The 144,179-nt window shown below is 40.8% G+C and overlaps 1 protein-coding gene across 1 annotated transcript; it reads right to left on the minus strand.

Annotated features, from left to right (window-relative positions):
• Positions 1 to 24,808: 24,808 nt before the first annotated feature.
• On the minus strand, positions 24,809 to 59,583 carry LOC306848600 (uncharacterized protein). Its single transcript, XM_079383243.1, has 2 exons — positions 59,340 to 59,583; positions 24,809 to 29,203 (listed from the first exon to the last, which is right to left on the minus strand). Exons 1-2 carry the CDS (start codon positions 59,574 to 59,576, stop codon positions 25,745 to 25,747), a joined length of 3,696 nt encoding a protein of 1,231 aa, XP_079239369.1. The 5' UTR covers positions 59,577 to 59,583; the 3' UTR covers positions 24,809 to 25,744.
• Between the last annotated feature and the right edge of the window lie 84,596 nt (positions 59,584 to 144,179).

Genomic DNA, 144,179 nt, shown 5'->3' on the forward strand with positions numbered 1-144,179 from the left:
TCTGAATTGGAGCTTGAAACCAAGGCCCAACCTCCAGAGAGAGGAACTGAGAGCCTTGAACACACTAAAAAACCTCAGAGAAATTGTTATTAAACCTGCTGACAAGGGAAATGCCATTGTCATCATGGATAGAGAGCAATATGTCTGGGAGGGAGAGAGACAATTAAACATCAGTGACCACTACAAACCGTTAGAAAAACCCATTTATTCTGAAACCATGAAACAGGTTAGAAAAATCTTAGAACAGATGTATGACAAGGGTATCATTAACTCAAAACAGAGGGAATATTTAAGTGGCAGTGGCACTCCTCGAATGAGAAGATTTTATTTATTGCCAAAGATTCACAAGGAACCTGAAAAATGGAGTATTCCACACGAGATTCCACCCGGCAGACCCATAGTGTCCGATTGCAACAGTGAAACTTATCAGACAGCTGAGTACATCGAGTATTTTCTGAACCCCATCTCTCAGAAACACCCGAGCTATTTGAAGGACACTTATGATTTCATCCAGAAAGTTAAAGATATCAGTATTCCCAGAGGAGCCTTTTTATTCACCATAGATATTGATAGCCTATATACGAACATAGAAACTGAAGCAGGCCTCCAGGCAGTCCAGGAGTGCATGCTTCAATATCCAGACCCAAAAAGGCCTGATGATTATATTTTAAAATTATTAAATATTAACCTAACTAAAAATGATTTTGAATTTAATTCTAAATATTATTTGCAAGTTAAAGGCACAGCCATGGGCAAAAAGTTTGCCCCCTCCTACGCGAACATCTTCATGGCGAGATGGGAACAATCGGCTCTGGGTTCGTGCACAAAAAGGCCTCTACATTACTTTAGATTTCTGGATGATATATGGGGAGTGTGGTCTTACTCCATGGATGATTTTAAGGACTTTGCAGAACACCTGAATACCCATCAGAGATCTATAACAATTAAATATACAATTGACCCCACCGAGGTCAACTTTCTAGATGTGGTGTCATATAAGGGACAGAAATTCGAAGAGACAGGACAGCTAGACTTTAAAGTGTATTTCAAAGAAACGGACACGCATTCCTTACTGCACAAACACAGCTTCCATCCTAAACATACATTTAAAGGGATAGTAAAATCCCAGTTACTCAGATTTCACAGGATATGCACAGAACATTCCTGCTTTATGGAAGCAACAAAAATTCTGTTCAGGGCCCTGAGGGACAGAGGATACTCAAGGTCCTTCTTAAGAAGGGCCCTGAAGACCTTTCTCCTCCCCAGGACTCCAAGGAACCCTACAGAGGGTGGAGAAACAAAAATTATTCCATTAGTGTCCAATTTCTCGTTAATGAGCAAACAATTAAACCGTGCAGCTAAGTCTAACTTTGAAAGGTTCTTTGAAAACACTCCCTTCCTGCAGAAACACAAGCAAATAGCTGCCTATAGGAGAAATACAAATTTATCAGACATTCTAGTGAATAGCATACTCAGACCTATGGCACCGCAGAACAAAAAGTTAATCTGTAAATACTTTGATCATAAAAAATGGGTATTCAATCGTTCAACAAAACAAGTCTTTCAAGTCCCACAGCAACTCACTCCAGTAACAGAGAACTGTATTTATTTAATTTATTGTGCAAAGTGTTCCAAACAATATGTAGGCCAGACAAAAAATGCTTTAAGGGTCCGAGTCTATCAGCACACACACAACATAAAAAATAAAATAGAAAAACGTAGACACGTAGTCCAGCACTTTCTTACCCACGGCCTTGAGACCCTCAGGGTGACTGGACTTCAGTCCGACCCATTTTGGTCGCTGTGTGATAGACTGAAATTTGAAAGATTATGGATCATGAGACTTGATACAAAATTTCCAAGAGGTCTTAATGAGACTTAGGAGATCTACCTGACCCTAACCCAAACCTAAACCTAACCGACTAACCATAACACAACCTAAACCTAACCAACTCACCATACCTAAAACCTAAAACCCACCAGACACCCCGGGATTCATACCTTGGATTTTACAGACCCATCCTGCACAAACCTAAACTTAACCAGACCTAAAGCTGAATAGCCCTGGCCTCAATAGCCCTGGCCTCAATAGCCCTATGAACAGCCTTTAACAGTTGGCCTGCTGTGACCTCTCTTGGTCTTTATGTGAATTGGGGGTGACCAGTGGAGGGATGGACCGTGCACAACCCAGAGTGGGACCCTCAGGGTCCTATCCTGGGAAAACTCTCTTCTATCCTAACCCAGCCTGAGCCTCCCTCTCTGGGCCCTCTCTTCTCATGACCTCTAGTGGGTACTCAGCGGAACCACACTTTATGGGCTGTCATAATCTATATATTCTTTAGCGTTTATTCCCATTAAAATAAATAAATAAATATACACCCTAATACATATTAAGAAATAAAAATATGAATACATACTTCATGGGCACTAGAATTCATGGTTTTCATGGATCACTTATAAAGACACACGAGGATAAATATAATACAGTATAAAAAGCATAAAAAAGCATAAAGATAAAATTATAAATACTTCAAGGGCACTAGAAGATATATATATATATTTTTCTGTAATTATCTATAAAAACAGAAAGAGATGATTGTGAAAAACATACAGAAAAAGAACTGAATATACATAAATATACTATAAATATAAATACATATGAGGCACTAGAGGGTTTTAAGAGTCATAAAGGATTAAAAAACATTATTTATGACTACTTAGAGCACATTTGAGGGATGCATTATTTTTTTGATACATGCAGACTGAGCAGCTGCATTTTTCAAATTGAAAGAGGCAAAGAGCATCGTTTAAATTTGAAAAAAGCAACGAAAAAAATTTTCTATATAAAAAAAAGCAACATGCATCGATTTAAAATATAAGAATAAAAATAAAAAATAAAAATGCAACGTACATAATTCCAATTTGAAAATGCATCGTGTGCCTGTTTGGTTTGAATATTGTATTGGTTTGAAGGGATTGGTGGAAGGCGTGTCAGTGACGTCATCGACTGGCTTTGATATACCTAACGGAACGCAGTTTGAATCAGAAGGATTGTTGGACTGCTTGCAGTAACATCTTGGTTGGTCATCTAGTAAAACGGTTACTTTGTATCTCGAGATAAAACAGAGAATTTAAAAGTTCAAGCCTGCCTGAAGAAGATACATCAAAGTATCGAAACGTCGCGATATAGGCTTGAACACAGAAACATTTATTTTTCTAAAAGAAAAATATATTTTTGTTTTTTCCATTATTTGAAATTTTATTTTGATCTTTTCCCTTTTATCCCTTTCTTTTGATTTTCATATATAATCACACATCTAGTGTTGGTTCATTTCATACTGTTTTTAAAAAAAACACAACGAAATCCAAAGAAGGTTGTTTCATCTCTTTATTGTTAAAAAAAAGCACAAGAAAATCCAAAAAAAAGTTTAAAAAAGAAAAAAATACAAAAAAACATATTTCTTTTAAACTTTAAGAAATAGAAAAAAGATTAAAACAATATACAGTTGTGGATCTGATCGTTCAGTAAATTAAGGATGGTGTTCATCTTTCAGAACAAGGGTCGTTTCACGACCCCTCGAGCGCGTTTGGTCCCTCACAGAGATAGCAGGGATTTCCCCAGACGGGGACGATTTATGAGGGACGATTATTTTGTCGAGCGATCTCGTGACTTCCCATACGAGGTCGTCGGACACGAAGAATCACTCACGGGTTACAGTAACAGAGTACAGAATGAAACTCGATCGGAGAATACTGTAAATCCTTTCCGTCGTCAGTCACGTGATCGACGCCCTTTAAATCGGGGTTTTAAACCCAAACGAAAGAGAGTGACTTTTGGGGAAAATAGGATTATTTACCCCACTGAGGAGAATAGATGTACTGACCAGAGATACAGAAACACACAATATTCTCCTCGTAATGTAGAGAAGAACAGGAGACGTGAGAATGGCCAGTTTGCACAAAATTATGCTCACCAGAAAAAAAGAATGGGCCAAAAAACTCACTTTGATTCACAGAAAAAATCAGAATACTCTCCTGCTTCTCCCACCTTTCGGAGAATCATTAAGAATATGTATCATCTGATCAGATCGGTCCATCACCTCAGTAATATTGACACACGGGTAGAAAATAACCAGCCTGTCACTCTGAAAAGGTTAACTGAGCTTCTTAAGAGTGTGATCAAACCCTTTGCCCCCACAATGTCCACAAAAGAATTGCTGGAGGGTAATGCAAAGAACTGGGCGTTTACGACACAGTTGGTATTACAGCAACACTATGAGGATATCATAGAGCACACACTGGGGATCTTACGGGGAGAGACACAGAGAAAAGACTGGTTACACGCTTTTGAGATCGCTGCCAAATGGGCGATGCGAAACTTTGGCAAAAGGATCTCCCAGAGGGCAATTCGGCAGGCCGAAACTTTGGTCCTGACCGAGTTGCGTTCTGGGACTCCATCCGGGTCTAGAGTACCATCGAATTCTGAAACCAGTAGCAACAGAACATTTGCTCAGGTGGTTAGTGGTGCAGATCAAGCCTCGGTTCAGCAGGGGACAGAAACGGTCAACACAGGGGTTGTCAGACCTAAAACAGGGGTCACACACATCCAGATACAGACATCGCCCACTTTAATGTCAGGCTGGTCTCCTATGAGGAACGACTGGCTTTTGGGAGATGATTTTCCACCTCTGAACCCTCCTGTACAGGCCCCTATACAGTCTCCTAAGGGGAAGAGAACAGAAAAGAAAAAACACCTGACAGAACAGAGACAAAAAACCCCACCAGTCTTTATAGAACAAGCAGAGAAAAATCTCTTAGTGAGTTTTGACGATGATGATGATGAGGAGGAGGATCAGTTAACTCCTGCACAGGGAGATAGACTGGAGGATTTAGATGAGATTACGGGTCATCTGTCACAGGAACTTTTCTCTCCTTTTGCCCCCTCGGAGGCTGAGGCCCCGATAACCACTGGCCTGCCTTCTCTGGTCCCCATTGTAGCCAGTACGGTGTATGCAGTAAATCCTCTAACGGACACAGCTGAGAGTGCCCAGATCTTCCAAAATCCGTCAGGGTCCCCAAATCTCTCAGACTTTGATTTCTCAGTATATTCTGTGACATCTCTCCAACCAGGGACTCCTCAGGGGACAGAGAGGGGGGAAACTTCCAAAAAAATGGAAAAAATTATCTCTGAAACAGAAAAAAACAGACAAGCAGAGAAAATGAGTAAAACAATTGAAATCTCTGTAGCCGACATTCAAGGTCAAAGGTCACCACATAAGCCGTACACGCACCTTAGAACTAACAAGAAGTTCAACGAGTGGAAACTGGCACTCAAAGAGAAACACGTGATCATCGGGGACTCTAATTTGAGCAGGATTCCCGCTTTTGACATTCCAGATTTACAGATTGACAGTTTTCCAGGGGCTAAATTGCAGCACGCTGCCAATCTGATAGAAAAAGCTACAGTAGAGACAAAAGTAGAAAAAATAGTCTTGGCGTTTGGCCTGAATAACCGCACACAGAGATTACGCATCTCAGCGATGAGAGAGTGTGCCAGATTGGATCAGATGGCACAAGAGAGACTACCAGAGGCCCAGCTGTGGATCCCCCTGATCAATATCCCCCAATCTCTCCCAGAAGGAGAAAAAATATTTTTAGATGAATTGAACAATTACATAGAGGAAAATTATTCCTTCATCCCCCTCCTGCCAGAGGAACAGTTTCAGGTAGAGAGTGACGGCCTGCACTGGACTGCAGAGACAGCCAGGAACATGTTGGAGCACTGGGCACGATATTTAAACTTGTAGTGAGTGAACACCCGAGAAAGGGTGCCCATAGGCTTGTTGTGAATCTTTCCAAACATTTTAGTGTCTCTCCCTCACAGTCATCCCTGCTCATGAAAGGCCTCACATTTATTCCGTCTGTCCAAAAAATGAAAGACTTCAAACATCAGCTTAGACTAGATTTACAAAAATTTCATAGAAGAATAAAATTAGAGGTTTTCTTTGAGGGCAAAAAGACTAAAAAACAAAGATTACCTTTCACACACAATTCGGATTGGACTCCAGCCTTGAGCAGACTTCCCAAGCAAGTAGGCCAGCTGATCACAGCTGATGAGTATGCCTTTAAAAATCTGAATTGGAGCTTGAAACCAAGGCCCAACCTCCAGAGAGAGGAACTGAGAGCCTTGAACACACTAAAAAACCTCAGAGAAATTGTTATTAAACCTGCTGACAAGGGAAATGCCATTGTCATCATGGATAGAGAGCAATATGTCTGGGAGGGAGAGAGACAATTAAACATCAGTGACCACTACAAACCGTTAGAAAAACCCATTTATTCTGAAACCATGAAACAGGTTAGAAAAATCTTAGAACAGATGTATGACAAGGGTATCATTAACTCAAAACAGAGGGAATATTTAAGTGGCAGTGGCACTCCTCGAATGAGAAGATTTTATTTATTGCCAAAGATTCACAAGGAACCTGAAAAATGGAGTATTCCACACGAGATTCCACCCGGCAGACCCATAGTGTCCGATTGCAACAGTGAAACTTATCAGACAGCTGAGTACATCGAGTATTTTCTGAACCCCATCTCTCAGAAACACCCGAGCTATTTGAAGGACACTTATGATTTCATCCAGAAAGTTAAAGATATCAGTATTCCCAGAGGAGCCTTTTTATTCACCATAGATATTGATAGCCTATATACGAACATAGAAACTGAAGCAGGCCTCCAGGCAGTCCAGGAGTGCATGCTTCAATATCCAGACCCAAAAAGGCCTGATGATTATATTTTAAAATTATTAAATATTAACCTAACTAAAAATGATTTTGAATTTAATTCTAAATATTATTTGCAAGTTAAAGGCACAGCCATGGGCAAAAAGTTTGCCCCCTCCTACGCGAACATCTTCATGGCGAGATGGGAACAATCGGCTCTGGGTTCGTGCACAAAAAGGCCTCTACATTACTTTAGATTTCTGGATGATATATGGGGAGTGTGGTCTTACTCCATGGATGATTTTAAGGACTTTGCAGAACACCTGAATACCCATCAGAGATCTATAACAATTAAATATACAATTGACCCCACCGAGGTCAACTTTCTAGATGTGGTGTCATATAAGGGACAGAAATTCGAAGAGACAGGACAGCTAGACTTTAAAGTGTATTTCAAAGAAACGGACACGCATTCCTTACTGCACAAACACAGCTTCCATCCTAAACATACATTTAAAGGGATAGTAAAATCCCAGTTACTCAGATTTCACAGGATATGCACAGAACATTCCTGCTTTATGGAAGCAACAAAAATTCTGTTCAGGGCCCTGAGGGACAGAGGATACTCAAGGTCCTTCTTAAGAAGGGCCCTGAAGACCTTTCTCCTCCCCAGGACTCCAAGGAACCCTACAGAGGGTGGAGAAACAAAAATTATTCCATTAGTGTCCAATTTCTCGTTAATGAGCAAACAATTAAACCGTGCAGCTAAGTCTAACTTTGAAAGGTTCTTTGAAAACACTCCCTTCCTGCAGAAACACAAGCAAATAGCTGCCTATAGGAGAAATACAAATTTATCAGACATTCTAGTGAATAGCAAACTCAGACCTATGGCACCGCAGAACAAAAAGTTAATCTGTAAATACTTTGATCATAAAAAATGGGTATTCAATCGTTCAACAAAACAAGTCTTTCAAGTCCCACAGCAACTCACTCCAGTAACAGAGAACTGTATTTATTTAATTTATTGTGCAAAGTGTTCCAAACAATATGTAGGCCAGACAAAAAATGCTTTAAGGGTCCGAGTCTATCAGCACACACACAACATAAAAAATAAAATAGAAAAACGTAGACACGTAGTCCAGCACTTTCTTACCCACGGCCTTGAGACCCTCAGGGTGACTGGACTTCAGTCCGACCCATTTTGGTCGCTGTGTGATAGACTGAAATTTGAAAGATTATGGATCATGAGACTTGATACAAAATTTCCAAGAGGTCTTAATGAGACTTAGGAGATCTACCTGACCCTAACCCAAACCTAAACCTAACCGACTAACCATAACACAACCTAAACCTAACCAACTCACCATACCTAAAACCTAAAACCCACCAGACACCCCGGGATTCATACCTTGGATTTTACAGACCCATCCTGCACAAACCTAAACTTAACCAGACCTAAAGCTGAATAGCCCTGGCCTCAATAGCCCTGGCCTCAATAGCCCTATGAACAGCCTTTAACAGTTGGCCTGCTGTGACCTCTCTTGGTCTTTATGTGAATTGGGGGTGACCAGTGGAGGGATGGACCGTGCACAACCCAGAGTGGGACCCTCAGGGTCCTATCCTGGGAAAACTCTCTTCTATCCTAACCCAGCCTGAGCCTCCCTCTCTGGGCCCTCTCTTCTCATGACCTCTAGTGGGTACTCAGCGGAACCACACTTTATGGGCTGTCATAATCTATATATTCTTTAGCGTTTATTCCCATTAAAATAAATAAATAAATATACACCCTAATACATATTAAGAAATAAAAATATGAATACATACTTCATGGGCACTAGAATTCATGGTTTTCATGGATCACTTATAAAGACACACGAGGATAAATATAATACAGTATAAAAAGCATAAAAAAGCATAAAGATAAAATTATAAATACTTCAAGGGCACTAGAAGATATATATATATATATATATTTTTCTGTAATTATCTATAAAAACAGAAAGAGATGATTGTGAAAAACATACAGAAAAAGAACTGAATATACATAAATATACTATAAATATAAATACATATGAGGCACTAGAGGGTTTTAAGAGTCATAAAGGATTAAAAAACATTATTTATGACTACTTAGAGCACATTTGAGGGATGCATTATTTTTTTGATACATGCAGACTGAGCAGCTGCATTTTTCAAATTGAAAGAGGCAAAGAGCATCGTTTAAATTTGAAAAAAGCAACGAAAAAAATTTTCTATATATATAAAAAAAGCAACATGCATCGATTTAAAATATAAGAATAAAAATAAAAAATAAAAATGCAACGTACATAATTCCAATTTGAAAATGCATCGTGTGCCTGTTTGGTTTGAATATTGTATTGGTTTGAAGGGATTGGTGGAAGGCGTGTCAGTGACGTCATCGACTGGCTTTGATATACCTAACGGAACGCAGTTTGAATCAGAAGGATTGTTGGACTGCTTGCAGTAACATCTTGGTTGGTCATCTAGTAAAACGGTTACTTTGTATCTCGAGATAAAACAGAGAATTTAAAAGTTCAAGCCTGCCTGAAGAAGATACATCAAAGTATCGAAACGTCGCGATATAGGCTTGAACACAGAAACATTTATTTTTCTAAAAGAAAAATATATTTTTGTTTTTTCCATTATTTGAAATGTTATTTTGATCTTTTCCCTTTTATCCCTTTCTTTTGATTTTCATATATAATCACACATCTAGTGTTGGTTCATTTCATACTGTTTTAAAAAAAACACAACGAAATCCAAAGAAGGTTGTTTCATCTCTTTATTGTTAAAAAAAAGCACAAGAAAATCCAAAAAAAAGTTTAAAAAAGAAAAAAATACAAAAAAACATATTTCTTTTAAACTTTAAGAAATAGAAAAAAGATTAAAACAATATACAGTTGTGGATCTGATCGTTCAGTAAATTAAGGATGGTGTTCATCTTTCAGAACAAGGGTCGTTTCACGACCCCTCGAGCGCGTTTGGTCCCTCACAGAGATAGCAGGGATTTCCCCAGACGGGGACGATTTATGAGGGACGATTATTTTGTCGAGCGATCTCGTGACTTCCCATACGAGGTCGTCGGACACGAAGAATCACTCACGGGTTACAGTAACAGAGTACAGAATGAAACTCGATCGGAGAATACTGTAAATCCTTTCCGTCGTCAGTCACGTGATCGACGCCCTTTAAATCGGGGTTTTAAACCCAAACGAAAGAGAGTGACTTTTGGGGAAAATAGGATTATTTACCCCACTGAGGAGAATAGATGTACTGACCAGAGATACAGAAACACACAATATTCTCCTCGTAATGTAGAGAAGAACAGGAGACGTGAGAATGGCCAGTTTGCACAAAATTATGCTCACCAGAAAAAAAGAATGGGCCAAAAAACTCACTTTGATTCACAGAAAAAATCAGAATACTCTCCTGCTTCTCCCACCTTTCGGAGAATCATTAAGAATATGTATCATCTGATCAGATCGGTCCATCACCTCAATAATATTGACACACGGGTAGAAAATAACCAGCCTGTCACTCTGAAAAGGTTAACTGAGCTTCTTAAGAGTGTGATCAAACCCTTTGCCCCCACAATGTCCACAAAAGAATTGCTGGAGGGTAATGCAAAGAACTGGGCGTTTACGACACAGTTGGTATTACAGCAACACTATGAGGATATCATAGAGCACACACTGGGGATCTTACGGGGAGAGACACAGAGAAAAGACTGGTTACACGCTTTTGAGATCGCTGCCAAATGGGCGATGCGAAACTTTGGCAAAAGGATCTCCCAGAGGGCAATTCGGCAGGCCGAAACTTTGGTCCTGACCGAGTTGCGTTCTGGGACTCCATCCGGGTCTAGAGTACCATCGAATTCTGAAACCAGTAGCAACAGAACATTTGCTCAGGTGGTTAGTGGTGCAGATCAAGCCTCGGTTCAGCAGGGGACAGAAACGGTCAACACAGGGGTTGTCAGACCTAAAACAGGGGTCACACACATCCAGATACAGACATCCCCCACTTTAATGTCAGGCTGGTCTCCTATGAGGAACGACTGGCTTTTGGGAGATGATTTTCCACCTCTGAACCCTCCTGTACAGGCCCCTATACAGTCTCCTAAGGGGAAGAGAACAGAAAAGAAAAAACACCTGACAGAACAGAGACAAAAAACCCCACCAGTCTTTATAGAACAAGCAGAGAAAAATCTCTTAGTGAGTTTTGACGATGATGATGATGAGGAGGAGGATCAGTTAACTCCTGCACAGGGAGATAGACTGGAGGATTTAGATGAGATTACGGGTCATCTGTCACAGGAACTTTTCTCTCCTTTTGCCCCCTCGGAGGCTGAGGCCCCGATAACCACTGGCCTGCCTTCTCTGGTCCCCATTGTAGCCAGTACGGTGTATGCAGTAAATCCTCTAACGGACACAGCTGAGAGTGCCCAGATCTTCCAAAATCCGTCAGGGTCCCCAAATCTCTCAGACTTTGATTTCTCAGTATATTCTGTGACATCTCTCCAACCAGGGACTCCTCAGGGGACAGAGAGGGGGGAAACTTCCAAAAAAAAGGAAAAAATTATCTCTGAAACAGAAAAAAACAGACAAGCAGAGAAAATGAGTAAAACAATTGAAATCTCTGTAGCCGACATTCAAGGTCAAAGGTCACCACATAAGCCGTACACGCACCTTAGAACTAACAAGAAGTTCAACGAGTGGAAACTGGCACTCAAAGAGAAACACGTGATCATCGGGGACTCTAATTTGAGCAGGATTCCCGCTTTTGACATTCCAGATTTACAGATTGACAGTTTTCCAGGGGCTAAATTGCAGCACGCTGCCAATCTGATAGAAAAAGCTACAGTAGAGACAAAAGTAGAAAAAATAGTCTTGGCGTTTGGCCTGAATAACCGCACACAGAGATTACGCATCTCAGCGATGAGAGAGTGTGCCAGATTGGATCAGATGGCACAAGAGAGACTACCAGAGGCCCAGCTGTGGATCCCCCTGATCAATATCCCCCAATCTCTCCCAGAAGGAGAAAAAATATTTTTAGATGAATTGAACAATTACATAGAGGAAAATTATTCCTTCATCCCCCTCCTGCCAGAGGAACAGTTTCAGGTAGAGAGTGACGGCCTGCACTGGACTGCAGAGACAGCCAGGAACATGTTGGAGCACTGGGCACGATATTTAAACTTGTAGTGAGTGAACACCCGAGAAAGGGTGCCCATAGGCTTGTTGTGAATCTTTCCAAACATTTTAGTGTCTCTCCCTCACAGTCATCCCTGCTCATGAAAGGCCTCACATTTATTCCGTCTGTCCAAAAAATGAAAGACTTCAAACATCAGCTTAGACTAGATTTACAAAAATTTCATAGAAGAATAAAATTAGAGGTTTTCTTTGAGGGCAAAAAGACTAAAAAACAAAGATTACCTTTCACACACAATTCGGATTGGACTCCAGCCTTGAGCAGACTTCCCAAGCAAGTAGGCCAGCTGATCACAGCTGATGAGTATGCCTTTAAAAATCTGAATTGGAGCTTGAAACCAAGGCCCAACCTCCAGAGAGAGGAACTGAGAGCCTTGAACACACTAAAAAACCTCAGAGAAATTGTTATTAAACCTGCTGACAAGGGAAATGCCATTGTCATCATGGATAGAGAGCAATATGTCTGGGAGGGAGAGAGACAATTAAACATCAGTGACCACTACAAACCGTTAGAAAAACCCATTTATTCTGAAACCATGAAACAGGTTAGAAAAATCTTAGAACAGATGTATGACAAGGGTATCATTAACTCAAAACAGAGGGAATATTTAAGTGGCAGTGGCACTCCTCGAATGAGAAGATTTTATTTATTGCCAAAGATTCACAAGGAACCTGAAAAATGGAGTATTCCACACGAGATTCCACCCGGCAGACCCATAGTGTCCGATTGCAACAGTGAAACTTATCAGACAGCTGAGTACATCGAGTATTTTCTGAACCCCATCTCTCAGAAACACCCGAGCTATTTGAAGGACACTTATGATTTCATCCAGAAAGTTAAAGATATCAGTATTCCCAGAGGAGCCTTTTTATTCACCATAGATATTGATAGCCTATATACGAACATAGAAACTGAAGCAGGCCTCCAGGCAGTCCAGGAGTGCATGCTTCAATATCCAGACCCAAAAAGGCCTGATGATTATATTTTAAAATTATTAAATATTAACCTAACTAAAAATGATTTTGAATTTAATTCTAAATATTATTTGCAAGTTAAAGGCACAGCCATGGGCAAAAAGTTTGCCCCCTCCTACGCGAACATCTTCATGGCGAGATGGGAACAATCGGCTCTGGGTTCGTGCACAAAAAGGCCTCTACATTACTTTAGATTTCTGGATGATATATGGGGAGTGTGGTCTTACTCCATGGATGATTTTAAGGACTTTGCAGAACACCTGAATACCCATCAGAGATCTATAACAATTAAATATACAATTGACCCCACCGAGGTCAACTTTCTAGATGTGGTGTCATATAAGGGACAGAAATTCGAAGAGACAGGACAGCTAGACTTTAAAGTGTATTTCAAAGAAACGGACACGCATTCCTTACTGCACAAACACAGCTTCCATCCTAAACATACATTTAAAGGGATAGTAAAATCCCAGTTACTCAGATTTCACAGGATATGCACAGAACATTCCTGCTTTATGGAAGCAACAAAAATTCTGTTCAGGGCCCTGAGGGACAGAGGATACTCAAGGTCCTTCTTAAGAAGGGCCCTGAAGACCTTTCTCCTCCCCAGGACTCCAAGGAACCCTACAGAGGGTGGAGAAACAAAAATTATTCCATTAGTGTCCAATTTCTCGTTAATGAGCAAACAATTAAACCGTGCAGCTAAGTCTAACTTTGAAAGGTTCTTTGAAAACACTCCCTTCCTGCAGAAACACAAGCAAATAGCTGCCTATAGGAGAAATACAAATTTATCAGACATTCTAGTGAATAGCAAACTCAGACCTATGGCACCGCAGAACAAAAAGTTAATCTGTAAATACTTTGATCATAAAAAATGGGTATTCAATCGTTCAACAAAACAAGTCTTTCAAGTCCCACAGCAACTCACTCCAGTAACAGAGAACTGTATTTATTTAATTTATTGTGCAAAGTGTTCCAAACAATATGTAGGCCAGACAAAAAATGCTTTAAGGGTCCGAGTCTATCAGCACACACACAACATAAAAAATAAAATAGAAAAACGTAGACACGTAGTCCAGCACTTTCTTACCCACGGCCTTGAGACCCTCAGGGTGACTGGACTTCAGTCCGACCCATTTTGGTCGCTGTGTGATAGACTGAAATTTGAAAGATTATGGATCATGAGACTTGATACAAAATTTCCAAGAGGTCTTAATGAGACTTAGGAGATCTACCTGACCCTAACCCAAACCTAAACCTAACCGACTAACCATAACACAACCTAAACCTAACCAACTCACCATACCTAAAACCTAAAACCCACCAGACACCCCGGGATTCATACCTTGGATTTTACAGACCCATCCTGCACAAACCTAAACTTAACCAGACCTAAAGCTGAATAGCCCTGGCCTCAATAGCCCTGGCCTCAATAGCCCTATGAACAGCCTTTAACAGTTGGCCTGCTGTGACCTCTCTTGGTCTTTATGTGAATTGGGGGTGACCAGTGGAGGGATGGACCGTGCACAACCCAGAGTGGGACCCTCAGGGTCCTATCCTGGGAAAACTCTCTTCTATCCTAACCCAGCCTGAGCCTCCCTCTCTGGGCCCTCTCTTCTCATGACCTCTAGTGGGTACTCAGCGGAACCACACTTTATGGGCTGTCATAATCTATATATTCTTTAGCGTTTATTCCCATTAAAATAAATAAATAAATATACACCCTAATACATATTAAGAAATAAAAATATGAATACATACTTCATGGGCACTAGAATTCATGGTTTTCATGGATCACTTATAAAGACACACGAGGATAAATATAATACAGTATAAAAAGCATAAAAAAGCATAAAGATAAAATTATAAATACTTCAAGGGCACTAGAAGATATATATATATATATATATTTTTCTGTAATTATCTATAAAAACAGAAAGAGATGATTGTGAAAAACATACAGAAAAAGAACTGAATATACATAAATATACTATAAATATAAATACATATGAGGCACTAGAGGGTTTTAAGAGTCATAAAGGATTAAAAAACATTATTTATGACTACTTAGAGCACATTTGAGGGATGCATTATTTTTTTGATACATGCAGACTGAGCAGCTGCATTTTTCAAATTGAAAGAGGCAAAGAGCATCGTTTAAATTTGAAAAAAGCAACGAAAAAAATTTTCTATATATATAAAAAAAGCAACATGCATCGATTTAAAATATAAGAATAAAAATAAAAAATAAAAATGCAACGTACATAATTCCAATTTGAAAATGCATCGTGTGCCTGTTTGGTTTGAATATTGTATTGGTTTGAAGGGATTGGTGGAAGGCGTGTCAGTGACGTCATCGACTGGCTTTGATATACCTAACGGAACGCAGTTTGAATCAGAAGGATTGTTGGACTGCTTGCAGTAACATCTTGGTTGGTCATCTAGTAAAACGGTTACTTTGTATCTCGAGATAAAACAGAGAATTTAAAAGTTCAAGCCTGCCTGAAGAAGATACATCAAAGTATCGAAACGTCGCGATATAGGCTTGAACACAGAAACATTTATTTTTCTAAAAGAAAAATATATTTTTGTTTTTTCCATTATTTGAAATGTTATTTTGATCTTTTCCCTTTTATCCCTTTCTTTTGATTTTCATATATAATCACACATCTAGTGTTGGTTCATTTCATACTGTTTTAAAAAAAACACAACGAAATCCAAAGAAGGTTGTTTCATCTCTTTATTGTTAAAAAAAAGCACAAGAAAATCCAAAAAAAAGTTTAAAAAAGAAAAAAATACAAAAAAACATATTTCTTTTAAACTTTAAGAAATAGAAAAAAGATTAAAACAATATACAGTTGTGGATCTGATCGTTCAGTAAATTAAGGATGGTGTTCATCTTTCAGAACAAGGGTCGTTTCACGACCCCTCGAGCGCGTTTGGTCCCTCACAGAGATAGCAGGGATTTCCCCAGACGGGGACGATTTATGAGGGACGATTATTTTGTCGAGCGATCTCGTGACTTCCCATACGAGGTCGTCGGACACGAAGAATCACTCACGGGTTACAGTAACAGAGTACAGAATGAAACTCGATCGGAGAATACTGTAAATCCTTTCCGTCGTCAGTCACGTGATCGACGCCCTTTAAATCGGGGTTTTAAACCCAAACGAAAGAGAGTGACTTTTGGGGAAAATAGGATTATTTACCCCACTGAGGAGAATAGATGTACTGACCAGAGATACAGAAACACACAATATTCTCCTCGTAATGTAGAGAAGAACAGGAGACGTGAGAATGGCCAGTTTGCACAAAATTATGCTCACCAGAAAAAAAGAATGGGCCAAAAAACTCACTTTGATTCACAGAAAAAATCAGAATACTCTCCTGCTTCTCCCACCTTTCGGAGAATCATTAAGAATATGTATCATCTGATCAGATCGGTCCATCACCTCAATAATATTGACACACGGGTAGAAAATAACCAGCCTGTCACTCTGAAAAGGTTAACTGAGCTTCTTAAGAGTGTGATCAAACCCTTTGCCCCCACAATGTCCACAAAAGAATTGCTGGAGGGTAATGCAAAGAACTGGGCGTTTACGACACAGTTGGTATTACAGCAACACTATGAGGATATCATAGAGCACACACTGGGGATCTTACGGGGAGAGACACAGAGAAAAGACTGGTTACACGCTTTTGAGATCGCTGCCAAATGGGCGATGCGAAACTTTGGCAAAAGGATCTCCCAGAGGGCAATTCGGCAGGCCGAAACTTTGGTCCTGACCGAGTTGCGTTCTGGGACTCCATCCGGGTCTAGAGTACCATCGAATTCTGAAACCAGTAGCAACAGAACATTTGCTCAGGTGGTTAGTGGTGCAGATCAAGCCTCGGTTCAGCAGGGGACAGAAACGGTCAACACAGGGGTTGTCAGACCTAAAACAGGGGTCACACACATCCAGATACAGACATCCCCCACTTTAATGTCAGGCTGGTCTCCTATGAGGAACGACTGGCTTTTGGGAGATGATTTTCCACCTCTGAACCCTCCTGTACAGGCCCCTATACAGTCTCCTAAGGGGAAGAGAACAGAAAAGAAAAAACACCTGACAGAACAGAGACAAAAAACCCCACCAGTCTTTATAGAACAAGCAGAGAAAAATCTCTTAGTGAGTTTTGACGATGATGATGATGAGGAGGAGGATCAGTTAACTCCTGCACAGGGAGATAGACTGGAGGATTTAGATGAGATTACGGGTCATCTGTCACAGGAACTTTTCTCTCCTTTTGCCCCCTCGGAGGCTGAGGCCCCGATAACCACTGGCCTGCCTTCTCTGGTCCCCATTGTAGCCAGTACGGTGTATGCAGTAAATCCTCTAACGGACACAGCTGAGAGTGCCCAGATCTTCCAAAATCCGTCAGGGTCCCCAAATCTCTCAGACTTTGATTTCTCAGTATATTCTGTGACATCTCTCCAACCAGGGACTCCTCAGGGGACAGAGAGGGGGGAAACTTCCAAAAAAAAGGAAAAAATTATCTCTGAAACAGAAAAAAACAGACAAGCAGAGAAAATGAGTAAAACAATTGAAATCTCTGTAGCCGACATTCAAGGTCAAAGGTCACCACATAAGCCGTACACGCACCTTAGAACTAACAAGAAGTTCAACGAGTGGAAACTGGCACTCAAAGAGAAACACGTGATCATCGGGGACTCTAATTTGAGCAGGATTCCCGCTTTTGACATTCCAGATTTACAGATTGACAGTTTTCCAGGGGCTAAATTGCAGCACGCTGCCAATCTGATAGAAAAAGCTACAGTAGAGACAAAAGTAGAAAAAATAGTCTTGGCGTTTGGCCTGAATAACCGCACACAGAGATTACGCATCTCAGCGATGAGAGAGTGTGCCAGATTGGATCAGATGGCACAAGAGAGACTACCAGAGGCCCAGCTGTGGATCCCCCTGATCAATATCCCCCAATCTCTCCCAGAAGGAGAAAAAATATTTTTAGATGAATTGAACAAGTACATAGAGGAAAATTATTCCTTCATCCCCCTCCTGCCAGAGGAACAGTTTCAGGTAGAGAGTGACGGCCTGCACTGGACTGCAGAGACAGCCAGGAACATGTTGGAGCACTGGGCACGATATTTAAACTTGTAGTGAGTGAACACCCGAGAAAGGGTGCCCATAGGCTTGTTGTGAATCTTTCCAAACATTTTAGTGTCTCTCCCTCACAGTCATCCCTGCTCATGAAAGGCCTCACATTTATTCCGTCTGTCCAAAAAATGAAAGACTTCAAACATCAGCTTAGACTAGATTTACAAAAATTTCATAGAAGAATAAAATTAGAGGTTTTCTTTGAGGGCAAAAAGACTAAAAAACAAAGATTACCTTTCACACACAATTCGGATTGGACTCCAGCCTTGAGCAGACTTCCCAAGCAAGTAGGCCAGCTGATCACAGCTGATGAGTATGCCTTTAAAAATCTGAATTGGAGCTTGAAACCAAGGCCCAACCTCCAGAGAGAGGAACTGAGAGCCTTGAACACACTAAAAAACCTCAGAGAAATTGTTATTAAACCTGCTGACAAGGGAAATGCCATTGTCATCATGGATAGAGAGCAATATGTCTGGGAGGGAGAGAGACAATTAAACATCAGTGACCACTACAAACCGTTAGAAAAACCCATTTATTCTGAAACCATGAAACAGGTTAGAAAAATCTTAGAACAGATGTATGACAAGGGTATCATTAACTCAAAACAGAGGGAATATTTAAGTGGCAGTGGCACTCCTCGAATGAGAAGATTTTATTTATTGCCAAAGATTCACAAGGAACCTGAAAAATGGAGTATTCCACACGAGATTCCACCCGGCAGACCCATAGTGTCCGATTGCAACAGTGAAACTTATCAGACAGCTGAGTACATCGAGTATTTTCTGAACCCCATCTCTCAGAAACACCCGAGCTATTTGAAGGACACTTATGATTTCATCCAGAAAGTTAAAGATATCAGTATTCCCAGAGGAGCCTTTTTATTCACCATAGATATTGATAGCCTATATACGAACATAGAAACTGAAGCAGGCCTCCAGGCAGTCCAGGAGTGCATGCTTCAATATCCAGACCCAAAAAGGCCTGATGATTATATTTTAAAATTATTAAATATTAACCTAACTAAAAATGATTTTGAATTTAATTCTAAATATTATTTGCAAGTTAAAGGCACAGCCATGGGCAAAAAGTTTGCCCCCTCCTACGCGAACATCTTCATGGCGAGATGGGAACAATCGGCTCTGGGTTCGTGCACAAAAAGGCCTCTACATTACTTTAGATTTCTGGATGATATATGGGGAGTGTGGTCTTACTCCATGGATGATTTTAAGGACTTTGCAGAACACCTGAATACCCATCAGAGATCTATAACAATTAAATATACAATTGACCCCACCGAGGTCAACTTTCTAGATGTGGTGTCATATAAGGGACAGAAATTCGAAGAGACAGGACAGCTAGACTTTAAAGTGTATTTCAAAGAAACGGACACGCATTCCTTACTGCACAAACACAGCTTCCATCCTAAACATACATTTAAAGGGATAGTAAAATCCCAGTTACTCAGATTTCACAGGATATGCACAGAACATTCCTGCTTTATGGAAGCAACAAAAATTCTGTTCAGGGCCCTGAGGGACAGAGGATACTCAAGGTCCTTCTTAAGAAGGGCCCTGAAGACCTTTCTCCTCCCCAGGACTCCAAGGAACCCTACAGAGGGTGGAGAAACAAAAATTATTCCATTAGTGTCCAATTTCTCGTTAATGAGCAAACAATTAAACCGTGCAGCTAAGTCTAACTTTGAAAGGTTCTTTGAAAACACTCCCTTCCTGCAGAAACACAAGCAAATAGCTGCCTATAGGAGAAATACAAATTTATCAGACATTCTAGTGAATAGCAAACTCAGACCTATGGCACCGCAGAACAAAAAGTTAATCTGTAAATACTTTGATCATAAAAAATGGGTATTCAATCGTTCAACAAAACAAGTCTTTCAAGTCCCACAGCAACTCACTCCAGTAACAGAGAACTGTATTTATTTAATTTATTGTGCAAAGTGTTCCAAACAATATGTAGGCCAGACAAAAAATGCTTTAAGGGTCCGAGTCTATCAGCACACACACAACATAAAAAATAAAATAGAAAAACGTAGACACGTAGTCCAGCACTTTCTTACCCACGGCCTTGAGACCCTCAGGGTGACTGGACTTCAGTCCGACCCATTTTGGTCGCTGTGTGATAGACTGAAATTTGAAAGATTATGGATCATGAGACTTGATACAAAATTTCCAAGAGGTCTTAATGAGACTTAGGAGATCTACCTGACCCTAACCCAAACCTAAACCTAACCGACTAACCATAACACAACCTAAACCTAACCAACTCACCATACCTAAAACCTAAAACCCACCAGACACCCCGGGATTCATACCTTGGATTTTACAGACCCATCCTGCACAAACCTAAACTTAACCAGACCTAAAGCTGAATAGCCCTGGCCTCAATAGCCCTGGCCTCAATAGCCCTATGAACAGCCTTTAACAGTTGGCCTGCTGTGACCTCTCTTGGTCTTTATGTGAATTGGGGGTGACCAGTGGAGGGATGGACCGTGCACAACCCAGAGTGGGACCCTCAGGGTCCTATCCTGGGAAAACTCTCTTCTATCCTAACCCTAACCTAACCCTAACCCTAACCCTAACCCTAACCCTAACCCTAACCCTAACCTAACCCTAACCCTAACCCTAACCCTAACCGACTAACCATAACACAACCTAAACCTAACCAACTCACCATACCTAAAACCTAAAACCCACCAGACACCCCGGGATTCATACCTTGGATTTTACAGACCCATCCTGCACAAACCTAAACTTAACCAGACCTAAAGCTGAATAGCCCTGGCCTCAATAGCCCTGGCCTCAATAGCCCTATGAACAGCCTTTAACAGTTGGCCTGCTGTGACCTCTCTTGGTCTTTATGTGAATTGGGGGTGACCAGTGGAGGGATGGACCGTGCACAACCCAGAGTGGGACCCTCAGGGTCCTATCCTGGGAAAACTCTCTTCTATCCTAACCCTAACCCTAACCCTAACACCCCCATACACCTAACACCTAAAGCCACTGGAATTGACGAAACTTATCATCCCAAATCTTACACCTAGATTTAGTGGACCTAATGGATTCACCCACCCCAAACCTGACAACTAGAGTTGGTAGACCTAATGAATTCACCCACTTCAAACCTTACACCTAGAGATGGTAGACCTAATGAATTCACCCACCTCAAACCTTACACCTAGAGATGGTAGACCTTGGGCGAATACCCCTGGCAGGAGGACACCTGATTGGGGTGCACCTGGTTGGCGTGCACCTTGATTTTGCAGCCCTTGGGTGGTGGGCCCTCGGCGTCCCAGCCCTGACACGGTGAACCCTTGGTGTTGTGGCCCTGTTTTGCTAATTACATTGATTTTGTACATTTAATTAACTCAAGAAAAAGTATTCTGTTTAGTAACAACAATTTCAGTCTTTAAAATATAATACAGGGGTCAAAAGGTCATGGGGTAGATAGAGATGCACAATATAACGTTTTACCACTTGATGGACATGTGGGGACTTGTGAGAGTTAATAGAATATATTACTTAATCATGATTGCTTAAATTGCACTAATAAATATATTACTGATTTTTTATCATGATGGTTTTAAATACATAAATATACATATACACAATATTAAAACAACATCAGACCAATAAATATACACCTGTTTGGAGGAGATACAGGACACAGACTCTATGAGACAACATTTAGAACAATGGGAACAAATAAAACATGTGGAGGTGCTGTTGGAGGGGGTTCTTTTTTGGAGTTGGGACTGAAGCGGGCCTTTGAAATGTGTGCCAGTGCCTAACCGAGATCAGACCTGTTCTGATTTCTGGATTCTTAGATACCTAACCTAACCCTAACCCTAACCCAAAAAAATAAAAATAAAAGAGTAAACATCCAAAATACACAGACAAAGGAGGATGAGGTTTGGTGAGCGCTGAGATGAGGGGCCGAATTCAAGCAGGCACTGAAGCGGGCAGCGGAAATGTAGGCCAGTGTACAACCTTTGGAGATTTTTAATTCCTAACCCTAACCCTAATTTTTTCTATGCTGTTCTACTGCATGGGACACATGGTCACAGAACTCTTTGTGTGTTTTAGAGTTTAAGCCAACCACGTCCCCTAGCCTGCTCTTTACAGCTTGTGGCATGGCATCAATCACAGCATTTCTTAACAGTGTAGCCATTAACGGGTCTCCTTCTGGATTCCCTTCAGTCTCTTGGTTCCATCTTTTTAGCTGTCTCTGAACATATGTGGTTGGATTTTCTGCTTCCCCCAGCTGTTCTCCCTTTAATGATTTAGGGTCTAGTCTAATCGGGTACTCTGCTCGCAGTACTTGCCATACTTCTGGACGGAATGCATCAAAAACAGTTCCATCCATGTAGTGAGTGTCCACAGCTCTGTTAAGATTGGATGCTTGAAGAATTTCTTCCATCTTTGCCCCTCCCATTATTCTTGCCAGCAGTGCTTTAATGTCCCCCACAGCTAAACGTTTGCCCATAGTTTCTTCCTCGAACACCTTAATCCACTTTCCAGGCCCCTCATGAATATCTGGGAGGCGAGTGACCAGTCCCTCGAGGTCCTGTGTGGCCCAGGGGACATACTGTCCCTGTGAACCCTTGATTAAAATTGGAAATTGTGCAGCCAGTGGTCTCAAAGCCCCTCTTTCTCTGCTCCATTTTCCTTTATCAAATGACTCCTCATCTTCATTCACATCCTCACTGCTATCAAACAGCTTATTTCTCCGTCTATTCACTTTAGTTACCTCTTGAATCTTTTTTCCTGATTCTTTAATTTTCTCCCCTATTCCTTCTTCCATAACCTTTGCTTGTGCTCCCATTTCCCAATCCTTTCTCCCCATCTCTTCTAACACGTCCTCATATTCTGTTTTGCCTTCCTGGTTTGTTTTCATCCTTTCTAATGCTATACATGCCTGTCTATAACAATCTATCGGCAAAAATCCTCCACTTTCTTTTCTCAGTCGCGTCTTTGGTTTTACATCTGGTTCCATTTTTTGTTCCAACTCTACATGTCCTTCCATCTGCATTTTGCCCAAAACTTCTACCGTTCCCTTAAGAATTGGTAATTGACATTCAGGGGGCAGATATGGGGGTGGTGTAGAAAACAACTTTTCCTTTTTCTTTGTTTCTTTGTCTGCCTCCTTAAGTATTCTCCTTGCCTGTTTTATACTTTTTTAATGCATCATTCCCTTCTTTTTTAAACATGGCTAACACTTCGTTCTTTTTTCCCTTTTTGCTTCTCTCTTTTCTCTTTTTTTACAGATACTTTTAGTTTTATAGTTTTTTTATCAGAGTTTCCATTTCCTCACACAATGCTACATCAAATGCCCCTTCCTTTGGCCATTTTGTCATCAGATTTTTAGTTCTCTTCTGCCATTTGTTTGAGACCTTAGTTATCAATTCTTTACACAATGGATATTTTAATCCTAATAATTCCACCAGAGTGGCTGCCATACTTTTCTATAATCTTACAATATAATATTTAAGATTCTATATATATTTCTTTAACTTACTATTTTTCCCACTTATTTTAACTATTTTATCCAATATTCTCCTCTTTATTTTGTGACCTGCATCCTTAAACTTTTAAGCGTTTTTTATTCTCTCTGACACATGTACACTTTCTTTATGAGTTAATAGTTTCAATTCTATTTTATAATCACTCAATATCCAAAACTACTAAAAATAATATTTATATTTATTTTTCCTTCAATTCTTTTGTCCACCCTTATAGGTTGATTTTAGTTTATTTTTATTGTTTTTATACTTTTTTAACTTAATGCCTAGATCTTACTTCTGGTACTTTGATCTCAGAAATGTTCGCCTTCTCAATCACACAGAGCTCTAAAACGTATAAACATATAAAAGATCTTTATTGATACAAATGTTTCCTAATCACATTCACTCCTTCTAGTCCCTTTTTTCACCCAGGGTTCATTCTTTCATTCTGTGCCCCTTTATTTATAGGGTTCATTCATTCATTCTGTGCCCCTTTATTTATAGGGTTCATGCAGTCAATCATCCCTCTCAGGCGCGGCACTAGCTGCGTCGCTCTCAAGGGAATTCCAGAAGGGGGGCGCAGCTTTTACCCACCCAATATGGAATATATTTATTTTTCATACAACCTCAATCATTCACGCAGACACAAACACAGACAAAACTACACTACGCTCCTCTAGAGCGACCTGCGTCTGAACTGCTCACTTTTTTTTCCTGATTCGCTTTCTCAACACAGAAAAAACAGCTCCCAGCAGGATTTTTGCCTTATCCTAAGGACTTTGCTCGCTTTCCTCTACTTTATCTGCTTAACATTTAATGTTATCCTCAAGGCCCATTAACAACAAACACAGATTATTACATGCAATTAGTTATTCTGGAATCAAAACCCCCTTTTTTCTCTTTCTTAGTTCTTTAAATTTGGAAGAGCAATTTTTAGTGACCTTACCACCAAGGGCAGCCTAGCAAACAACACAAACCAATTATATAAGCAAATCTGCTTACCTTTAATAGTGGCCAGTGTTTGTGCTGTTTGTCAAAAGTCTGCCCAAAGCGGCCGTCCACCCTGTTGCTCCTTTCCAATCCTGTTCATGACGCCAATTTGTGGTGGCTTCCGCATTTCCTATGAAAAATCACTCTGAAGTCTTGGGGTTTCGATGCCAGAAAATAGACTTTATTATAACAAGATAATAAAGCCGAGAGGTCTTCTGCAGAAGAAAACTCTCCCAACGTTCTCTGAGTTTCTCTTTATATAGTCTATCTTCTAGGCGTGTTAAGAACATTTCATACATGTGCATTTTCCCTTATTTGGCAATATTCCTTGTACATATGCTCTATCCCTAGAGAGAAAAGGGGCTCCTAGACGTGTTTAAGGAAAGAAGCCTTCTTTGTATTTCCACATATGTTTTCCATCATAAGGGTCAGAACATACTCTCCATGTGAGCCCTTAACACACAAGGCATATATGCTTATATTGGAAAAATAGCTTAGTACATATATAGTTTTATAGATTAAATCATATTTTGACTAATAAAAATCTTCTACACACACACATATATTGGAAAAATAGCTTAGTACATATATAGTTTTATAGATTAAATCATATTTTGACTAATAAAAATCTTCTACACACACACACATATATATTTATATGATGATTAACAATTACAGACCAATCAAAATAGTGGATTGCTTATTGGAACTAGGCCTAATCAAAGAAAGACAGCACTTATATTGATGTAAACATTGAAACAACATAATGATTTTGACCTGTAGATATCAAAATATATAAAATGATAAGTCAACATACTAAATTTTAATGCCTTTTATATGACAAAAAATTCTAACAGACAATATAGGATAGTGGCACATTTGAAAAGGTAAAATTACAAGTAAATAATACTTAGGGGAATAAAATTGGATTGCTCTTTTAGTATGTTCAATTAAAAACAGTCCATGCTTCAGGTGTGTCCAGCTGTTTATTGAACTTTTTTCATTTATTTTTTAATCTATCTATCCATTCATCTGAAACCACCACTTGAAAGTTCACAGCTTCCCGGATCCAACGATATCACTTACGTGTAATTCGGGCCTAAGATTCACCAGATACACCCAGGTAAGCTTTGGCCAATCAGATGCAATATTCTAATGAGGGTGGTTGATAATGAGGGTGAAACTAGTTTTTATCTCTATACCTAACCCAATCCTAATCCTGACTCTAACCCTAACTGCAGTGGTGGCTGTGGTCACGGCCGTCTCTTCTCTGACTGTATTGGTGGCTGTGGTCACGGCCATCTCTTCTTCAACCGCAGTCTTGGCTGCAGTGGTGGCTGTGGTCACGGCTGTCTCTTCTCTAACCGTATTGGTGGCTGTGGTCACGGCCGTCTCTTCTTCAACTGCAGTCGTGGCTGCAGTGGTGGTTGTGGTCACGGCCGTCTCTTCTTCAACCACAGTCATGGCTGCAGTGGAGGCCGTGGTCACGGCTGTCTCTTCTTCAACCACAGTTGTGGCCGCCGTGGTCACAGCTGTCTCTTCTCTAACCGAAGTGGTGGCTGTGGTCAAGGCCATCTCTTCTTTAACCGCAATGGTGGCTGTGGTCACGGCCATCTCTTCTCTAACCGCATTGGTGGCTGTGGTCACGGCCGTCTGTTCTTCAGCCACAGTCGTGCCTGCAGTGGTGGCTGTGGTCACGGCCGTCTCTACTTTAACCGCAATGGTGGCTGTGGTCACAGCTGTCTCTTCTCTAACCGTATTGTTGGCTGTGGTCACGGCCGTCTGTTCTTCAGCCGCAGTCGTGCCTGCAGTGGTGGCTGTGGTCATGGCCGTCTCTTCTTCAACTGCAGTCGTGGCTGCAGTGGTGGCTGTGGTCATGGCCGTCTCTTCTTCAATCGCAGTCGTGGCTGCAGTGGAGGCCGTGGTCACGGCTGTCTCTTCTTCAACCGCAGTTGTGGCCGCCGTGGTCACAGCTGTCTCTTCTCTAACCGAAGTGGTGGCTGTGGTCACGGCCATCTCTTCTTTAACCGCAATGGTGGCTGTGGTCACGGCCATCTCTTCTCTAACCGCATTGGTGGCTGTGGTCACGGCCGTCTGTTCTTCAGCCGCAGTCGTGCCTGCAGTGGTGGCTGTGGTCACGGCCGTCTCTTCTTTAACCGCAATGGTGGCTGTGGTCACAGCTGTCTCTTCTCTAACCGTATTGGTGGCTGTGGTCACGGCCGTCTGTTCTTCAGCCGCAGTCGTGCCTGCAGTGGCGGCTGTGGTCATGGCCGTCTCTTCTTCAATCGCAGTCGTGGCTGCAGTGGAGGCTGTGGTCACGGCTGTCTCTTCTTCAACCGCAGTTGTGGCCGCCGTGGTCACAGCTCTCTCTTCTCTAACCGAAGTGGTGGCTGTGGTCACGGCCATCTCTTCTCTAACCGCATTGGTGGCTGTGGTCACGGCCGTCTGTTCTTCAGCCGCAGTCGTGCCTGCAGTGGTGGCTGTGGTCACGGCCATCTCTTCTTCAACTGCAGTCGTGGCCGCAGTGGTGGCTGTGGTCATGGCCGTCTCTTCTCTAACTGCAGTGGTGGCAGTGGTCACGGCCGTCTGTTCTTCAGCCGCAGTCATGCCTGCAGTGGTGACTGTGGTCATGGCCGTCTCTTCTTCAATCGCAGTCGTGGCTGCAGTGGAGGCTGTGGTCACGGCTGTCTCTTCTTCAACCGCAGTCATGCCTGCAGTGGTCACAGCTCTCTCTTCTCTAACCGAAGTGGTGGCTGTGGTCACGGCCGTCTCTTCTTTAACCACAATGGTGGCTGTGGTCACGGCCATCTCTTCTCTAACCACATTGGTGGCTGTGGTCACGGCCGTCTGTTCTTCAGCCGCAGTCGTGCCTGCAGTGGTGGCTGTGGTCACGGCCATCTCTTCTTCAACTGCAGTCGTGGCCGCAGTGGTGGCTGTGGTCATGGCCATCTCTTCTCTAACTGCAGTGGTGGCAGTGGTCACGGCCATCTCTTCTCTAACCGCAGTGGTGGCCGTGGTCATGGCCGCCTCTTCTCTAACCGCAGTGGTGGCTGTGGTCACAGCCGTCTCTTCTTCAACCGCAGTCGTGGCAGTGGTCACATCCATCTCTTCTCCTACAACAGCCAGCTTAACTTTGGCTGCAGGTACACCACCTTTGACAGCACGTATGACTGCAGCTATGACCACACCTCCGACTGCAGCCACACCACCTATGGCCACACCTCCGACTGAACCCGCACCACCTACAGCCGCACCTCCGACTGAAGCCGCACCATTTATGGCCGCACCTCTGACTGCAGCCTCTTCAACTACGGCCCCATCTATGACTGCAGGCGCACCACCTCCAGCCGCAGTCGTACTGCCTCTAGTCTCAGCAGTCTCTCCACCATTTTCAGTCCTGGGTGGCAGTTCTCCAGTCACAGTCATGTCTGCCAGTTCTCTGGTGACAGTCATAACAGTCTTTCCACCATTTTCAGTCCTGGGTGGCAGTTCTCCAGTCACAGTCATGTCTGCCAGTTCTCTGGTGACAGTCATAACAGTCTTTCCACCATTTTCAGTCCTGGGTGGCAGTTCTCCAGTCACAGTCATGTCTGCCAGTTCTCTGGTGACAGTCATAACAGTCTTTCCACCATTTTCAGTCCTGGGTGGCAGTTCTCCAGTCACAGTCATGTCTGCCAGTTCTCTGGTGACAGTCATAACAGTCTTTCCACCATTTTCAGTCCTGGGTGGCAGTTCTCCAGTCACAGTCATGTCTGCCAGTTCTCTGGTGACAGTCATAACAGTCTTTCCACCATTTTCAATCCTTGGTGGCAGTTCTCCAGTCACAGTCATGTCTGCCTCTTCTCTGATCACAGTCACATCTGCCAGTTCTCTGGTGAAAGTCATAACAGTCTTTCCACCATTTTCAGTCATGCCTGGCAGTTCTCCAGTCACAGTCATGACTGCTTCTTGTACGATCGCAGTCAAGTCTGTCTCTTCTCTGATCACAGTCATGGACGTTCCTTTTTCCTTTGGAAGAGTTTCTCCAGTTTCCGTGTTTTCAGGCACAGGGTCCTGTGGAAACTGTAATTCCTTAATCCTTACAGGTTCATTGTGTCCTAAAACTGTTTCAAAATGAATTGGCTTGTCATTTTGGTCAAGGTCAACCAGAACATAACCCTTTTTGTATTCAACAATTAGTTTCTCATTTTCCAATTTAAGGTCATAAACATCAATTTGTTCACTGCTTTTGTATAAATATTTGTTTTTATATTTTACTTTTAATTTGTCATCTCTTTTGAAAAAATTAAGCAAATCTGATCTGTTCGCAATGAAGGACTGTATCTTCGGTGGGCGAAATTTGTTTTTATTCTTAATATTGGAATATCTGTAGTTCATTGTAAGTTTCCACAATTCTATCCAATCAACTGGATGTTCTGGACTGGTAAGTAAATGTTTTGCCGTAAAATCTGCATATGACGGAACACGTCTGTGTCTAATGTGCACTATTGTGCAGATACACAAAAACTGTGCATGGATGGAATTTCCAGTAATGTTTGAATAGAATCCTCCAGGAAAATTTTGGCTTTCTCTGTCTTGTTGAAACACCATAAAATTGCAGTTTTTCTCCACCTAAAAAGAAAAAGTAAGATTTAATGATACAACTCATGAGATTATGGTCAAATGATGTAAAGCTGTATGACAAAAGTACTACAGAGGTAACTCCCATCGAAAGTGCCCCACCCTTGATCATTTTGTTGATGTGATGTTATGCCCAAGGCAGGTGCTTAATTTGCCCATGACTGTACTGTATGTAAACATTAATATCTTGATCTTGATGCAAGCAGCAACTGGTATCCAGTGCAGAGAGGTAAACAGACGAGTAGATCACTGAAGCCATGCTGCTGAATTCTGGATCATTTGTATAGGTTTGATTGCACAGAATAGAATTTTGGAGTTATTTTATTGTTCTGTTTAATATTTTAATTTGGTGGTCAAATAAATGTGACATTGACACATCCAATATGAGTGAAATGCCCACACGCAGTCAACCTAGTTAGGTCTCCATGACAGCACGCTGCCAATTTTTTTTTTAAACAGTGAATGTCAGAGTGATTTTTTCATCACTGTGGCTGCATCTGAGTAACTGTATTATATTACATTTTCATCAACTTATAGCAGGGGTGTCAAACTCAGCTCCTGGAGGGCTACTGTCCTGCAGTGGTGGAAAGAGTACTATCAGTTTGTACTCAAGTACAAGTACTGTTACATTGCTAAAATAATACTCAATTACAAGTTTGTAGGGGTGTTTAAAAAGTCCTTAAAATGCCATTTAGTCAGACTGTGTCAATTTCTTTTGCTCTGAGGCATTTAATGTAATGCTGTTTTGTCCATTGACTGAAAACAGATGCTGATGATGTCCTAAAATTAACACTGTACAGCAGCCATGTGAATGCTCAACAATCTCAGGGCAAGAGTTGAATTCAGTAATGATGCTGCAGTCTCAACATCAATCATAGAATGCAGATTTAGATTTAGTCAGTTTAGTTTTACTAATCAGACCTTTTGGGCTGACAGCAAGATACTCTTCTAACCAAAAAATAAATAAAAATAAATATGAAACATTTTGGTTTAACCCTCTGTGGTCGAAGGCCGCACCAGTGTGTTTGCCTTGTTTTTTCGTGATGATAAGAACTAAAAATACTACAATATTTTTGATCGTACAGATAAGAATAAGAGTTTTTAAACAGTAAGATTTTTTAATGTTTTTTGAAGAATTATCTTCTGCTCACCAAGCCTGCATTTATTTGATCCAAAATAGAGCATAAGCAGTAATATTGTGAATATTTTTACAATTTATAATAACTGCTTCCTATTTGAATATATTTTAAAATGTAATTTATTCCTGTGAGCAAAGTTAAATTTACAGCATCATTACTCCTGTCACGAATCTGGTTCCTGGTCTTTTGTCCGACAGCCACAAAAGGTCGCCTCTCCATCATATTGACTCTCACACCACACATCACACTGGAATGCATTTCCCATCATCCATTGCACTGATGACACACACAGCTGATTGCACCGATTGCACAGCTGTCACCAATCACAAGCTCTTCTAAGAGCTATTACACAATCTACATAAAACACACTCAGATCCTGATTTAGTTGCTGAGTATTGTCTAGGGTTTAGCACTCTTCAAGTATTAGCTACTTACCAAGCCTTTCCGTGTTTATTTTGGTGTTTAGTCACCTGTATTTTTCTGCGTTTATCATTCTCCGAGTGTTAGCAGCTTTACGGAGCCGTTCCTACTTTCCATTTCTAGTTTTAGTTTAAGTCTAGTCGTTTCGTGTTGCCTCGTTGTCTGGTTCCTGATCTTCTGCCTTGTATCTTGGATTAACCCTTTGCCTTCCATTTGGACTCTGTTTGCCCCTGCCTTGACCATTGCTCGTGTACCTGGATTACCCCTTATTGTCGTGTACCCCTCTTGTCAAGCCCTCTGGATAATGTTCGCCGATCGAAGACCACACCCGTTTACTTGAGTATTCATCTGTCTTGCCTAACCCTGTTTGCCATTTGTTCGACCCTGCCTGTGTTTTTGACCCATGCATATTAAACCTGTTAACCTGCAGCAGGACACCAGCGCACCGAACACTCTTTGTTTGCATGTGTCATTGTTTTCGAATAGATTAAATGAAACGGGACAAAGTTAATCTTGACAAACTATATATCATTCTGAAGGCCTAAGCCTCAAGCATCGACGACAGATCACTATTTTTCAATTGAAAGCTTTTAAGGAGCGTATTTGCTACATTTTTACATTATGTTTTTTCTTCTTGAATCCATGGAAATAAGCAGAAACACTTAAATAACACACATAAATATGAGATATGATTTACTTGTTTCACTTGTTGAACAGAATCCATTGCAGGAATGACTCAAAGTCTGTTCACATCTCTGTGGTTAGATCAGTGTGCTCAATGTGTCTTTGACCTTCATTATGTATGTTTTGATTATACTTTGTTGTAAATAAAATACAAATAATCTGAAAACCCGCTTTTTTCAGTCTCCTCACATTCTCTCTTACCTGCCTCAGTCATAGTCACACTGCTGGGCCATTAGAGGGCCATTAGGTGAGGGCCCCTTTGTGTCTCAGGTGAGAATCACTTAATATTAAAGACCATTGCCACTCCCTCACATATTGGCTTTCGGTCACAAAACATGTCTTAAATTTAAATCAATATACTATTTTCTGTGAATGAGTAAGTAGAATAATTTTAATATAATTGTGAAGTAAATATTCTAGCCTACAAGACTGATTACTCAAAAGTCTTATTCAGGACTATTTAGTGTGTCATTTATGGCCTTATTTCAGCTAATTATTTTTCCCCAAAACTTACTAACCACGCATAATTTGTTTCTACAAAATGCAAGCATGTACATTCATCTTGGTTGCATATTATTGTAGCATAGTTTGTGCTGAATACAAAAAATATAAGAATATATTTTTATATATAATATAATATAATATAATATAAGAATATACATGCTACATCGGCCCCACGCATGATGAAGTCATGAGAAGCTAATGCTTAGTTAATGATGAGTACTGTATTTGGATGCCAACAGATTTTACAAGTTATGTGCTGTGATTGGCCAATGTTCGGGTCTGTCCATTTACTGCATGAGGATGACATGAACGTGCTTGAAGCTCATAATTAATGAAAAACATTAGTTCTCACATTAATTGACATACTGTTCTAGCCTGTATGCATGCATGAGGTAAGTAGTTTTACATGCACAAAATTATGCTATGTTTCTATGCATTGTAAGGGAATTGACAGTTAACACCCGAGGACCAGGTGTTGAATGAAGACCAGGAGTCAGAGATGCGATCAAAAAGCATCCAATGACAAACTTCTCCCCTTACTCAGGAAAAGATGCCGACTCACACATACAGACAACACATATCTTCTGTTCAAGGTGGCCTAGCTCTGGCAAGAGTCTTATCAGCATGCAGCATGGTTCATTACACACACACACACTATGCTTGTCTCTTTTTAGAGTGTAAAAATACAGAATAATGCAGGATTATTTAATATTGATTATGCAAATACCAGTTAAATTGCTCAGTAAGCAAGTTGCAAACAATATCATAAAACAGCAGAACACATAAATGTCACAGTTGTCCCAATCACTGTTGCTCATGTAGATGGGAGGCCACCCTGACCTAATCATGGCACTGTGACCCTATGAACAGAATAGACTTCAGTATGGAACCAAGTCAATCATCAAATAATCTAGGAGGTTAAATACTGATCAATAACTTGATTAATAAACACACAAGAAATAATGAAATAATATTATTGTGAAGGGTATGGTCGGCATCCACTCCTTCAACATGAATTCATGATGATTCATGTACCAAAAGTATAGATTTATCCACAGTGGATAGTAAATGCTTTTTTTTTGTGAACAAATAAAACATCATGATCATGCGTAATAAACATAAATCATGGTGATGTACCCATCTCAGTTAATGTCTTAATTAATGTGTTGTTCATCCATGAAGTCATGATAGAAATACTTTGAATTCTTGTTAGTTCCTGATAATTCATGAGATATTAATGCATGAAGTAACGCATAATTCATGCATGAATTTATGCATGAATTCATGGTAATTTGTGTACCCTTACCTAAAGTGTTACCAAAATAAATAAATAAATTCCCCTTCTTAAAACTTAAGTCAAACTTAATTGGTCGCCTGATTCTCGCTTCATCGTGCATTCATCACATATGTGTCAGTAATTAAGTTAAGTACTAAAATTAAATCTTATAAAACAAAGAGAATCGACTAATGACTTTGTAAGAACACAACAGGGTACGAAACTACATTTGGTAAATTTTATTCAAGCTTTAAAGCAATTTTATGCCTTAAAATCATACTTGATTTTGAAAAATGTTTGAGAACTAGCTTGCATATGCCTATCTGAACTGCTGACCTTCCTGAATGCTATGTGTGTGTATATCTGTTTGGAGTTGGGATTCCCTATTTTTAAAAATATTTGCCAACCTGATTTCTTTTGTATTTCATGTTTTGGACCCATATTTACTAGGAATTAATTGAATTTTTTAAATAAGAAAATAAAATAAATAAATAAATGATCTAGATCTATGAGACTTGTGAACCCCCAAAACTTAAAAGTATTATCACTATTAATAAGCAGTCTTAACAACAAAAGCATATGTTTAATACAAATTGTATATAGGTTTTAACGGTGTAGGTATTTTCTACCACTGGACGTCTTTGTCATTTAGCTTGTTCTGTGTTTTTTTTTTTGTTATTGTTTTTTTAGCTCAATTAAATATTCTCAGGAGAGCCATTGAACGGCAGTAGATGCTCCTCACATGTGCTACTTAATTCAAGCGTGTAATCCAAAGAATGCACGTCGTGGCAACATGTCTGTAGTTGACTAACTAAAACAAACATTTTCAGCTTTATAAGGGAAAGGGGTTGATGCCTACAAAAGTCATAAAATCTCTCTTCAGAGACTGACATACAAAACAGATACATCACATTTGGTATATTTCTACATATATTTTCAGTAGATAACCAATAGTATATTGATGGGCCTATGATATTTATCACGCCGATAAAGGTTGGTTCAGAAAAGTATGAACATATACAACTATATAAGTGTAGATCTAGATCACAGGCTCGCCCTAGTAATGGTCTAAGATTTGGAAACTTTTTATTTAGCCCTTTAAGCGGGAAAATGCTTTGAAATAAATTAAGTACAATTTTATTTTAAAATGATAAACTAAAATTTTAACAGGTACTGTTGAATAAAAATCATACTTAAGGTTAAATTTGCAAACAGATAAGTAAAATATTATTTAAAACCTTTAAGATTCTGTCTAAACAATCTTTTAAGTTTGAAAGATCTCATTTACTCTCTTAAGATTATACTTTAATAATAATACATTTTTTAAACCTTGGGAGGCTCTCTGAGATTTTGTTATATTTAATATTCTTTGCAACATTTTTATTTATTTATTTTTTATTTTAGTAATCTTTAATCTTTAATTTGCCGAATGGACATCATTGTTCACAGAAAAAATGTAATACATTTTATTATAGCCTAAGACTTCAAAATGTTTACTTTTATATAGTATGTTACATATAATCAAAATTATTTACTAACATCTTTAAAAGAAGAGAATGATGTGTATTATAAGTTTCAATATACTTAAATGCTGAATATGTGTTTAAAATGTGTGATGAATGAATTGCCTTTGTAATATGCTGTCATATATAATAATATATGTATTACCATTGGTGTTTTTCAGAATCTTAAAAGCATATTAATGGCTAAAGTCTGATTATACTGCTCTACAGTAATATGTGAGCAGCATGAATGTTTATGTAGGTGTGTTTATATGATTTATCAGTACACAAATTTAAATAATGATGTGGATAATACTCTGATATAACAATGTAAATGTGGTTTATGATGAAAATTTCCTGAGTTCTCATAATTAAGATAGCTTGCAAACAATATTTTATTTAAAAAAGGGGTTTATGCAGAATTTTGGTAGGCGTACAGTGCAAAATCATTACTACTGTATATGGAACGTCCCCAGAAAACATTAAAACCAACGTGTGTGTGTGTGTGTGTGAGTGAGTGTGTGTGCGTGTGCGTGTCAGCTCACCCAACTCAGACTGACATTTCACTCTTGTGAGTTAGAAGAGCTCAAAACAGGACTTAATTTCCCAACTTAGGTACATTTTGTAAACATTTCATTCAAGGTATGAACATCATTGCCCCCAGAATAATGTATGTTATATAATCACAGTTTTTAACCACCTTCTTTAAAAGAAGAGAATCATGTCTTTTATAAGTTCAATAAACTTAAATGTTGCATACTTCTTAAAAATTTATGATAAATTACTTGCTTTAGTAACATGTTTGACATATATAATTATATATTTTATTACGATATTCTTTAAATGAAGAGAATGATCAATGTTTTGCTTTGCTTTAGTAACATGTTTGTTCCTTAATAAATATAAAACAAGTTTGTTACTTGAGTCTCTTTTTAGCTTGAAATGTTTATTTATATACAGTATGTTACATATAATCACTGAAGCACTGAAGAAGTTTTGAAATTTGTGTTTTTCGGTATCTTAAAATTATATTAACGGTTAAAGTCTGATTATAGTGTATTCGGTACAAACGGAGTTACAATAATATGTTAGCATAATGGATATACATGCTTGTGTTTTGTAATTTATGATGAAATTTCTTGAGTTTTCATAATTAAGATAGCTTACAATCAATATTTTATCAAAAATGGATGTATAGGCAGACATTCTTGTGTAATGGGTAGGCGTACAGTTTGTACAGTAAAAAAAAAAAAAGAATCATTATGTCTATGGAGTGTCCCCACAAACCAAATGCATAGTAATACTTCAAATGTTTGACCTGAGCCTAACAGCTTTTTGAATTATATTAAATGATGTTCATGAAAATATATATAAAAAATAAATAAATAAAATAAAAAAGTTAGAAAGTTTACTGTGATGGGCAGGTTTAGAATCAGAATCAGAATCAGAATGAGCTTTATTGCCAGGTATGTTTACACATACAAGGAATTTGATTTAGTGACAGAAGCTCCGCAGTGAAACAGAATGACAGCAACAGTACAAGACACACAGATAATAAAGAGAATAAAAAGAATAATATACCTATATACAAAATAGACATTGTACAAGATAGCAAAAAGATGACACAAACCCAATGTGTAGTAATACTCCAAATAATTGTCCCCACGATCGTAGCAGCTTTGTATATTATATATTATATTAAATAATGTCTATGAAAATATAAAATACAGAAAGTTTACTGCGATGCGTAGGTTTAGGGGGATGATACAGGATAAAATGCATTAATATAATGTAAATATGAATATAAAAGTTTGTAAATAGGATGTAGAAACTTTACTTTTCTGTGAAACTGCTTTGCAACAATTTGTTTTGTGAAAAAAGTTATACAAATAAATGTGAACTGAATTTAAATATGTCCATGGAAATAAAAAATAAAATGTTTATGGCTTTCAAACATAACAATGGCATGCCCTGATATGTTGAGTCCACTATATCCCTTACCATTTGCCTGTTCAATTTTTATTTTTTTACTTGGCTCGACCCTCATTACAAATTTTTGTTCCCTAAAACTAGTCAATGTTTTGCTTTTTTTCATATCGTATGTGTGATCGCATAATTTATTTATATTCAATTCATTTAAAAGAGGAGAGTAAGACTCTGACAATTGAATGTGTGTCTATGTACTTCTTTAATCTGTGGGGGCAAGCATCCTCTCAGAGAGAGAGGGGGAACTTTTTATTGAGCCCATGAGTAAATTACTTATAAAGCAAATTAAATATTTATTTATTTTCTTAGATGTAAAGTTTTCTGTGATGGGTTGTAATATGTATAATTATCTATAGATAAAAAAAACATCAGGATTCTATGTAATATCACCATTTTAGATGGCTACACGTGTGTGTGTGTGTGTGTGTGTGTGTGAGAGAGAGAGAGAGCTAGAGAGAGAGTTAAAGTTTAAACACGACCATTTTTTGTAATCATTTTATTTGAGACCCACTGTGAAGAGGTGTATTTTCTGTTTTTCCCTGAACCATTTTATTCGTTAAGCTAAACATTATCCCTACTCATTGATAGCCTATTTTATTTAAATTGTTTTTATTTAAATCAACAGAATATGCGTGAGCGCTGGGCGTGTGTCTTAAAACCGATCTCTTAATGTCCTTTACTTTTTTTAATATTGCTTGTTCATTAATGTTTTTTTCTCATGGATCCCACAGAGACAGAGAGAGACGGGGAAAGAGAGAGAGCGCGCGCCTTGGAACACGCGCGCACGCCGCAGATGGGGAGGGGCGCGCCACACAGATGTTCCTATGATGAGAATGTTTTGCTCCATAAAATCTTCAAAAACATTACTTGACAACTCATTTATGTTTTTCCTCCAACCGGACAACATGGCTCATCCCCGGATGACACGGAGTTTCACGCTCGACCGATTCCGCATCTGAAACTTGTTATGAGATCAAAGGTCACATATGGAAATTATTAATATTATTATGAGGTCACAAAGGTCAAAGCAATAAATCACGTTGACGTTTGCTGGCGCTAACCACTACTAGCCTGGTTTCACCCAAGGTTTCACCGGGGAAATCGTGGCCTAATGGTTAGAGAGTCGGACTTGAAACCCAAAGGTTGCGGGTTCGAGTCTCCGGCCGGCAGGAATTGTAGGTGGGGGGAGTGAATGTCCAGCGCTCTCTCCACCCTCAATACCACGACTGAGGTGCCCTTGAGCAAGGCACCGAACCCCCAACTGCTCCCCGGGCGTTGCAGCATAAAATGGCTGCCCACTGCTCCGGGTGTGTGTTCACGGTGTGTGTGTGTGTTCACTGCTGTGTGTGTGCACGATGGATGCGTTAAATGCAGAACACGAATTCCGAGTATGGGTCACCATACTTGGCTGAATGTCACTTCACTTTTTTTCACCATTCTGTCACCAATGGATACTACATTTCCAGTGATATCATCGACTTGATTGTCCAGCTTAGTTCAGTTCTAAAGGTCTCTGTTCAATGACATCACTGAATTCAATAATGAAATTGAAATTTACCTGAAAATTTAATCATGTAATTTTTACAATATTGACACACTATTTTCCTATTCTGATATAGTGCAGTTGCTTTGGCACAATTTGTATTGTTAAAAGCGCTCTATAAATAAAGGTGACTTGATTCTTGACTTGAATTGACTTTAACTGCACTCACAAGTGAATCTCAAATTATTTAGTGTGATAGTTAAATACATTGTAAATAAGGGAATACAATGTATTTAACTATCACACAATACATTTTGGGAAGTCGTGGCCTAATGGTTAGCGAGTCGGACTTGTAATCCAAAGGTTGCGGGTTCGAGTCTCGGGCCAGCAGGGATTGTAAGTGGAGGGAGTGAATGCACAGTGCACAGTGAATGCACAGCTCTCTCCACCCTCAATACCACGACTGAGGTGCCCTTGAGCAAGGTACCGAACCCCCAGCTGCTCCCCGGGCGCCGCAGCATAAATGGCTGCCCACTGCTCCGGGTGTGTGTTCACGGTGTGTGTGTGCACGTTGGATGGGTTAAATGCGGAGCACGAATTCCGAGTATGGGTTACCATACTTGGCTGTATGTCACTTCACAACTATAAACTATATATACACATTATTTATTCACCACACATTTCAAATTTGCACATATCAGACTTGTACACACATAATTGTCTATATTATATATATATTGTGTTTTTGCTATTTGTACATTGCCTATTTGTATATCATTATTTTATTGTCCGTGTCTTGTCCTGTTGCTGTCTTTCTGTTGCACAGTAGAGAAACAAATTCTTTGTATGTGTACGCATACCTGGCCAATAAAGCGCATTCTCATTCTGATATAAAATTTTGTCCTCACATTCTTTCTTATAACTCTTCCCTCTCTGTCACACACCTGACTGGAAGGCAATATGCAGCTCATTATATGGGCCTTTGTCTTCTCAGGTGTGAATCACACTATTATCCATGATCATTCATGCCTCCTCGCATACAGGCTTTCTATACAAATAGTGACTTTTCATTTAATTTAAAATGAATTTAAATCAATATATTGTTTTCTGTGAGTAAGTGAACAAGATTATTTTCTAACATTCTGTAACATATATAGCCGGACACAGGTGGTAAGTAAAACTCATAGTGTTTATATTGAACAGGTGAGGTAAATGGAGCAGTGCAGAGATATCTTGAGGTGAGTAGATGACTTTAGAAGTTGTAACTGGAGAGAGGTGGGCGGGTAACAGAGAATGCCCTATTTGTCCACAGACACGGAGATCAGACGAGACTGGGGAGACTTCAGGAGCACACTGATCACGAAGACAGACAATCTGGCGGGAGAGGAGAACACAAGGAGCAGATACAGGAGGCAAGTAGCAGAGGGTAAGTATCATAAAGAATATACTCAGCGTGAAGGTCTCAGGTGAGTAGTCCATGTCGTATTTACGAGATCGGACAAAGAGGAAATTGTGGTGTGAGAATATATACTGATCTTGATTGCTGTGGTGACGAGGTGCAGGTGTGCGTGATCAGAACTCGGGTGATGTGGAACGTTGTGATTGGCGGAGAGGAGAGCCTGGCCGATCTGTGACAGTACCCCTCTCCACGGCCCGCTCCTGAGGGCCAACCCAGGCGTCGTGGTGGTCTACCATGGCATCGGGGAACTGGCCGATTGGGGTGAGCTGCATGGAACTCCTCTAGGAGTGTTGGATCCAATATGTCACCTCTGGGAACCCACGAGTGCTCTTCAGGGCCATATCCCTCCCACTCAACAAGATATTCCAATCTACCACCACGGCGCCGGGATTCCAAGATCGCCTTTACTCGATAGACGACACCATCATCAAGGATGAGAGGGAGAGGGGGTTCCTCTGTCTGGCCAGGCTCTAGGGAAACAGAAGGAGAGAATGGTTTGAGTAATGAGACGTGAAAGGTAGGGTGAATTTTGTAATGTGGTGGTAATTGAAGTTTATAGGTGACAGAGTTGATTTTTTCCTGAATGGTGAAGGGACCAACGAATCTGGGACTAAGTTTCTGGCAAGGCAGGTGCAGCCTGATGTCCCGTGTCGACAGCCACACCTTCTTCCCTGGATGGTATGTGGGGTTGGCTAACCGTCGAACGTCTGCTGTGATACGTTGTCTGCGCACTGCCTGCTGTAGCTGATGATGTGCTCTCTCAGAACCAGTAATCCACTTCAGGGATGTCGGATGGTTCCCCTGACCAGGGAAACAGGGGAGGCTGGAAACCAAGTACGCACTGGAAGGGAGTGAGTCCAGTAGAGCTCTGATGAAGGGAGTTTTGCGCGTACCCGTCCCAGCCTAGGAACTGGTTCCAAGAGTTCTGGCGGTCATGGCAGAAGGTTCTCAGGAAGCGTCCCACTTCCTGGATCTTACGCTCGGTCTGCCCATTCGACTGCGGATGATATCCTGAGGAGAGGCTCACGGTCACACCTAGGAGTGAGAAGAACGCCTTCCAGATTCTGGAGATAAACTGGGGTCCTCGGTCTGACACAATATCTTCAGGGATACCATAATTCCGGAAAACTTGATTAAACAGAAGTCCCACTGTCTGGAGAGCCGTGGGTAGACCTGCGAGAGGTATAAAGTGACAGAATTTAGAGAATCGATCTATGATGACAAAAATGCAGGTATTTCCATCTGAGGCAGGCAGATCCGTAATGAAATCTACCCCTAGGTGTGACCAGGGATCGTTTGGTATGGGTAATGGGCAGAGGTTACCAGTAGGTAGATGGCGGGGACTTTTAGAGATGGCGCAGTCAGGGCAGCCTTGCACGAACCTTCTCACATCCCTGGCCATATTGGGCCACCTGAAGCGGTCTCGTAGCAGAGAGAGTTGGCCCCTGGGTGGCCAGTACCAAGAGAGGTGTGAGTGGAATGGATGAGGAGTGCGTTGAGTTCTGGGTACATACTGGTGATCCGGTGGGCAGCCCGGCAGATTAGCTGGCCGATTGGTAGAGGCGACTGGTGGAGAGGTCCACTGGATGGGGCTGGAAATGATTTCAGATGGCAATATCCTCTCTGGTTCTTCCGGGGCTTCTTCCGGCGCATGAATTCGGGATAAGGCATCGGCCTTTACATTTCTAGGTCCTGGACGATAGGAAATCTTAAATTGGAAACCTGTAAAGAACAAGGCCCACCTTGCTTGACGAGGGTTTAGCCGTCTAGCCTCACGGAGATAGTACAGGTTCTTGTGGTCCGTTAACACCAGAAAGGGGTGAGTTGCACCCTCCAGCCAGTGCCTCCATTTCTCTAAGGCCAGCTTAATGGCTAGGAGTTCTCTATTGCCGATGTCATAATTTCTCTCTGCCGGGCTGAGTTTCCATGAGAAATAGGTGCATGGATGGGGTTTGGGAGGCATCCCCTGCTGCTGAGACAGTACCGCTCTGACACCTGTTGTGGAGGCATCCACTTCCATGACGAAGGGTAGCCTGAGGTCAGGGTGAACTAGGAGTGGTGCATTGGTGAAGGCATGCTTGAGCTTCTTGAATGCTTCCTTGGCCTCAGGTGTCCAAATTAAGGACTTGGCTTTCCCTTTCAGCAGGTCAGTGAGAGGACTGGTGAGTGTGCTGTAGTTGTAGATGAATCAACGATAGAAATTGGAGAAACCTAGGAATCTTTGGAGTTCTTTAATACTGGAGGGAAGGGGCCAGGAAGTGACTGCCTCCACTTTCCCCTTGTCCATACGAATGCCACCACTGTTAATGACATACCCTAGGAAGTGGAGCTGCTGACAGAGACTTCCGGAGATAAAGTTGCCCGCTGAACCAGAGTCAAGGAGGACGGTAACTGTAACCACAAAGCCACCGGCAGTAAGCTGGGCATGGGTGGACAAAGGATTCATTTTGGTGATAGGAGGATGGATGGTACTCACCAGAGCTCAAGGAGGACGAAGGGGTGCACTCCAAGATCTTGTGCCCACTAGCTCCACAGTACAGACATAAGCCCCTTGATAATCGTCTCCTTCTCTCCGCTGGTGATAAACGGCTAGAATCCGTTTGCATAGGTTCTGGAGGGTCACTGGACTCTGGTTGGTGGGTAGGAGGAGTGGCAATGGCTACCGAGGTGTCTGTGGAGCAAGACTGGATGCGATTGTCACAACGGATGTCTAGTTGAATGAACTTTTCTACTCCATAGGTGTCATCGAAGGCAGCTAAGTGGAGGTGAAGGCTGGGTTCAAGCCCTTGACGGAAGGCCGTGAGGAGGAACGGCTCTTTCCAGCAGCTCGCAGCCGCAAGAGTTCTGAACTTGAGAGCATATTGATGAATTGATATTGAACCTTGTCATAAACTATACGGTTGCTCACCTATAGATGAATTCCCGGGTGAGCTACTGAAAACATCACGAAAATGAGCCAGGAAGTTGGAGAATGACTGGGTTGCGGGACCAGCTTGGTTCAGAGTTGTCTCGGCCCACTGGAGTGCAGGGCCTGTTACAGGAGGTAATCACAAAAGCGATCTTCAACTGATCATTCAGAAACATCTGTGGATGCAGGTTAATGGTGAGTGTACATTGTAATAGAAAGTCATTGCACTCCTCCGCCGAACCAGAGAAGGGCGCTGGTCAGGCCATGGGACTGGCAAAAATGATCGGTGAAGGAATGCCGGATGTTGTGCTGGTGGTTGGTGATGCAGGAGCTGATGAAACCGGAGGAGTAGGTGGATGAAGTAAAACCTTTTTCAGGGTGTCCACCAGCTCCTGGAATGGGTCTGCAGCGCTCATCCTGTTCTACGGTGTTCGGTCCGATCTTCTGTAACATATATAGCCGGACACAGGTGGCAAGTAAAACTCATAGAGTGTTTATTGAACAGGTGAGGTAAATGGAGCAGTGCAGAGATATCTTGAGGTGAGTAGATGACTTTAGAAGTTGTAACTGGAGAGAGGTGAGCGGGTAACAGAGTCCTCTTTGTCCACAGACACGGAGATCAGACGAGACAGGGGAGACTTCAGGAGCACACTGATCACGAAGACAGACAATCTGGCGGGAGAGGAGAACACAAGGAGCAGATACAGGAGGTAAGTAGCAGAGGATAAGTATCATAAAGAATATACTCAGCGTGAAGGTCTCAGGTGAGTAGTCCACATCGTATTTACGAGATCGGACAAAGAGGAAACTGTGGTGTGAGAATATATACTGATCTTGATTGCTGTGGTGACGAGGTGCAGGTGTGCATGATCAGAACTCGGGTGATGCGGAACCTTATGATTGGTGGAGAGGAGAGCCTGGCCAATCTGTGACACATACACACATATATGAAAAAAAAAAGAAAAATAATTTTTTGTGGAAAAAAGCAGATCGCTAAGTTACGCCCCCGTCAGATGATAGCTGTGTCAGTGAAAAGTGTGCGTCACACGGTGTCACGAGAGAGCGCCAAATTCAAATAAACTATATTCCGCTTATCTGAGACTTTTTTTTCCGTGGACGGTCTCATTCTGTTTGTAAAACTGTATGCTACAACACCGTGTTGTTTTTTTTACCACCAATACGCTGTTTTTGAGCGTAATTTACTCCATAACGGACACAAATAATAACTCTCCTGAGGAAATTAAATGTAAACAAAGGAATATCGATCCTTATTACAACATTATTGTTTCGTTGGACTAAAAGTGCTTGCTGGGATGTTGATCTGTGGACCCTTACCTCTCTAACTAAACTGGGATTTCAGCAGTGGACACGTTTGTGACTCGTTATTACAATGATTATGGTACGTACTGCTTTTTTATTCTGCATGTTTTGATGTGTACTGCTTACACAAACGTAGCAAATACATTCCTTATAAGCTTTCTATCGAAAAACAGCGATCTGTCGTCGATGCTTGAGGCTTAGATCTTCAGAATGATATATAGTTTGTTAAGATTAACTTTGTCCTGTTTCATTTAATCTATTGGTTAACATTGGCACATGCAAACAAAGAGCGTTCGGTGCGCTGCGTCCTGCTGCGGGTTAACAGGTTAAGGCCAACTAATATAAAGTGTGACCGAAAATTCTTTATTTTCAAATGTGTGTTGAATGTAAACTCCTATTAGGAATTTAACCATTCAATGTGAATTTATCTGAGAATATCCTTAATTAAGGAAATCTATTCAGTGATTGTTCCATGCGTATGTCGTCATCCAAAATCCTGTTTGTGGCACAGTGAAGTATCGTGAATAATCTCTAAAACTAACACTCAAGATTTAGTCCTACACTTCACTTAAATTACGACTGAGATGATTGACTTTAGCTAACTTTTAAGCGCAGCTTTGAGCCAAGATTTTTATTTTTTCACTTAAGTCAATTCTTGAGAGTAATTCTTAGAGGCTTGAATGGGCCCAGGTCTCTACTGACATTCAGAGATGACATCTGATCTAGATACGGAGTGGATCTTGGTGGCTACGGTGACCTCGGAATAAGAATGAAACATGGGAAGTACTCCTGGTTCCGGTTGACCTAATTAATGCAGTCTAACAATCCTTCAACAGATTTGAATTATAGAAATGCGATAGTGTACTATGTGTAAACCAGGTTAAAGAGATGGGTCTTTTTTGATGTAGATTTAAACTGATAGTGTGTCTGCCTCCCGAACAGGGTTAGGTAGATTATTTCAGAGTTTAGGCACTAAATAGAAAAGGATCTGCCGCCCACAGTTGATTTTGATGTTCTAGGTATTATCAAATGGCCAGAGTTTTGAGATCGTAGGGAACATGAAGGACTATAATGCAATAAGAGCTTACTCAAATACTGAGTAGCTAAACCATTCAGGGCTATGTAAGTAATTAGCTGCATTCAACAATCGTGAAGAACAAACACCCAATAAAGCATTGCAATAACCTAACCTTGAGATCATGAACGCATGAATTGACGTTTCTGCATTTGACATTGAGAGCATAGGTCATAATTTAGATATATTTTTAAGATGAAAAATGTGTTACAAATGTAAGAAATGTTTTTCAAAGGAAAGATTGCTATCAAATAGCATGCCTAGGTTCCTAACTGATGACGAAGAATTTTCAGAGCAGCCATCAAGTATCAGACTGTTCAAGGTCATTACATGCGGAGGTTTTTGGTCCGACAATTCTCTATTTTTTTCAGAATTTAGCAGTAAGAAATTACTAGTCATCCAGTTTTTTTTTTTATGTCCACTTTGCATTCTGTTAGTTTTTCAAATTGGTATCTTTCATCAGATCACGAAGAGATATAGAGCTGGGTTTCATCAGCATAAGAGTGAAAGTTAACACCATATCTCCTAATGATATCTCCCAAGGTTAACATGCAAAGATGAAAAGTAAAGTTCATAGTACTGAGCCTTGGGGTACTCCATCCTGCACCTGTGATTGGTATAAGAACTCTTCATTCACTGCCACAAATTGATGGCGGTCAGATTAGTATGATTTGAACCATGCCAATACACTTCCTCTAATGCCAACATAAATTTCTAGTCTTTTCAAAAGAATGTTGTGGTCGATAGTGTCAAACATGGTGACAACCATGATCAGATGATAAGAGCAGGTCATTTATAACTCTAATGAGAGCAGTCTCAGTACTATGATACGGTCTGAATCCTGACTGGAAATCCTCACAGATACCATTTTTTTCTAAGGAACATAGTTGTGAAGATACTACCTTTTCTAGTATCTTTGACAGAAAAGGGAGATTCGAGACCAGTATGTAATTAGCTAATTATTTGGGGTCAAGTTGTGGTTTTTTAATGAGAAGATTAATAACAGCCAGTTTGAAGGTTTTTGGGACATATCCTGATGACAATGACAAATTAATAACAGCCAAAAGAGGATCTATGACTTCTGGAAGCAGCTCTTTTAGTAGATTAGATGGAATAGAGTCTAACATACATGTTGTTGGTTTAGATGATTTAACAAGTTTATACAATTCTTCCTCTCCTATAGTAGAGAATGAGAGGAATTGTTCCTCAGGGGATCTATAGTCCACTATTTAATGCAATACTGTAGCTGGCGGCTGCATGGTTACAATTTTATCTCTGATAATATCGATCTTGGAAGTAAAATAGTTCATAAAGTCATCTCTGCTGTGCTGTTGGGAAATGTCAACACCTCTTGATGATTTATGTATTGTTAATTTAGCCACTGTATTGAATAAATAACTGGGGTTATGTTTGTTTTCTTCTAAAAGAGACGTAAGGAAATCACATCTAACAGTTTTTAAGGCTTTTCTATAGGACAGAGTATTTTTCCCGCCAAGCAATACGAAATACCTTTAGTTTTTTTTCACATCTGATTTAGATGTGTTCCTAGCTCAACCTATTTTGTTGACCCTGTAATAACATTTTAATCCCAAAATTTTGTCTTGACCATATCTCTACACCTAAACCTAAGCTTACCCATGAGTAAGCCACTGTTTTTTTACTCACAACCTCATTTTCCAGAAAGTCCGGTTACATTCTGTGATTCTGTAACTCCTTGAGGATTGAGATTGATAGTTTTCAGACTCCCGATCAGTCGGACCATGTCAGAATACACACTTGCTCGATGACATCCTTGCAGTGTTTAAATTCATGCAGCATTAGTAAATATTTCTGAAATTCCAGTCATTTGGTTGGTTACGGTGTGAGTCCAGTCCTCGGATGTACCTTTATTAGTTGATGACGTCCATTTTGGTAAGATGGTGACGGCCAAGCAGCAAGCAGTATCTCGCAGAGCTCCTTCTGAAGACTCACGCAGCATTTCTGTTGTTTTACGGCATTGAAAGTTAAGTCCGTTGGTGATTATAGCAATCCAACAACTTTACATTTCCTGGATTACTAATCACTTCATCACACTTCGCTGTGTTCCAAGCAGGTTGTTGTTTAAAGTTATGATTGGGTTGACATGAACGATGAGAATGGATGATGATTAATACTCACTGTTAACATATTACTAGTGTTGAAAATATTTCTAATGTTCAACGAGTAATGGATTCAAAGGATTAAATAGATGCTAATTTATTTCTTTTTGTGAAAGTGAAAAGTGAAAGTGACGTGATATGTGACCAAGTATGGATACCCATACTCGGAATTTGTGCTATGCATTTAACTCATCCAAAGTGCACACACACAGGAGTGAACACACACACACTGTGAACACACACCTGGTGTCACACAGCAGGGATGATACCGGAACACGGAGATGAGGAGTAAACTCAAATAATAGTCTTTAATAAATCCAAACAAGGCAGGGCAGGGCAAGACGAGACAAGGCAGGGCAGGGCTGACCCAGACAGAAACACCGGTGAGTAATGAGTAGACCAGACCAACACTAACTAAACAGAGAGGACTATAAATACACCAGTTAATGAAACACAGCTGGACAACACTTAACTAATAATCACATTAAACATGGACAGGAAACAAAAACCACATAAGGACACACGAGGCGGGAACACATGACACACACGACAGAGGACTGACACCCACAGTGGACACCACAGAGGTCACTGAAACCACTTTTCTTAATCAGTTTATGACAATGCAACTGTTCGCATTTGATGTCATAAGGTCTCTGTGTGTCTGGTAAAAAGGTCTCATTCTCTTAACAAAGGCACCCATGAATATTTAAAACATACTACTCCCAGGTCTTTCACACAAATTACCCCTGTATGTAAATTAAATACATCAAATACATCTAAATCAAAGTTATTCACTTGTAACCCCCAAAAGTGATATGCTAAAACCCCCGCAATAAACAAACAATACCATTTGGCAACTTTAGAGTTTCTCTAAATATTTAAAGAAATGTTGAAAGAGGATCAGGGGATTCTGTAGTCAGAAGCCCATAGCGCAGAATGTCTATACACTTTATGCTATGTATTTTCTAAAGTCAGTTATGCATCTTTTACTTCAAGAATTATATTTGAGAGTTTGATAATTTGTATTGATTTGATTTGAAATGTAGTTGGCATAATACATATTACCCTGACTGATAATAAATTGTTACATTTGATTTTTATTCTGACTTACTCTGAAATAATTTTCTCAAGCAGATTAAGTGAAGGCGTATGTTACCACAAATCTGTGTTCAGGGTTAAGTACATACTAGATCTCAGGTTAGATGGAGCATGGGGCACATCAGGTGAGATTTTAGATTTCTGAGTAATTGCTTGACTTTAGTTTAGTTATGCAGTTGCATTAACTATGGGGGGCTATCCAAAATACAATTTGAGTACTAGCATGGTTCAGGCATACTTCATAGTACTAGCTTTAACCTCTGATTATTGTCTCAGCTTTATTCAAGTTGTATGTAGTTATATTAATGATCAGGGGCTAGCTAAATAATACTAGCATAACCTCTGATTATTGTTTGAGCTTTATTCAAGTTGTACATAGTTATATTACGTATCGGGGGCTAGATAAAAATAATATTGAAATATTAGCATATTTTAAGGTACTAGCATAACCTCTGATTATTGTTTGAGCTTTATTCAAGTTGTACGTAGTTATATTACGTATCGGAGGCTATATAAAAATACTATTGAAATATTAGCATATTTCAAGGTACTAGTGTAACCTCTGATTATTATTTGAGCTTTAATTAAGTTGTTATATGGGTGACTGTAGGGGGCTAAATATGACAAGCATGGGGTGGTCTATTAAAAGGTTAGTCATAACCTCTAACTAATGATCAGACTGGCGAGTTTGTGATTGTGGGGTCCACATAAAACAGCCTGTCAGTGAGGCACCCTGAGTGACATAGATTCCTAATGAACGAGTAAATATAAAGTAAAGGTTCAAGGTTCAAGGTTCAAGATGGCGCCGCAGATGTTTGTACTGTTTATGTTTGTTTTTCCTGTTTTTTGTTACTCAAATACGATCAGTTTTACCAGGGATGACCTGCTGAACATTCGGCAGAACACACCACAAAATCTTCTACCGGATTTTGATTACTTAGACATTTTGCTGGACATGTTGTTGGTGGAGCCGTAGCTCGTGAAACTCAGACAGCATGGATTTCGAATGCCGCTGCCTAGCATCCATCTGGCGAATCTCTGCTCTCTACCCAACAAAACGGACGAACAACTTCTGCTCTCCCGGACAAACAAGGATTTTTCAAACTCTGCTGCTTTGTGTTTCATGGAAACCTGGCTGAATGATGCCATTCCGGACAGCGCGCTTCATCTGCCTAATTTTCAGCTGATCAGATCGGATCACGACACAGAATCAATGGGGAAAAAGTGTGGCGGCGGGACGTGCTTTTACATCAATGAGAGGTGGTGTACAGATGTAACAGTGTTAAAGAAGATGTGCTGTTCAGATCTAGAAACGCTCTTCATTAACTGCAAGCCATTCTACTCGCCGCAGGAGATTTGCTCGTTCATTCTCGTGAGTGTCTACATTCTACCGCAAGCGCACGTGAGCACAGCTTTACGGAAACTCACTTTACAGAAACTCACAACAACACCCAGACTCTGTTTTAATCATTCTCGGGGACTTTAATAAAGCAAATCTCTCCCGCGAACTGCCAAAATACAGACAGTACATCACATGTCCCACCAGAGACAGTAACATATTGGATCACTGTTACACAACAATAAAGGCTGAATATCACTTGGTTACACGAGCAGCTTTAGGACTCTCTGATCACTGTTTGGTTCATCATATTCCGTCCTACAGCCAGAAACTTAAATCTTCAAAGCCTGTATTAAGAACTGTTAAAAGATGGACTAATGAAACAGAGCGGGATTTACAAGCCTGTTTCGACCTTACTGATTGGACTGTTTTTGAATCTGTAGCCACTGACTTGGAGGAGCTCACAGAGACTGTAACATCTTATATCAGTTTCTGTGAGGATATGTGCATTCCATCCAGGACTCATTTAATCTACAACAACGACAAACCATGGTTCACTGCAAAACTCAGACAGCTCCGTCAGGCCAAAGAAGATGCTTACAGAAAGGGGGATAAAGTCTTGTACAAACAGGCCAAATACACACTGGAAAAAGAGATCAGAGTGGCAAAGATAAATTATTCTGACAAGCTAAGGAACAAATTCTCTTCCAGTGATCCTGCTTCAGTGTGGAAAGGCATGAAAGACATCACCAATTACAAGACACCATCCCCCAGCACTCTGGAGAATCAACAACTGGCTGACAATTTAAAGGACTTTTACTGTAGGTTTGAAAAATCACCCCACACCCGCCCTGAGCACCTCTCCACACAACCATTAACACCTCCAGCAACCCCCTTCTCCCCCACACCTACAATTCAAATCAGCAAAGAAGATGTGCACCAGGTCTTCAGAAAGAACAAAAGAAGGAAAGCATCAGGCCCAGATGGAGTGACACCAGCCTGCCTAAAAATGTGTGCTGACCAGCTGGCCCCCATCTTCACACAGATCTTCAACAGATCACTGGAGCTGTGTGAAGTCCCCTCATGCTTCAAACGCTCCACCATCATCCCCGTCCCAAAGAAACCCAAAATTACAACACTTAATGATTACAGACCTGTGGCTCTAAAGTCTGTGGCCATGAAATCATTTGAATAACTGGTTTTGGCTTATCTGAAGGACATCACTGGACCCTTACTGGATGAAAACTGCTGAGCGAATCATTGGTACAACCCTCCCCACTCTCCAAGAACTGTATTTATCCAGAGCGAGCAAAAGGGCTGGTAAAATCACTCTGGACCCCTCACATCCTGCATACTCCCTCTTTGAACTGTTACCGTTTGGTCAACGTTACAGAGCTCTGAGCACCAGAACGACCAGACACAGGAACAGTTTCTTCCCTCAGGCAATCCATATCATGAACACTTGACAATAAAACGCAGAACACACAAGTCTATCATTTATTCACCACACATATTTACGCATACTTGCACATGTTTGTACATATCAGACATGCACACACATAATTGTCTATATTATATATTGTGTTTTGCTGTTTTGTACATTGCCTATTTGTATATTTATTTACTATTCTTTTATTATCTGTGTCCTGTCCTGTTGCTGTCTTTCTGTTGCACTGTAGAGCTTCTGTCACTATAACAAATTCCTTGTATGTGCAAACATACTTGGCCAATAAAGCTCATTCTGATTCATTCTGAAATAGTTAACCCCCTGGGGTCAAAGCCCACACTGGTGCATTCTGTCTAGCATTTTCTTTATGACTGTGAAAATAACTAAAAATACTCTGCCATTTTTTATCATACAGATAAGAATAAGATATTGTTTGAAACTGTAAAGGGTCTACTTTTATTTGTGTATATTCATAATAACAACAAAACAATGGGCTTTTGTAAAATAAAGAAAATAAACATGGTGCGTTCTCTGCAGTCTTAGTCTCTGTCACCTCTTTTCACAGACACGTAAATAAAACAACATTAATCTCAGTGAATACTTGCCTCAAAGTCACAAGAAACAAAAGTATAGAAAGCTTGAAATGTCTACTTTTAAATGAAGTCCCGTCCAAAACATAAATTCTGTGATAAAGTAATTCATATGAAACCAACACGATATTTGTCCTGTCTCAACTCATTATCTCTAATGCATTCACGCCCACGCGCCGATCATGCTTTTCAAATTCTAAACATCCACATGAAATGCACGCACACATACAACCCAAATTCCAGAAATGTTGAGACATTTTTTTAAATTTGAATAAAATGAAAAATAAAAGACTTTCAAATCACATGAGCCAATATTTTATTCACAATAGAACATAGAGAACATAACAAATGTTTAAACTGAGAAATTTTACACTTTTATCCACTAAATGAGCTCATTTCAAATTTGATGCCTGTTACAGGTCTGAAATAAGTTTGCATGGGGGCAACAAAGGGCTAAAAAAGCAAGACATTTTGAAAATATTCAGCTGGGAGAACATCTAGCAACTAATTAAGTTAACTGACATCAGGTCTGTAACATGATTAGCAATAAAAGGGATGTTTTAGAGAGGCAGAGTCTCTCAGAAGTAAAGACAGAGAGAGGCTCTCCAATCTGTGAAAGAGTGCGTGAAAAGATTGTGGAATAATTCAAAAACAGCGTTCCTCAACATCAAATTAAGTAAGTAAGTAGTAGTAACCCTTTATTGTCACTAGTCACAAGTACCAGCGAAATTAGCCATCAACCTGTCCATACATACACAACGTACATACAATATGACAAGGGGGTAGACAAGACAGGAAGACAGGGAATTTAGGAAGATAATACAGCATAAACATGAGGAAGGAAGAGGAGAAAAAAAATATACAACCCCCAGACTATGCTCCTGCGGGAGTACAGTATGAGAACAGGAAAAAAAACTCAGCAACAGAAGCACATAATCATAACATAGACACATGACTAGCAACGGGGGGTGGTAATCCAGCTCTGGCAAGCAGCCATCCGGTCCTGCGGCCTTCCAAGGCGCCGGTCACAGACCCGCTTGTCAGGTGGCGGGTTCGAAGCGGCGAAGGCGTTGGATGGGGGTTGGGAGGTGAATGCATATCAGTATATCTGATGGAGTTCGTTGGCCTGGTGATTCGTCACGCTGGAATTCAAATCAGCAAAAAACCCGTTACCGTGGTTCCGAATAGGTAGATATCTTCAATGTCCTCCATGGAAAGAGCCGCCAGACACACGACCCACCATCGCTCCCATGCATCCATCGTGTAGCCAGCTGCGAACGTTCCATCAGGGCAATTTGGTTCCCCCGATCCCAGGCTTCTCATCGAGAAGATGGTGTCAATTGTATTGAGAGACCAGTTGATCAAATCCATATTTTCCAGTTGGAATGCAGTGCAGAAAGAGCCTCTGAAGTATACGAAAGGAGACGAAGAGGCAAGCAGGGGAGGATAGGGAAGGGAGGAGGGAGAGAAAATGCGACTGCCTTCACTGAGAGCCAAACGAGAACCTGCATTGCATAGGCTCTGCAAATTTCATCATCTACAGTGCATAACATCATCAGACTGGAGAAATCTCTGTGCCTAAGGGACAAGGCCGAAGACCTTTGTTGGATGCCCGTGGTCTTCGGGCCCTCAGATGACACTGCATCACTCATCGGCATGATTCTGTCATTGACATTACCAAATGGGCCCAGGAATACTTCCAGAAACCACTGTTGGTAAACACAATCCACCGTGCCATCTGCAAATGCCAACTAAAGCTCAATCACGCAAAAAGGAAGCCATATGTGAACATGGTCCAGAAGCGCCATCGTGTCCTGTGGGCCAAGGCACATTAAAAATTGACTTTTTCAAAGCGAAAAAGGGTTCTATGGTCAGACGAGTCCAAATTTGACATTCTTGTTGGAAATCATGGACGCCGTGTCCTCCGGGCTAAAGAGGAGGGAGATCTCCCAGTGTGTTATCAGCGTTCAGTTCAAAAGCCAGCATCTCTGATGGTATGCGGGAGCATAAGTGCACACGGTATGGGCAGCTTGCATGTTTTGGCACTATGAATACTGCAAGGTATATAAAAGTCTTAGAGGAACATATGCTTCTCTCCAGACGATGTGTATTTCAGCAGAACAATGCAAAACCACATTCTGCAGCTATTACAACAGCATGGCTTCGTCGTAGAAGTGTCTGGGTGCTGAATTGGCCTGCCTCCAACCCAGATCTTTCACGTATAGACAACATTTGGTGCATCATTAAATGAAAAATATGTCAAAGATGACCACAAACTCTTCAGCAGCTGGAAACCTATATCAGGCAAGAATGGCACCAAATTCCAACAGCAAAACTCCAGAAACTCAATCTAGATGTCCCGACCTCTTCAAACTGTTTTGAAAAGAAGAAGAGATGTTACACCATGGTAAACATGTCCCCGTCCCAACTATTTTGAAACCTGTAGCAGGCATCAAATTTGAAAGGAGCTCATTGTGTGCATAAATGAGCTCCTTGACTTTATAGACAATTGGACAAGTTTTGAGGGGAGACCTGACCTGTTGAAAAGAGATGGTGTTCATCCCTGCTGGGGTGGTGCCGCTCTTCTCTCTAGAAATATGGCACATAGTCTTAGAGTTTGTACTTGACTAACTGGGGCCCAGGTCAGGAAGCAGACAGACTGGCTAAACCGACCGTCTGCTAGCCGCCTCACGTCACAGAAGTCAGTTAATTCTCAGCACATAGAGACTCTTTCACCTAGATATCACACTGTGTCTGTTCCCCGAACTAGAAAATACAGAAAACGTCCAAACAAAATTAAGAGTAACAATTTAATTGATTTTCAACAAATAAAAAATGCTTACAATACAGAGAAACAATTGATAAAACTTGGCTTACTGAATATCAGGTCCCTTTCTACAAAAGCCCTTTTTGTAAATGATTTGATCAATGATAATAATTTAGATTTGCTCTGTTTGACAAAAACATGGCTAAAACCAGATGAATACATTACTTTAAATGAGTCCATCCCCCAAGATTACTGCTATAAAACTGAGTCACGTCCAAAAGGTAAAGGGGGAGGTGTTGCAACAATTTATAGCAACCTTTTCAGTATTTCTTGGAGGGCAGGCTTTAAGTATAACTCCTTTGAAGTTATGGTGCTGTGTACAACATTATCTAGAGAAACACATGTTTGTGATAAATCCCTGTAATGTTTGTACTGGCAACTGTAGACAGGCCACTAGGGCACCACACAGACTTTATTAAAGAATTTGCTGATTTTCTATCTGAGGTAGTGCTGGCTGCAGATAAAGTCTTAATTGTTGGTGATTTTAATATCCATGTCGATAATGAAAAAGATACATTAGGTTCAGCATTCATAGACATTCTGAACTCTATTGGGGTTAGACAACAAGTTTCAGGACCTACTCATTGTCGAAATCATACTCTAGATTTAATACTGTCACATGGAATTGATGTTAGTGGTGTTGAAATTCTAAAGCAAAGCGATGATATCTCAGATCATTATCTAGTCTTGTGTAAACTCCATATAGCTAAAACAGTCAATTCTACTCCTTGTTACAAGTATGGTAGAACCATCACCTCTACCACAAAAGACTGCTTCGTAAGTAATCTTCTGATTTATCTCAATTCCTCAGCATATCCAACAGCTCAGAACAACTTGATGATGTAACAGAAAGTATAGACTCTCTCTTTTCTAGCACTTTAGATACAGTTGCTCCTTTACGCTTAAGGAAGGTTAAGGAAAAGAGTCCAACACCATGGTATAATGAGCACACTCGCACCCTAAAGAGAGCAGCCCGGAAAATGGAGCGCAGCTGGTGGAAAACAAAACTAGTGGTATTTCGTATAGCTTGGCGGGAAAGTACCCTAGCCCACAGAAAACCTTTAAAAACTGCTAGATCTGATTACTTTTCGTCTCTTTTAGAAGAAAACAAATATAACCCCAGGTATTTATTCAATACAGTGGCAAAATTAACAAAAAATAAAGCATCAACAGGTGTTGGCATTTCCCAAGAGCACAGCAGTAATGACTTTATGAACTATTTTACTTCCAAAATTAATACTATTAGAGATCAAATTGTAACCATGCAGCCGTCAGCTACAGTATCGCATCAGATAGTGCACCATAGATCCCCTGAGGAACAATTCCACTCATTCTCTACTATAGGAGAGGAAGAATTGTATAAACTTGTTAAATCATCTAAACCAACAACATGCATTGTTAGACCCTGTTCCATCTAAACTACTAAAAGAGGTGCTTCCAGAAGTCATAGATCCTCTTTTGGCTATTATTAATTCGTCATTGTCATTAGGATATGTCCCCAAAAACTTTAAATTGGCTGTTATTGTCACGGTTCATGAATTCACTGGTTTCTTCATGTCTCGTGCATTGTTGTTCTCTGTGTGTGTGTGTGTATGTGTGAGTGGGCGTCGCCGCTCAGTGCTCATCAGCGCGCCAGCTGATCTCATTACCCGCACCAGCTGCTGCCAATCCACTCACCTATAAAGTCTCACCGCACTCTCCTGTCTTTGTCAGATCGTTGTTTGATGTCCTCCGTATCGTGCTTCGTCTGCTTCAGTGTCCCTGGTCCTCGTCTGTCTGGAGTCTTCGTGGTTTTCGTCTTCTGGAGGTTCACCGGCACTGGGTTCACCATCACCACTCATCATCAGCACGCTGTCCATCTTGTCCCTGCGTCGCCTGCCCACCCGAGAGACTTTGGTTCTGTGTGTTGTCATCTGACCTAATTAAATCCATGTTTGCTTGCATCCTTGCTTCCTCCAGATTACTTCCGTGACAGTTATTAAGCCTCTCATTAAAAAACCACAACTTGACCCCAAAGATCTAGTTAATTACAGACCAATCTCAAATCTCCCTTTTCTGTCAAAGATACTAGAAAAGGTTGTATCCTCACAATTATATTCCTTCTTAGAGAAAAATGATATCTCTGAGGATTTCCAGTCAGGATTTAGACCGTATCATAGTACTGAGACTGCTCTCATTAGAGTGACAAATGACCTGCTCTTATCATCTGATCGTGGTTGTATCTCTCTATTAGTCCTACTTGATCTTAGTTCTGCGTTCGACACTATTGATCACAATATTCTTTTGAATAGACTAGAAAACTTTGTTGGTATTAGTGGAAGTGCATTAGCATGGTTTAAATCGTACTTATCTGATAGCCATCAATTCATAGCAGTGAATGAAGAGGTATCATATCGATCACAAGTGCAGTATGGAGTACCTCAAGGCTCAGTACTAGGGCCGTTACTTTCACACTTTATATGTTACCCTTGGGAAATATCATCAGGAAACACGGGGTTAGCTTTCACTGTTATGCTGATGATACTCAGTTCTATATTTCTTCACGGCCCAGTGAAACACACCAAATTGAGAAACTTATGGAATGCAAAGTCGATATAAAAAACTGGATGACGAGTAATTTCTTACTGCTAAATTCTGAAAAAACAGGTGTTAATTGTCGGACCTAAAACCCCCACAAGTATTAACCTAGAACACCGTCTAACACTTGATGGCTGCTCTGTCGATTCTTCATCATCAGTTAGGAACTTAGGTGTGCTATTTGATTGCAATCTCTCCTTTGAAAGCCACAATTCTAGCATTTGTAAAACTGCATTTTTTCATCTCAAAAGCATATCTAAATTGCGACCTATGCTCTCAACGTCAAATGCAGAAATGCTAATTCATGTGTTTATGACCTCAAGGTTAGACTATTGTAATGCTTTATTGGGTGGTTGTTCTGCACGCTTGATCAACAAACTACAGCTGGTTCAAAATGCAGCAGCTAGAGTTCTTACTAGAACCAGGAAGTATGACCACATTAGCCTGGTTCTGTCAACACTGCACTGGCTCCCTACTAAACATCGTAAAGATTTTAAAATCTTGTTAATTACTTATAAAGCCCTTAATGGTTTAGCTCCTCAGTACTTGAGCGAGCTCTTAACGCATTATAGTCCTCCGCGGCCGCTGCGTTCCCAAAACTCTGGCCTTTTGATAATACCTAGAATATCAAAATCAACTGCGGGTGGCAGATCCTTTTCCTATTTAGCGCCCAAACTCTGGAACAATCTACCAACCACTGTTCAGGAGGCAGACACACTCTGTCAGTTTAAATCTAGATTAAAGACCCATCTCTTTAACCTGGCTTATACATAACACACTAACACACTTCTAATTTTCAAGTCCGTTAAATGATTGTTAGGCTGCATTAATTAGGTCAACCGGAACAGGGAACACTTCCCATAAGACACAATGTACTTGTTACATCGTAAGAAGATTGGCATCTACGCTAATATTAGTCTGTTTCTTACTTATTCCAAGGTCACTGCAGTCACCAGATCAGATGGTGGATCACCACCTAGAGACGACCTCTACAGCCCTGAACGTTAGTGGAGACCAGGACACCTAGATGAGCCCCAGAGACAGATCCCCAGTGAGGACCCCGTCACCTAGACAGCCATCGGGGAAAACTACTGGAACCAGTTGAGCCCTTACAATCTGACTGTGTAGCAGTTGGAATTGAACTGCTGGGTCATCTGGCCAGAGGAAAAATGGCCCCCCGACTGAGCCTGGTTTCTCCCAAAGTTTTTTTCTTCATTCTGTCACCGATGGAGTGTTGGTTCCTTGCAGCTGTTGCCTCTGGCTTGCTTAGTTGGGGACACTTCATTTCCAGCAATATCGTCAACTTGATTGAACAAAAACTTTTTGAATTTAACTGAGCTGGATGATGTCATCACTGAATTCAATAATGAAATGCCTTTAAACTGAAACTTTAGTGTTTAATCTTGTCGTTTTAGATTATTGAGTCACTATTTTTGCTATTTTGATAATTGTGCAGTTGCTTTGACACAATTTGTATTGTTAAAAGCGCTATATAAATAAAGGTGACTTGACTTGCATCTGTTGTTATTGTGACATAACGTGTACACATTTCACTAGTTAGACTTTCCCAAACTATAATCTCTGACTACATGAATGAAATCAAGTGAAACATTTTGAAATAACTATAATTCCTGACTACATGAATGAAGTGAAACGTTCTGAAATGTGTCATTTCATTGTCTAAATGTCTCACAACGCCAAGTTGTTTGTTTAATGTTTTATAACATATAAAACCACAAGATATAAAATTAGTATGAGTGTTAACACTATGAATGAATGTTTGGCACAAAGGTCTGTTACTGTTCAAGTGTCAGTATTCAGATCAGTTTGTTCAATCGTGTCCTTGATCTTCACTTAGTGTATTTTTATATACTTTTATATGAACTAGTGTCATCTAAATCAGCACATTCACTTAATTTGATATATAACATCTACACTTAACATCCACATTTTATCTATATAGAAATATAATATACAGTCAAACCAAAAACACTATAGTACATTTATGTAAGTGAGGATAGCAAAATAAAGTAAACTGTGACATATTATACCCAAACATTCTTCATACAGTGGACTGGCAGTAAAATTTATAAACATTTGAAAACATACCTTTCTATCAAAGTTATCTGACATTGTCAAGATGAATTTGTTCTGACACAGTTTAACTCTTGAGTTCTTGTCATATTTTATTACCATTTTCTAAACTATAGCAAATAAACTGTGATAATGTGAGAAATGTTGAAGGTGTCTGAATCAATTTTGGCTTGACTGTATGCCCTGACAGGAAGGGTCGTAACGCTACTTTCCACAGGGAAAAATAATATTATTTAGTAAACATGAATCTTAAAATCTCACCTTCAGTGACAGACTCTCCAGATGCCATTTTGCAGGATTTAGCTGCACATTTTCAATTACTGACAGGTTTGCACTGGGGCAGGGCAACTTGGTCTGCAGTTGCAAAGTTGCACAAAATTTCCCTGATCCCAGGTGTGCACTCTGATTCAGAAACGTAAAAGGACAATTGACGGAAACTCCATCAGATAGAGGAGAGAATGACAAAAAGTAGTAAAGGAGTATGACTGCTCTTGCCATTTTGGGTGCTGATTAATCAGCTATGTGGACTATCCATGCCAAAACATATATAAAGCACATCTGGTCAATAAATAACCATGCAGATTATGTAAGAGATGTTTTAAAAGGTCATGGACACCAGATAAAGCTGTGTCAATGTTGCTGTTTTACATAAGGGGTTTGCACCATAAACTTAAAATCAGGAAGTCTAAGCAAGGAGTGTATTCATTTGGCCCTATGCAAGAGACCTACTTACAGTAAATGACTAGGAGCACTTCAGTTTTTGGCAAGTGCATTGGTCAAATTAGTTTGTCTTCTATTACGAGTAGTATGGGGGTAGCTGTCCTTGTTAATAGAAATGTACCTTTCAATATTTAAATACTTGAAAGGTACATTTCTATTAACAAGGACAGCTACTCTAGACTACAGGATCCAGTTCTCAAAAGACTTGTGAACAAATGTTCTGTATATTTTTTATGTCCTTATTTCAGTTACTTAAAAATGTTAGTTTTTCACTAACCACGCATAAACATTGTTTTCTCAAAAACACAATCACGTGCATGCATGCTGCTCAAATACTATTGTAGCCCAGTTTATGCTGTATACAGTGTACTTAGACTTTAGCCATTAAAATGTTTATAAGCAACTGAAAAAAGCACAAATGTCAGGGCATGTCAACACTTCTCTGGGGCCCCAAACACCCTCAGAACCCTCTAAAGGCCATAAAAAACATACAGAACATTTGTTCACAATACTTTTGAGAACTGGATCTTGTAGCCTAGAGTTTTTGCTTCAAAATGATGTGAAAATCATCTTGTTTCCTTACTCACAGAAAACAATATATTGATTTAAATATTCTGAGTCATTTTTTGAGTAGAAAGGGTCTATGCGATGTGAACGATCCTGGATAATGATGTGACTCACACATGAGAAGACAAAGGCCTGCATAATGAGCTGCATAATGAGCCATTTAGTCAGGTATGTGACTAAGAAGGAAGAGTTACAAGAAAGAGTGTGAGGAAAAAAGAAATGTATATATTTTTAGTTTTTAGTTTATTTAGAATATATATATATATATATATATATATATATATATATATATATATATATATATATATATGTGTGTGTCATGACTGGCGACGACTGTAATTAACCCAACCAAAATACTGACTACACCACCTTGGGAATTTCACCCAAGGAATTATTCCCCAAGGCAACACACAGGTTCCCCACCCAAGGCAGTTACCAATAATGGGAGACACAGGCTTCCGTACAAAATTACAAAAGATTTTATTCTAAGTAAAACACAATCAAATACAATGCAGCGCTTGTCCTTGAGCTGAAACACACCCACACGGACAATCCACAGAGCTGCAGTCTTACTTCGGGATAGACTAGGCCAAAGAAAGATCAATTCTCGTACACACGCACAACCCCGTGCACACAGCAAGGCACTGCAATCCGTGAGAAACACCACCACCACAAAAGAGGCTAGCTACACGCTCTCATCCCGAGTAAAGCTGCAGCGGGATGGGGTGGTGATGATACTAAGGAGGGGAGGCAGCCGACTCGTTACAATATATATATATATATATATATGTGTGTGTGTGTGTGTGTGTGTGTGTGTGTGTGTGTATATACACACATATATATATATATATATATATATATATATATATATATATATAAATAAACTATCATATAAAATAACTTGAGATTCACTTGCGAGTGCAGTTAAACAGTTTATTAGGAACAAACAAACAAATAAACAACAGAAGAGTCAAGACATTGTGGGTGCAATATCCAAAATATCCAAAACAGTGCCAGGAAACTGGAAAGCAGGAAACGGGAGTCAGCAGAATCTGCACACGAAACAGACGTGAGCAACACAATGAACGGACAAAGACAAAGCAAACATGGTGACAATATATACTGTAAGGTTATTTACATATAATATTAATACGTAATTTAAATAAATAGTTTAATTTAGCTCAAAGGGAATCATTTATGATTTTATAGGGATTTGAACAGAATCAGTGTTACGGCGATTCACTGAACGAGAGCCGTATGACAAACTCTGTACTGGATATTAAAATCCAAAATATAGTGAAAACACTATTAAATAGCACAGTAACGAAATCGACAGATTAAGGCATTAACTTGTGAGCAGAAAACACAAGATACTTCTCTTTTAAAATATAAATCAGATTTTATTTATATAAACCTAAGACATAAACTAATCTAACACATGAACACAAGCATTCACACATTCACACATTCACACGTTGCAGAAAGAGAGAAAGTGAGGAAAGGATGAGTTTAAGAGAATGGAAATGTGAAATCCCAAGTTCACAGCAATATGTGCTATTGCATAGACTTGAAGAACCATCAATCACTTATTTAACCCTCGCTTTGAGTTTCTCAATGAGGCTAAAATTTATATTAAATACACCAATTAGAACCTGTTAGAATCTGGAGGTGTGTTGCTTGCTTTGCCTGTGTAACGGGGTTGTGTCCTCGTGGCAGACAGGGGGTTCCCCGAAGTGTCTGATTGGCTGGAAGTTCAGTAGTCTTTGAAGTGATGTCTCTTGGGCGTTGGCTGAGGATGCAGAGTTCTTTCTGGTTGAAGTTTGAAGCGGGTCGGAGCTGGACTTTGTAGCAAACTTACATTAGAACACGAAACTCCACGGAAAGAAAATAAACTAAAGTGAAAGAATAAAAAAAGGATGTAACGAGACTAAGTTGTTTTCTTTCTCATTACGGCACGTGGGCCAGAGCATGCTCAAAGGGCAGCACGCACGCAGTGAGAGGGACAAGGGTACGAGAGTCAGAGAGAGCGTAAAAGGTAAGAGAGTGAATTTTACGATGTCCTGAGGTTTTAAACTCAGCTTCTGGACCGTCCCATCTGGATGTCTTGACCAATTAGAAACTGTCCTTGCTTAGCTAGGGTGTGTTCTTTACATCATAAATTAGCTTGTTATCAGTCACATGGTCCGAATTTTACAGGCTTTGGCAAAGTATACCTTTTTGAACATGATTTCATAATAAGACTATGATGCCTTTGACAAAGAATTGATTGGAAGAAACATTTACAGCATGGATTTTCAAGCTCATACATACTAAATATGCAATATTTATCTTTAAGGCTTGAGCTATTCAATAATGATTAAAAATACATACATATTATTTGATTAAAACATGATATGTGGGTACAACATAAAAATGTCCTTTTAGGATGATTTTATGTGCATATGAAAAAGAAAGTTTTGTATAGTTCTAAGGAGAACGAAGGCATGTTCTTTTAGACAAAGGAATGTTGGTTGGACTGTCTTTTATGTGGAGACACGCCCGAAAGAGTCTGTAGCTAATGATTTTCTATCACAGGTTTACATGTGAACATCAGTCTTGATTACTTGCAACAAATTTGACAGTCTCCTTCTTGAATTGGAATTATCAATAAGTGTTTCTTTTTCCTCAGTGTTGCAAGTTGTTTGGTGACAGAGGCTTGCTAGTTGGGATTTGCTTGCTCCAAACTAGATTTATGACGTCCTGTTCCTTAAGGCCTCTCTGCATTCCAGCTCCTCAGGTTTCAATGTTCTGATGCATCTTAAAATTGTCTGATTCAGTCTCTGATATCCTACAATACACTAATGTTCTTTTTTTAAAGAAGTGTCTTCAGCTCACCAAGCCTGCATTTATTTGCTCCAAAGTACAGTTGGTAATCAGACTTTGTGTAAGCAGGCTGCCTGTCCAGGAAGCTGCGAACTTCAGAACTGGATGTTGTTCGGAGCAAATAGAGTGTATCTTTGTCCGTAACGTTAGATCGCATTTCCAGATGGAAATCGATGTCTTGGAGATACGCTTGGACATTTTGGCTATTTGGCACACTCAGAGTGAATTTGCCAATGTTCCTGGCGAGCTTGTCGAGGTCTTTTAGGTCCAAGCCGTGCGATGATCTGTGGCTGGCTGCCGCAGATGCTTTTGGCTGAGGTAGAGTGAGGTAAAGTTCTCTAGAGGCAGGTGGTGAAGGTTTCCGTTCCACGCCCTCCATCTTTTTCTCACGTGTCAGCCCAGGTACAGGTGACCCAGTCCCGCTTGGCAGGGGTGAGGTCGGTGCGTCTCGTGTCCTTGATGGCTCACGGCGCAGTTCATAAGCATGCTTGAGTTCCTCTTGGAAACTATCAGCTTCTTCTTTGACATAGTCTAGCTGATATGTTAGACGGCTAACCTCGTTTCTTGACTCATCCAGGTGAGCTTCAAGGGCTTTGATTCTGCTGTTCTTGTCCCTGAAGTCGGCCTTTGCTTTCTCCAGCAGCTGTTCCGCATACTGTAGCTTTTCGGACCAATCAGCGTAGTCTGCCTTGACTTGTTGCATTTATTTGTTAGTAGCTGCTAGGGTTTCTTTTAGCCTTTTGATTTCCTCCTCAGCGCCTTGGTTCACCTCATCGGGTTCTTCCCGTCGTTCCTGAGCTTCCAGTTGTAGCTGCTCGATGCGCCGTTGTGCGCGTGTCAACTCCTGCTGGAGCTGTGCAGCGTTCTTGTCGCTCAATTTGAGGGTCGCGATGAGTGTGTGGCTTAAGGAGCCGGTAATCTTGGCTAATTCTTTGTGACTGTAGCTTTGACTTGGGTCTTGTGCCATGAGACTTGTGATGTTTTCATCCAGCTGGTCTTGTGTCTGGTGTTTCAGTGCTTCAGCGGCTTTAGGCAGGAGGCTGTCGGTTGCAGCACTTAGCCATGTTTCCAGATCCTCCCAGTGACCGACATTTTCTGTTGCGCGAGACATGTTCTGACGGGTGAGGGAAGTTTTCCAACCGCAACTGACACAGACCTTGAAGAGAAAAACAAAAGAAACCAAAACAAAAGAAACCAAACAAAACAAATCAACAAACAAAGGGATGTAGATATGCACTGTTGAGTGTATACTAGTGTTGGGTGTGTACTAGAACAGGTGAGTGTGGTTCTCTGTGACTGTGATCCTCTGGGGGGGGGTGTGTGCTTCTAATTCGTTGCCTCTGTGGGAGAAATTGAACACACACACACACACACACACACACAGGTAGAACAGCTAGAGAACAGATAAAGAAAGGAAAAACACCAACAGAGCGAGGAACAGGGTGATAATCGGGTGCTTCACCGTTTTCTTGTGAAAGAAAGCCCTTTTTTTTTTTTTTTTTCAAGGGCGAAGGTTAAGCTAAGCCAAAGTGAGGGAGAGGGACACAAACAAAATATATCTTTCTGATATTAGATTTCCATTTTTTTTTGTTAAGTCTGATATCAGAAGGTTGCTTCTTAGTCAGAGGATTATGAAAGAAAATTTTTTTGTAAGTCTGTGATTGCTAATATTTTTCTCCGGGGTGAAGGAAAATAATAACAATGACAGCACTGGTCCCGTAATGGCAAGATTGACACCGCAACGCCCGTTAGCGTGTTCCTCGTGTGTGTTGGAAATCTCGCTGACGCCTACCTTTTCGTTGACCTGCTTCAACCTAGTGGGGTAGGATTTCACAAAGAGGAAGGTAAAATGAAAACAATTTTGAAACGCCGTTCTCAAGTTTCCAAATACCTGTTTGATAGCTATAGTTCTGCTTATGTTTTCCCTCAGGTAAAATCCCAGCAACCAGTAGCAGTAGTCAAATCAGAAGATAGTGGCAGGGAGAAAAGAGAAAAATAAGCTTTACTCCCAATATCAAGATTAATAACAAGTATGGCAGCACAGTGGTGCTGTTGAGTCGATACGCCTAAGGGTTTGGCTTCGCTAATTTTAGTAGGATAAAATAGACTGGTCTAAGTATTGAGAAAAACCTAATTTTCTTTTGGAGTTTGGCTAATTAGAAGTTTAAGTTCTTATGCCCTATTGACTATTAGACCTAAGCAAAAGTATATTTAAATTAACTCCCGTGTTAATTAAGTAACTAAAGGATTGAGAATAAGGTAGACAGAACAAACTTAATTGCAATTTGAATTTAGAATTTCAAATTATAAATAGAGATTCCTAATTAAATTTTTCATGATGTCATCATTAAAATTGATAGGATCGATTCAGATTAACTTTTCAGAGGGATATATATATATTTGATTATAATATTCTAATATTATAATGGTCTTCCTAGTTGGCAGTTAAGTATCCAGATCTTAATGAGGTTTGTCATTAAAATTACAAGCACAATTGCAACTGAAACCAATATGAAACAGGAACTGTAATTAATTATTAAATTAAATTAGAATTTTCAAATTCGTAATTAATTATGAAATTAATTTACAACTTCCACATCCCTAAATTTGACAGGTTACTAATTCCTTGTGTCATCAGAACCTTCAGAACAAATTAATCTTTACCATCTCAATTTATAAAAGGGAATTTACATTTTTCAGGGCCTGAAAATCAAACACATTGATAGTTAATAACTAAGATCTTAATGTTATTGTTAAATTATCAGAGCACACATAATTATCTCAATCAGTCTATATGGAATCCGGAGCTGAAATTATTTTCAAATGAGTTTAATTTCAAATCTGGGATGAAATTAAATTATCAGTTTCAAATATTTCATAGCGATTCACCCACTGATACCCTAAAATCATGAGCGCACTTATAATTGAATTAATTATCCTTTTATCAAGGTGAATGAAGTTAAGGTCTGATATTAACTGTGTCTAACTTCAAAGGGAGGAAACCAATCCTGAATAAAATGCCTTTATTCCTATAAAATTAACTGCCTTGCTTAACAATAGTTTATCGACGTCTGTATTTGTTAAAATCTTTTCAAAAGGGAGGAGAGATAGCATGAATAATGCACAAGAGAGGGAGGAATGACGTGAACACTCAGTGTGAGTTGAAGTTCAGCAGACAAATGGTTAACTATGTAACACACACACACACACACACACACACGCGCACACACACTGCATTCAAACCCACGGCTACAAAATACTGGGTGCTAACCGCTAGCCTTCAATGCTACCAGCTCGGCTAAGCTTTAATGCTACCCACTAGCTTCAAATGCTATGCTATTTGTTTACAATAGCTTCAAAATGGCGCTTGCGGCTGCGCGTGCGCACTAGAACATTTCCGGGAGAGTCTTCTGATGACCTCCGGTCAGGCTGTTGCCATGGTGACACACCTAGTTTCAGGGTATCTCAGGTTTCAACCAAAACAGCCTTTACAAGCGCTATTGAGATTATTTTCTTTCTAGCACTACCATCTCAAATTATTTAGACCGAATCAAATTAACCCACAGATTAATTATCAATCTAATAGTTTGACCACGGCGGGCCGTATTTCTGTATCACTTCACGTGACTTCACAAGAAAAACACAGTGGACTCTTTATCACACTAACAAGATCAGATACAATACTCCCTTACAGACGCGATCTGGCCACTCCTTCTGAGTGCCGCGCGCTGATTTCACTCTTTAGTGAATTACAAATGGCAGAAAATGCATTAAGTAGCTAAGTTAATGTTTTCGCCAGGGAGATTTATTTTTCATAGGTGCATAGCAATGGGACACGCATTTGACTAAGAATTAAAAAGAATTAAAGGGACACGCTTTTATTCTCTCCTTCTAACAATGTCTCACGGACACTTTTTAATTTTACTGCAGTTTTTTCTCTATTTCTTAAACAACACCAATACACATTGCCACGAGTACGTGTACAGAATAGTGAAACCAACTTTGACTCTCTGTATATGAACTATTTCTTTCCGGTTAAAAATAGAAAACTACACAAATTATTAATATGCTATGAATTTTCAAATCAAACTAATGCCAGCTTAAATCCTCCACCAAAAAATGTAAGATATGTTAATAATCCTACATATATTTATTTTATTTATTTTAGCTTTAGGGAACCACCCTTACGAGTGACGTCATATGATTAATGGATATTAATCAGAACGTCCAACTTATACCTTATCAACGACTTGTCCAGCAAGCATTAATCTCAGCAAGTTATCTCTTAACACTTTGTTTATTTAATTCGTGGCCAACGATTAAAATAACCAAATAGTTAACTTAGTTCTCAGACTCATGAGCGTAGGTAAACGCGATCTTTTGGCAAATAATTACGATATACAAAATCCATAGCACAGACAAGAGATTTCTTAATAAAATCAAAGTTTTATTCACTAACTCTAAGACACTACTGACTAGACAACACAAAACAGGCGATTTAACATACACACAGATGGGAGCGAGTTGTTTTATATCTGAAGAGAGAGACTTAGGTTTTAATGCTCGTTTCAACCTGAGGGAAAATTCACACGCAAGAACCCTTATCTTTACTCTTAAACAACAGATAGATATATCACCAGTTTCCAGTAGATTCAAGAGAAGTTCATTTTGCCTTACTGTTCGTGTTTCGTTCGGGTCAAAGAGTCTTTCCCTCAGGTGACTTCCATCCTTTGTTTTGGTCGAGACGGAACGCGTGTGGATTGGCTGCTCGGTAGGTCGTGTGACGCGGCTTTGCAGCGTGAGCAGAACGAGAGACGAGCGAGGCGTGCGTGAGCCTCCTTTTAGTTTTCAATTCCAACACTTTTTCGGTTGTGCGTCTGGTTTTAAGCGAGCCAATTTGAGATCCGCCTTCGGGGCCTGATCCAATCGGACTCTCTCCTGCAGGGCGTTTGATCCAATCGCAAGTGTTGCTGTGGGCGGAGCCCCGCCCCTGCACAGTTTTTGTGTTGCATACATTATCTGCGCAAGTATTTTATCACATAAAAACTTATAACAGCAAACTTCTATTCATTTTGTAAATATGCATTAATGAAAAACAGATAAGATTTCATTCATACCACAATATTATTATTAATGAAATCAGCGTTCGTTTGACACCAAACACCACGTAACTTTGCATAGCCAAAAATACATATGAATACAAAGGATATTACTCGGTTAAATGCATTGATTAAACAATCCTGAGTTCTGCATAATCACATCGGCATGTAAAAACTCACAACTAGTGATCAGGAATATTATACATTGTGGAAAAAGATTACATAAATTCAAAAATAACGCAACAGATTATAAATGTCACAAACAAAAACGTCCTTTAATATATATCTATAAATGTATGGTGTATAGTGTTTTTGTTTTCAAGTATAATTTCAGTCACAGGATCTTAGTATACTTCGTTCCCTTTTAACATACAATATCCTTAAGCCAAGCTGTGGCTCTCTCTTTGTCTGTTTCTGTTGGTTTAGAGAACGCAACAGGAAAAACGCATTCCTTTCTTGGGCGAAACTCGAGGTCATAATGTCACTTCTTGGGAAGCTCTGGGATTTGTCCGTTGTCAAGAGTTAGCTGTAAAAGTCTTCTTGCACTATATTTTTTTGCTGAATTACTGCGACTTAATGGAGTTAGCAGTTAGGGAGGGTTTCTGTGGAGTTTCTCCAAATGACAAGGGCTCTCAAAAACCCAAAATATATGTTTTTCTGGTCCCAGGAGATAAAGATGTCCATCCCATACGGCGTCAGGATGTCTGTTGTTAGATGTGTGTGTTCAGACCACTTCTTACACCACATACTGCATCAATTACAACATCATGGCTGCGTAGAAGGAGGATCCGGGTACTGAAATGGCCAACCTGCAGTCCAGATCTTTCACCCATAGAAAACATTTGGCGCATCATAAAGAGGAAGATGCGACAAAGAAGACCTAAGACAGTTGAGCAACTAGAAGCCTGTATTAGACAAGAATGGGACAACATTCCTATTCCTAAACTTGAGCAACTTGTCTCCTCAGTCCCCAGACGTTTGCAGACTGTTATAAAAAGAAGAGGGGATGCCACACAGTGGTAAACATGGCCTTGTCCCAACTTTTTCGAGATGTGTTGATGCCATGAAATTTAAAATCAACTTGCTTTTCCCTTAAAATTATACATTTTCTCAGTTTAAACATTTGATATATCATCTATAGCCCTATTCGCATGGGATTAGTATTACCTGGTGACCTCCAGTAATTTGTAATAATTGCGGGAGGTTGTCTGTGATCTTAATCCCGTGCGAATCGGCCATGTCTGTAATTTGTAAAGTACAAATTCCCCCGCAAATGACCTACCATATTTCGCAGAACACCGAGGTCCTGTGATAATTTTAGTCCCGTGCGAATCGACATCTCTGTGATCTGGCCAGATTTTGGTGGGTCGTATATCATTTTTCAAGGTTTTTGTTTCCTGTGCGACTTTTTATCCATCTTTCACAAAGAATGAAGCTGCATTGGAGTGTTTTATAGTATTTTGGGTGCTGTCCTAAGGCTAAACCATACAATTTGCAGAAAGAGAAAGCTGAAAAGGTTTAACGTGTTACAAATAAATCAAGCATAAAGCTTGAGAAATTATTTTAACCGGGTGAAATGTAAATGACACGGGGCATAAAACGTCTCGGTTACGTATGTAACCCCGGTTCCCTGAAGGGAACGAGACGCTGCGTCGAAGCGCTAGGGGAACGCCCACAGCGTGACCGCGCTCTGAACCAGAGTGTAACGTGTCCAATGGAAGGGCGAGATGTCATAGGCGGGTGACGTCACTGACCGGAAAGCATATAAGCACGTGCGGTGGAGCCGGCGTTTGCTTCCAGGAATGAAGCAACCGCCCGCAGGGATACAGGAAGTATGGCTTCGAGACGCAGCGTCTCGTTCCCTTCAGGGAACTGGGGTTACATACGTAACCGAGACGTTCCCTTCCAGGAACTCGAGCTGCGTCGAAGCGCTAGGGGAACGAGATGCCCACGCCTCCAGACTTCCAAAATACCTGCCCTGTGTGTATCACTGGGAGCACAGCGAGGGCGAAAAAGAGGAGAGCCGGGAGTGGCCGTAAGATCAAGGTGATAGAACCGAACAAAGGTGAGGGGCGTGGACCAACCCGCAGCATTGCAGATATCCTGCATCGAAACCCCTGCCAGAAAGGCCTTGGAGGCCGCCATACTCCTAGTTGAATGGGCCTTAAGCCCCAGAGGCGAAGGGATGCCTGAAGATTCATAGGCCAAGGAAAAAGTATCCTCAATCCACCTGCTAAGGGTCTGCCTAGAAGCAGGCAGACCCCGCTTAGGAGGACCGAGCAAACTAGCAATTGGTCCGTCCTTCTCCACAGGGCAGCTCTGTGGACGTATGCGTCCAGTGCTCGCACTGGACACACACAGTTATGCTTTCGCTGGTCAGGCTCCCGAAAGGGAGGAGGACTGAGGGCCTGCAGCACGACAGGCCGTGGTATAGAAGAGGGGATCTAGGAAATAACCCGCTCGAGGGTAGAAAAACGCTTTGGCCAGACCAGGGGCAAAGACGAGATAAGAAGGGGCCATGAAGGGCCTACCAATCTCCACTCTCTTAAGAGACCACAGCCAGGTCCCCGTAGGGACACGTCGTACAGGAGGCCTCAGCCTCAGCGCACCGTGGAGGAAACATGTAACCAGGGGGTGTAGACCCACTGTAAGGCCACCGAGAAGGGCATGGTAGGCCGATAAAGCCGCCACGTAAACCTTCAGGGTGGAGTGAGTTACCCCTGCGGAGAAACGGGCCTGCAGGACCTGCGGCACTGTACCAAACGGGCAGTTAACCGGGTCAAGGTGGCGGTCTCCGCACCAAGAAGTGAAATATTTTCACTTCAGGGCATACAGTTTCCTCGTAGAGGGAGCTCTGGATTGGAAGATGGTCTCAGCAACCTCGGTTGAGAGACCGGAAGCTATGAGCTGCGCCCCCTCAGAGGCCAGAACTTCCACACGTAATGCGCGCGTCGCCTCGGCAACGTGCGCTGCAACAGCGAGCACTCACTCAGAGGGGGAAGAACCGCACATGCGGGCTTCCACGAGCGAGAGCGCTAGATCTGGGGAATGCAGGAGGAGATAGGGCGAACCCGTCTCCAACCTGTTCACCAGATCCCTGTTGCCATCCAGAACTCCCGGGAGCAGAGCGATCGGGGAAAAACCGTACAGACGAAGCCTCGGCCAGGTCTGTACCAAGCGTCCAGTCCAAGGGAACTGGAGGAACTAGAGGGGCATAGCGCTGACTCTCAAGTCGCACAGCCAAAAACCTCCATATCTGCTTCACCACCTCGGGGTGAAGCATCCATTCCCCGGGCCTCAGCCCCTGCCTCGACAGGATGTCTGCTCCCACATTGAGATACCCAGGGATATCGATGGCTCTGAGCGAGCGAAGTTTGCCCTGGGACCACACAAGGATCTGGTGCGCCAGCTTGTACAAGGGGCGCGAACGCAGACCTCCCTGGTGGTTGATGTAAGAGACCACCGCTGTGCTGTCGGTGCGCACCAACACATGGTGATCTCTTAGGTCCGGGAGAAAGTGCTTGAGTGCACGAAACACGGCCAACATTTCCAAACAATTGATATGCCACGTTAGATGGCGACCACTCCACAGACCGCGGGCAGGGTGGCCACTCATGACCACTCCCCAACCGGTGAGGGATGCGTCCGTCGCTAGCATTACGCGGCGACAAGAGGCTCCCAGCACCGGGCCCTGAGACAAGAACCAAGCTTGGCTCCACATGTCTAAGGCACGTAGGCATCGCCGCGTGACCTTGATCATGCGAAGCGGGTTTCCCCTCGGGGAGAACCCCTTGGTCTTGAGCCACCACTGTAGGGGTCTCATGTACAGGAGGCCAAAAGTAATCACGTTGGACGCAGCTGCCATGAGCCCCAGCAGTTTCTGAAACTGCCTGACAGTGAGTGACTGGCCCTCTTTCACTCTCTTGACTGAGGTGAGGATCGACTCGCTCCGAGCGGGAGACATACGTGCCTGCATCGTGGTCGAATCCCACACCACGCCTAGATAAGTGGTTCTCTATACTGGAGAAATCACACTTTCTTGGCGTTCAGTCTCAACCCCTTCATGTGTGCGAGAACGACATCTCGATGCCGAGTCGCCACCTGCTCTGATCGAGCTAGAATCAACCAATCGTTGATTTAAAAATGCGGGGTACGAGTGCAGGGCCAACGGGAAGAACCCGATATCGGTAAGCTTTGCCCCTAAAAGCAAACCTGAGGGACTTCCCGTGAGAGGGAAGGATGGAGACGTGAAATATGCGTCCTTAGATCCATCGTGACAAACCAGTCCTCGGACTTGGTCTGAGACACGACTGATGAGTGTAAGCACCCTGAACTTCAGTCACATGACTGAGCGGTTCAACTGACTCAGATCTACCATCCTTCCTTGGAACAATGAAGTACCGGCTGTAGAACCCGGACTCTCTTCCGTGAGGAGGGACCACCTCGATGGCCTCCTTCCCCAAGAGAGTGTCTACTTCCTGTTCCATGATCAGAGCCTGCTGGGGGCCCACGCACGTGGGAATCACCCCGTTGAAAGGCGGTGGGGGAGCGCCGAACTGAATACAAAAGGCCTTTCTCTACAGTACGCAGGACCCATTGAGATCCATTTGGCAGTAGTTTCCACGCTGCCTAAATGGTCTACTAAGGGAACCAGTCTCTCGAGACTGGCCTCTGATGTACCCAGAGCTGCTGGCATGGTGCCCTGAAGCGGAGGACCGGCAGGAGACGGCCGAACCAGGAGCTCTAGGGACCCCCGCAGGGGTGGCAAGCTTCTCAGCTCCGCTACACTTCGGGGCGGAAGAAACTGAGAACACCGCTCGCTGGAGCCAGCTGCGCCCTGGAACTCTGGCAGGGTTGGCAGACTGTTCTCCCGAGGGCGCTGGGGGAGACGGACACCCGATCTACCCCAGAGGGGTCTGCCCTCGTAAGTCCTGGGCACAGCACCAGGACTGCCTCAGCCTCAGCCTCCTAATGAACGACGGTCCTCAGACCCGCGTCATTCCTAGGAAGACCAAGCTGAAGAACCAGACCCTGCAAGGCAGGACCCAAAGAGACACATCGGCAGTAGTTCCCACGCTGCCCGATGGTCTCCTAAGGGAACCAGTCTCTCGAGACTGGCCTCTGGCGTGCCTAGAGCTGCTGGCTCGGTGCCCTGAAGCGGAGGACCGGCAGGAGACGGCCGAACCAGAAGCTCTAGAGACCCCCACAGGGGTGGCGAGCTTCTCAGCTCCGCTATACTTCGGGGCGGAAGAAACTGAGAACATCGCTCGCTGGAGCCAGCTGCGCCCTGGAACTCTGGCAGGGTTGGCAGACTGATCTCCCACGCCCGTAGGCTTCTTGGCCGAGAACCCCCTTAGACTTAAGAACGGTCCGCAGATCCGGCTTAGCCTTAGAGGTCCCCGGCCCAGAGTGTTAGCCGCCACGGCCCCACCTCGGTGGGGTGCGAGTAGCCACGCTCTGTTTTGCACCTCTCTAAAGAGGGGCTGGCACGCGGCTAGGGCTGCTCCCGCCCAGCAGCCCCCTGAGCTAGAGACAGGTGAGGGAGAAACCGCTGAAACGCCGCCGCTTGTCTACGAGCCTCCTGGTACCGGTTGACGACGTAATTGACGACGTCGCCGAACAGGCCAGAAGGCGCAAGCGGGGCGTCCATGAGGAAAACCCTATCTTCTCCTTCATGTCAGATAGGGTCGACCACAGACAGCGTTTCTAGGGAGCTCAGCGATCAACTTATATTTCAATCAAGTTGAGCCCCAATCCCTCATCCAGCTCTCTAAGCAGGTACGTCAGCTTGGTGCGCCTGCAACACTCTCTTTCTTTCTTTTTTTTTTTCGGTGTGCAGACACGCACCAGCCTGACCTGCAGCCGCGAGCCTTCAGAGACAACGCCATGCAAGTGGACAGATAGCTCGCGAGCGTCTGTTCCACCCGGGGCATCGCTCTGATATGAATGAGAATACGTAACGCACGCGTCGCCTCGGCAACGCGCGCTGCGATCCCCGCACTCACACTCGCCGCCGTGCCTCAGCAGCGGCGGGAATGCGAGATGTACAGCGGAGAAAAACACAATCAGCCCCATTTCTCCTTTTTTTGAGCTGAATGTGCGCCGTTCTCATTCATAAATTGCTTGTGCAAACACTGTTTCATCGACGCGTCCACCTCCTCGGAGGAAGACAGGTCTAGGAGGAAGAAGACACGGGCTCGCCCGTCTTCATTCAGGGCTAGTGAAACTCACTCCTCTCTTTTTCTTTTTCAAAGAGAGCCTTCAGAGAGCAGGCGTAAGAAATGAAAAAGCTCACAAACGAGCAGTCAGCTCCCTCGAGAGCTGAATCTGCGCGCTCTGCTCTCAAGCAGACCACACACAGACTGCGTGTATCCCAAGCAGTAATATAATGTGTGCAGGGAGGAACACACAGCCCGAATGCGATCTGCTATCGCCCCAGTGCTTGCACATATTGCTGGAGCCTATTCAAGTGATCGTGCAGGACAAACAACACTAAATAAGACTCACAACATGCAAAGACAGTACACACAGACAGAGAAGCGGTTGCTGAATGACGAAAAGCAAACGCCGGCTCCACCGCACGTGCTTATATGCTTTCCGGTCAGTGACGTCACCCGCCTATGACGTCTCGCCCTTCCATTGGACACGTTACACTCTGGTTCAGAGCGCGGTCACGCTGTGGGCGTTCCCCTAGCGCTTCGACGCAGCTCGAGTTCCTGGAAGGGAACTATTAGTTTCTTTTTTTTTTTTTTACCATCTGGACCATAGAACGGGACTCGCAATGTCTTGACATCTGGGTATCCGGGAGATAAGTCTGTAATTTCGAGTAAAATCACAGGCTTCGCTTATCCTGTGCGAATGCACCACACGAAATTCAGATGTGGGGGGGGGGGGGGGGGGGGGGGTAATTTCAAAATCACACATGGTCCCCAGATAATACTAATCCCGTGCGAATAGGACTAATGTTGTATTCTGAATAAAATATTGAAATTTGAAACTTCCACATCATTGCATTCTGTTTTTATTCACAATTTGTACAGTGTCCCAACTTTTTTGGAATCGGGTTTGTATATTTATTAAGCTTCTTAACATTATAAAACGTCCTAATAAAGCAAATCATTCATCATACATTTTAAACACATACTTAGCATTTATTTATTATTAAGTTTATAGAACTTATAAAACACATCATTCTCTTCTTTTAAATATGTTAATAAAATAAAATGTGATTATATGTAACATACTATATAAAAACATTTTACAATAGTCAGGCTAGGTGACAATAAAAATGGCTTACATTTTTATATGAACAATGATGTCCATTATGTGAATTAAAGATTTCTAAAAAATAAAAAATAAAAGAAATAAAAAATTTAAGTTTAAGATGAAATATAACAAAAACTCAGAGATCCTCCCAGGGTTAAACACCATTGTGAAATGAATGCTTCAGACCACTCAGAGTCAAGGGAGGGTCGAGTTACAGACCAGATGATCTGAGATATTAGTCTGCTAATCGTTTTTCTAAAAGAGTTTCACTACTTCAACTAATGTCAAGTTATTCTTATTTCAACTAAAGAATAATTTATATTAGATTTATTTCACATCAATCACTTTAGTTTCTTATTTTAAACAATCTTCAAAGCTTAATCCCCTCACGCACTTAATAATACGTTGTCAAAGGCTTTCTGTATGTTTAAAAATAAAATTTGTGTTAAATGAATGTGAAGGCGCTTGTGTTTGTCACAGAGCTGATGTATCTCTCACGTCAATCGCTGCACTGGTAATTCCTCATTTAAGTTGTATCTTTTAGAAAAAAAATTATTTATTTTATTTCAAAGCATATTCCACTCTGACATATCACTGAATATCTGACATCCTGTGGGAGCTAAGATCTAGTTCGGTGCTTATTGTTGTATATGATTGTACTTTTCTGATCCGACCTTTATCAGTGTGATAAATATCTGGGTGAAACATAGCCTTTGTTGAAAATATAATAGATGTAGACAGACCACATGACGATGTAACCGCTTTTCTGCTGGTCTTTGAAGTGTTTTTTTTTTATTTAATTTTTTTATTATGCAAGTAAAGAATGTTACAATGTTTACATGTGCCAAATACATAACCCCATGGACCAAACATATAACATCTAAGGCAGAGAGAAGAACAAAACAAAAAAACAAAAAACCTATTTTTAGAAGGTGACAATATTTACATGTGCCAAAATGTAGAAACATTTGGACAAACTAGCATACTGATGGCCAACATTACAAGTCCCTTCTGATTAACTCCTATATTTACATTTATATGTCTGTGAGCATGCATGTGTGTGTGTGTGTGTGTGTGCGTTTCATCAAAACTGGGAAAGGGTGGAGTACAACAAAGAGGACAAGTACAAATAACTTTGTACTTTGTACTTTCAAAAGTACTTTGACTTTTCTGGTATCACGTCAGTGGACACCTTTAGCACAGGGTAATCACAATCCAAGATGGCTGCCTAACACGTCTTGTTGTTTTGTCTTTTCTTGTTTTAAATTAATTTTGGCGTTCTGTGTATTTTTAAGTCTCACTTTGGTAGTGGTGAATTTGCAGAGATGTTCAGCGCACCTTAGATCTATTTTATTTTATGAAATGTACTTTTTATAAGCACTGTATCCACCATGCAATTAAACTCAAAGCTCTCCAACCTTACCTGAGTCTGCCCACGGCCTGACGGAAATACTGTTTTCTACAACGGATCAGCGCCAATTTAGGCATGTCTACTCGGGTTGGCAATTCTACTCTTGATCCGAGTTTTATTGCTGTTTTCTGGATGTAACTCTGGACTGGGACTGAGAGTTCAGTGTTCTGTTGGCGTTGTGGTGCTTTAGTGGACTCTGTGGGAATTTCTCGTGGATCGTGTTGTCGATTATCACCAGCCACTGGGACCTGGCCGGTTGATTTCATCGAGTCGGACGTGCGCGCACTGCGCGGTGAATTTCGGCGTGCATCTGGAGATTAACGATTTTACTCTGACTTTTGTGGCTGCATGTGGACTGTGGCTTGACAATGATGTTTATAACTTCTGATCGAGTGGTTTTGTTGGCTTTACTCCTTTTGATATCCAACCTGGAAAACTTCAGCTACAGGTATGACTCGCATCATGATACCTCTACAGTCCTAAAAGGGATAAATTGGACAGATGTTGGAGTAACTTTATACACAAACACTCATGTTTTTAGGGACTGTCGACTGAGGTTGTTATTTTCGAACTTTGTGTATGAGGACTCTGTAAAGTCTGTTCATGCAGGAAAGAAAATCAGCGTTGTCAACCACTCTACTTCTCTGTTTGATTCCATCTGTTAGTAATGAAAGTAAAACAGTTAGACGACGGAGTTTTATAATTCTCATGTTGTTGGTATCTGGTAATGTTTTATCAAATCCCGGACCTTATAATGACAATACCTCAGTTTTTAATGTTCTTACTGATTTTAAATCTAGATCAGGTTTGGGTTTTATTCATTTTAATGTGAGAAGTTTGCTTCCTAAGTTGGACATGGTGCGTATCTGGGTAAAAAATACCAATGCTGACGTTATAGTATTATCTGAAATGTGGCTTAATAAATCCGTTCCGGACAAAGCTATTGGTATTGATGGCTATATTGTCCATAGGGCCGATAGGCCAAAAAGAGGAGGGGGGGTAGCAATTTATGTCAAGGATAGATTTGAAGCTACCGTATTACTTTCCGAATCAGTGGTTAAACAATATGAGTTACTAGCTTTAAATATCATTGTCTCTAAAACTATACATCTCACCGTAGTTGGTTGCTACAGACCTCCTTCAGCTAATAATGACGCCATTTCATCTCTGATGCACACAGTGACATCGTTGGATTACAAGGAGCTTCTTCTTCTGGGTGATTTTAATGTGAATTGGTTGCAGTCAGCTTCTTAAATTAATTTGTGATACTCTTAACCTTTCTCAGCTAGTTGAGACACCGACTAGACCAAATTTGAAGGATTATAAAAAGTCAACATTACTTGATCTTATTTTTACAAATGTTCCACACAAATATTCACTGGCCTCAGTATATGCAAATGATGTTAGTGACCATTGTGTTGTTGCCACAGCTAGAGATACAAAATTACCTAAACAGAAATCACGTATTATTACAAAAAGGTGTTTGAAATATTTTAATGAGCAATGTTTTCTTCAAGACCTTGCTACTTATGATTAGGAAAGGATCTTCCTCATTCCCGATGTCGAGTTTGCTTGGCAATATTTTTATGATGGTCTTACATCGGTTATTAATAGACATGCACCATTGAAGAAATTTAGAGTTAAAGGCAGGGATAATCCTTGGTTTTCTAGAGCATTGTCTATTCTGATACGTGAGCGGGATGCTGCTTGGGCAAAAGCCAGGCAATCTGATTCAGATTCTGATTGGATTTGTTTCAGACAGCTTCGAAATAAATGTACAGTCGCCATTAGAAAAGCTAAAGCAGATTATTTTATTGCAAATACAACGACAAATTTAAATAATCCTAAAAAATTTTGGCAGAATATAAAGTATATAGCAGGGAACAAAAAATCATCTGATTTCCCTTCACGTATAACTATGTATTCTATTATCATATCTGATAAAGAGCAAATACTTAACCATTTTAATAAGCATTTTATTGACTCTGGGTCTTTATTTGAGTCACATAATTTTTGGTCCTCAAATAATGACTTTGTTAGTGCAGAAACTATTCCTAAAAAGGGTTAGAGTTCACTTTTGTACACATCAAGAGTTCTGATGTCCATAAAGCACTTAAATCGCTTGATACAAATAAATCACCAGGTCCTGATTGTGTGGAAACTATCTATTTGAAAATGGCAGCTGATATTATTTCGACCCCTTTAACTTATCTTTTTAATCTTTCAATAGATACTGGTGTTATTCCGGAAATCTGGAAATCAGCTTTTGTTGTTCCTTTATTAAAAGGGGGAGACCCTTAGATATTAGATAATTATAGGCCAATCTCAAAGCTTTGTGTCCTATCAAAAATTTTAGAAAGTTTTATTAGTGATCAAGTGACTTGTTATTTGAATTTACACAAAGTTTTATCGAGTAATCAATCTGGGTTTCGTAAAAAACATCGTATCACAACAGCCGTTCTGAAAGTTTTGAATGACATTGTGGGATTAGTTGATAAAGGTGATTACTGCGCTTCCCTTTTTATTGATTTATCAAAGGCTTTCGACACAGTGGATCACGAGATACTGCTGCATAGATTAAGGAGTGTTGGCTTATCAAATCATGTTATTTTCTGGTTTAAAAATTATTTAAGTAATATAACTCAATGTGTTCAGGCTGAGGGTAAAAATTCAGGACTATTGAAGATTGTTAAAGGTGTTCCCCAAGGATCCGTGTTGGGGCCTCTTTTATTTACTATCTACATTAACAGTATTGATCATGATAATCAAGATGTTTATTTTCACTTTTATGCAGATGATACTGTTATGTATTGTGGTGCACCTTCAAAACAGCAAGCCTTGCTTAAACTTCAAGCAGCTTTTGATGTTATTCAGTCTCGGCTTCAAACACTAAAACTTGTTCTGAATGTAGATAAAACTAAAATCATGTTATTCTCAAGCTCGAAAAAGACAGTAGACACTTTCATTCCTCTCCAGACTTTGCAAGGTAATGTGATTGAGTTAGTGAAAGAATATAAATATCTTGGCATCACTATCGATGATAAATTATCTTTTGAGTCTCACATAACTAATTTAAAGAAAAAATTTAAAAATAAAGCTTGGGTTCTATTTTAGAAACAAGTTTTGCTTTTCTTTTAATGTAAGAAAGAGGTTAATTTCTGCTACTTTCTTGCCGGTACTCGATTATAGTGATGTGGTGTATCAATTTGCTTCCTCTCAACTTCTCTCTTCTTTGGATGCTGTTTATCACAGTGCTTTGAGATTTATATCAGATTGTAAACCTTTAACTCATCACTGCATATTGTATAATAGAGTATCCTGGCCATCTTTGTCTATTAGAAGGAAAATCCATTATTACCTAATCATTTATAAAACTATTCTGGGGTTGTTGCCTTTGTATCTAGGTTGTCTAATTCAAAAGAAAAGTGTTGGGAAATATTCCCTCCGGTCTGATAACTGTTTTACTCTTTCTGTTCCATTTGTGAGAACTGAACTGGGGAAAAGGGCTTTTATGTACGCAGCTCCTTTTGAATGGAACTTACTCCAAACGAAATTGAAATTACAAACTTTGGTGCCTATGGAACATTTTAAATCTATTATTCGGTCACTCGAAGAAGACTCATTGATCTGTACTTGTTTTTAACTGTTTAATTTGTGTATTTGTTGTTTCAATCTGTAAGTCGTGACTGTAACTGCTGTCCATTCTTGGCCAGGACTCTCCTGTGAAAGAGATTTTTAATCTCAGAGAGATTTTCCTGGTTAAATAAAGGTCAAATAAAATAAAAATAAATAAAAATAATAATATTGATAATATTAGTATTGAATTATAAATGAATAAATGTTTAATAATTGAGGGGGGGGGTGCCTCCGATCCCACCGTGGCTACGACATATCAGAACTCAACTCCCCAGCACGTGTCACACCCCAACGGGGGTGCTAGGGAAGGATGCTGCTTGGCAATGCGGCCCAAAGCTCCCCCGTCTACCCAAACATCAGCCATCCCCGGCCATAACTCATGTCATGCTTAAATATCTATATACATTTTTTAATTATCTAATTAATTATGTTTTTAATGTGTAGATGTGTATATGTCTCAGCTAGTTTGAGATGCATTAAAAAAGTGAGACGTGTAGTGCAGCCCAGGTCAAGGACCCGGCCCACCCACACGACCCACTTGCCCTGTATGTTTTTTTTCCCCCCTCTTTTCTTTTCCTTTTCTTTCGCCGTTTTCTAAATCATGTATATGTCTCAGCTACTTTGTGATGCATTAAAACAGTGAGATGTATGGTGCAGCCTAGACCAGAAATCCAGCCCACCCACACGGCACACGTACCCTGTTTATGTGTGTATTTATTTTTTATTTATTTAAATTGTTTTCCCCCCTCGCCACCTTATAATATATACATATACATGCACTGGTTCGTAACAGGTGTGCATGTATTTCAGCTGATACGTGGCGCATTAAAAAAATTAAAAAATTAATTGAGGCATGTAAGTCAGAACCAACCAGGGCAAGTGGCAGTGGAAGCGATAACTCAGGGAGACGGCGGGGCCCACCCTACATTCCACCACACCAGATACAGACCTGAATGTCACAGCCTACTGGGAACCGGAGGCCAAAGATATACCATATACATGCACGTAGATTAACCTTTTCTTAAACCCTTTCTCAGTGTTTTCTCCTTGATATTGTCCTCCACCCCCTCCCATAATAGTTAATATTCAAATTAAGTTCAAATAGTTGTGTATGTGGAGATGTGTTGTTGTGATTGGTCTCAGACAAAGAAGGTCAACAGATTTATGACTGCTGGAGGGTAATGAGAGATGACCAGAAGGGGTGTAATTCTACTGTATTATGGGATGAACTGGATAAATTTTCCATTGAGATATAATCAATTAGTAGGTTTTTCCAGGATGCAATATGTATGGATTTTCTTGATTTCCAGTTCATGAGGATAGTTTTCTTGGCGATAGCTAGTGCTACCAGGAGTAGACTGTTTATATTGTCTAAATTGATTATGGATATATCACCTAGTAAACAAACTGATGGAGAATTTGGGATGTGACATCCCATAGTGACAGATAGTGATTCAATGACCTTTTCTCAAAAATTTTTAATTGGGGTACAATACCAAAGGGCGTGAACATATGTATCTGTTGCATTTTGGGTGCAATGTGAACATGTTTCTGAGGTGAATCCCATTTTAACCCTCTGAGCCCGACAAACGCGAATACGCGTTTTGGGGCAGATTTTCCTGATAAGGCAGAAATGAGCTTGAGTTACTCTGCCATTTTTGATCGTTCAGATAAGAGCAATACACCATTCGAATCTGTAAGGGGTCTTCTTTTATTTGTATACACTCATAATAACAACTAAACTTTGTGCTTTTGAAGAATAAAGAAAACAAACAGGGTGCGCTCTCTGTCTTCTCCGTCTCCGCGATCTGTTTTCAGAAATGCGTCACTAAAATGAAGTGTAACTCAGCGAATACTCAACACACAGACATGAGAGTTATCTCTATAGAAAGCCTGAAGTGTCCACTTTCAAGTGAAGTAAGTCATATCGAAAACAAATATTCTGTGATGAAGTAATCCGTATGAAACCAACACGATGTTCAGTCTGTCCCGTCTAACTCATTATTTTTAATGAGATCCCGCCCCCTCGCGTTCACATGCAAATAACCACGTGACCCGCGCGCGCGGAGCATAAACAAAGCGTTAGTGAAGAGTTCATCGCTGCTGCTGTTACTTTCTGGAAGAAGACGCGCTGAGTAAAGGCTGGATTTCCTCAAGAGTTTGATGAATAAGTAAGTAATGTTTATGTTTTGCATTAGTTAACGTGTTATTGTGACATAAACTTGAACACATTACTAGATGGGTTGTTCCCAAATTACAACACGATAAATGCTACGCATCTCAGATTCTCAGATATAAAATATATTTTTTATAGTGCAAAGTTCATCCTTTTATAGTATAAAGCATGAGTGAGTCTATGACTGCAGAATCATATCCTCTATACTATAAAATCTTACATGATGTTCAGGATGGCTATATAACTACAAAATCATAGTTGGGTTTTCCCCAAACTATAATTCCTGACTAAAATGTTTGAAATCCAGTAAAACATTGTGAATATGATGGGCAATTCATTATATTTAAATTTCTTACGGTGCGAGTATGTTTTCATGCTCTTTATAAAACAATAAAAGTAATATGAGAGTGCACTGTATCATGATGAATGCTACGAGTCTAAGTATGTTTAGAACATGTTTATGATTAATAGCCTACTCTGTTCAAAAATAGAGTATAATTGCATGCTAAACAATAGTTTCTCAAAAATAAAATGTCTCTTTTTAACGATAATACAAAGCATGAATGAGTATGACTACAAAACCTATATATATATATATATATATATATATATATATATATATATATATATATATATAGATGCTCCTGATATAAACATGCTCACAAATGTTTTTTCTCTTTTTTTGGTTGTTTGTATTTTATTGAATCAGACGCCTGCACCACAGATGAATCCTGCTGACTTTCAGTCTCTTCCAACTGTTTTCCTCTGAGAGCGCAGCACCAACATCAGAAGTTCAACAGTTTGTTCTTGAATCCATGGAAAGTAGCAGAAACACTTAAATAACACGTAAATATCAGGTATGATTTATCTGTTTCACTTGTTGAACAGAATCTTTTGCAGGAACGAGTCAAAGTCTGTTCACATCTCTGTGGTTAGATCAGTGTGCACAATAATGTTTATTTGACCTTCATTATGTATGTTTTGATTATACTGTGTTGTAAATAAAATACAAATCATTTAAAAACCCAATTTTTTCAGTCTCCTCACACTCTCTTACCTGCCTCAGTCACAGTCACACTGATGGGCCATTAGCAGCTTTAGGGGAGGGCCCTTTGTCTCTCAGGTGAGAACCACTTAATATTCAAGCCCATTACCACTCCCTCGCATACTGGCTTTCAATAACAAAACTTGTCTTTAAACATTTAAATCAATATATTGTTTTCTGTGAATGAGTAAGCTGAATAATTTTCACATAATTGTGAAGTAAATATTCTAGCCTACAAGATCTGGTTCTCAAAAGTCTTGTAAACAATTGTTCTGTATGTGTTTTATGGTCCTATTTCAGTGACTTCAAAATTTTACTTTTTCACTAACCACGCATAAACGTTGTTTTCTCAAAAACACAATCATGTACACAAATGCTGCTAACATAACATTGTAGCCCAGTTTGTGCTGTTTACAGTGTTATTAGACTTTAGCCATTTATATTTTTATAAGCAACTGAAAAAAGCACAAATGTCAGGGCATGTCGAAAGTTCTCCAGGCCCCCAAAACACCCTCAGGGCCCAGAGGGTTAAACAATTTCTGTCCGGTTAAGTGAAATCTGTGAAGTACTTTATACTGTACAAGTTTCAAGTTGTCATTTTTTGTCATAAAGTAGATATTTTTGCAGATTTGTGTTCAGAAATCGGCATCAGGAGCAATAGATAGGTCTGATTCCCACTTAGTATGTGGTAAACAATGTATTGTCTGATTTTAATATTATTCTATATATTTTGGCGAGTAGCTTTTTTGAGGACGATATATTAATTAATTCCGAGATTAAAGGTGAAAGTTCTAGATTCACGGTTCAAATGTTAATTTTTGATTGGATAGATGATTTGATTTGTAGATAATCCAGAAAAACTCCTGATGCCATATTCCTGGACCCAATATGAGAATGAGGCCAGATTATTTCTATGAAAGATGTGTTGGAGTTGTGTTATACCCTTTTCTGCCCATGTGTGCAAATTAAGTGGCTTTTTATTAACTGTATAATCTGGATTATTCCAAATGGAGGTGTATTTAGATGGTGCAAGAGGAGTGTTTGTGATTTGGTGAAATTTTCACCAGGGTGCCAGAGCTGCTACTATAGTTGATGCTTTAAAACAGGAGTGTTTGTTGATTGACTATAGAATGGTAAATCTGAGATTAGAATATCTTTACAAATTGTTTGCTCAATATCTAGCCATATGTTTTCTGATGAGTTTGGGTGAATCCATTTGTATATCTGTTGAAGCTGATTAGCCAGAGAGTAGTGGTAGAAATGTGGTGCTTCCAATCCTCCTTGTGTTTTTGGTTTCTGTAAAGTAGATAGTTTAATTCTTGGGGTCTTATTTTTCCAGTAACATTTTATAATAATTGAGTCTAAAGATTTAAACCAGGAGAGGGTGGGTTGTGTTGGGATCATTGAGAATAAATTATTTAGTTTAGAGAGTATAGTCATTTTGATTACTGATATTCTGGCCATAATGGATAATGGTAAATTCATCCAGCGTTGAAGATCATCATTTATTGTTTTGAGTAATGGGGTGAAATTAAGACTAACCAGCTCTGACAGCCTGGGGGAAATATTAATGCCTAAATATGTGATGTGATTGGTGCATAGACGGATAGGTGATGAAAGGGATGTCACATCCAAGCAATTGTAATTTAATGAAAGAATAGAAGATTTACTCCAGTTGAATGAATGTTCAAAAATGTGAGAGAATGAATCAATAAGTTTAATTGTTTCTTGTAATGATGATGAGGGATCTTGTAAATATAGTAATATGTCATCTGCATAGAGACTGATTTTGTGCTGTATGTTTAATGTTTGAACTCCTTTAACGTAGCTGTTTTGGCGGATGGCTGCTGCTAACGGTTCGATAAAAATGGTGAATAATGAAGGAGAGAGTGGGCATCCTTGTCTAGTCCCGCGGTGCAGTGTGAAGCTACGTGATGTTAGTCTATTAGTGATGACAGTGGCTGAAGGTGATGTATATAGAATTTTAATCCAATTAATGAATGACTCCCCAAAACCTATATGTCTATATGTTACGGAAAGTAGACGGACACAGAGGTAAGTGATAATACAGTGGCTTTATTCATGGATATCTGTGCAGGTATAGCGAGCAGCCTGGCAAGAGAGGTGAGTGAGCTTCCAGAAGTCCGCCAGCAAGAGCTTGAGTGTCGATATTGATTGTTGTCTCTTGTTTTCCAGGAGTGAGGATTGAGGCAGACGAAGAGGATCGAGGGTGGGCGATGCTGATCAGCACGGCAGACGATCTGCGGGCAGGAGAGACAACGGAACGGGGAACAGAAGGTAAGTATCACAGGTAAGTAGTCAGAGGGTATCCTCATCAGTAGATGATCGCTGAGGTAGAGTCCACGTTGTGTCAACGAGATCAGACGCTGAAGTGATAGTGGTGAGTGTCTTTATAGTGCTCCTGATGAGGGGTGGTGACGAGGTGCAGGTGTGTGAGATTAAAGACTAAGGGCGACCAGGTGAGGGCGTGCATCATGAGTGGAGAGGGGGAAGGATCGACAGACTCGTGACATTACCGTCGGCGAGGGGGGGCGGGCGCCCTGGAGGCTGGAGCAGGGTTAGAACAAGGAGACAAGGGAAGCCTCCAGGGCGGGTCAGGAGATTCATGAGGCCATGGTGGGACTGGAGACTCGGGAGGCCATGGCGGGACTGGAGACTCGGGAGGCCAAGACGGATCAGGGAGCCCGGATGGCCATGGTGGGCCAGGGAGCTTGGATGACCATGGTGAATCTAAGAGCTTGGATGACCATGGAGAATCTGAGAGCTTGGTTGGCCATGGCGGATCAGGGAGCTTGGATGGCCACGGCGGATCAGGGAGCTTGGATAGCTATGGAGAATCTGAGAGCTTGGATGGCCATGGAGAATCTGAGAGCTTGGACGGCCATGACGGATCAGGGAGCTTTGATGGCCATGGCGGATCAGGGAGCTTGGATGTCCCTGGCGGATCAGGGAGCTTGGATGGCCATGGAGAATCTGAGAGCTTGGATGGCCATGGCGGATCAGGGAGCTTGGATGGCCACGGCGGATCAAGGAGCTTGGATGGCCATGGAGAATCTGAGAGCTTGGATGGCCATGGAGAATCTGAGAGCTTGAATGGCCATGGCGGATCAAGGAGCTTTGATGGCCATGGCGGATCAGGGAGCTTGGATGGCCATGGCGGATCAGAGAGCTTTGATGGCCATGACGGATCAGGGAGTTCCGTGGCCTTGGCCCTAGGCCCGGCCACGCAGGCCCCCCTCCCCAATTTTTTTTTGGGAATGTTCCCAATAAGGACCCACACTGGAGGCGCAAGCTCTGTGGGGCGTTCTGGAGGAGCGGGCTCTGTGGGGCGCTCGAGAGGAGTGGACACTTGAGGGCGCTCTTGCGGCGCGGACACTTGGGAGTCGGGATTGGCACTCCTGGCCGTAATCAGAGAACTGGATTCTCGGGGATCAGGATCGGCACTCCTGGCCGTGGTCTGAGAACTGGATTCTCGGAACTCGGGATCGGCACTCCTGGCAGTGACTTGGGAACTGGATTCTCGGAACTCGGGATCGGCACTCCTGGCCGTGGCTTGCGAACAGGATTCTCGGGGATCGGCACTCCTGGCCGCAGTTCGAGAACAGGATTCTCGGAGTTCGGGATCGGAACTCCTGGCCATAGCTTGAGAACTGGATTCTCGGGGATCGGGATCGGCACTCCTGGCCGTGGTCTGAGAACTGGATTCTCGGGGATCGGGATCGGCACTCCTGGCTGTGGTCTGAGAACTGGATTCTCGGGGATCTGGATCGGCACTCCTGGCCATGGTCTGAGAACTGGATTCTCGGGGATCGGGATCGGCACTCCTGGCCGCAGTTCAAGATCAGGATTCTCGGAGTTCGGGATCGGCACTCCTGGCCATAGCTTGAGAACTGGATTCTCGGGATTCGGGATCGGCACCCCTGACCGTGGCTTGAGAACTGAATTCGGGATCGGCACTCCTGGCCGTTGTCTTGGAACTGAATTTGGGATCGGCACTCCTGGCCATGGTCTGGGAACTGGATTCTCGAGGTTCAGGATCGGCACTCCTGGCCGTGGTCTGGGAACTGGATTCTCGAGGTTCAGGATCGGCACTCCTGGCCGTGGTCTGGGAACTGGATTCGGCACTCCTGGCCGTGGTCTGGAAACTGGATTCGGGATCGGCACTCCTGGCCGTGGTCTGGTCCGATGCGTTCTCTCATATTTTTGATTATTCTGAGTGCCTGTCCACTCCCGAGTGTATTATACCTTAGAGACTCATGGTCTCTACACTCACATGGGAGGTCGAATCGAAGGTTCGCACAGCCTTGTGCCAGATAGATTATGGTCCGACGTTATTCGGTGGGGTCACTGTTCCAATGTGGCTTGTCATCAAGGAGTGAATTGTACCAGCTTTCTTGTTAAACAGCGATTCTGGTGGCGCTCAATGGCTCGTGACAGCCGAGATTTTTTGTTTTGTGCTCATGGTAAGACTTCCAATCGACCCCTGGAAGGGTTACTTCAACCGCTGTCTGTCCCTTCGAGACCCTGGTCCCACATTGCGCTCGATTTTGTCACTGCCCTCCTGCTCTCCCAGGGCAATATGGTCATTTTGACCGTAGTGGACCAGTTCAACGACAGCGGTTACTGTCGTTGATTACGTCTTTCGCATTCATGGCCTCCCGATGGACGTGGTCTCCGACAGGAGACTACAATTTGTTAACAAATTTTGGAAAGAGTTCTGTCGTTTACTGGAGGCGAGCGTCAGTCTGTCCTCTGGTTTTCATCCTCAGAGCAACGGCCAAACGGAGCGGGCCAACCAGGACCTAGAGAGAGTGTTACGATGTTTGGTCACTCAGAATCCCGCCTCCTGGAGCCAGCTCCTCTCATGGGTTGAGTACGCTCATAACTTGTTACCAGTGTCGTCCACGGGCCTCTCGCCTTTTGAGTGTAGTTTAGGTTACCAGCCACCTATTTTTCCTAGTCTGGAATCAGAAGTCGCGGTCCCCTCTGCCCACACCTTCATCCAGAAGTGCCATCACACTTGGAGAAGAGCCCGTGAGACTCTCCTCCAAGTGGGAGCGCGCACTAAGGCTCAGGTCGATCGCCACCGGTCGAAGCCTCCCGTATACCTGGTTGGTAAAAAAAGTGTGGCTTTCTTCTAAGAACATTCCGCTCTGCTCCGTCTGTAATAGACTTGCTCCCAAACTCATTGGCCCGTTTCCTGTCACCAAAATCCTTAGTCCGGTGGCAGTCCGCCTCAAACTTCCTCCAGTGTATAGGAGAATTCATCCCGTGTTTCATGTCTCTAAATTAAAGCCCGTTTTTCGTCACCCCTTAATCCACCTACTCCGGTTCCTCCACCGCTGCGTCTCGTAGACGGGGAACCAACGTATTCGGTCAATCGTATTCTGGACTCAAGGGACGCGGATTCCAGTATTTGGTGGACTGGGAACGTTACGGTCCGGAGGAGAGAAGTTGGGTTCCTGCCAGGGACATTCTGGATCACTCCCTTATTGATGATTACAGTCAACAGGTAAGGTTGGCTGGGAGCGCCAAGGTGCGCTCCTAGGAGGATGGGTACTGACACGGTTCATAGAGTCACTGTCTCATCCTTGCTTGTCTGTGTTGTGTGCTGCGTGAATGGGTGTGTCCGAGCTCGTGATTATAGGTATATCAGCCTCAGCTGTGACTCATTACTGGGGCCATTTTAGATCAACTAACACTCCTCTCATTGTCAGATCCTCAGAGTTTCTCTGTGTTTCCTGTCCTGCTTCTCGTTCTGTCTCCTGGTGTGTCCAGGTCTCTACCCTGGCTTCGGAGGATTCTTCTGCTGGATTGGCTGCCAGTTGCGTCCCTGTGCCCATCTTCCATCCACGCTGTGCACAAGCTCTGAATCTACCAGTGACTTTGTTTGATCTCTCAATAAACTGTTGCATATCCGCTATCGAATCCTTTCTCTTGATTCCACTGACAGTTGTTAAGTTTTAACGGTTCACAAGTCTCTTAAATCTATATAATTTTCATTTATTCATTTATTACTTTTCTATTTTTACAAAGATTAAATTCCTTGTAAATAAAAGGCCAAACATGATATTACAAAAGAAATCATGTTGACAAAGGTTTTTAAAAATAGGGGATGCCAACTCGAAACAGATCCTCACACTCACACCCAAACACACACACACACACACACACACAGAGGCACCACTCCGGAAGGGCAGCAGTTCAGGTCGGCAAAAGGAAGTTTTCAAACTTTTTTTCCATCTCAAAATCAAGTATTGTGCATTTTTATAAGACTTACTGTTTTAAAGCATAAACTTCCTTTAAAGCTTGAATAAAAGGCTACCAAATGTAGTTTCATATCCATTGTGTTCTAACAAAGTCATTAACCGGTTCTCTTTGTTTTTATAAGATTTACTTCTATGAAGGTTGAGGTTCACGATACCTTTATAAATTGTATTTTTTTAAATAAAACTAAACAGATAAAAGAGTATTCTTTCTTTAAAATTATTTGATCTTAAAATGATTTGCTCTTATTTTCTAAGTTCCAATAGATTAACCTTCTTATCCCAACAAAGAAATGAAATTACACATTCATTCATCATATTTCATTCAATTTTATTGATTTATTTATTATTATTATTATTATTATTTTGCAGTAGTACCACAGTTTCATGTCTTTCTAATATTTTTTCTAATGCACCAAAATGCGATTTTTATTTTATTTTTTCACCATCCAACATGAAATTGAAGAGATGTATCAGCCATGCTTGTTTCATCTGTTCATTATTATTGGTAGCAGTAGTAGTGTGTTCTCTCATAGATATACAGGTGCATCTCAATAAATTAGAATGTCGTGGAAAAGTTCATTTATTTCAGTTATTCAACTCAAATTGTGAAACCCGTGTACTCTGGGGTCGGCTGTCTTGCCAGTGAGACAAACTCATATTTTTTTCTTATCAGTGCAAAAGACACTAAAAATACTCTGTTGATTTTGGTCACACAAATAAGTGTAAGACATCAGATGAAACTGTCAAGTGTCTACTTTTTTTTGTGTACAGTCACGAAGACAACAAAACTTTGTGGTCTTGGGAAAAAAAGAAAACAAACAGGATGCGCTCTTTGTTTTCTCCTTCTCCGCGAACTGCTTTATGAAACGCGTCACTAAAATGAACTGTATCTCAGCGAAAACTCAACACAGACACATGGCAGTTATCTCTATAGAAAGCCTGAAGTGTCGAAAACAAACATTTTGTGATAAAGTAATCTGTATGAAACCAACACCATGTTCAGTCTGTCCCGTCTAACTCATTATCGCTAATGCGATCCCGCCCCCTGGCGCCAAGCGCCGTTCATATGCAAATAACCTGGTGTGCTGCATGCGCGTGGAGACGCCCAACACAAACAAAGAGATATCGCTGATCCTGGCTGTTGTTCGTTTCTGGAAGGAGACGCGCCAAATAAAGACTGTATTCCCCTCAAAATAAGAGCAAGAGTTCATCCAGAAGAGAAGATGGAGCTGATGAGTAAGTATTGTTTCTTTTTTGCATTAGTTATCATGTTATTGTGACATAAACGAATGAGATTAGTTGGGTTTTTCCCAAACGACAACATGATGAATGCTACGCATCTAAGAATGTTTAGACCATGTTTTTATTAATACTCTGTTCAGAAATAGATTTAACCTGTTAACCTTCACCCCCCATTTGGGGCCTCACAGGTGAAAATAACATACCTAAATTAGAATGGTAACATTTCCTGACAAAGTGTGCTACACCAACAAATTAGGTATCTTTGGAAAGAAGACAATCTTGGCTTTACTATCTATCATCTAGAGTTGATAATGCTCAAAAAGATAAAAAGTTATAGACACTGACGTACCTTGAAAAATATTTTTCCACACTGAATGTTTGTTTTATTTCATATACAAATACATGAAATAAGTCCAGAAAAGTAATGGGTTGAAAGCCATGTGTCTCATGAGTTTATATTTCAAATTTGAAGATGATACCATGAAAAATGAGATTCCTGCAATATTTTTTCTGAAACTATTTATAGTCCCCCCACCCCCCTGTTTGAGGAACAATAACCACCAAATGGATTGCAGAATTATGTTAGTAATTATACATATTCCTGCATAGTTTTTCAATTATAGAATAATAGACAGAAGTTTAGACATCATACAAGTGATTTATTTGAGCACTAAAAAATACAAAAATAGTTATTTGAGTAATAAAAAGAAAAAAAAAAAAGAAAAAAATAGCTTTGTATATAGTATGTCTACTGAAGTATATATTCTGATTGCCAGACATGAAGTGATATTGGCAGAGATGGTCATCCAGTCAGTAATCACACGCTGATGTCCGTCTATACAGATGATAATAATACAGATGGGCCATATAATCAATAATAGCTGATCAATGAATCACAATGATAGCCGTCATAGAGTCGGTAATAAACACGCTGATGTGCCTCCATACAGATGATAATGATGCAGATACGGCCACATTCCCCACACAATACACACACACACACACATAAAAAATGTTGAAGAAAAAAAAAAAGTTTTTTATGGAAAAGCAGATCGCTAAGTTACGGCCCGCTCAGATGACAGCGTCATAGCCTGCGTCAGAGCTGGCAGGAGGGAGCGCCAAATTCAAATAAACTATATTCCGCTTTTCTGAGACTTTTTTTCCGTGGATGATCTCAATCTGTTTGTAAAACTGCATTCTACAGCACCGTGTTGTTTTTTTACCACCAAGACGCTGTTTTTGAGCGTAATTTACTCCATAACGGACGCAAACAATAACTCCGGAAGCAATGAAACGTAAACAAAGGAATATTCATCCTTATTACAACGTTATTGTTTCGCTGGACTAAAAGTGCTTGCTGGGATGTTGTTCTGTGGACCCTTACCTCTCTAACTAAACTGGGATTTCAGCAGTGGATGCGTTTGTGACTCGTTATTACAATGATAAAGGTACGTACTGCTTTTTTTCTCTGTGTGTTTTGATGTGTACTGCTTGCACAAATGTAGCAAATACATTCCTTATAAGCTTTCCATCGAAAAACAGCGATCTGTCGTCGATGCTTGAGGCTTAGACCCTCAGAATGATATATAGTTTGTCAAGATTAACTTTGTCCCGTTTCATTTATTCTATTAGAAAACAATGACACATGCAAACAAAGAGCGTTCAGTGCGACGTCGCTCTGGTGAACGGTAACAGGTTAATAGTGTGCTAAACAATAATAATTTGTTTCTCAAATATAAAATATCCTTTTTTATAGTACAAAGTACATCATTTTATAGTACAAAGCATGCGTGAGTCTATGGGAATAATATAATAGGCTACTATAAAATCATACATACATAGGCTATATGACTACAAAACCATAGTTGGGTTTTTAACAAACTGTAATTCCTCAGATATTATATTTTATAATATATTTCTATTATATAATAATTATTTCTCAGATATAAAATTTATTTTTTGTTTGTTTACAATAGTACAAAGCATGCCTGAGTCTATAAAACCTACACTATATTGCCAAAGTATTGGGTCACCTCCTTCTTATGAACATGTTTGACTACTTTAGTCATTTCTATGAGTACAAATCTTAATGTTTAAGCATATAATGATATTCTAGGGAATTGTGTGCTTCTAATTTTATAGCAGCAGTTTGGACAGAACCCTTTTCTATTCTAAAATGACAGTGCCTCTGTGTATAAGGCACAGTTCAGTATAGTGTGTATATATACATATGCTCCTGATATTAAAATGCTCACAATAGTTTTTTCGGTTGTTTGTATTCTATTGAATGAGGTACCTGAACCACAGATGAATCCTGCTGACTTTCCTCAAACTGTTTTCCTCTGAGAGCGCTCTACCAACATCAGATGTTCAACTACTTCTATAGTAAAACAAGATCCTTGACTAGTGAATGTTTTTTTTTTTTTTTCTTGAACCCATGGAAAGAAACAGAAACACTTAAATAACACACATATATATCAGATATGATTTACTTGTTTCACTTGTTGAACATAATCTGTTGCAGCAATGACTGAAAGTCTGTTCACATCTCTGTGGTTAGATCAGTGTGCTCAATAATGTGTCTTTGACCTTCATTATGTATGTTTTGATTATACTGTGTTGTAAATAAAATACAAATAATAAAAAAAAATGTCAGTCTCCTCGCATTCTCTCTTACCTGCCTCAAAGTCACAGTCACACTGAGGGGCCATTAGAAGGGCATTAGGGGAGGGGCCCTTTGTCTCTCAGGTGAAAATCACTTAATATTCAAGACCATTGCCACTCCCTATTGGCTTTCAATCACAAAATATGTCTTAAAAAATTTAAATCAATATATTGTTTTCTGTGAATGAGTAAGCAGAATTATTTTCACATAATTGGGAAGTAAATATCCTAGCCTTCAAGACGTATTACTCAAAAGTCTTATTCAGGACGATTTAGTGTGGCTTTTATGGCCTTATTTCAGCTAAAAAAAAAAATCCCCAAAACTTACTAACCACGCATAATTTAGTTTTTTAACATGTACATCCATCGTGGTCACATATTATTGTAGCACAGTTTCTGCTGAATACAAAAAAAAAAAAAAGATATATATATATATATATATATATATATATATGTGTTGGTCAATAGTATGTTATAAGTAGCTGAAATAAGCTCAAATACCAGGGCATGTCAAAACATCTCAAGGGCCCCAAAATCACCTCAGACCCCAGAAGGTTAAATAAATTCAGTGCACACAGACTGAAGTAGTTTAAGTCTTTGGTTATTTTAATTGTGATGTAGTTCCTTATATGGTGTAATATCTCATTTGTATTCCCTACCACTAGATGGCAGACATGTAGTACTTCGATTCTAGACCAAAATTACGTCCTGTTCCTGTTACGGGGCTGACGAGACGTGAGACGTACGGATCCATTTGCAAAGCTTTATTATAGGACATGGTCAAGACAGGCAGGGTCAAACAACAGCAGACAGGTATGTAGAGGGCAAGACAGAAGCGTGGTCAAGGAAACAGGCGTAGTCAACGGTCGGCGTACAATATCCAAACAGGGCAAGGCAGAAAGAATAATCCAGGAACACGGGCAAGAATCAGAACACAGGAAAACCACGAGGAAAACTAGGAACAGAGAACGCTTTGTAGTGCAGACAAGCTAACAATACTCGGCAGTGAGCAATAGCAAGTCCCAGACTTAAATAGTGAGTGAGTGATTGTGAAATGATAATCAGGTGTGGGCGAGATAGTGAACAGCTGTGCGAGTCGTCAGTGCAATGGATTGTGGGAAATGGAGTCCAGTGTGTTGTGAGTGAAAAAGTCAATGTGGTGAACGGGTGACCTCTAGTGGTGGTTGACCGGGAGAGCATGGACCAGATTCGTGACAGTTCCTATTCAAAGCGTTAGAGGAAATAGCAGAGAATGTGAGCGCTTGAGTCATTGATGTGGTAGCAGTTCAGTTCACAGCATCTGAGTAAATTGTGAGATTTGTGAGTGAAAATCGCCAAATGGCTAATAGAATGTTGTACCATGAGGATGTGTTGCAAATGTTATTTGCCGATTCTGACTCTGAAGGGGAATATTTGCCTTTTGGAAATGACGATTGGCAGTCTAATGATCGCGCTTCTCCCGGTACATCTTTGCAGTGCAATGGTGCTGCCGTGCTTGGCGAGAGAGTTCACGAAGCACAAACAAGTGATAATTTGACCCTTTGGAGTGGACGTGGTCGTACTGTCCATAGGAGAGCTGTTGATCTCTGAGCTCATGGAGCGCCGCTGGCTCTGCGGTGCTGATGATCGGCTGGATAGCATCTTTTTTTCTGATCGCGCGCACTCTACGGGCCGCCAGTACAGGTGCAGTCAGTGTGGGGTTGGTCTACCATACTCTCAAGAACTATAAACTGTGTCACTTAGATACCTGAATGGGCAGATAGCTGGTCTGATCACAAAATAGGCACATGTATGTTACTATGGTTGAGTAATAGTAATAATTTACTACTTATTACTATATTAATAATAGTAATAATAATTATTACTACCGACAGTATTAATAATTTATTGTTAGTGGGGCAAGTGAATAACCAACGCACTCTCCACCCTCAATACCACGACTAAGGTGAGACCCTTGAGCAAGGCACCGATCCCCCAACTGCTCCCCGGGCACCAAAACATGGCTGCCCACTGCTCCAGGTGTGTTCACTTGGATGGGTTAAATGCAGAGGATAATTTCCGAGTATGGGTCACCATACTTGGCCACACACCACTTCCCTTTTCTTACTTTCTCAAATTTTACTGTTGATTTCCTCTTTTCCTGATCATTTGGAATGAGGATAAAAAAACAAAACAAGCATGCAAATAAGCTCAAACATCCAATCAATATCTATTATTTTCTGAATATTACTGATGAACTGATCAAAAAGTAGGCTACTGTTCACATGAGTTTTACTACTATATAGGATGGTAATATAGTAATAATTTAGTACTTTCTCCTGTTTTATTGTTGGTTTCCTCTTTTCTGATCATTTGGAATGAGGCTAAAAAGACAAAAAAAACAAAACAAAAAAAAACATGCAAATAAGTTCAAACATCAATTCAATATCTACTATATCCTGAATATTATAAAATTCAAGAGGGCCGCCCCCGGTTGACATCATAATATGCAAATTAGATGAGTATATTTACACCCCACATAAACTCTAGGTCATGCCCAACATTTTTCTAATTTACAGTAGGTCTCTATCTTTAAGCCCTTTCAAGCCACAAGCTTTTGAAATCTTGATGTCAAAATCCAGCATTTAAAAAAAAAACCTGGCGCCTAAAGGGTTAAAACAGTAAGTCTAAGAGTTGGCATCCCCTATTTTTAAAAACCTTTGTCAACATGATTTCTTTTGTAATAGCATGTTTGGCCTTTTAATTACTATGAATTTAATTTTTGTAAAAATAAGAGAAGTAATAAATAAATAAATGAAAATTATGTAGATTTAAGAGACTTGTGAACCGTTAAAACTTAACAACAGTATTAATATAATATTAAGTTAAATCAAGAGTGTCGGGTTGATTACTAGATAAAAAAGTTTGTTGAGACAAACTTTAAGTTGGCTTGAGAAAGCCGGACTAGAAAGTTTTAAAAAGTTTAAGCTTGAAAAGTTTTAAGTTTAACGCTTTTCAGTCTGAAATAGTTTTTTTTTTTTAAACTTCTTAAACTTTTAAAAACTTTTCAAAGTATTACCTGTATTAATATGCAGTCTTAACTAGAAAAGCATATGTTGTATTAGCGGTCTTTTGTCCCACAAGTGTTTGTTTAAACAAATGTTTTAAATGACCCAGAACGTTATGGGGTAGCTTCCTGGTGAAGTTATAAACTCACACTTCAAAGACCAGCAGAAAAGCGGTTACATAAACATGTGGTCTGTCTACATCTATTATATTTTCAACAAAGGCTGTGTTTCACCCAGATATTTATCACACTGATAAAGGTCGGATCAGAAAAGTACAATCATATACAACAATAAGCACCGAACTAGATCTTAGCTCCCACAGGATGTCAGATATTCAGTGATATGTCAGAGATGAATATGCTTTGAAATAAAATAAATATAAAATTTTCTAAAAGATACAACCACCAGACCCGAGCAGAAGACCACCACGTCAGGGCAGAAGACCACTAGACCTGAGCAGAAGACCGCCACGGGGGAGCAGCAGACCACCAGACTGAAGCAGAAGACCACCGCAGGGAAGCAGACTGGGCAGGAAACCATGGTAGAGTCTGAGATCTGGGGAGAACAGAGACAGACAACACAGGGAGAGCAGAGACAGACAATACAGGCAGAGCATTCACGGTCTCAGGGGCCGTGGCAGGGCAGGACTAGGATTCACATATGGACTCCATAGTCGTGACAGGGCAGGACAAGGATTCACAGACAGCCTCCATAGCAGTGACTGGGCAGAACAAGGATTCACAGACAGCCTCCATAGCCGTGACAGGCAAGGACGAGCATTCACAGACGGCCTCCATAGCCGTGGCAGGACAGGACGAGAATTTACAGACGGCCTCCATAGCCGTGACTGGGCAGGATGAGGATTCATAGACGGCCTCCATAGCCGTGACTGGGCAGGACGAGGAATCACAGATAGCCTCCATAGCCTTAACAGGGCAGAACAAGGATTCAAAGGAGGATATCACTGAAACCTCTGGAGGTTCTACAGTGGTAACATCAGGAGATAGGTAGAGTTCAGTAACGGCCTGTTTGACCGCAACATGACAGGCTGAGAGTACATTGCTGGGTGCCACCACCTTACAAGGGGCTGAAGCAAGCACCACCGCTTCGGGAGGTTCTGCAGCAAGTGCCGCCACCTCTGGAGAAGCTGCAGCGGGTGCCATCGCCTGGGGCAGTTCTGAGGTGGTGTGAGCGGCCCAAACGCAACAAAGCGATCCCTATCCTAGGAAGCGGACAGGAGAATTTGTTCAGGAACAGGAGGGCTTGAGTGAGTGGGTTTGGGAATACCAGCTGTGCATCCAGTCAACAGCGGTGCATCCCTCTGGCTGGTCAGCTGAGACGTGGCCTGACTCTGGCTGGTCAGCTGAGACGTGGCCTGACTCTGGCTGGTCAGCTGAGACGTGGCCTGACTCTGGCTGGTCAGCTGAGACGTGGCCTGACTCTGGCTGGAGAGCTGAGACGTGGCCTGACTCTGGCTGGAGAGCTGAGACGTGGCCTGACTCTGGCTGGTCAGCTGAGACGTGACAAGACTCCTGAATATCAACAGTGATTTGACTTGATTCAGAAATAGCAGCTGTGACTTGATTTGATTCGTGAATGGCAGCAATGACATGACAGGGTGTTGTTGTGGCCACCGCCTTGTGAGCGCGCTCTGGTGCGACCAGCATTTCACGAGCAGGATGAATCACCAGAGTAGCGATTAATACACTGGAATGTCCCGGAGCTTGCGACTTACAGTGTTCAGCAGCTGCCATTTCAGTCACAGACGTGGTGTTATTCCTCCGCAAACACCCACAGCGAATAGTGAGCCAACAGTTAACAAAGCAAAATCCATAAAGTGAGTGAGTGATGAACGCGGACCCTCGCGTCTAAGCTTAGACTTGAGTGGTTGATTTAAGCCATCGCAGAAAATCTCTATTAAGATAATGTCCGGTAAATCAGAATAGTGTGCGATGGCTAAAAACTCTCTAACATGGTTTTCCAGTGAATGTGGGCCTTGTTTAAGGGCAAACAAAACTCTTGTGGTGTCCATATCTGACAAATGTTCGTTTGAAAAGCTGCTGGATCCTTGTGTGGCCGAGTATTCTGTAACGGAGCTGATGAGACGTTAGACGTGCGGATCCATGTGCAAAGCTTTATTTGGACACAGACGTGGTCATAAACATAAGCAGGGTTGAACACACTGGCAAACAGGTATGGCGCGGGCAAGACACAAGAGTAGTCCTTAGAACAAGCGTTGGTCGGCGATCGGTGTACAATATCCAAGGGGCTTGACAGAAGGGGTAATCCAGGTACGAGAGCAATAGTCCAATAGAGGTGCAAACAGAGTCCGATGGCGAGACAAGGGTAAATCCACGATACGGAGGTAGGAAACAGGAAAGGAGACTATAAGCAAAACAAACTAAACTAAGACTAGAGAACACATAAACACAGAAGGCTCGGTAAGGCAGCTAACACTAGGAGAGTGCTAGACAATACTCGGCAGAGAGGAAGAGGAAGTCCATAGTTTAAGTAGGGTGTGTAATCAGTGCAATCAGCTGTGTGATCAGGGCAATGTGAGATAGTCCTCAGGTGTGAGCGTGATCAATGTAATCAGCTGTGTGTGACGTCAGTGCAATGGATGATAGGAATTGTAGTCTATGATAATATAGAACAGTAGTGTGGTGCAAGAGTCAATGTGGTGAGTGCATGTACGAACACGAACCGGATTCGTGACAGTTTATGTGTGTGCAACTGATCATGATACACAAATTTAAATAATGATGTGGGTATTACATTGATATGAGAACGTAGTGTCTATGGAGTGTAGTAATACTCCAAATTATTTATTTATGTATTTATTATTTATTAAATTAAAAAAATTTAACTAAAATAGCTTTTAAAAACATTTAATTATACTGTATGATGTTTATGAAAATATAAAAAAATGAAGAAAGTTTACTGTGCTGGGTAGGTTTAGGGGATGATAAAGTATAAAATTAATTAATATAATACAAACATTAAATCTAATATTTCTAAATATAATGTAGAAACTTTAATATTCTGTGATACAAATACAAATATACAAATAAATGTGAATAAAACATAGAAATTCGACATGTTCGGAAGTTTCCGGTCCACACTAGCCCTTATTGTTTTGCCTATTAAAATATATTTTTTTCTTCACTCTATGTTTGTTCTAACTTCATAACATTCCAACAATGCCTTGGGGATCTCTGCATTGCTCGAAGAATAAAGGCTGATTATTATTTAAGATAGTTGCAAATTTAGATATATTAAATAAAAAGATCTGAAATCCTTACGAGACGGGATTCAATAAATGTTCAATATGATCGCATGAACCGCTTAATGATTGCATTAACCACACAGCCACGCTGCCCCTGTGAAACCACACGAAATGTTCCTACTTTTATTTTAAAAACACACATCGCAACGTGCGTACAATTTTGAGGATGATGAATGATATAAGAATCTTTTATTTGATGTGAAATAAGTTCAGATATAAGGACTTAAGATGTACAGGGAATCTGTTTATTTAGACATTAAAATATACAAATCATTTTAAATGTCTGCAAAGCTTTCTCACTCACAACGGGACGAAACAGCATGAGCGGGGGGCCTGCGTCACACAGACAGACACACACAGACACAGACACGTGAGAGAGAGAGAACTTTTTCCATCTTAAACTATCCACAATTTTTGTAAACCTCTCATTTGAAGATAGTATTGTCTAGCATTTAGCACTCTCCAAGTTTTAGCTACTTTACCAAACCATTCTGTGTTTATGTGTAGCTCTGAGTCTGGTCCTGCGTTTAGCACTCTCCAAGTGTTAGCTGCCTCACCGAGCCATTCTGTGTTTTCTAGTCTTAGTTTAGTTTGTTTTGTTTATAGTCTCGTTTCCTGTTTCCTACCCTCATATTGTGGATTAACCCTTTGTCCCGCCGCTGTTCCTCATCTGGATTATTGCTCACATTACCTGGATTACCCCTTCTGTCAAGCCCCTTGGATATTGTACACCGATCGCCGACCTCGCCTGTTTACTCAAGTACTCTTCTGTCTTGCCCTCTCTATACCTGTTTGCCATTTGTTTGACGCAGCCTGATTATTGACCATGTCTGTTAATAAAAGCGTGCACTTGGATCTGTACGTCTCACGTCTTGTCGGCTCTGTTACAGAATACTTGGCACCCCCACAAGGATCCAGCAGCTTTTCTGAGGAACATTTGTCAGGTATGGACACCACAAGAATTTTGTTTGCCCTTAAACAAGGCCCACGTTCTCTGGAAAACCATGTTAGAGAGCTTTTAGCCATCGCACACTCAGGCTCTTCAGCCAGAGCCTCTTCACGTCCCAGCTCTTCAGCCAGAGCCTCTTCACGTCCCAGATCTTCAGCCAAAGCCTCTTCACGTCCCAGCTCTTCAGTCAGAGCCTCTTCACGTCCCAGCTCTTCAGCCAGAGCCTCTTCACGTCCCAGCTCTTCAGCCAGAGACTCTTCACGTCCCAGCTCTTCAGCCAGAGCCTCTTCACGTCTCCGCTCTTCAGCCAGAGCCTCTTCACGTCTCCGCTGATCTGCCAGAGTCTCACCACGTCTCCGATGAACTGCCAGAGTCTGTCACACCCAGAGATTTAAGGTCAGTCCTTTGAGTTCCCTGTCTGGTGTCCAGCGTAAGGGATGCACCGCTGGTGTCTGCACGCGCAGCTGGTCTCTCCAAATCCACTCACTTTAGCCCTCTTGTCCCTAAACTTATTCCCCTGTTCGAAGCGCTTCCAATGATGGGGATTGCTTTGTGATGCGTTTGGGCTGCATACATCACCACAGAACTGCCCAAGGTGGCGAGGTCCGCTGTAATGTCTCCAGAGGTGGCGGCTGATGCTGCAGAACCTTCTGAAGCGGTGGTGCTCGTTTCAGCTCCTTGTATGGTGGTGGCGCCCAAGATCGTGTTCTCAACCTGTCATGTTGCGGTCAAGGAGACATTACTGAACACTGCCTATCTCCTGGTTTTGCCACTGTAGAACCTCCAGAGGTGGCGGCGTTTGCTGCAGAACCTCCACAGGTGTCAGTGGCACCCTCCTGTGAATCCTTGCTCTGCCCAGTCACGGCTATGGAGGCCGTCTGTTTATCCTTGTCCTGGCTCTGTCACGAATCCGGTTCGTGTTCGGACATCCACTCACCACCAGAGGTCACTCGCTCACCACATTGACTCTTGCACCATACCACTGTTCTATATTTCCACGGACTGCAATTCTCATTATCCATGTCCAAGTATTCTTCTGTCCTGCCCACTCTATACCTGTTTGCCGTTTGTTTGACCCAGCCTGATTACTGACCATGTCTGTTAATAAAAGCGTGCACTTGGATCCGTATGTCTCGGCTCTGTTACAATAGGAGTGTTATTTAATTACATTTGAAATGACCAACAGAGTATATGTGTGAATACGCACATTGTGATATGCTCTTATAATCTGTTAAAATTGTTATTGCCTTTAAATCCAATATCTTTTTCTCACAGCTCTCCAATACAGAGAGCGAGAGAGGGTTAGCGCGTAACCAGACACGCGCATTTGGAGAGGGGGGCGCGTCACACAGATGTTCACATGAAAATAATTCAGAAAACGCAGCATAACATCACAACATTCCTCAGGACTTCATTTTATCTCCTGACACCAGAAGGATAACATCATATCTCATCCACGGATGACGTCGGAATTTCACACATGACATCTGGAACTCGTTATGAGATCAAAGGTCACATATGGTTATAATTAATATTATTATAAGGTCAAAGCCATCAATCAATTTGACACATGCTGCCGGATATTTCTCTCTGTATACATCAGTGGTGGGCGGTTGGGCCTGTTCAGCTCCACCAGTGCTAACGTTGTTACTCATAACTGAGACATTACCCTATAGCTGTATCACAATTCGTAGGCTGCGTCCTCAGAAGTGCGTATTTCAAGGCCGATTGTGTCACGCTGACGCGACGAAGGCTGTTCCAATTCAAAGACCGCATCCTACAAAGGCCTCATTTGTAGGCCGATTGCGGTGCGGCGAAGACCGTCTCAATTCACAATGTGGCCTCCAAAGGCTGCACTTGAAGGCCAATTACATCACTGCGGCGCGATGAATGCTGGTGTAATTCAAAAGCGACTTCAAATGCGTCCTTCGTTTCGCGAGAAAATGAAGGATACATCAGATGGACACTTCGCGGCCTACCCTATCCCAGAATTCACAGCGTGCCGGTGACAACAGGACTTTTATTCAAACAAAATAGCGGGTGATGTTTCTGTGGCGACCCACGAATGCACTTATAAATGTAAGTTTTGTGTTTTAATTTACTCAAATAACTAGCGGAACAAATGTTAAAAATCAAGTATTAAAAAATGTGAAGTGAAACTAATACCACTGCAAAGATTCCTTTGTTAGGTGGTCTGAGGCATAAGTTCTTGTATTTATTCAATTGAGGGCTGAATATGATCATTCCTTTTCTGGGAATAAAAACTCTGCCAGTCCACAACAATAATACAAGAAGTAGGTTAGACTACTTAATAACTGGATACGTCTATCAATTGTTTTATTTATTTATTTAGTAAGTAATGCTGTCATGTTAACCTGTTAACCTGTTAACGTTCACCAGAGCGACATGGCACTGAACGCTCTTTGTTTGCATGTGTCATTGTTTTCTAATAGAATAAATGAAACGGGACAAAGTTAATCTTGACAAACTATATATCATTTTGAAGGTCTAAGCCTCAAGCATCGACGACAGATCGCTGTTTTCCGATGGAAAGCTTATAAGGAATGTATTTGCTACATTTGTGTAAGCAGTACACATCCAAACACGCAGAGTAAAAAAGCAGTACGTACCAGATTCATTGTAATAACGAGCCACAAACACGTCCACTGCTGAAATCCCAGTTTAATTAGAGAGGTAAGGGTCCACAGAACAACATCCCAGCGAGCACTTTTAGTCCAGCGAAACAATAACGTTGTAATAAGGATGAATATTCCTTTGTTTACGTTTCATTTCTTCAGAGAGTTATTGTTCGCGTCCGTTATGGAATAAAGTACGCTCAAAAACAGCGTCTTGGTGGTAAAAAACAACACGGTGTTGTAGCATACAGTTTTACAAACAGAATGAGACCGTCCACGGAAAAAAAAGTCTCAGAAAAGCGGAATATAGATTATTTGAATTTGGCGCTCTCCTGCCAGCTCTGACGCGGGCTATGACACGCACACTGTCATCTGAGCGGGGCGTAACTTAGCGATCTGCTTTATCCATAAAAAACTTTTTTTTTTTCTTCTACATTTTTTATATGTGTGTGTGTGTATTGTGTGGGGAATGTGGCCGTATCTGCATGATTATAATATGTATGGACGGACATCAGCGTGTTTATTACCGACTCTATGACGGCTATCATTGTGATTCATTGATCAGCTATTATTGATTATATGGCCCATCTGTATGATTATCATCTGAATGGAAACACATCAGCGTGTGTTTACTGACTCTATGACCATGTCTGGCAATATCACTTCATGTCTGGCAATCAGAATACTTCAGTATACATACTATATACAAAGCATCCCAGCTAGCAGGGAACATTCTCAGAACTTTGGCTAACATTCCGTACAGGTTTGGTTGATGTTTTAGAGAAAACATTTGAATGTAATGTTCAAAAAATGTTTTAAGAATGTTTCTCATTTCAGATAATGTTCCTATAATGTTAAGTGTAAACAAAGCTGGAACATTTTACCTGCAACATTTTAAGGATGTTTTGAGGATGTTGTTGAGGTAACAGATTATACAATGCTGTCAATAAAACATTTTTACAATGTTTCAAGATAACAAAGAAAGAACATTCTCTCAGCCACATTAGCAAAACATTATAAGAACATCATTGAGGCTTGAGGTGGTGGAATATTTTTATAAAACGTTCTTGTAATGTGACGTATTCACAAAGCTAGAACATTTGACCTGCAACATTTTAAGGATGTTGAGGTAACAGATTATATAATGTCGTCAATAAAACATTGGCACATTGTTTCAAGATGACAAAGGAAGGACATTCTCTTAGCCCCATTAGGAGAACTTTATACAGTGCATCCGGAACGTTTTCACAGTGCTTTACTTTTTCCACATTTTGTTATGTTACAGCCTTATTCCAAAATGGATCAAATTCATTATTTTCCTCAAAATTCTACAAACAATACCACATAATGACAACGTGAAATAAGTTTTTGAAATCTTTGCAAATTAAAAAAAAAAAAAAAAAAGTACACAAGTATTCAAAGCCTTTGCTCAATACTTTGTTAAAGCACCTTTGGCACCAATTAAAGCCTCAAGTCTTTTTGAGCATGATGCTACAAGCTCAACACCTATTTTTGGACAGTTTCTCCCATTCTTCTTTGCAGGACCTCTCAAGCTCCATCAGGTTGGATGTGCACTGCTGGTGCACAGCCATTTTCAGATCTCTCTAGAGATGTTCAATCGGGTTCAAGTCTGGGCTCTGGCTGGGCCACTCAAGGAATTCACAGAGTTGTCCTGTAGCCACTCCTTTGTTATCTTGGCTGTGTGCTTAGGGTCGTTGTCCTGTTGGAAGATGAACCGTCGCCCCAGTCTTAGGTCCAGGTTTTCATCAAGGATGTCTCTGTACATTGCTGCATTCATCTTTCCCTCGATCCTGACTAGTTTCCCAGTTCCTGCTGCTGAAAAACATCCCCACAGCATGGTGCTGCCACCACCATGCTTCACTTTAGGGATGGTATTGGGCAGGGGATGAGCGGTGCCTGGTTTCCTCCAGACATGACACTTGCCAAAGAGTTCAACATTCGTTTCATCAGACAAGAGAATTTTGTTTCTCATGGTCTGAGAGTCCTTCAGGTGCCTTTTGGCAAACTCCAGGCAGGCCGTCATGTGCCTTTCACTGAGGAGTGGTTTCTGTCTGGCCACTCTACCATACAGGCCTGATTGGTGGAGTGCTGCAGAGATGGTTGTTCTTCTGGAAGGTTCTCATCTCTCCACAGAGAAACGCTGGAGTTCTGTCAGAGTGACCATCAGGTTCTTGGTCACCTCCCTGACTAAAAGGCCCTTCTCCCCCGATCTTTCAGTTTGGCCAGGCAGCCCGCTCTAGCAATCCTGTCTACAGACAATTCCGTGGATTCATTGCTTGGTTTGTGCTCTGACATGCACTGTTAACTGTGGGACCTTATATAGACAGGTGTGTGCCTTTCCAAATCATGTCCAATCAACTGAATTTACCACAGGTGGACTCCAATCAAGTTGTAGAAACATCTCAAGGAGGATCAGTGGAAACAGGAGGCACCTGAGCTCAATTTTGAGTGTCATGGCAAAGGCTGTGAATACTTATGTACATGTGATTTTTATTTTTTTATAAATTTGCAAAGATTTCAAACAAACTTCTTTCATGTTGTCATTATGGGATATGTTTGTAGAATTTTTAGGAAAATAATGAATTTAATCCATTTTGGAAATAAGGCCGTAACATAACAAAATGTGGAAAAAGTGAAGCGCTGTGAATACTTTCCCGATGCATTGTAAGGATGTCATTGAGGCCGGAGGTGATGGATTTATTTTTTATAAAACGTTTCTTTAATGTGATGTATTAACAAAGCTAGAATATTTTATTAGCAAAATTCTGAGGATATTTTGAGGATGTTGTTGAGGTAACATTATACAATTTTCTCAATAAAACACTGGCACAATGTTTCAAGATAACAAAGGAATAACATTCCCTCAGCCACATTAGGAGAATGTTATAAGGATGTCATTGAGGCCGGAGGTGATGGAATGTTTTTTTATAAAACATTCTTATAATGTGATGTAATAACAAAGCTGCAATATTTCACCTGCAACATTTTGAGGATGTTTTTTTGAGGTAACAGATTGTACAATGTTGTCAATAAAACATTGGTACAATGTTTCAAGACAACAAAGGAAGAGCATTCTCTCAGACACATTAGGAAAACGTTATAAGGATGTAATTGAGGCCTGAGCTGGTGTAATATTTTTTTTTATAAAACGTTTGGGAATGTTCTTGTGTTTACAAACCTACACTCTAAAAAATATGGTTCTTTAAAGGTTCTTTACAGCTAGAAACAGCTCTTTTTATAACCATACTTTAACTGCTGAGACGGTTCTTTGCTTTAAAGTTTAGGGTTCTTTTTTCCCACCATTTGTTTTTCAAATCTGTAACTATCAAAGCTGCTACTGGTTTTCTGGAGCTCAAGACAGACTTTCAACACACTCTTAAGAGGTAAATGATTAATTTCTTAAAATTTCTATACATTTTACCTTTCAAATTGTAACTAGTTTCATGCCAATCATGTCTTTTTCTCTTTTTAGTTGAACAGAAAATGTATGTGACCAGCTCTGTTCAGTTAAAGATACTTACTTTCTCTTCACTATGTAAATCGGCCTAACAGAAATGTTGAAATAATGATCCATTAATGATTTTAATTACTTTATGCATAAACACCCAGTAATAAATAACATTTAAGTTATCCCAAGACCTTATATCAAATTTTCTTTTAACATTATAAAGGGCTCACATACTGTCCATTTTTTTCTAATTGTTTTACATAAAAAATTGGACACATTATAACTCTAAATTCAGCTGTGCATTTCAGAAGCCGTCACATCCTACCTACCATCATCATCATCATCAGCAAAGAGAAACATAAAGATGGACATAAAGACATTGTGAAGATATTTCACTTGAACTTGGTCTTCATTAATTCCATATTATGTTCAGTGTCAACTGGTATTTATTAATGTTTCAGCTAATAACAGTTGTTTGAGCACTGTCATTTTCCCCTCACTTTTCCATTAAAAAAATATTGACATATGCTGTTTGTTTATTTATTTATTTATTTATTTATGTAAAACCTAAATAGAAGCCACAAGATATTATAAAATCAGGTAGATATAGGGGTGAAAATTAATATTAATAAATAATATATAAAATAATGTAAATACAAATATTAATAATTTAAATATATTTACTGATTAATTGGAAATAAATTGTAACGCCAGGTCTTATAAAACTTGTCAAAGCACAGTTCTTTACGGAACCTTATTAAAAAAAGAGTTCTATTTAGAACCAAAAAGGGTTCTGCTATTGTTAAAAGTCAAAGAACCCAATTTGGTTTAGTTTAGAACATTTTACTGGCAACATTTTGAGTATGTTGTTGAGAAAACAGATTATACAATGTTCGCAATAAAATATTGGCACAATGTTCCATAATAATAGAGGAAGAATATTCTCTCAGCCACATTAAGAAAATGTTATGAGGATATCACTGAGGCCTGAGATGACAAAATATTCTTGAAAAAAACGTTCTTGTAATGTGACGTGTTAACAAAGCTAGAACATTACACATGCAACATTTTGAGCATGTTTTGAGGATGTTGTTGAGATAAAAGGTTGTACAATAATCATTTATAAAACATTGGCACAATGTTCCATAACAACAAAGGAGGACCATTATCAAAGTAACATTTGTAAAATGTTTTAAGGACATTGTGAGGACTAAGACGACAAAATGTTTTTAATAAAACATACCTGTTAAGTGATGTTTTAACAAAAGTAGAACATTTTGCCTGAAACATTTTGAGGATGTTTTAGGGATGTTGAACAGAATGTAGAATGATCTTTTATAAATCATTGGCACAATTACAAAGGAGTCAAAACAACATTCATAAAATGTTTTGAGGATATTATTGGCTGAGATGACAAAATCTCATGATATGTGTTAACAAAAGCTCACAATATTTTGAGGATATTTGAAAAAAACCAATAGAAATCATCATAGAATTTGTAATGGTTTTACTGGTTATAATGGTAATTCGACTGGTTTTAATGGAAACTGTAATGGTTCCTGTTGGTCTCTACTGGTAATTGGTCTCCTATTGGTGGCTTGTTAAAACCAATAAATCCTAATGGAACGTGTCCCAAAACACACTATACAGAAAACCATTTTTGTGATCAAATTCATCAAAGATGCATTAAAATGGCTTCTGCCTTGAGTGTTCAGCAGAAGTCAGCTGATTACAAAAGGAAGAACAAGTCTGGCATTTGGCTGCAGTTCTGAACTGTTGCAAATGTGTTTAAGGGAGACCGGGGAGTGTTGTAACATGGGGTTAGTTGAAACACTGTCAGTCTGACAAGTCAGAAAGGAGCTGTGGTGATGTCATCAATATCATACACTCCATTCACATTTTTAATGTTACAGGAGAAGTGGCATGTGAATGTGAATGTGAGCAACATTATAGATATTTTTTTCTTTCCATTTTTTTTCATTAAGATTATTTTTTGCCTAGTAATCACTATACAATTATTTGACTTACAAAACTTAAAGTAGCTGTTTAGTTTAATTTGATACTTTGCATTCATGCTAACTTAAAACCCAAATGATAAAACAGTTAACTATGTTATGACTGCTTGGGGTGGGGATAGTTGTAACAGTTCATTAAAAATGTTACAACCAACTCCTTATGATTCCAATGAGCCCAGTTATCCAGTCACGTCCTCTGTTGAGGCAATGTCATGTGAGGTTTTTGTTGCACATCAAGGGATTTATATAAAATGTGTTTCCATCATAGTTTATGTGCTTATCTTCTTACTGGATAAAAACACTACCCGCCTCAAATGAGCATATACATTTGTTTGTTTGTTTTTTTTGTGCACGTTTAGAATTTATGCACATCTTGACATTTCCATCCAGCATTTTTTTTTCATATGACATTCCAAAATTCACATAAAGTAAGTAGATGGCAACACAGCTAGTGACTGCAGCACACACACACACACACACACACACACACACACACACACACACACACACACTCACACAAACACACAAACACACACACACACACACACACACAGTTTGTTTCTGTGCTAAATTTAAAGTTCTAAAAGGAATACACTCAATACAGTATAATGTTTTTGTCACTTTAAATGATTCACTTTATTCAGAACTGATTCTTCTTTGTTCTTCAATCAAGTTTTTACATAAACTGGAAGTGTGGGTCTTATTTCAGCAAATTACTTCACACTGTTACATCTATCCCCAGCCTGTGTTACAACTCACCCCAGCAGAGGGGTAGGTTGTAACAACGGAACTCTTTGTATTTGACATTAACGCACACAATCTGGGATTATGCAGTACACATGCAAGTAAGTTTTATTTGTAGTAGACAAATGGGCTACGATATATCAAAGTTTGAGAGATCTAGCACAAACAACCACTGAGTTACTGATGCTCAAACAAAAAGTGTTACTTTTACTGGATCAGAGGTAGCTGACAACACTTTAAAGGTGATAATTCTTCTTGGGAAGTTTCGTATACATAAAGCAAAAATTACGTCTATTAGTCCCTCTTTTAAGTTTTTTTGTAAAGAACTTAATATATTTTATGACTCACTGACTTCAGTTACTAGAAACAAGAAATGTATAAAAACATCTCTCATATTAAAAAATGTTATTTGTAAAATGTAATGCTTTATCTTACATGATGTATACTTGTTATAGGTATTTTTAATTTTTGTGTGTGTTGTGAGTTATGTTTGAAGTTAGTATTTCTGTATAAGTGATTTTGAAAGAGAGAGAGAGAGAGAAAAAGGTGTTACTTTCATCCCCTACAGGAGACGAGAAGCGCTGATTGGGCCACGGTAGATTTCCGTTTAAAACCACCAATCACTGAGTACTTTTCTCGTGACGTAAGAACATTTGAAATCGACGAGCCGCCCGAACGGTTGTTGAAGAAATTGGAGTAAAATGTTCGTGGTCGGGATGGTGTTATCTGACGGAACTAAGTGAGTACGGACTCGGAGTCTTTCACATTCAACCGCGGCGGAATCGGACACAGAGGTGCTGGAGGATGTTTTACTCGCTGGTGAGTTACAGTGTGTGGACCACACAACAAACGTGTATCAGCGGTCAGCGGAACTCTCCCTTCCACAATAATTACTGGACTGTACGTTTATTAATGTATGTTTCAGTTTACGTATTTCTTTTTTATCCTTTACGTGTTTACACAAACAAAAATCAGTTTCAATCGAGAATGACATGATTTTTTTTATCTTTATACCTTTGTTTCACATGCACATTCAGTACTATGTGACAGTTGCATTAATTTGGGGTGTAATGCTGCTTTTGAATAACAACTAACGTTAGATTTGTTTTCATCCAGAACCCAAACTGCCTGCTTGAAGATGAACACTGATGAAGTAATAAAATATCTCCTTTTACAACAAAGGTACTGTAATCCGTTTCTACTTTCTTGGTGACATTAATATTGGTAACACTTTATTGTAGAGTTCAACTCTCACTTTTAACTAGTTTCTTATTAGCTTGCATATTACTAGTATATTATAAGCACATATTAATGCCTTATTCTGCATGACCTTATTCTACATCCCTATATCCTACCCAATACCTAAATTTAAATACTACAAAAACTACCTTACCAACTATTAATAAGCAGTAAATTGGGAGTTAATTAAGGCAAAAATTGTAGTTAATAGAGAATATGTTCCCTATACTGTAGTGCAGTGGTTTTCAACCCTGTCCTGGAGGACCTCCAGCCCTGCATATTTTGTATGTCTCCCTTATCAGACACACCCAGTTTAGTTCTTGCAGTCTCTACTAACAAGATGATGAGTCGAATCAGGTGTGTTTGATGATGGAGACATACAAAATGTGCAGGGAAGTACTCCCTGACTGTACTCCCTGACAACTCCTGTTGTAGTTTTACTGTAATATTATGTTCTATGCATATGAATACTGTACATTTGCTACTTAAGTGTTCATTTGATTGTCTTTTGAACTTAAAAGTTAATAATCGTTCAGTAATTCATAATGGGGTAATGGGAAATAAGCATTAATTCTAAGACTGTTTTTGATTTGTTAGTTTAGCAAATATTGAATGTACTGGTAATAGCAGTCTTAGGTAAGGTTTTAAAGTATATCATTGTATATTGCATATTGTTAACCTATTTAAACTTATTATTATTATTATTATGTTTTCTTTAGAGACTGAAATGTTCAACTCTTAACTCCTCCTATTGTCACAAATCTAGTCCATGCTCTCCCTGTCAACCACCACTAGAGGTCACCCGTTCACCACAGTGACTTTTACACTCACAGCACATTGGACTCCATTTCCCACAATCCATTGCACAGATCACAGCTGGCACCATTCATACATCACACACACCTGATTATCATTTCACAATCACGCACTCACTATTTAAGTCTGGGACTTGCTCTTGCTCAGGGCTGAGTATTGTTGCATTTATCACTCACCTAGCGATAGCACTTTACAGAGCTATTTTCTTAGCCTTAGTCTTGCCTTGTTTTCCTGCCGTGTCTGACCCTGCCCGTGTTTCCTGGATTTACCCTTCGCCTCTGCCGTTTGGACTCTGTTCGCTCCCCGTTTGGATTATTGCTCTCGACTCTGGATTATCTCTCTGCCTTGCCCCTTTGGATACTGTTCGCTGATCGTTGACCCACGCTTGCTCCACGGATTGCTCTGTCTTGCCTCCACCATACCTGTTTGCCGATCTCTGACCCTGCCAGTCTTGACCATGTTTTATAATAAAGCTTTGCATATGGATCCGCACGTCTCACGTCTCGTCCGCCCCGTAACACCTATAGAGCTTTAAAAGGATAGCTCATCCAAAAATGAAAATTCGGTCATTAATTACTCACCCTAATGTCGTTCCAAACCCGTAAGACCTTCGTTCATCTTTGGAACACACACGGAGGAGAAGAATTGTTGAATAAAATCTTTTTTTTTTTTTTTTTTTGGTTGGGGGGTACAAAAAGTATTCTCGTAGCTTCGTAAAATTATGATTGAATCACTGACCATTTTAACGACGTCCTTACTATGTTTCTGTGCCTTGACTGTAGTGGTAGTACCATTGCTGTCTATGGAGAGTCAGAGAGCTCTCGGATTTCACCGGTGCCCGTGGGTTAAAATGATTCTTTTGATTTTATTACATTCAACGCAAACAGCTGTTGTTGAGGCTTGAAATGTGTAACGGCACTCATAAAGAAATTCACAGAAACAGAAACATACAGAGGTAAAAATTTAACATGTTTATGAATGAATGAATGAATGATGCATTTATATAGCGCATTTATTGTGTATTGCCGTACACCCAAAGCGCTTTACAATCATGTGGGGGTCTCTCCTCAACCACCACCAGTGTGCAGCATCCACTTGGATGATGCGACGGCAGCCACATTACAACGGCGCCAGTGCGCTCACCACACACCAGCTACAGGTGGAGAGGAGAGTGTGATAGAGCCAATCAAATGGATGGGTTTAATATATTTAAGTAACATACCATGACAAGGGAGCTATTTTGCTCAATATTTTCACGAGTGCAAATATTGCCTTGATTTTAGTTCAACAAACAAGTAAATTTTAAACACAATATTGACTGGTTTGTTCTGTTTCACCAATGAAAATAGTTCCAAAGAAAGATGACAGCAGAAGTATTTCACATTCTCCAAGAAACACTCCACATTGTTTTAGTACAGCGCTTTGAACCAACCAATCGGTTAAATTAATAAGCAAATTAACATCATCTACTGGCGGTTTAGTGTATTTAAAAGTATGCTTTTTCCTCAGCATATCTTTTTTCTATAGGCCTATTCAAAATGTTATTGCAGTTGTAATTTTGCACTGTAAATTTTATTTGATTGGCAACAGCCCTATAGTGCATTTTGATTTTCAGATTTTTTTTTTGTTGTTTTGTTAACTAATTATTAGACATTAACCCTCTGGGGCCCGCTGTATCGCCGGCGATACGAACTCGGTTTTTTTAAGATAAGTGCAAAAGACACTAAAAGTACTCTGTTGATTTTGGTCACACAAATAAGTGTTATACATCAATCGAAACTGTTAAGTGTGTACTTTTTTTTGAGTACACTCACGATTACAACAAAACTTTGTGGTTTTGGGAAAAAAAAGAAAACCAACAGGATGCGCTCTCTGTCTTCTCCGTCTCCGCGATATATTTATAGTAACGCGTCACTAAAATGAAGTGTAACTCAGCGAATACTCAACACAGAAACATGAGAGTTATCTCTATAGAAAGCCTGAAGTGTCTGCTTTCAAATGAAGTGTTATCGAAAACAAATGTTCTGTGATAAAGTAATCAGTATGAAACCGACACCATGTTCAGTCTGTCCAGTCTAACTCATTATTTCTAATGAGATCCCGCCCCCTCGTGTTCACATGTAAATAACCACGTGACCCGCGCGCGCTTGGAGACTCCCAACAACAAACAGTCACGAGACTCTGTTGCTGCTCGTTTCTGGAAGGAGACGCGCTGAGTAAAGGCTGGATTTACCTCAGAATAAGTGCAAGACTTCATACAGAAAATCGATCTGAGTAAGTAATGCTTCTTTTTTGCATTAGTTAGCGTGTTATTGTGACAAACTTGAACGCGTTTAGTTGGGTTTTCCCAACCGACATCATGATGAATGCTACACATCTAAGAATGTTTAGAAGAATATTTAATGTTCACAAATAGATTTAATAGCGTGCTAAACAATAACAATTAGTTTCTCAGATATAAAATATCCTTTTTTAATGGTACAAAGTACACCCTTTTGTAGTTCACAGCGTACGTGAGTCTATGGCTGCAGAATCATAACAGTTACTATAAAACCATACATACTAGGCTGTATGACTACAAAATCATAGTTGTTTTTCTCCCAAACTGTAATGCCAGACTACAGTGTTTGAATATGATGGGCAATTCATTGTATTTAAATTTCTTATGGCAAGATGATGTTTTAATGCTCTATATAAAACAATAAAAGTAATATGAGCGTACACTGTAACATGATGAATGCTACGAGTCTAAGTATGTTTACAACATGTTTATTATTAATAGCCTACTCTGTTCAAAAATAGATTATAATAGCGTGCTAAACAATAATAGTTTCTCCGATATAAAACATAATTTTTTATAGTACAAAGTACATCCTTTTGAGGTTCACAGCATACATGAGTCTATGGCTGCAGAATCATAACAGCTTCTATAAAATCATGCATACTAGGCTATATGACTACACAATCATAGTTGTTTTTTTCCCCAAACTGTTGTTTTCATGCTCTATATAAAACAATAAAAGTAATATGAGAGTACATTGTAATGATGAATGCTACGAGTCTAAGTATGTTTACAACATGTTTATTATTTAGCCTACTCTGTTCAAAAATAGATTTTAATAACGTGCTAAACAATAATAATTAGTTTCTCAGATAGTAAATGTATTTTTTTGTGTATGATAGTACAAAGCATGCATGAGTCTATGCTCACAAATGTTTTTTTTTGGTTGTTTGTATTTTATTGAATCAGGTACCTGAACCACAGATGAATCCTGATGACTTTCTTCAAGATGTTTTCCTCTGAGAGCGCTGTACCAACATCAGATGGTCAACTACACTGATATTCTATGGTAAAACAAGATCCTTGGCTACTGATTGTGTTTTTTTCTTCTTGAATCCATGGAAATAAGTAAATATCAGGTATTTGTTTCACTTGTTGAACATAATCTGTTGCAGGAATAACTCTGTTCACTCTGTTCAGAATAAGTCTGTTCACATCTCTGTGGTTAGATCAGTGCACAATAATGTGTCTTTGACCTTCATTATGTATGCTTTGATTATACTGTGTTGTAAATAAAATACAAATAATTTAAAAACCCATTTTTTCAGTCTCCTCACACTCTCTGTCTTACCTGCCTCAGTCACAGTCACACTGATGGCCCATTAGCAGCCTTTAGGGGAGGGCCCTTTGTCTCTCAGGTGAGAACCACTTAATATTCAAGCCCATTACCACTCCCTCGCATATACGCTTTAGATCACAAAACATGTCTTTAAAAATTTAAATCAATATATTGTTTTCTGTGAATGACTAAGCTGAATGATTTTCACATAATTGTGAAGTAAATATTCTAGCTTACAAGACTGATTACTCAAAAGTCTTATTCAGGACGATTTAGTGTGGCTTTTATGGCCTTATTTCAGCTACATTATTTTCCCCAAAACTTACTAACCACGCATAATATTTTTTTTCTAAGAAATGCAGACATGTACATCCATCTTGGTCACATATTATTGTAGCACAGTTTGTGCTGAATACAAAAAAAATTACATGTTGGTCAATAGTATGATTTAAGAAGCTGAAATAAGCACAAATATCAGGGCGTGTCAACACATCTCAAGGGCCCCAAAATGACCTCAGACCCCAGAGGGTTAAAGATGATGCATACATTTATTAATGTTAAAAAAAATTGGCCTTTATTAAGGTAAATAACATCCTGGGGTAAATATAAAAAAATAAGAAGATTTAAGCATGTAAAAGCTGATAGAGCACTGATGAAAATATAGCTTCTTATGTTTATCATTACCAAAGATCTTGGTTGATAAAAAGCATTTTGACAGTGATAATATCCTCCTGATAACCAGGGGAAAAATGTTTTGTGAAATTAGGCTTTTAGGGGACATTTTATGTGTTGTTCAAAAGACATGTATTGGCAAAAACAATTTTTGACGGAATCAATCAATCAATTTTTAGGTTTCAGGATTTTTGTTAACCAAACTTTGTATAAAGATGATTCTCAACTGTTATGAAAGATAAAACAAAAATGAATTGATATACTATTATTTTATGCATTATGTGTGTAAAATAGCCATAAATAAATGAAAAAAGAAGTGGAGATAGTAGTAATAATGGGAGTAGTAATTAGCAACATTTTCATTAGAATATCTAATATTTCATGGGAATATTGATATTTAATTTCTTTCCCTGTTTATTTGTTGTCTTTGCCTGATTTACATGCTGTAAGTCTTTGTTAATTACAGTGAACAAAATGCTATGCTTGGGGTTCAGGAGGATATTTTGTTTTCTTTTAACATTAAATATCACACATGCATGTAATATAATGTGTATTTCCATCACAGGTTTAGTCTTAAATTTCACAAAAGGTGGTATTAAAAAGATCTGTAGACACCCTGATATAATTCTCAATTCTTTTTTTTCTTCCTTTCCTCAGAATTGTAATGTATAAACACACAGTTACAAGAAAATGTCAGAATTGTGAGCTGACATTTTTCCTGTCAGAATTTGACAATTGCAACTTTTTATCTCACAATTCTGAGAAAAGTTTGATTACAACTTATAATCATTGCTGTTAGTGTTCATCGTCTGTTTGATTACGTCTTTAATTGATTTTTACGGTACATCTCTGCCACATGTACAGGTGCATCTCAATAAATTAGAATGTGGTGGAAAAGTAAATTTATTTCAGTAATTCAACTAAAATTGTGAAACTCGTGTATTAAATAAATTCAATGCACACAAACTGAAGTACAAACCCGATTCCAAAAAAGTTGGGACACTGTACAAATTGTGAATAAAAAGGAATGCAATAATTTACTCATAAACTTAATCTCATGAACTTATATTTTATTCATAATAGAATATAGATAACATATCAAATGTTGAAAGTGAGACATTTTGAAATGTCATGCCAAATATTGGCTCATTTTGGATTTCATGAGAGCTACACATTCCAAAAAAGTTGGGACAGGTAGCAATAAGAGGCCGGAAAGGTTAAATGTACATATAAGGAACAGCTTATTTGCAACTTATTAGGTCAATTGGCAACATGATTGGGTATAAAAAGAGCCTCTCAGAGTGGCAGTGTCTCTCAGAGTAAAATTGCAAAGAGTTTGAAGTTATCATCATCTACATCATCTTTCACCCATAGAAAACATTTGGCGCATCATAAAGAGGAAGATGCGACAAAGAAGACCTAATACAGTTGAGCAACTAGAAGCCTGTATTAGACAAGAATGGGACAACATTCCTATTCCTAAACTTGAGCAACTTGTCTCCTCAGTCCCCAGACGTTTGCAGACTGTTATAAAAAGAAGAGGGGATGCCACACAGTGGTAAACATGGCCTTGTCCCAACTTTTTTGAGATGTGTTGATGCCATGAAATAATAATAATTTAAAATCAACTTATTTTTCCCTTGAAATGATACATTTTCTCAGTTTAATTAATAATCATTGCATTCTGTTTTTATTCACAATTTGTACAGTGTCCCAACTTTTTTGGAATCGGGTTTGTAGTTTAAGTCTTTGGTTCTTTTAATTGTGATGATTTAGGCTCACATTTAACAAAAACCCACCAATTCACAAAATCTCAACAAATTAGAATACTTCATAAGGCCAATAAAAAAAACTTTTTTAGTGAATTGTTGGCCTTCTGGAAAGTATGTTCTTTTACTGTATATGCACTAGGGCTGGGTATTGTGACCAATTCTGCGATTCGATTCTTATTTTTATGGTTTCGATTCAATTCGATTTCGATTCGATATCGATTAGCTATCAATATTTCATTTAAAATGTTAGTTTTGCAGACATGGGATCCATATTTGGATATAAATGCTGGTAACTGAAACTCTCCTACTTAAGTTTATTACTGAAATACACATCTACATTAATAATAGGGTGCACACAGTTGTTTTTTTTAGTGGAGCAATTCGAAAGATAAGTGAAGTGACATTCAGCCAAGTATGGCGACCCATACTCGGAATTCGTGCTCTGCATTTAACCCATCCAACGTGCACACACACAGCAGTGAACACACACACACCGTGAACACACACCCGGAGCAGTGGGCAGCCATTTTATGCTGCAGCGCCCGGGGAGCAGTTGGGGGTTCGGTGGCTTGCTCAAGGGCACCTCAGTCGTGGTATTGAGGGTGGAGAGAGCGCTGGACATTCACTCCCCCCACCTACAATCCCTGCCGGCCCGAGACTCGAACCCACAACCTTTGGATTACAAGTCCGACTCTCTAACCATTAGGCCACGACTCCCCCTGAAAAATTCAGGGGAGAGCGCGAACGCAGTCCCCCACTACCATAAATTATGCAGTCGAGATTCCCACATTATGTGGCCCAACCGGAGTGCAATGGCCAAGCCTCGCGCTGGGTGAACCACCTTCTTGATCATGGTGTCTCCCCTGCCAGGTAAGTATATCTATAGATGGTGACACCTTCAGGACCAGAAGTGAATATTCATATCCTCTTACGTGAAGCACGAGCATTAAGAATCGATTCGGGGATTTCCCGAATCGATATCGTTGCGTTAAACTGAAGATCGATTAAAATCGGAGAATCAATATTTTTTACCCAGCCCTAATATGCACTCAATACTTGGTAGGGGCTCCTTTTGCTTTAATTACTGCCTCAATTCGGCGTGGCAAGCCCAGGTTTCTTTGACAGTGGCCTTCAGCTCATCTGCATTGTTGGGTCTGGTGTCTCTCATCTTCCTCTTGACAAGAGATTCTCTATGGGGTTCAGGTCAGGCAAGTTTTCTGGCCAATCAAGCACAGTAACACCATGGTCATTGAACCAGCTTTTGGTACCTTTGGCAGTGTGGGCAGGTGCCAAGTCCTGCTGGAAAATGAAATCAGCATCTCCATAAAGCTTCTCAGCAGAAGAAAGCATGAAGTGCTCTAAAATCTCCTGGTAGATGGCTGCGTTGACTGTGGACTTCAGAAAACACAGTGGACCAACACCAGCAGATGACATGGCAGCCCAAATCATCTCTGACTGTGGAAACTTCGCACTGGACTTCAAGCAACTTGGATTCTGTGCCTCTCCACTCTTCCTCCAGACTCTGGGACCTTGATTTCCAAATGAAATGCAAAATTTACTTTCATCTGAAAAGAGGACTTTGGACCACTGGGCAACAGTCCAGTTCTTTTTCTCCACAGCCCAGGTAAGACGCTTCTGACATTGTCTCTGGTTCAGAAGTGGCTTGGTAGCTCTTTTCCTGAAGACGTCTGAGCGTGGAGACTCTTGATGCACTGACTCCAGCCTCAGTCCACTCCTTGTGAAGCTCTCCCAAGTGTTTGAATCAGCTTTGCTTGACAGTATTCTCAAGCTTGCGGTCATCCCTGTTGCTTGTGCACCTTTTCCTACCCAAATTCTTCCTTCCAGTCAACTTTGCATTTAATATGTTTGGATACAGCACTCCTTGAACAGCCACAGCTTTCAGTAATGACCCTCTGTGACTTACACTCTATGTGGAGGGCGTCAATGTTCATCTTCAAAGTCAGCAGTCTTCCCCATTATTGTGGTTTCAAAGAACAAGAGATACTCTGAATTTATACTGTAGGGATGGTCATTAACTGAAACTCAAATGTAAATATTCTAATATTTTGAGAAACTGATTTTGACTTTCATCAGCTGTAAGCTCTAATCCTCAAAATTAAAACAATTTTTAAAAAAATGTTTTACTTTACATTTAATGAATCTAAAATATATGAAAGTTTCACTTTTTGAAATGTTACAAGAAAAAAAATTAACTTTTTCACGACATTTTATTTTATTGAGATGCACCTGTACATCAGCTTGACATTGTCACAGGGCTGACGAGACGTGAGACGTGCGGATCCATGTGCAAAGCGTTATTATAAAACATGGTCTTACAGGCAGGGTCGGGAGACAGCAAACAGGTATGGCAGAGGCAAGACAGAGCAATCCGTGGAACAAGCGAGGGTCGACGATCGGCGTACAGAATCCAGAAAGGGCAAGGCAGAGAGAATAATCCAGGAACACGGGCAGGAATCAAGACACGGGAAAACTAACTATGGAAACAGGGAAACGCTTTGTAAGGTAGACTAGGCTAACAATACTCAGCTCTGAGCAAGAGCAAGGCCCAGGCTAATATGGTGTGTGTGATGGTGATTGTGAGATGGGCAGTGCAATCAGGGTAATGAGAGATTGGTGCCAGCTGTGTGTCGTCAGTGCAATGCATATGGGAAATGGAGTCCAATGTGCTGTGTAGTGTGAAAGTCCATGTGGTGAACGGGTGACCTCTGGTGGTGAATGAGTGGAAGTGCATGGCCAGGATTCGTGACATAGCCCCCCCCCAAGGAGCGGCTTCCAGACGCTCTTATATAGTCCAGGAGGGCGGTGGAGCGGAAGCGGAACAGGGGGAGGGACGGAGGGCCAGGTCCATGAGGAAGTGGGAAGACCGGGGACTGAGGCAGAACCGGCAGAGCAGGACACCCAGGCGGAACCGGAGACCAGGACAGAGCAAGAGCCCACCAGGGCGGAGCAGACGGACCAGGAGCCCACCATGGCGGAGCAGACGACCACCAGACCCGAGCAGAAGACCCCCACGGCGGAGCAGACGACCACCAGACCCGAGCAGAAGACCACCAGACCCGAGCAAGAGCCCACCAGGGCGGAGTAGACGGATCAGGAGCCCACCAGACCAGAGTAGAAGACCACCACGACGGAGCAGACGACCACCAGACCCGAGCAGAAGACCACCATGGCGGGGCAGAGGACCACCAGACCTGAGCAGAAAACCCTCGCCAGGAAGCAGACTGGGCAGGAAACCATGGCAGAGTCTGAGATCTGGGGGAAACAGAGACAGACAACACAGGGAGAGCAGAGACAGACAATACAGGGAGAGCATTCATGATCTCAGGGGGCGTGGCAGGGCAGGACGAGGATTCATAGACTGCGTTTTTAGCCGTGACAGGACAGGGCGTGAGCTCACAGACGGCCTCCTTAGCCGTGACAGGACAGGGCGAGAGCTCACAGACGGCCTCTTTAGCCGTGACAGGACAAGGCGTGAGCTCACAGACGGCCTCTTTAGCCGTGACAGGACAGGGCGAGGGTTCACAGACGGCCTCTTTAGCCGTGACAGGACAGAGCGTGAGCTCACAGACGGCCTCTTTAGCCGTGACAGGACAGGGCGAGAGCTCACAGACGGCCTCTTTGGCCGTGACAGGACAGGGCGTGAGCTCACAGACGGCCTCTTTGGCCGTGACAGGACAGACAGTGAGTTCAGGGGCGGCCTTCATGACCGTGACAGGGCAGACAGTGAGTTCAGAAACGGTCTCCATGGCCGTGACCGGGCAGACAGTGAGTTCAGGAACGGCCTCCATGGCCGTGACAGGGCAGACAGTGAGTTCAGGAACGGCCTCCATGGCCGTGACAGGGCAGACCATGAGGTCAGGAACGGCCTCCGTGGCCATGACAGGGCAGACAGCGAGTTCAGGGACGGGTGCCACCACTTCGGAAGGTTCTGCAGCGGAAGCCGCCACCTCTGGAGGCACTGGAGCAGACTCGTGGACAGGAGAGGCCTCAGGAGCACAATGTGCAGCCCACACACTCAAAATGGCAACCGCCATAACGGGAAGTACTGAGGTCAGGGGAATAGTCTCTGTAACAGCCAGGGTTGAGGCCCTGGGAATGCCAGCTACTCGCACCGACATCAGTGGTGGGTCCATCACACTGGATATCAGAACTCGAAGGACTGACCTTGAATCTGTGGTAACAGCCTCTGGCAGTTCGGCTGAGGCGTGAAGAGACTCTGGCTGAGGAGCTGAGGCGTGAGCAGGCTCTGGCTGTGGAGCTGAGGCGTGAGCAGGCTCTGGCTGAGGAGCTGAGGCGTGAGCAGACTCTGGCTGAGGAGCTGAGGCGTGAGCAGACTCTGGCTGAGGAGCTGAGGCGTGAGCAGACTCTGGCTGAGGAGCTGAGGCGTGAGCAGACTCTGGCTGAGGAGCTGAGGCGTGAGCAGACTCTGGCTGAGGAGCTGAGGCGTGAGCAGACTCTGGCTGAGGAGCTGAGGCGTGAGCAGACTCTGGCTGAGGAGCGGAGGCGTGAGCAGACTCTGGCTGAGGAGCGGAGGCGTGAGCAGACTCTGGCTGAGGAGCGGAGGCGTGAGCAGACTCTGGCTGAGGAGCGGAGGCGTGAGCAGACTCTGGCTGAGGAGCGGAGGCGTGAGCAGACTCTGGCTGAGGAGCGGAGGCGTGAGCAGACTCTGGCTGAGGAGCGGAGGCGTGAGCAGACTCTGGCTGAGGAGCGGAGGCGTGAGCAGACTCTGGCTGAGGAGCGGAGGCGTGAGCAGACTCTGGCTGAGGAGCGGAGGCGTGAGCAGACTCTGGCTGAGGAGCGGAGGCGTGAGCAGACTCTGGCTGAGGAGCGGAGGCGTGAGCAGACTCTGGCTGAGGAGCGGAGGCGTGAGCAGACTCTGGCTGAGGAGCTGAGGCGTGAGCAGACTCTGGCTGAGGAGCTGAGGCGTGAGCAGACTCTGGCTGAGGAGCTGAGGCGTGAGCAGACTCTGGCTGAGGAGCTGAGGCGTGAGCAGACTCTGGCTGACGTGAGCAGACTCTGGCTTGACGTGAGCAGACTCTGGCTTGACGTGAGCAGACTCTGGCTGAGGAGCTGAGTCGTGGTGTGACTCGTGACGATCAACTGTGGCCTGGCTTGACTCGTGACGATCAACTGTGGCCTGGCTTGACTCGTGACGATCAACTGTGGCCTGGCTTGACTCGTGACGATCAACTGTGGCTTGGCTTGACTCGTGACGATCAACTGTGGCTTGGCTTGACTCGTGACGATCAACTGTGGCTTGGCTTGACTCGTGACGATCAACTGTGGCTTGGCTTGACTCGTGACGATCAACTGTGGCTTGGCTTGACTCGTGACGATCAACTGTGGCTGCCATCTTGTAAATGGGCTCTGCTGCGGCCTCCATTTTAGTCACAGACGAGGTGTTGCATTCCTCTTCCACGATACCCACAGTGAACGAAGATTCAGCACACAGTAAAGCATAGTCCATGTAATCCTTCAGGCTGCAGTTAAATTTTCCCTCAGGTAGCCAAGACTTAATGGCCTCATTTACACCGAGGCGGAAAATGTTTTTTAAAACGGTCTCGTCAAACGGGATCCCGTTTGATAACTCACAGAATTGTGAGACGTACTCCTCGATGGGTGAATTCCCTTGTCGAAGGTCGAGCAGCTGGTCGAATAGATCCATACCTGGCCAGGGTTCTTTAGAAAAGCTGCTGGATCCTTGTTTGGCCGAGTATTCTGTCACAGGGCTGACGAGACGTGAGACGTGCGGATCCATGTGCAAAGCTTTATTATAAAACATGGTCTTACAGGCAGGGTCGGGAGACAGCAAACAGGTATGGCAGAGGCAAGACAGAGCAATCCGTGGAACAAGCGAGGGTCGACGATCGGCGTACAGAATCCAGAAAGGGCAAGGCAGAGAGAATAATCCAGGAACACGGGCAGGAATCAAGACACGGGAAAACTAACTATGGAAACAGGGAAATGCTTTGTAAGGTAGACTAGGCTAACAATACTCGGCTCTGAGCAAGAGCAAGGCCCAGGCTAATATGGTGTGTGTGATGGTGATTGTGAGATGGGCAGTGCAATCAGGGTAATGAGAGATTGGTGCCAGCTGTGTGTCGTCAGTGCAATGCATATGGGAAATGGAGTCCAATGTGCTGTGTAGTGTGAAAGTCCATGTGGTGAACGGGTGACCTCTGGTGGTGAATGAGTGGAAGTGCATGGCCAGGATTCGTGACAGACATAGTCACAACTGATAAGCTACTACTAAATATAATCAAAACTTAATTTTCTGCAAAGCTGCTTTGCAGCGATTTGTATCGTGAAAAGCGCTATACAAACAAACTTGAACTGAAAAATTCACACTTCAAATACAGTGCCACTTTATATCTGAAATCTGTAAGAAATGTAATGATCCATAGACAATATAAATGATGAAAATGAGCTGTTACGTCGGAGCAATAGCCTTGTGGCCCACGTTCTGACATATGCTACAGCTGTGCACAAAGTGACCTGAGTTCAAGACTTGGCTAAAGGTTCAGGCTTTTCAAGCCAATGTCAATGTTGTTCACAAATTTAGTCTGTAGTTGTGTTATTAATGTATAATGGATTACGTAGCTGTGTTTTAAATTATAGAAACAATATAGATACTCATAAGGGTTCATATCTATACTTTCAATAAATTAGTCTTTACATAGTTTCTGAATACTAATTAGGCTGGCTAATTTCTAAAGCTTTCAAATGTCAGTATTGTTTGTGATCTTAAGATGTAATGTGTATTTGTATTCTTTCTGTTTACACTGTTGTATGCTCCTCTGTTATAGGCCATGAGGAAGAACTCTATCATGCACACAGAGAATAGAGCTCAGTGCTGCTAACTGGGAGAGCAGCTGGAAAACTGGAGAAGAACAGTTGAACACCTATTAATACAGACGACTGTATTGTTTTTCTGCAAGAACCACTCTGAGCAAACAACAGCCAGACGCTTGATTATGCACTGCACTTTACTGAGTTCTTCAACATGTGATGCTGAGCAGTTACTGCATGTAAATCTAGTAATAATTTATGTGGATGCCATTTATAAATCTGTTAGATTTTGATGTTTTATTTTTGAGATCAATAAAATTGTATGTTTTAACAATGTAATAGCTAAGCTTTTTGTGTGTGTGTTTGTTTGTGTGTGTTTAGGATTCTGGGAGCAAAAATAAAACTACCTGTTAAAACCTTTAGAAGAATGTTTGGGGATAATGTTCTAATAATGTTGTGACTAAACATTTACAGAAGATCATCACGTAATGTTTTTTAGAGTGTTTTTAGAGAATGTCATCCTACCTTTTAGAAGAATGTTCTAAGAACAAAAATAGAACTACCCACTAAAAACTTCATAAGAATGTTAGGGAATACTGTTTTAACAATGTTGTCACTAAACAATTTTAGAATGTTTTTAGAGAATGTTATCCTATCATTTGAGAGAACGTTCTGGGAACCAAAATAAAACTACCTGCTAAAAACATTATAAGAATGTTAGGGAATAATGTTCTAATAATATTATCAATAAACATTTTTAGAATGTCTTTTGGAGAACGTTATACTACCATTAGAGAGAACATTCTGGGTACAAAAATAAAACTACCCGCTAAAAACATTTTAATAATGTTAGGGAATGATGTTCTAACAATATTATCACTAATCAAATTCAGAATGTCTTTTGGAGAACGTTATACTATCTTTTGAGAGAACGTTCTTGGAACCAAAATAAAACTACCCGCTAAAAACATTGTAAGAATGTTAAGAAATTATGTGCTAACAATGTTATCAATAAACATATTTAGAATGTTTTTTGGAGAACGTTATACTAACTTTTGAGAGAACGTTCTGGGAACCAAAATAAAACTACCCGCTAAAAATATTGATAGAACAATTAATGGTAATGTTCTTAGAACATTTTTAGAACAAAACATTTCTAGCTGGGATTCTTTTTCTATTTTTTTTCCCTTTTTTTATTACTCAAATAATTATTTTTGTATTTTTTAGTGCTCAAATAAATCTGTCTATTATTTTATAATTGAAAAACTATGCAGGAACATGTATAATGACTAAAATAGCTTGTATAATTCTGCAATCCATTTGGTGGTTATTTTTCCTCAAACAGGGAGGTGGGAGGACTATAAATAGTTTCAGAAAAAATATTGCAGGAATCTCATTTTTCATGGTATCTTCTTCAGATTTGAAATATAAACTCATGAGACACATGGCTTTCAACCCATTACTTTTCTGGATTGCTGCAGGACTTATTTCATGTATTTGTATATGAAATAAAACAAACATTCAGTGTGGAAAAATATTTTTCAAGGCACGTCAGTGTCTATAACTTTTGATCTTTTTGAGCATTATCAACTCTGGATGATGGATAGTAAAGCCGAGAGTGTCTCAAAGATACCTAATTTGTTTGTGTAAGCACACTTTGTCACAAACTGTTACCATTTTAATTTAGGTAGGTTATTTTCACCTGCGAGGCCCACAATGGGGGCGAAGGTTAACAGGTTAAACCGATTTATATTTTGTATTTTTTCATGTAATTGCAATATTCAAGTCAAAACCCAATACTAACATGTAAATTATAATTCGGTAATTAAAAGTCAAAAACTAACAATTCATTCACCGTAGTTCTTTTCATTTTCATTAAATAACATCCAGGGCAGCTCTCTTATGCACCGTTGCTCCGCGACAGGAGCGGCGATCGGGAACACCTGCTGCTGCAATCAGGAAATCCTGTGAAGGATGCAGTCTTTGAATTGGGACACAGCTATCGTGTGTGGATGATTCCTTCATCTTTCCTTGTGGATTTATTAAAATAATTACGACACCCTTCTTTGTCAGGCACTCTCTGTCTTCATTCCAGCATGTAAGCGTGAAATACATACCCCATAACATGGGTTTATATTTTAATTAAATTTTTCCTGAGTTCTATTTGTTTGGTTTAGGATGGTCAAAGTAACTAGGGGGTGAAGTAGTGGAATAGTTAGGTATTTTGGAAGGATTTTTCACTTAGTGGGGAAGACTTTGAACAAAGCTTGAGAATGTTTGCTTTTGTGTTAAGAGCACATCACTAACACAGGCCTGGCGCCAGACACACATTTCATTTTTTTCAGGGAGGCACGAATGAGATCAACCTCATTGCAATGCATAATATCATTAATTATTAATTAAATGGACAAAAAACGAGGAAAAATTTGACGTACCACTGCACTGACGCAATACAACAGAGGAGTCGTAAAGATTGGACCTAGCCTACTGAAAAAGTCTAAACACACATCGCAGGGCTCGACATCAACTCTTGTCCGCTTATCCAGAACAAGTGGATTTTTTAAAAGGCCAACTGAAAGACAATTTTACTTGCCCGACCGGACAAGTAGCCTAGCCTGATTAAAATGCTAATAACAATCACCAAAACACGATAATGATTCTTCATCATTTAGTCTAAATGGCGATCGATAGTGCATAATGTAATGACGCTAAAAGGCTGCACTGCCTCTATCGAGGATAAAAAGAAACAAATGAGTGCAGCAAACACAAAGTGAGTTAACCTGTTAACCTTCAACCCCATTTAGGGCCTCGCAGGTGAAAATAACCTACCTGAATTAAAATGGTAACAGTTTGTGACAAAGTGTGCTTACACAAACAAATTAGGTATCTTTGGAAAGAAGAGACTCTGGGCTTTACTATCTATCATCCAGAGTTGATGATGCTCGAAAAGATAAAAAGTTATAGACACTGACGTGCCTTGAAAAATATTTTTCCACACTGAATGTTTTTTTATTTCATATACAAATACATGAAATAAGTCCTGGAGCAATCCAGAAAAGTAATGGATCGAAAGCCATGTGTCTCATCAGTTCATATTTCAAATTTGAAGAAGATACCATGAAAAATGAGATTCCTGCAATATTTTTTCTGAAACTATTTATAGTGCCCCCCACCCCCCTGTTTGAGGAAAAATAACCACCAAATGGATTACAGAATTATACAAGCTATTTTAGTCATTATACATGTTCCTGCATAGTTTTTCAATTATAAAATAATAGACAGATTTATTTGAGCACTAAAAAATACAAAAATAATTATTTGAGTAATAAAAAAGGAAAAAAAATTGAAAAAAAATGCTTTGTATATAGTATGTATACTGAAGTATTCTTCGTTATTCGTTATTACAATGATAAATATCACTGCCAGACGTGAAGTGATATTGCCAGACATGGTCATAGAGTCAGTAAACACACGCTGATGTGCTTCCATTCAGATTATAATCAAACAGATGGGCCATATAATCAATAATAGCTGATCAATGAATCACAATGATAGCCGTCATAGAGTCGCTAATAAACACGCTGATGTGCGTCCATACATATTATAATCATGCAGACACGGCCACATTCCCCACACAATACACACACACACATATAAAAAATGTAGAAGAAAAAAAAAACAGTTTTTTATGGATAAAGCAGATCGCTAAGTTATGCCCCGCTCAGATGACAGCGTGCGTCACAGAAGCGTCACTGCCGGCAGGAGGGAGCGCCAAATTCAAATAATCTATATTCCGCTTTTCTGAGACTTTTTTTTCCGTAGACGGTCTCATTATGTTTGTAAGACCGTATTCTACAACATCGTTTTGTTTTTTTACCACCAAGACGCTGTTTTTGAGCGTAATTTATTCCATAACGGACGCGAACAATAACTCTCTGAAGAAATGAAACGTAAACAAAGGAATATTCATCCTTATTACAACGTTATTGTTTCGCTGGACTAAAAGTGCTCGCTGGGATGTTGTTCTGTGGACCCTTACCTCTCTAACTAAACTGGGATTTCAGCAGTGGACGCGTTTGTGGCTCGTTATTACAATGATAAAGGTACGTACGGCTTTTTTACTCTGCGTGTTTGGATGTGTACTGCTTACACAAATGTAGCAAATTTGTGCCACTCATTCCTTATAAGCTTTCCATCGAAAAACAGCGATCTGTCGTCGATGCTTGAGGCTTAGACCCTCAGAATGATATATAGTTTGTCAAGATTAACTTTGTCCCGTTTCATTTATTCTATTAGAAAACAATGACACATGCAAACAAAGAGCGTTCAGTGCGAGGTCGCTCTGGTGAAGGCTAACAGGTTAACAGTCTGTTAACAAAGTGAGTTAAACTCAGTTAACATACTGCTGTAAAATTTTATAACATTATACAGTTAAGCAACATCACACGACCAAGAGTGCTGAATACCATCACAACTGAAAATGTGACACTGATTTCATATGACAGTTCACTAAACAAGTAATTAATATTAAGTCACTTACATTTTAGATGCAATATTGACTGTTTTTGTTGTTTCAGCAGCGAAAATAGTTCAATGATCACAGCAGAACCATAACCTCACCTCGGCTAATCTCACAGCAACACTCAACGGTGTTTTCATTACTGAATGATTCAGCATTTTGAACGAATCGGTTGAGTCAAAGATTCAATGACCCATTTATAAACAACTGCCTCATTCCTGATGAATCAGGTGTTTGAACGAATCGTTTGAATGACTCAATGACTCGCTTAATAAGACCGCTCATCACCTGCCGCCACCTACTGGCAGTTTAGTTTGTTTAACCTGTTAACCTTAACCCCCCCCATTTGGGGCCTCACAGGTGAAAATAACATACCTAAATTAATATGGTAACATTTCCTGACAAAGTGTGCTACACAAACAAATGAGGTATCTTTGGAAAGAAGACACTTTTGGCTTTACTATCTATCATCCAGAGTTGATAATGCTCAAAAAGATAAAAAGTTATAGACACTGACATGCCTTGAAAAATATTTGTCCACACTGAATGTTTGTTTTATTTCATATACAAATACATGAAATAAGTCCTGGAGCAATCCAGAAAAGTAATGGATTGAACGCCATGTGTCTCATGAGTTTATATTTCAAATTTGAAGATGATACCATGAAAAATGAGATTCCTGCAATATTTTTTCTGAAAATAATTTATAGTCCCCCCAGCCCCCCCTGTTTGAGAAAAAATAACCACCAAATGTATTGCAGAATTATTTTAGTAATTATACATATTCCTGCATAGTTTTTCGATTATAGCATAATAGACAAAATTTTAGACATCATATAAGTGATTTATTTGAGCACTAAAAAATACAAAAATAGTTATTTGAGTAATAAAAAAAAAAAAAATAAATAAATAAATTGCTTTGTATATAGTATGTCTACTGAAGTATATATTCTGATTGCCAGACATGAAGTGATATTGGCAGAGATGGTCATCCAGTCAGTAATCACACGCTGATGTCCGTCTATACAGATGATAATAATACAGATGGGCCATATAATCAATAATAGCTGATCAATGAATCACAATGATAGCCGTCATAGAGTCGGTAATAAACACGCTGCTGTGCGTCTATACAGATGATAATGATGCAGATACGGCCACATTCCCCACACAATACACACACACACATATATAAAAAATGTTGAAGAAAAAAAAAAAAGAGTTTTTTATGGAAAAGCAGATCGCTAAGTTACAGATCGCTCAGATGACAGCTGCGTCACTCGCTGTCTGGAGAGAGCGCCAAATTCAAATAAACTATATTCCGCTTTTCTGAGACTTTTTTCCGTGGATGATCTCATTCTGTTTGTAAAACTGTATGCTACAGCACCGTGTTGTTTTTTTACCACCAAGACGCTGTTTTTGAGCGTAATTTATTCCATAACGGACGCAAACAATAACTCCGGAAGAAATTAAATGTAAACAAAGGAATATTCATCCTTATTACAACGTTATTGTTTCGCTGGACTAAAATTGCTCGCTGGGATGTTGTTCTGTGGACCCTTACCTCTAACTAAACTGGGATTTCAGCAGTGGACGCGTTTGTGGCTCGTTATTACAATGATAAAGGTACGTACTGCTTTTTTTCTCTGCATGTTTTGATGTGTACTGCTTACACAAATGTAGCAAATACATTCCTTATAAGCTTTCCATCGGAAAACAGCGATCTGTCGTCGATGCTTGAGGCTTAGACCTTCAGAATGATATATAGTTTGCCAAGATTAATGATATTCTTTCACGTTAAATTCATTCATAAACATTAAACTAGTTGGGGGGGGGACGCTTCAGTGCGCTTAAAGTGTAATTCTTTCCAACATTTCTTATTTGTATATTCAAAAATCTCATAACATTATTTCACGTAAATTATTTAGTGTATAAATAATCCACAATGTGTGTATTATTAAGGTTCAGTAAAGGTTTCACTTTGGACACATCCAAGAAAGTAGAATCCTCTGGCTCCAGAGATCTGAGTGCATCCATCAGCACACAATTGCGTTCCCCAAAGCATTCCTTCATTTCCTCACAAACTGCATTGATACAACTGAAAAACGTCCTGCATAGCTCTGTTTCATCGCTGAGATCTTCATATAGTTCAAGTTCAAGTTTATTTTATTTGTATAGCACATATACAACAGCCAACAGGCTGACCAAAGTGCTTTACAGAAGATACCACATACACAGAAAAACAGACCAGCCAAAATTTAATATAACCCGATTGTTTTAGCAGGGACTTGTGAATGGGGCCATTCTAATCTCTAGAGGCAGGGCAAGTCGGGGCCCTGCCACTGCAAATGCACGCTCCCCTCTGCGCTTAAGCCTAACGTGAGGGACTACCAACAAAGCCTGGTCCCAGGATCGTAGGCTTCTGGACGGAGTGTAGAGATGAAGAAGTTCAGAGAGGTAGACGGGGCTAGGTTGTGAAGGGATTTATATACAAAAAGTAAAATTTTAAAAATCTATTCTCTGACAAATAGGCAACCAGTGTAAGGATCTAAGAACCGGGGTGATGTGTTCATGTTTACGACGCTTTAAAAGAAGTCTGGCCGCATGTTTATCAACTTTTAAATGCTGGTCACCAAGAACTCCTAGGTTCCGAACCCGTGAGGATCTAAAAACGGATAGACTTTCTAACTCAGGGCTATACTATATTCGTCAGCGCGGATTTCGAATGCCGTTGCCTAGCATCCATCTGGCAAATCTCTGCTCTCTACCCAACAAAACGGACAAACTCCTTCTGCTCTCCCGGACAAATAAGGATTTTTCTAACTCTGCTGCTTTGTGTTTCACGGAAACCTGGCTGAATGGCGACATACCGGACAGAGCGTGCTACATCTGCCTAATTACCAGCTGATCAGAGCAGATCGGGACACAGAATCAACGGGGAAACGGCGGCGGGACGTGCTTTTACATCAATGAGAGGTGGTGTACAGATGTAACTGTGTTAAAGAAGATGTGCTGTTCAGATCTAGAAACGCTCTTCATTTACTGCAAGCCGTTCTATTCGCCGCGGGAGTTCTGCTCGTTCATTCTGGTGAGTGTCTACATTCCACCGCAAGCGCACGTGAGCACAGCTTTACAGACACTCGCTGATATGATCACAGAGAGCGAACAACAACACCCGGACTCTGTTTTAATCATTCTCGGGGACTTTAATAAAGCAAATCTCTCCTGCGAACTGCCAAAATACAGACAGCATGTTACATGTCCCACCAGAGACAGTAATATATTGGATCACTGTTACACAACGATAAAGGATACATATCACTCTGTCCCACGAGCAGCTTAAGGACTCTCTGATCACTGTTTGGTTCATCTTATTCCATCCTACAGGCAGAAACTTAAGTCTGCAAAGCCTGTATTAAGATCTGTTAAAAGATGGACTAACGAAACAGAGCAGGACTTACAAGCCTGTTTCTCTCTCACTGATTGGTATGTTTTTGAAGCCGCTGCCACCGATCTGGACGAGCTCACAGAGACTGAAACATCATATATCAGTTTCTGTGAGGACATGTGCATTCCTACCAGGACTCATCTAATCTACAACAATGACAAACCATGGTTCACTGCCAAACTCAGACAGCTCTGTCAGGCCAAAGAAGATGCTCACAGAAAGGGGGATAAAGTCTTGTACAAACAGGCCAAATACACACTGCAAAAGGAGATCAGAGTGGCAAAGAGGAATTATTCTGACAAGCTCAGGAACAAATTATCTTCCAGTGATCCTGCTTCAGTGTGGATAGGAATGAAGGATATCACCAGTTACAAGACTCCATCCCCCAGCACTCTGGAGAATCAACACCTGGCAGACGACTTAAACGATTTCTTTTGTCGTTTTGAACGATCACCCCACACCCGCCCAGACCACCTCTCCACACAACCATTAACACCTCCAGCAACCCCTCTCTCCCCCACACCTACAATTCAAATCAGCGAAGATGATGTGTGCCAGGTCTTCAGGAAGAACAAAAGAAGGAAAGCACCTGGTCCAGACGGTGTGTCACCAGCCTGCCTAAAAATCTGTGCTGATCAGCTGGCCCCCATCTTTACACAGATCTTCAATAGATCATTGGAGCTGTGTGAAGTCCCCTCATGCTTCAAACGCTCCACCATCATCCCCGTCCCAAAGAAACCCCAAAATACTGGACTTAATTATTACAGACCTGTGGCCCTAACGTCTGTAGCCGTGAAATCATTCGAAAGACTGGTTCTGGCTCATCTGAAGGACATCACTGGTCCCTTACTGGACCCCCTGCAGTTTGCCTACAGAGCAAACAGGTCTGTGGATGATGCAGTCAACATGGGACTGCACTTCATCCTGCAGCATCTGGACAGACCAGGGACTTATGTGAGGATCCTGTTTGTGGACTTCAGCTCCGCTTTTAACACCATCATCACAGAAACCCTTCAAAATAAACTAACCCAGCTCTCCGTCCCCACCTCCGTCTGCCAGTGGATCAACAGCTTCCTGACGGACAGACAGCAGTTAGTAAAGCTTGGTAAATTCACATCCAGCACTCGAACCATCACCACTGGAGCTCCTCAGGGCTGCGTTCTCTTCCCACTACTCTTCTCCCTCTACACCAACGACTGCACCTCTAAAGACCCCTCTGTCAAGCTCCTGAAGTTTGCAGACGACACCACACTGATCGGCCTCATCCAGGACGGTGACGAGTCTGCTTACAGACAGGAGGTTAAGGAGCTGGCTGTCTGGTGCAGTCTCAACAACCTGGATCTTAACACGCTCAAAACTGTGGAGATGATTGTGGACTTCAGGAGAACCCCCCCTGCACTCCCCCCACTCACCATCATGAACAGCACTGTGACTGCAGTGGAGTCATTCAGATTCCCGGGCACCACAATTTCTCAGGACCTGAAGTGGGACATTCACATTGACTCCATTGTCAGGAAGGCCCAGCAGAGGTTGTACTTTCTTCGCCAGCTGAGGAAGTTCAACCTGCCACAGGACTTACTGAAACAGTTCTACTCCGCCATCATCGAATCCATCCTCTACACCTCAATAACTGTCTAGTTCAGCTCAGCTACCAAATCTGACCTCAGAAGACTACGGAGAGTAGTCCGGACTGCTGAGCGAATCATTGGTACAACCCTCCCCACTTTCCAAGAACTGTACTTATCCAGAGTGAGCAAAAGGGCTGGCATAATCACTCTGGACCCCTCACATCCAGCACACAACCTCTTTGAACTGTTACTGTCTGGTCGACGCTACAGAGCTCTGTGCACCAGAACAACCAGACACAGGAACAGTTTTTTCCCTCAGTCAATACATCTCATGAACACTCAATAATAAACGTGGAACACGCAACTAATACATTATCCACTTACCACACTCACTTATTTTATTTTTATTTTTCTCATTTCTAATTTGCACATACTTGACCTGCACATACTTGCACATACTTGACCTGTACATACATAGTTGTCTATATTATATATTATATAATGTGGTTTTTTTTTTTTTTGCTTCTTTGTACATTGGTTATTGGCTATTTGTTGTTATTTTGTTTTTATTATCTGTGACCTGTCCTGTTGCTGTCTTTCTGTTGCACTGTGGAGTTTCTGTCACTACAACAAATTCCTTGTATGTGTTAGTACATACTTGGCCAATAAAGCTCATTCTGATTCTGATTCTGATACACTGAGAGTTCTCATTGGGACCGAAAACAATTACCTCGGTCTTGTCTTCATTTAGGAAGAGGAAATTTTGGGCAAGCCATAATTTAACCTCCTCTAGACATTGCAGAAGAGAAGTAATCGCAGTGGAATTGTTTCTTTTGATAGGTAAATAGATCTAAGTATCATCTGCGTAGAAATGAAAAGACACGCCATGTTTACGCAAAATAGAGCCCAGAGGTAGCATGTAGAGAGAAAATAGAGAGGGAGCTAAAATAGAGCCTTGAGGAAGGCCAGAGGACAGAGGTGCAAGGGAAGAGGTAAAATTGCCCAGCTTCACTAAAAACTTTCTGTCAGACAGGTATGACTGAAACCATTTCAGGACGTTAGCTTTTAGACCTACCCAAGACTCCAGTCTAGATAATAGAGAGGAGTGGTGTACGGTATCAAAAGCGGCCGATAAATCTAGAAGAATAAGAACCACAGAGTGTCCTGAATCAGTGGAGAGATAAATATAATTTCACACTCTCAACAGGGCGGACTCAGTGCTGTGAGCAGACTTAAAACCAGATTGTAAAACCTCATAAATACAGTTACTGGACAGAAAACATAGAGGTTGATTCAGCACAATTTCCTCCAAAACTTTAGAAATGAAAGGTAAGACAGAAATTGGCCGAAAATTTTTTAGGACAGAGGAATCCAATGAAGGCTTCTTGAGCAGAGGAGTGACTGTAGCCACTTTAAGATTGGCAGGAACAGAGCCAGTTTGGAGACACTTATTAATAAGAGACACCAAACCTGGCCCAACCGAATTGATAATTAATTTTAAAAATCTCGGGTGAATGATATCGCTAGAACAGAATGAAGGTTTAAGCTTGCCAATCACCTCCTTCAATTCCTGGAGATTGATAGGTACAAAAGCATCGAAAACGGCAGAGGCAGATGACATGATTGAAGAGACAGTTAAAGTTAAAGTCTTTCGGATGAGACGTTAAACCGAGGTTCTGACTCTCTGTGGTCATAAAAAATCCCAGGATGTCTTTTGAAAAGAGTAGAGGTGTGACCTCGGCATCCTGGCCAAATTTCCCCATTAGTCTCTGACCATCATGGCCTCCTAATCATCCCCATACACTGATTGGCTTCATCACTCTGTCTCCTCTCCACCAGTAAGCTGGTGTGTGGTGGGTGTTCTGGCGCACTATGGCTGCCGTTGCATCATCCAGGTGGATGCTGCACACTGGTGGTGGACGAGGAGACACCACGCCTCACAATGTAGAGCGCTTTGAGTGCTTAGAAAAGCAGAAAAGCGCTATATAAATGTAATGAATTATTATTATTATTATTAAGTTAGTAATTTTGTCACTAAAATATCTCAAGAAGCTTTCACAGAGAGCAACAGAGGCAACAGGCAAAGTGTTAACAGAAGGATTTGTCACAGATTGAATAATAGAAAACAAAACCTTAGGTTTAGAGTGATTCGTTTCAATTAAATTGGAAACATATGCAGCTTTCACAGCCTTAGCTGCAGTCTGGTAAGATGTCAGAGAATCTCTGAACATTAGAAGAGAGATATGCAGCATGTGCATGTGCTTTTTCCATTTTCGTTCTGCCTTTCTACAATTTTGTTTTAGGAGACGGGTGTCAGACTTAAGCCACGGTTCAGATTTTTGTTTGTGCTTGTGAGGTTTAAAGGGAGCAGTTGCATTTGCTACCTTAACCTGTTACCGTTCACCAGAGCGACCTCGCACTGAACGCTCTTTGTTTGCATGTGTCATTGTTTTCTAATAGAATAAATGAAACGGGACAAAGTTAATCTTGACAAACTATATATCATTCTGAGGGTCTAAGCCTCAAGCATCGACGACAGATCGCTGTTTTTCGATGGAAAGCTTATAAGGAATGAGTGGCACAAATTTGCTACATTTGTGTAAGCAGTACACATCCAAACACGCAGAGTAAAAAAGCAGTACGTACCTTTATCATTGTAATAACGAGCCACAAACGCGTCCACTGCTGAAATCCCAGTTTAGTTAGAGGTAAGGGTCCACAGAACAACATCCCAGCGAGCACTTTTAGTCTAGCGAAACAATAACGTTGTAATAAGGATGAATATTCCTTTGTTTACGTTTCATTTCTTCAGAGAGTTATTGTTCGCGTCCGTTATGGAATAAATTACGCTCAAAAGCAGCGTCTTGGTGGTAAAAAAACAACACTGTGTTGCAGCATACGGTTTTACAAACAGAATGAGACCGTCTACGGAAAAAAAAGTCTCAGAAAAGCGGAATATAGATTATTTGAATTTGGCGCTCCCTCCTGCCGGCAGTGACGCAACTGTCATCTGAGCGGGGCGTAACTTAGCGATCTGCTTTATCCATAAAAAACTGTTTTTTTTTTCTTCTACATTTTTTATGTGTGTGTGTGTATTGTGTGGGGAATGTGGCCGTGTCTGCATGATTATAATATGTATGGACGCACATCAGCGTGTTTATTAGCGACTCTATGACGGCTATCATTGTGATTCATTGATCAGCTATTATTGATTATATGGCCCATCTGTTTTATTATCATCTGAATGGAAGCACATCAGCGTGTGTTTACTGACTCTATGACCATGTCTGGCAATATCACTTCACGTCTGGCAGTGATATTTATCATTGTAATAACGAATAACGAAGAATACTTCAGTATACATACTATATACAAAGCATTTTTTTTCTATTTTTTTTTCCTTTTTTATTACTCAAATAATTATTTTTGTATTTTTTATTGCTCAAATAAATCTGTCTATTATTTTATAATTGAAAAACTATGCAGGAACATGTATAATGACTAAAATAGCTTGTATAATTCTGCAATCCATTTGGTGGTTATTTTTCCTCAAACAGGGGGGTGGGGGGACTATAAATAGTTTCAGAAAAAATATTGCAGGAATCTAATTTTTCATGGTATCTTCTTCAAATTTGAAATATGAACACATGAGACACATGGCTTTCAATCCATTACTTTTCGGGATTGCTCCAGGACTTATTTCATGTATTTGTATATGAAATAAAAAAACATTCAGTGTGGAAAAATATTTTTCAAGGCACGTTAGTGCCTATAACTTTTTATCTTTTTGAGCATTATCAACTCTGGATGATAGATAGTAAAGCCCAGAGTCTCTTCTTTCCAAAGATACCTAATTTGTTTGTGTAAGCACACTTTGTCACAAACTGTTACCATTTTAATTTAGGTAGGTTATTTTCACCTGCGAGGCCCTAAATGGGGGTGAAGGTTAACAGGTTAACCTGTTAACGTTCACCAGAGCGACATCGCACTGAAGCGTTTTTTTCCCCACTAGTTTAATGTTTATGAATGAATTTAACGTGAAAGAATATCGTTAATCTTGACAAACTATATATCATTCTGAAGGTCTAAGCCTCAAGCATCGACGACAGATCGTTGTTTTTCGATGGAAAGCTTATAAGGAATGTATTTGCTACATTTGTGTAAGCAGTACACATCAAAACAGGCAGAATAAAAAAGCCGTACGTACCTTTATCATTGTAATAACGAGTCACAAACGCGTCCACTGCTGAAATCCCAGTTTAGTTAGAGAGGTAAGGGTCCACAGAACAACATCCCAGCGAGCACTTTTAGTCCAGCGAAACAATAACGTTGTAATGAGGATGAATATTCCTTTTTTTACGTTTCATTTCTTCAGCGAGTTATTGTTCGCGTCCGTTATGGAATAAATTACGCTCAAAAACAGCGTCTTGGTGGTAAAAAAACAACACGGTGCTGTAGCATACAGTTTTACAAACAGAATGAGACCGTCCACCGAACAACAAGTCTCAGAAAAGCGGAATATAGTTTATTTGAATTTGGCGCTCCCTCCTGCCAGCTCTGACGCAGGCTATGACGCTGTCATCTGAGCGGGGCGTAACTTAGCGATCTGCTTTTTACATAAAAAAACTGTTTTTTTTCTTCTACATTTTTTTATATGTGTGTGTGTGTATTGTGTGGGGAATGTGGCCGTGTCTGCATGATTATAATCTGTATGGACGGACATCAGCGTGTTTATTAGCGACTCTATGACGGCTATCATTGTGATTCATTGATCAGCTATTATTGATTATATGGCCCATCTGTTTGATTATCATCTGAATGGAAGCACATCAGCGTGTGATTACTGACTGTATGACCATGTCTGCCAATATCACTTCATGTCTGGCAATCAGAATACTTCAGTATACATACTATATACAAAGCATTTTTTTTCTATTTTGTTTTCCTTTTTTTATTACTCAAATAATTATTTTTGTATTTTTTAGTGCTCAAATAAATCTGTCTATTATTTTATAGTTGAAAAACTATGCAGGAACATGTATAATGACTAAAATAGCTTGTATAATTCTGCAATCCATTTGGTGGTTATTTTTCCTCAAACAGGGAGGTGGGGGGGACTATAAATAGTTTCAGAAAAAATATTGCAGGAATCTCATTTTTCGTGGTATCTTCTTCAAATTTGAAATATGAACTCATGAGACATGTGGCTGGTTTTCTGGATTGCTCCAGGACTTATTTCATGTATTTGTATATGAAATAAAAAAACATTCAGTGTGGAAAAATATTTTTCAAGGCACGTCAGTGCCAAATGGGGGTGAAGGTTAACAGGTTGAGCCAGAAAAAAAAAAATAATTAGAGGTTTTTTGGGGTTAATTACTTATAAGGCCCTGAATGGCTTAGCTCCTCAGTACTTGAGCGAGCTCTTATCACATTATAGTCCTCCACGTCTACTACATTCTCAAAACTCTGGCCATTTGATAATACCTAGAATATAAAATCCGACTGCGGGCAGCAGATCTTTTTCCTATTTAGCGCCCAAACTCTGGAACAATCTACCTAACACTGTTCGGGAGACAGACACACTCTGTCAGTTTAAATAAAAATTAAAGACAGATGTCTTTAACCTGGCTTACACATAACACACTAATACACTTGCATTATTCAAATCCATTAAAGGATTGTTAGGCTGCATTAATTAGATCAACCAGAACTGGGAACACTCCTCATAACACATGATGTACTCATTACATCGTAAGAAGAATGGCATCTACGCTAATATTTGTCTGTTTCTATTCTGTTTCTCAGTCCGTGTCCGGATTAGATGGTGGATCAGCAACGGGAGATGATGTATGTGGTCCTGATCGTCGACGGAGGCCGGGCACCTGGATGAGCCCCGGGGACATATCCCCTGTGAAGACCTCAACTTAAAATACAATAAACTTAAAATAAAACAAATACCTAAAAATATAATAAAATACAGAACGATATAATACTATTATTATTAGAAATTGCAGCAATATAAAAATAAAAATATAATACATTTATACATTTAAAGTTTTAATTAAAACAATAAGTAAAAAATAAATAAACAATAGAGCTTTTCACACTTGAAATTGTTAACCCTGGGTCATCCTAAACCCCGGATGAACGAAATCCTGAGTTATTTGTAATCATGTTTCACACTGCTCATACTATACCTGGGGTTAACTGTTAACCCTGGGTATTCATTAACAGTCATTTCACACTGCACATTCCTAAACCCCGGGTTAACGTTCTTATTTGCATATTTGCAGTGTCACCTTCACTGACTGAAGGAACAACAGACAACCTGTTTAATGTTACACGGCTTTTCCCACGTCTTGCCAGTTATTAAAAAAAGAAAGAAAAAAAAGTCGCCTTATAGGTCTTTAGCCGTTTTAAGCCTCATGAGACGCACAAAGGCAAGAAAACAAAGACTAAAATACAAAATAAAGAAAACAAAGTGTGTTTACATTTATTTACACAACGCTCTTTCCTGCGTTCTGCATTGTTACTGACGTGACATGAGCCTTGCTGCTCATTTTCTGATTGGCTGTCTGTTGCCAAGCATCCAGCAGCAACAAACAAACACCGCTCCATTTCACACTGAACAAAAAATCAATCGCAAATAAATCGAACTTGATAGCGAAATCCACGTTTTAGTTCAAGTACATATCAACCAACCCTTAGAGTTTCATGCAATCTCTTAAAGGAGACACACTTGTTCAAGATGCATAGTAAAACATTTAAAAGTACGAATCTTAACAGAATAGTGTTCTGTTAACTTATTTTCACTAATAACCTATATGCAGGGCTGGACTGGTAATCTGGCATACCGGGCAAATGCCCGGTGGGCCGACGCACTTGGGGGCCGGTCCATATAATATATATATATATTTTTTTTTTTAATTGGCCAACCACCGGCCCATAAAGCAGGGGCAGCGGCCCATTGGTTCATTTTCCATACTGACACTGGGCTGGCCCAATCATCTCTTAGCAAGCTCCACCCCTCCCCCTCTGTTTCTTGTGTCAGATGCAGTCAGTGGCTCAGAGCCAGAAAAGGATGGAGAAGCAAAAGCGCAAGGGCAAGGGGGGTGCGGAGAAGTTGCGGCCAAAAAAATAAAAATTCTAGAGGTTGATGCCTCAACATGTGCAAAAATAACCGACATGTTTAGTGCTGTAGCTTCAGTTTCCAAGCCAACAGTACCTGACGACACTTTGCAAAAACAGGTGAACATAGAACATGGAGGAGAGGTGACTAGCCATGGCGGCACCCAGGCAGAGGAGCAGGTGTCTGACAGTGAAGTCAAGGAGGGACAGAGTGAGCGGGAGAGTGTAATTGAAACAGTAAGCATGGTAGCTACATGATTTAACAGGGAGGGAGTGTATTCCTGGCCGTGGTCAGAGAACTGGATTCTCGGGGTTCGGGATCGGCACTCCGGGCCGAGGCTTGAGAACTGGATTCTCGGGGATCGGGATCTGCACTCCTGGCCGTGACTTGAGAACTGGATTCTCGGGGATCGGGATCGGCACTCCTGGCCGTGGTCTGAGAGCTGGATTCTCGGGGTTCGGGATCGGCACTCCTGGCCGTGGCTTGAGAACTGGATTCTCTGGGATCGGGATTGGCACTCCTGGCCGTAGCTTGAGAACTGGATTCTCGGGGGCGCTCTGAAAGCGCGGATTCAAAGGGGCGCTCTTGCAGCAGGGAGCTGGAGGGAGCCAGCGGAGACGAAGGAGAGCTGGGCGGAACCAGCGGAGACGAAGGAGAGCTGGGCGGAACCAGCGGAGACACGGGAGAGTCCTTGCGAGGAGCAGACACTGGAGGGCGATGGCGAGGTGCAGGGACTGGAGGGCGCTCAGGCAGCACAAACTCCTGGGGATGCTTGGGAAGCACTACTTCCTGGGTGCGCTCTGTCAGCATAGGGACAGGCCCTGGACAATCGGGCACTGGAGAGACTGGCCCTGGAGAATCGGGCACTGGATAGACTTGCCCTGGAGAAGTGGGCACTGGAGAGACTGGCCCTGGAGAAGCGAGCTCTGGGGTTTGCCGTGGCAGAGCGGGTACAGGGAAGCGCTGGCGTGAAGCAGGCACAGGAGGGCGCTGTAGTAGAGCGGGCTCAGGGGAGAGGACAGGAGCTGAGAACTCCGGGGGTATCGCCGAATCCAGCAGCTCAAAAACTGTAATTGTCGTCGTCGTGGGCGGCGGCATCATCGTTGCGGGCGACGGAAACATCTTTCCCGCGGGCGGAATTCTAATCTTCACGGCCAGCGGCATCGTCATTGCCACGGGCGGAGGAAGCAGGCTGATCGTCACCGGACCTCCGGTGTAAAGGTCTGATCTTCTGTAATGGTTCGTGGTTGTAGCAATGGGCGCACGACGAGGAGTAGTGAAAACAGGAGTATTTTATTAAACATATACACACGTAAACCATTTGAAAACTAAGATCAGACAAAAACAGAGGGAGAACTGAGGACATTTAAAGGGATCGGGACAAAGGAACAAACGAGATAATTAATTAAACACAGGTGATGAGGATGATAGATAATAAACTAATGACAGGAAAAAACAAATATGGGCAAAAGGGAAACTAAACAGAAACCAAACCGTGACAGCATTCATCAGAGGATCGTTTGACTGCTTCTAACCCTTGCTTTAGAGCAGTGGTTCTCAACTGGTGGGGCGCGGACACTCTCGTGGGGGGGCGCGAGTAGGCTACAGGATGGGAGGAAAAAAAACTTTAAAAAAAAATTAGCTAATTTTTTTTAGCACTAAACTACTGTCATAAAAAGTTATAGTTTTGTATATACATAACTCCTGAATAAAAATTAAAATGTGTTTGGACTGATTTAAAAAAAAGCGCTTTGAACAAATTTGATTGGTTTGTCGATAGTGAGTGCAAATGCAGGTGATAAGCGGTTTTATTAAGCGAGTCATTGAGTCGTTCATTCAAACGATTCGTTCAAACGGCCGATTCATCAAGAATGAGACAGATGTTTGTGCATGGGTCATTGAATCTTTGACTCAACCGATTCGTTCAAAACACTGAATCATTCAAAACACGATTGAGTGTTGCTGTGAGATGCGCTATGCTGTGATCTTTGTTTGGATTCATCGGATCTATTTTCGCTGCTAAAATAGACCAAAACAGTCATTATTTCATCAAAAATGTAAGTGACTTAATATTATTAACTTGTTTGTTGAACTGTCATATGAAATCAGTGTCACATTTTCAATCGTGAGGTGATGGTAAATTAAGTGATGGTCAATTGTCAGCTCTCTTGGTCGTCAGGTCGTGTGATGTATGTTGCTGAACTGTATTCAAATGTTATAAATATAAAAACACCACATTTTGAAATTTAACTGCAGTATGTCAATTTAGTTTATTTGTGTGTGCTGCGCTCATAGACTTTAGAAAACGGCGCTCATTTGTTTGATTTCTCCTCGAGAAGCTGCGCAAGCCTCAAACGTTTAAGGTCCTTGCACCCTGACTGAGT

This window comes from Barbus barbus (assembly GCF_936440315.1).
Source record: "Barbus barbus genome assembly, chromosome: 28".
Taxonomy (NCBI): domain Eukaryota; kingdom Metazoa; phylum Chordata; class Actinopteri; order Cypriniformes; family Cyprinidae; genus Barbus; species Barbus barbus.

Coding starts and splice junctions, on each gene's coding strand:
- LOC306848600 (XM_079383243.1), bottom strand. CDS start 59,576: ATGGCAAGAGCAGTCATACTCCTTTACTACTTTTTGTCATTCTCTCCT. Junction 29,204..59,339: donor TGGAGAGTCTGTCACTGAAG/GTGAGATTTTAA, acceptor TTTTCTTTTTAG/GTGGAGAAAAACTGCAATTT.